This window comes from Bufo gargarizans, chromosome 11 (assembly GCF_014858855.1).
Source record: "Bufo gargarizans isolate SCDJY-AF-19 chromosome 11, ASM1485885v1, whole genome shotgun sequence".
NCBI lineage: Eukaryota > Metazoa > Chordata > Amphibia > Anura > Bufonidae > Bufo > Bufo gargarizans.
In genome coordinates, this window is record NC_058090.1 from 25,154,916 (window position 1) to 25,299,094 (window position 144,179).

A 144,179-nucleotide genomic window follows, 5' to 3' on the forward strand; every position below is an offset into this window, starting at 1 on the left:
TGAGGCTTTAGTCGCGAGCTGCTGGGAGTTGTTCCTGCGGTGTTTACTCAATGGGAGTGTCATACTGAGGTGATATAAAGATGGCTGAACTTTTCACCCTGAGAGGTGACATTTCACATAAACTGGATAGGGCTACATGGCGAGATTGGACACGATGCATTGCACGACCATAGATCACAGTCTTAGGGTACTTTCACACTAGCGTTATTCTTTTCCAGTATTTAGTTCCGTCCTAGGGGCTCAATACCGGAAAAAATGCTTCAGTTTTATCCCCATGCATTCTGAATGGAAAGCATTTCGTTCAGGATGCATCAGGTTGTCTTCAGTTCGGTTCCTCTTACGGTATTTGGCCAGAGAAAATACTGCAGCATGCTGCAGTATTTTCTCCGGTCAAAATTCCTGAACACTTGCCTGAACGCCGGATCCACCAATTTCCATTGAACTGTATTACCTAGTGTTCCAGCAAAACGGATCCGGTTTCCTGGTCTGCTCATGCGTAGACCTTTAAAAATGCGAAAAAAAATATACCGGATCCATTTTTCCGGATGACACCGGAGAGACTGAACTGGAATTTCAATGCGTTTGCCAGACGGATCTGCATCCGGATCCGTCGACAAATGACATCCGTTTGCATACGGATTTCCGGATCCGGCAGGCAGTCTCGGTAACGGAACTGCCTGACGGATCTTCACAACGCAAGTGTGAAAATACCCTAAGGCTACATGCACACGACCGTATGTGTTTTGCGGTCTGCAAATTGCGGATCCATTGTAATAATGCCTATCCTTGTCCGCAAACTAGAAAAAAATAGGACATGCACTATTTTTTTTGCGGGGCAACAGAACGGACATACTGATGCGGACAGCACACACGTTATTTGCGGACCGATTGAAATCAATGGGTCCGCATCCTAGCCGCAAAAAGAAAAACGGAACGGACACGGAAACAAAATACGTTTGTGTGCATGAGGCCTAAGTCTACTGCTGCTGCTGGTCACTGATTGAGTCATTGAGGTGGAGCATGTACACTTGTTAAAGGGGTATTCCTGCAACTTCAAGCTATCCCCTATCCACTGGGTAGTGGATAACTAACTGATGAGCGAGGGTCTGACTGCCGGTAAGCATGCGCCCTGCTCCTCTATTAATTCTCTATGATACCGAGGACTGTGTTGCGGGACCCCGGTTCTCAGGATTCTTTGGGGGATCCCAGCAGTCAGATCCCCAGCAATCAGTCAGTTATCCCCTATCAACTGGATAGGGGGATACCTTGAAGTTAGTGGAATGCCCCTTTAGCAAGTTTACAAGTTCTATCCCAAATACTAATTCAAGGCCGAGCAACTCCTTAGGACCCGTTCATACAACTTTTTTGGTGCAGTTTTTCACGCCAAAAAATGCCTTTAAAAAGACTCCCATTCATTTGAATGAGAGGCAGAAGTTTCTTTTCTTTGCATGCCGATTCTCCCATTGCATCCCTTCCCTCCCAGAATTCCAGAGGAGCATGTAAGACCTATAAGTCTCCTCACACTGATTAAGGTGCTCTCTCCCTAAGGAGAGTTAGTTCCCCCCTTACGATTCTCCAATTGAAATGAATGGAAAGTTGAGAAAATAGGAAGCCAAAACAAAACAAAAAAAAAACACGACAAAAACCATGCAGAAAATCTGCAGGGGTTCTGGTCTGATTCTCTTCAGTGCATTTTCAAAATCCATCGTGTGAACAACCCCTAAGGCCCCCTGCACACGATCAGGATTGCGTGCGGATTTTCCGCGCGGATTTGCGTGCGGAAAATCCGCACCGTAGGTCATGTACATTGTATTCTATGAGAATTTGAAATTCTCAATGCACACGATGCGGATTTTTTCCGTGCGGATTTTGACCTGCGGTGCGGATTTTAAAATCCGCGACATGTCAATTAATCTTTTTTTTCCTGACCGGATTTTCTTAAGTCACTTAGTGAAATCCGCATGCAGAAAATCCGCACCAAATCCGCACGCAAATCCGCATGCAAATCCGCACCAATTAATGCGGATTGACCGCACGGATTTACCTGTGAACACCTGCGGATTTCAGTGCGGATTCTCCGCACATGAATCCTGAACGTGTGCATGTAGCCTTAGGGTATGTTCAGACTGAGTGTCTCCTACAGCAGGGACTGCAGCACAGCTGAGGGTTTTTATGCGGACCCCCTCTAAGTTTGGAGCTAAACCGCAAGCTGGCTCAGTGAGGGGTCCGCCCTGTAACCGCGCCAAGAATGGACCTGTATATTCTTGGTGCAATCTTGAAAACCACGCAGCAAAAGTCCTCAGCCCCAATGGTTCCGGAGAAACAGGGCTACAAAGAGTGTCACTCCCCCGAAATCAGTGCACCTTGCCCAGGGAGGCCCTCTTCTGATCCTCGATCCTCTAGAACCAGGGGGGGCTAGAGACACCAAACCAGTGCCCAAAATTAGAGAAGGGCGAGTTCTACATGCACCGTGCGTTTCTGGGTGCCACTATCATTTTGGACTTTAAAATGAATAGGTGGTTCTAGGTGGTACCTAGAAACATGAAACTCGCGGTACTTTTAGCCCAAACCCACATCATGGCCCAGTCCCATGTCTCTAGCTCCCCTGTTTCACCAGAACCAGGGCTTGGAAGAGGGATCCCCCAGGACCCCATGAGAAGTGCACCTCTGCTCCGGTTCCATGCGGTGAACCCCTTCTAGGGGTACCCTCTTTCGAGCCCCGGTTTTCCGGAATCAGGGGGGGCTAGAGACAGGGGACCAGTGCCTAAAATTAGAGGAGGGTTGGGGCTGCATGCATCCCGAGTTTCGCGCCCCCACACTTCGGAGCAATCATTTCAGAGCATGTTCAGCCCGGTTTTCGGCACCTTATCCTCACCTAAGACCCTCTGTCCGAACATACCCTCAGACTACACTTATGTCATAGCCAAACTCGCCAGCCGTAAACTGTCCAATTTAGGAACTGGATGTGGAAAACCGAATGTATCGCCCGCAGTCCCTAATGTGTCCTGACTCCACAGGGATCAGTTAGGATGTAATCTCCAGGGATTAGTGCAGATGGCCGCATCCGATGTTTACTTTCCGATGTACCGCCATGTAAACAGTACGCGGCCCTGACACGAAGACCGGGACACACAGAGGACATCGAGGAATCTGCCTAAAAGAAGAACTGGCCTTGCTGTCGATAGCAACCAATCACAGCGCAGCTTTCATTTCATATTCTCCTCTAGGAAAATGAACGCTGCACCGTGATTGGTTGCTATAGGCAACAGCTAAATCGGCTATGTTATATGGTCAGTGGGAATCTGCGACATATTATAGTGTTGCTATGTCCATATTAGACCCATAAAGCCACATACAGATCCAGCCGGATTTTTCAGACATGTATATTCTCAGTGTGAACGTTCCCTTACAGCGAATGATATGGCTCTGCAATATGGACCCATAGGAGCTCAGTGCAGGGACAGGTGTGTCATAAAAATCTATGGGAGGAGGAACCCTTTATATAACTTCCTCACAAACTTTAATAGCATGTCCATAAAAATGGCTCCTCATCAGGGGCGGACATGCCACTGGGGCAGCTGCATAGGGGCCTGAAGGGAGGGGGTCCCTCTGCAACACAATACAGCAGCAGGGGCCGGCCGTTACTGGGGGAGTTTATAGTGTTGATGGGAGGGGGCGTGGCTTATTGGTATCAGGGAGTGGCTTACAAGTATTGGGCATATGGAGTGAGTGTTTCCTTCCACCTTGCGGGGGTCAGCACTGGGCGAAAGATCTGGTAATGCACTACCTGCGGCTCTCCAGCTGTTGTAAAACTACAACCCATGCCCTGCTGTAGACTGTCCGGGCATGATGGGAGTTGTAGTTTTGCAACATCTGGAGAGCCTCAGGTAGGCCATCCGTGGCGTGTGTCCAGTGTATGTGGCATGAGTGCGGCATGTATCCTATGAGTGAGTGGCGCTTGTGCCATGTGTCCAGTGTGCAAGTGGTGGAGAAGGGTACACACGTTCACGTGGACCCCCAGAAGTTAGCGCCCCTGCTCCTCATTAATATACTTATTATTATACTATTTATATAGTGGATGAGATTTTTATCAATCTCCCTGCCATACGAGTAACGTCGGAGCCGTGAAGCTACTCATTTACCCCTCCCCAGACCTCACGCTATAACTATACATAGCATAGGCGCTTGTAACCAGGCCAAAAACTGACAGCGGCCACGTCCAGCAGGATCTTATTGGAGAGCATTCACCCCCGTGGTCCAGAGGTTCCAGCTGGGGAGCTCAACCCCAAGGGCTTAGGGTCTATCGAAACCTATGTGACTCAGCGGGTCATGCAAGAGCCACCCTCTACCCTACAAAAAAAATAATGGCAGATAAAATTCCAGTTCAAGTCTCTTTAGGGACCTGCAGTCAGAATTGAACAGCAACGCCACAAAAAACAAACTTGCAGAAGGGGAATAGAATATAAAGTGCAGATCTTTACACTGAGGAGGAATGCTACCGAAGGAAAGGGTGAAACCCAGGAAGAAGCCACAACAAAATGGGATCCATCCCAGAAATGCTGCAAAACCCACATAAAATACATTCCCGTGAGTATGTGGCAATTGGTTTGTCCACCAGCTTGTAACATGGCGGCTGCACAGGCTTGCCGCTATGACTCATGCGCAGCAGCAGGCTTCTGTGACTCTACCTAAACTCCCACTCCTGATCAGAAGGGTGGATGAATTATACGCCAAAGAAAACGGTAAAATATTCCGCAAATGCAGATTGAGTTCTTAACGAAAATTCAACCGCTGGGTCTTTCATGCCCAAAAATTCCAGCTAAGCGCTTAAAGGGGGTTTTCTCATATCGCTAGGGTATGCTCCCATTGTCTTATAGGTGCGGGTCCCACCGCTGGGACCCGCACCTATATCGAGAACGGAACCCTGAAAGTGAAGGAGAGTGCACTGCGCAGCCGCCCTCCATTCATTTCTGTGGGGCCGCCGAAAATAGCCGAGTGCTGGCTCGGCTATTGCCGTCTGCCCCATAGAAATGAATGGGCGCATGGACCGCGCATGCGCGGCACGCTCCTATTCACTTCTATGGGAGAGGCGGGGATTAGTGCTTGGTGGTGGACGGACCCGGGAAATCTGGGGTCCTCCAGCCACAGCGCTCCGTTCTCGATATAGGTGCGGGTCCCAGCACCTATCAGACAATGGGGGCATATCCTAGCGATATGCCCCCATTGTCTGTGATGGGAATACCCCTTTAATGCCGCATCTACATGGGTACTACAAAGGAGCAAAGCTAGTTAGAGGGGAAAGGAGATTAAGGAGTGAGGGAGGATGCGATCTAGCTCCTGCTCCTCCAGGCCATGAGGACCACAGAGTCTGCTCATCTGGGAGGACAACTACTCCTGAGATCCTGCAGAGTCCCAGGCTACAGAAATCTTGGAGATCACAGCATATTATTATCAGCAAAGTGATCAAGCTACACAGACTCTGCTGCAAGGTGGGGGGAAACATGTCAAGACACCACCACCACAGTTCAGGACAGGCATAGCTGACACCTGCAGCCACAGATGCCAGTGTAAATCCATAGGAAAGGGAATCAGGAGAGAAATTTTGTCAGCTACCAAAACTTCTGAATGTCATCTTCTGACAGACTGCCAGGCACCATACCCCAAACTGCTGCTGGAGTGAGGAAAAGTATTCTCTCTTCTATAATCTCTGCCTTGTTCCTTCACATCACATCATTGCACCGAACCCCAGGGAGCAACGGCCTGAGGCAGGACACCATGACATAACACTTTAATCAGAGGCACTACCACTCCCATCTAATGCTTTGGCTCCTCAGGGGCTCACTGGACACGGTCCTGTGCAGGACTATTTCGCCTGCGAACTAACAGTCAGGAAACTCCATTTCCTGGCAGCGAGTGGCGCTGCCCGTGTTCCGGGCTGCCACCACACACAGCAGCTTGGTAGTCAAGACACACAGGTGGACGACCAGGGAGGGAAAAGGGCACACAGACAACACCCGCTCCTCCTCCGTACAAGCTGTGTGCACAAGATTTTTTAGACCTAGGTGGGCGCAAGGACCCCTGATCCCTCACAGATTGAGCAAAGTTACTTCTTATTTTAGATGCACCATTGGCAATAATAAACTGGTTGCAAAAGTATACACACCCATAAGGAGTTAATATAAGAAAATTGAACTTGCAAGAAAAGCTCAGCCCAAATTCCCTCCGCTTCTGGTAAGCGCCTGACTGTATAGGGAGGGTGCTTAGGGACTGATGGTCCTCCCCCCCCCTTTTCCCCTTAGGGGCATTCAGGAATCTGGCCCCGTCTCAGTAATGGTTAAGTAGGTTGCAGATTAGGGTCATTAAGGGTTAATCCCTGGGGATCCTCCTTAGACAGGATGGGGGCGGTGCAGGAAATCCTGAAGGTCACATATACCTCCTCTCTGTCCTGGTCACTTCCTCTTGCAAGTGGAAGCAGATTGGTATGTACATACCCCTTTGCTCTGTCCACACCAGGAGTCCACAGGTGGTTCTGCCCTTTTGGCTGCTTCCTGGTGAGTTACATGAGGAGGGGAGGGTTAGCTGTGCTCTGTTAGAGCAGCCTGAGCTCTACCCTGCCATCCTCCTCCCCTGTGCCTGCTTCTGGGGCATTGTGGAGCTGCTGCGGTATGCATGCGGCTCCAGCGCTTCAGCGAAGGTCCGGCGGTCTGCTCGCCGTTCCTCCTAATCCCCCTCCCCCCGACTCTTATTATCCCCCAGCTTCCCGCGTGTGTGCGCCGTTTCTTTCGGCCCATCCTGTGATGTCTGGGGCGCTGCGCTGTGTCTCCGCCCCCCCTTCCCAGCTTCTGTTCCATGGCGTTAGGGCTAAGCATGACGGGCGCGATTGTTTGTCTCCCCGGTAATGTAGGGCAGTATGGGGTCCTCACCTCTCCCCCTGCTGCTTTGGACGGCCTTCTTTAGCTCCCATGGCGCAAGCTAGGTTGCTTTGCCTAGCCCCGCCCCCTTCCCCTGCAGCGTTTACCGGGCACCGCTGGGCAGGCGAGTTTTTTATATGTGGTGCTTGTTTTAGCTTCCCCCAGTCTCCTGTCCAGTATTATAGATTAACCCCTCGCGCTTGCCATGTCCGATTGTGGTGCACCTGTGCCTATGGCTTCTCAGGGGTATTCCTACGGTCCCAGCTTTGCGATCAGAGCCCCTTCCGTACTATGAGACTCTCTGGGTCTTATTTGTAGTCCATTATGGCGACCCCCCCTCCTTCCTCCCCTTCACGCAGGCACAGGTGCGTTTTTTTCTTCCCTTAGGTTGCCTGGAGGCATGGCCATAATGGATTCCACATGCGCCAGTCTCGTCGCCGTTCCTGGGTTTCAGGGAGAAGTGGGCGCTCCAGATCCTCAGGTGGCGCTTATCATCGTCTTTAGGACGGATGTCAGGCGCATCGGAGGAGTCTGGTTATACAATCACCGTATCGAGGCTGTTCCCTGACCGTCACTCCAGGGCTCGGCCTGGTCGCTGCAGCCCGTACCCGCTCCTTTGGAGGTTCCGTCCCTCTCCGTGACTGGTGAGTACTGCGGGGAGGATGGTTCTTGTGCAGAGTTAGAATCACTGGTAGAGGCGGTGTCCCTGCCTTAATACAAATAAAAAAAAATATATATATATAAAAAAAAAAAAAATTTAAAATCTCGATGGCCGCTCAATGGCTTCAGGGTGGGTTTACAGAGCCATATTTTCCTGGAGATTGGGCAACTCTGGTGCAGCCCTGAACAACAGGATATCATTAGCATATATGGAGGTTTTCTCTGTTTATACGATAAAATAAAGAATAAAAAAGAAAATTACTAGCCGAATTAATATATTATAGGCATTAAAATATACAGAGGGTATTAAATAAAAAAAATAAAAAAAAAGATAAATAAATGGAACTGAGTGTATATGTATATATCTAGGTATTATAAAAAAAAAAAAAAAAAAGAACATTAAAAAATTTAAATAAAACGGGATTAAAAAGAATGAAATGATACTAATAATAAATGATTTAACAATGTAATTTTATGGATATAAAAAAAAAAATAATGGAATATATATTACGATGTATAACAAAAGAAAAAAATATATATAATGAAAAGAATGAATAAATACATATGTAAATACATAATCAGGTTTGATCAATGTATATATTTATTATGTATGTTTATATTCTCCTGCATGAGAAGCCTTGCTTCTATCTTGTGTCTTGTTTATTGGCTAGCCTTTTTTGCGGATGTTGTTCAGGATAGATCAGTCCTGCCGGGTGTTCTCCCAATTTCCCTTTCAGCATGGAGTGTAGTAGTTTAAAAAAAAAAAAAAAATAATAATAAAGTAGTACTGTCTGTTCTGCTCCTATCTGCGGGCACTAGGCCGTGTGTATATAAAAAATAAAAATAAAATATAAGCGTTTTATTTGGGCTTTCAATTATGACATACAGGGCATGGTTAGTACGTATATACGGAGGCGAGATGCAGTAGTAGTAATTAGTGTTGATCACGAATATTCGAATTGCGAATTTTAATCGCGAATATCGGCACTTCGAGAATTCGCGAATATTTTGAATATCGCAAATTATATTCGTAATTGCGAAGGTTCGATTTTTGCGAAAATGCTAGTTCATGCAAATTTTTATGCGAAAATTTGTATGCGAATTTTATGCAAATTTTCGCAATCAAGGAATAATGCCTGGAGATCATGAATTCGCAAATTCTCGAATACATGGCGAATATTCGTCCAAAATATTCGCGAAATGTCGCGAATTCGAATATTGCCCCTGCCGCTCATCACTAGTAGTAATCCCTCTAGCATTCAGCTCTATTGCCCGTGGCTATGGACCTTCCTTTAATGTTTATGGTTGTGAGTTCATATCATCACAGCCGCAATTACGGTTTTCTCTTTCTGCAGTCTATGGTACTGGTCCGCCGGCCCAAGGTTCCGTTGGTTTGGTTGATACCTAGTCCAGCTGGGTTGGTTGCCAGTAGGGCGGTATTAGTATACTGGTGCCGCATGGTTTGTACGATGCAGGGCTGCCCCTTGTTGAGTGGATATTGTGGGATCAGTAGTCGCAGGTATAACTAAATGGTCAGCCAGGAGCGGATAACCAGGTCCGTTAGTAGACATCGCTCAGGGTGGAGCCTTGATACAACACCATTCATGGAGTTACACAGTTAAACTGCAGCCTTGATCTAAGTTTTGATGCGCGTCAGACCCACTGATGGGTCCTCTTGAGAGGACTTCACAGGTCGGCATGGTGACCCTCCAAGCATTATTTTCATTGTACGGTAGGCGATACGGGTATAGTTAGGGAGTATTTAGTTTGGATAGCCATGTCCCGTCTCATTCAGCCTTCTGTTCTGGCTGAGTGATATTTTCTCCAAGGTGTTTGTCTCTTCATTCAAGGCCGCACTGCGCGGGGGGTTGTTATTCCAGAATTTTTGTATGGGGTAATAGTACTTGGGATTGGGGTCCGTCTATACATGTCGATCCGGTTAATATAAAGGGGTGGGTACCTCCCCTGCGCCTGGTTTCGGTCCAGCTAGTCAGTTCGTTTGGTATTCTGTAATGACTTCACACATGGTGGGGCTCCAATTGTTTTTCCCTTTAGGTTAGGTTTCCCCCAGGCGGTTTGACAATTTGTGGGTGATTCGGGCCGGCGCTCGGGGCGCCGGGGGGGTGTGGTTCCGGACTGGTTTGTTCGGGTACGGTAAAATGAAATAAATCTGGTTGCATTTAACTATGCTAGCCTGAATAGGAAAAACCCTGTTCTCTTTATAGGGCTTTGAGGCTACAATTCTGATTACTCCTACTGGGACACAGCTTTTTTCATCTTCACTGGGACTCACCCATATGATATGGGCTTATTACACTGGGACTTTAATTGTGGACTTTAATTGTGTGAAACATCTAGGTCTCCAGAAAAATCGAGTATTTATCAATTAAGGATATTGTTTTGTTAGTTGCTTTTTAATTTTATGCGTGTATCTTACCTTCTCCAGAGTGAGGGGTGGCTCTCTTCGTCCAGGGCACCTAGCGTGATCACTCACAGTGAGCCATCAGTTTACTCTTTCCAAGTGCACTATGGTTTGACAATTTACCTTGGTCTTTAAAAAAAAAAAAAAAAAAATGAAGGAAATAATAAATGATAACAAAAAAGAAAATACTTTTGGGTGAAATATAACTATTCTGTGTCTAGTTGTGCGATCCTCTTTTGCGTGTTGTTGTGGCTCGGGCTAATTGTTGTTTCTTTCAGATTTGTGGCGTTTGGCGGTTCGATGGCTGGCTTTCGTATACCTTCTGTGCGGTGTGGTGAGAGGATCGGAGGCTGGTGGACGCTCTTTGGTTTTTCGAGAGGTGGAAGTCTTTTGGACAGGGATCCTGGAATTCAGGTGGTCATAACTCTATCTGGAGGTGGTTGGTATACAGTTCCGCCGGAGGCGCGGTGATGCTGGTGACCCGCGCTGTGGTAATGCGCCTTTGTCCATTCCAGAGCTCTGGACCTCATGTGTCCTGACATATGGTTATCCCTTTCTCATCCACCTCCTCAGGCAGAGAGTCCATAGTCTCACTGCTCTTGCTGTAAATAATCCTCTTCTATGTTGTGAAAATACATTCTTACCTCCGGACGCAGAGAATGTTCCCCTTGTCACAGTCACAGTCCTGGGGATGAACGGATGGTGGGAGCAATCTCTCAGGGTCCTGTAGTTTCCCCATTCCAGTCATTACTTTAGTTGCCCTCCTCTGGACCCTCTCTAGTTCTGGACCCTCTCTAGTTCTGCTGGGAAACAGAACTGTACACAGTACTCCATGTGTGGTCTGCCTAGTGATTTGGAAAGGGGCTGGACTATGCTCTCATCACAGGCCTTATTGGCCTTGGTTTTTAATGGGACCTGATGGTGTCTTCCTTTTGGGTGTTAATTTGGACAATTCCTTTTCTGGCCTGTACGTGAGCTAAAACAGACTCGGTTCTGCTGGGTGGTGGTCGGAGCCCCGTTGGGAGAACGGGCCTCCTCCGTGGCGGCATTTGAGTACAGCGGAGATATGGTGGTAGCAGATGGAGTAACTGCCCGCTGGGAGTCCAGCGGTTGGCAGACAGCTCTGATGATTACGGTTTAACTTGCCCGCTGGGAGTCCAGCCTTTGGCATACCGTTCCGATATTATGGTTTATTAAAATTTGCCGCTTTAATAAAGAAGCTGTGGCCGATCACCATCCAGCAATAAAGTGATACAGTTGTCGGTGTCTTTTGTTATGGGTCAAGGGGGTATAGGGGCCAAGGGTGAGTTAAAGGTGGTATCCCCTCCCCCTGTTTCCCTGGATACCAGCAGTCTGGTAAGCGCCTGACTGTATAGGGAGGGTGCTTAGGGACTGATGGTCCTCCCCCCCCCTTTTCCCCTTAGGGGCATTCAGGAATCTGGCCCCGTCTCAGTAATGGTTAAGTAGGTTGCAGATTAGGGTCATTAAGGGTTAATCCCTGGGGATCCTCCTTAGACAGGATGGGGGCGGTGCAGGAAATCCTGAAGGTCACATATACCTCCTCTCTGTCCTGGTCACTTCCTCTTGCAAGTGGAAGCAGATTGGCCCTCCCTCCCTCCCTTTGCGGTTGTTGTTGGGAGGCGGGTCGAAGTGCACGGTTCTGGTCAGTTATGGATACTTGGTTATTCTGTTTTGTTTTTTCTATTCTTAAGAGACCCTGTTGGGAGTCCAGCAGTTTTGGATATTGCTCCGATGATTACGGCTTTGGAGAGCTGCGAATTTTGGTCGAGTTTATGAAGTCACAGCTGGCGGCATTTGAGTACAGCGGAGATATGGTGGTAGCAGATGGAGTAACTGCCCGCTGGGAGTCCAGCGGTTGGCAGACAGCTCTGATGATTACGGTTTAACTTGCCCGCTGGGAGTCCAGCCTTTGGCATACCGTTCCGATATTATGGTTTATTAAAATTTGCCGCTTTAATAAAGAAGCTGTGGCCGATCACCATCCAGCAATAAAGTGATACAGTTGTCGGTGTCTTTTGTTATGGGTCAAGGGGGTATAGGGGCCAAGGGTGAGTTAAAGGTGGTATCCCCTCCCCCTGTTTCCCTGGATACCAGCAGTCATTAGCACAGAGAACAAATGTCTGCTATCATGTCGCTGGGTCTTAATATAGACAGCGCTGAGATGTCCACAGATTCGCAGGAAACCTCGGGTCAGGGGGTCTGTGCGCTTTCCCATTACTTTTAGCTGTATAGAGGTGGCCGATCTTGGCTTCTGCTTTCCAGCTTGTATCGCGCAGCCACAAACTGGCCCCTTATAATAGACATATGCGACAGGCGTGCCTTTATCCGCTTAATGACCCCCCACCCCCCGGTCATTCAGTCCTAAGGGACCTGGGACTTTTTAGTGATTTTGCGCACATGGTGATTTAGGGGCCCTTTTTCATTTTATTTATTTGTGGGGCTATCACTTTTCTGATTATTATTTTTTTTTTTTAGCAACCTCCGGCAGACTCTTAATAGAGACTAGCTGCCGCTGGCTCCAGATTAGTAAGGCTAGATGCACACGACGTATGTGTTTTGCGGTCTGCAAAAAAATAAAACTGTTGACGTCCGCATTGCATCCGAGGATCCATTGTAACAATGCCTATCCTTGTCGGCAAAACAGACAAGAACAGGACATGTTTTATTTTTTTTGCGGGGCTACGGAACGGAGCAACGGATGCGGACAGCACACGGAGCGCTGTCCGCATCTTTTGCGGGCCCATTGAAGTGAATGGGTCCACACCCGAGCCGCAAAAAATGCAGCTCAGATGCGGAACCAAACCACGTTCGTATGCATGTAGCCTAATTTAAATATTGATTCTCACCCCTTTTTCCCGCCAAGCGTCTACAAACCGGCCGTGTAATGCAGAGAGAGGACTTCTGCTGGACTCCTCACCAATAAGTGCACACGCACAGGAGTCCTCTCAGTACATGTCTGCTTTGTGGGTGCACAGCAGGGGGATGGGGGTGTCTATCAACATACAATTTACTGATCCAAAATCAGCTGCAGGGGTTCTATACATGTATTACTGTACTACTTATGACTCGTCAGAGGTGAAACATTCCCTTTAACAACCTTTTCATGAGGAAAGAAAAAAGTATAGTTTAGAGTTCATTATTCTTTAAGCTTAAAAGGGGTGTTCTGGGGAGAACCGCTAGAAAGGGCCCACCCTCTGCCAAACACTGAGGCAGGTCAACGCTAAGATCAGTTGGTCGAGCTGACCTTTTTGTAGCATTTCTGGTGTGTTGAGCCGGGACAGGAAGTGCAGATGAGCAGGGACTGGAGCAGATTCAGAAGGGCAGTGGATTGGTGGAGGCGAGTAAGGCCTTGTTCATGGAAACCGAAAACTGCCTCCTGTTGCTGTGTGTGTGGGGGGGGGTTGTCCTGTACATTGACTGTGCCATCTGTGTAGATCTGCAACTGCCGATCAGCTGTTTGAGAAGGCAGGAGCGCCGCGGCCTTCTCGCTGTTTACTGCAGGCCCAGTGATGTCACGTGGCCTGGGCGGGGCCAAGCTCCATTCAAGTAAACAGAGCTTAGCCCCGCCCAGTCCATTGATTCTAGTCGTGACGTCACTGGGCCTGCGGTAAATAGCAAGGCGGCCGCGGCACTACTGCCAGCGCCACTGCCTACTCAAACAACTGATCGGCGGGGATCCTGGGTGTCGGACCCCCACTAATCAGATGCTGATGATCTATCCAGAGGATAGATCATCAGTTTAAAATAACTGTAGAACCCCTTTAAGCTTGATTTCTCGAAAAAAATAAAAAAATATATTATATGTAGATAAGGCTGCCGTGCAGCCTGTATTTGTGGGAGGGGCATAGGTCCCGCCCCTTGGCTATAAATCCCATGGAGTGCAAGGGACGGGACGTGCAGCCAGTGCCTGTTACTTCCGGTCACGTCTGGTTCCTGCACGTCCCACTCCTTTAAGCCTCGGTCTGGGTAAGTATTAGGTCGGCGTTTTCAGCAACTCGTGCGGCTCAGGTAAGCGGGGAATCCGGTGCCGGGCATCGGCAGCGTTGGCGAGCGCACGGCTGGTCGGGTCCTTACCCCGCTGCGGGGGCGGTGTATGTACGTTGGGGGGAGTGCCGTGGTCCCGGCTCACTTCCATCTTATCATTGCTTGTTTGAGGCATGTGTTGTTCTTATCATACGGTACATGACAGTTACAGTCTTGGGGTCCACCGCACTTCTGCTGTAGACACTAGAACTAGCGCACGCGGGGCAGGCCGGGCGGCGCCGGCCGATCACGTGCGGGCGTGTGTTCCGGGGGCGGCCGCGTGTGCCGGTTGCTAGGCACCCTCGACGGCTCCGCCCCCGGCAGCGCACGCGCCGTACATTAGGACCAGGGGATCTGCGGGCATGCTTGTCGGATAGAGAAGAAAGTGACAAATGTTTGTCGGATGCACGATGTTACCAGCACGTACACATCATCAGGCGCATTACTGGGTTCATTGGTGAGCGTTGAGTCAGTGGTCCTCCATTTTTTCTCTCACTCTGTTCCACACTATATATTAGTACCTCTGTAATACAATGACAGTTTAACTCATGCCGGCATAGTTGTACCTGAGGCCATGTTTATATCTTCTGCACAAACTCCGCTGGCTGTTGGGCAGAGGAGCACACTACCGAAGTTACCATATCAGGCATGTCTAGATACGACCGAGCACCATGTGGTCCCATTGAGTACAGTACAACAGGATCCAACAGGTATCCGGTGGTTTCCCCATATGTTATGTCCGCCGCACCAGTGGCATGTTGTCCCTCTTAGCACGTCCGTGTTGTCATACTCGTCTCTCTCTCGTTGCTCGTCTGCTTGAAACGTTCAGGCGCTATTCTGTCAGCCACCCCGGTGACACATGATTCTGCCTGGAACGTCCAGGTTGTCACTTTGTCTATGGTGGTACGTCTGCTTGAAGCGTTCAGGCAATGTTACGTCCGCCACTCCTGTGGCATTTGGTCCTGCCTGAAACTCCAGGTTGTCGCTTTGTTTATTGTGGTACGTCTGCTTGAAGCGTTCAGGCAATGTTGCGTCCGTCACTCCAGTGGCATGTGGTCCTGCCTGGAACTCCAGGTTGTCGCTTTGTTTATTGTGGTATGTCTGCTTGAAGCGTTCAGGCAATGTTACGTCCGCCACTCCAGTGGCACATTGTCCTGCCTGGATCATCCAGGGTGTCTTTTTCGTTTCATGTGGTACGTCCGCTTGAAGCGTTCAGGCGTTATTATGTTGGTCACTCCGGTGACATGTGGTCCTGCCTGGAACGTCCAGGTTGTCATACTCGTCTCCTGTTACACGTCTGCTTGAAGCGTTCATAGAAAGTATGTCTGCCACGCCGGTGGCACGCGGTCCTGCCTGGAACGTCCAGGTTGTCATACTCGTCTCCTGTTGCACGTCTGCTTGAAGCGTTCAGGCAAAGTATGTCTGCCACGCCGGTGGCATGTGGTCCTGCCTGGAATGTCCAGGTTGTCGTACTCGTCTCCTGTTACACATCTGCTTGAAGCGTTCAGGCAAAGTATGTCTGCCACGCCGGTGGCACGTGGTCCTGCCTGGAACGTCCAGGGTGTCATTTTCATCTCCTGTTGCACGTCTGCTTGAAACGTTCGGGCAAATGTTACGTCCGCCACCTCGGTGGCACGTGGTCCTGTCTGGTACGTCCAGGTTGTCTTACTCGTCTGTTGTTGCACGTCTGTCTGAAGCGTTCAGGCAAAGTCACGTCAGCCGCCCCGTCGGCATGGTGTCCTGTCTAAGTACGTCCAAGGGGTCTTTTTCACCAATCTTGGCACACATCCGCCCATAGCAGCATGCATGACCTAGCAGCACGCCCGGGGGGCATGTCATCCTGGTTTGTTGGCTCATCATTGTTTGCCTGAAGCATTTAGGCCATGTTTTCTTTTACCCTTAGGGGCAGACTGCACGGCCTGACACAACCAGGTTGGTAATATTCCCAGTGCATTTAGATTTTCATACATTGTTCTTTGTTTGTACGGCAGCACGTTGGGGGGGTCTCAGTGCCTTCGGCCTTCCATAAACAAGGCCTCCACCTCGGTCGGTGGTGCCGGCCTCCAGTACGGTATCTATTCAATTTTCATCAAATTCCATAACCAGGTGAGTATCAATTCTGGTCCGTCAGGCCCGGCCATAGTCTAGGGTCGGTCTTACCTGCCCGTCCGTGATGCCACTTCCGGTTTCGCGTCCTCGTGGAATCCAGACCGCGGCGCCTCCGGTAAGTGGTCCCGAGCCCTATTGGCAGTGCTGACGCACCCCCGCTTCTCTCCCTGCAGACTAGAGCAAGTCCGGTCGTGGGACCCGCACGGCGTCTCCTGCGTTCCCCCCCCTCCGTCGGGCTTCACTGGTACGGGGGGGGGGGGGGGCGGTACGGCAGCACGGGGGCACTAGTCGACGCCGCGGTCCTCAGGTGAGGGACAGGTTCTCTGTGGATATGGCCTCCTAACTATCCAGTCAGGCGGCAGCGTCCCGGTCACCCCCTGTCTTCCTGGGGCTTGCGCCGCTCCTGCTGGCCATGCCTGGTCCTCCAACGAGCACCCCAGCTGTCCCTGTCACCAAGGGTCAGCATGGGGGGGGGGCAGGCTGTTCCCGGGGAGCTTGGGGTGGCTAGCAGGCGGCACGGCGAGTCACAGTCCTCTGCCAGCCGGCCCGCTGCGGGCGCCGCTCCTCTGTCCTCCACAGATCAGGGGGTGGGTTCTGCTGGCCAGCTGCGACCTCAAAAAAAAAAAAAAGGAAGTGCCCGGTGTCCCCAAGGCACTGAGGTTGCCAAATTGCGCAAGGGTATGTTTTGTGTTTTATTCCAAGGTTCTTTCAGTATGCGCATTTCTGGAATCAGTCAGGGGCCATACGTCCCCTGAACCGTTCAGGCGCTTGTGTTTTTGTTTTGTGGTATTTCTTGAAGCACGCCGGTGGTCTGGCTTCCCTGAATCACTCAGGTTTTTGTTCCCTGTTTCGCTCAGGTGTCATGTTTCTCCGAATCACAGGTTTCACGTCCCCAAGAATCGCATGTGTCATGTCTTCCCTGAATCGCTCAGGTTATGTTTTCTCCAAATCACAGGTGTCATGTCCCCAAGAATCGCAGATGTCAAGTATTCCCTGAATCGCTCAGGGTTATGTTTCTCCATTCACAGGTGTCATGTTCCCAAAATCGCATGTGTCATGTCTTCCCTGAATCGCTCAGGTTATGTTTTCTCCAAATCGCAGGTGTCATGTCCCCAAGGTCTGGTGTATTCCCTGTTGGAAGGCAGTTGTCCTTGGCTCTGGATGGTGATCTTTTTGGGCCCTTGGTTAGCACCATCATTAAAGCCGCCCTTTACCTAGGGTGTTACGGGTTCCTTCGTCCGGGGGAATTCACCGCCTCCGTCCGGAAAGTCCGTCATCTCCAGAAGCAGCACTTGACCTGGCATCACGACCTGTTTGTACTGAGCATTCCGTCTACCAAGACCGCTCAGACAGGGCCTCCAACCCTGGTTTCTTTCTAGCCCTCGCACCACGACTGGTGCCCGGTCAAGGTGCTGCGACAGTTGTCTGTGACCCTGCAGGCGGCGGCAGCGGATAGTCCCCTACTCCCCTTCAAAGGAGGGCCGTTGTCCACGCCTCACTTCATGTCACATGTGCGCTCATTAGTGGCGGGGCTAGGTCAGGACCCGAAGGGCATCTCGGGACACTTCTTTCGTAGTGAGGCGGCATCTAGGCACCAGATACCTCCTCATGTCATCAGGTGCATGGGGCGCTGGAGGTCGTCATGTTTTGCTAGATACGTTCCAAATCCTCAATCAGAGATCCGTAATGCTTTCTGTTCTCTTGTCCTGTAACGGTACCATAAGTATCTGTCCGTATGATTGTCTCCTTTTTGGCCCCTTTTAGGCCTATCCTCGTTACAGGCTTCCGGCATTAACCAGCCAGAGGTCGGCGCTAGCTCCTTCGTCCAGGGACCGTCGCCCTGACCACAAGTAGATAAGGCTGCCGTGCAGCCTGTATTTGTGGGAGGGGCATAGGTCCCGCCCCTTGGCTATAAATCCCATGGAGTGCAAGGGACGGGACGTGCAGCCAGTGCCCCTCCCTCCCTCCCCTTTTCTTAGCTCTTCCTTAAGATAGGCCCCCTTTTAGGCCTATCCTCGTTACAGGCTTCCGGCATTAACCAGCCAGAGGTCGGCGCTAGCTCCTTCGTCCAGGGACCGTCGCCCTGACCACAAATATATATATATATTAAAAAAAAAAAAAAAAAAAAAAAAAAACATACTTAGGGTACTTTCACACTAGCGTTTTTCTTTTTCGGTGTCGAGTTCCGTCACAGGGGCTCAATACTGGAAAAAAACTGATCAGTTTTATCCTAATGCATTCTGGATGAAGAGCAATCCGTTCAGGATGCATCAGTTCAGTCCCTCTTACGTTTTTTGGCCGGAGAAAATACCGCAGCATGCTGCAGTTTTCTCTCCGGCCGAAAATCCTGAACACTTGCCGGAATGTCGGATCCGGCATTAATTTCCAATGAAATGTTTTAGTGCCGGATCCAGTGCAGGCCTTTAAAAATGCAAAAAATAAATAAATACTGGATCCGTTTTTCCGGATGACACCGGAGAGATGGATCCGGTATTTCAATGCATTTGTCAGACGGATCCAAATGCCATCCCTTTGCGCCACGATTCGGCAGACAGTTCCGGCGACGGAACTGCCTGCTGGAATCCTCTGCCGCAAGTGTGAAAGTAGCCTTACACCTTTGCATGGTTCTGTTATTCATGCTTTGGTTACATGCTGCAGCAAAACTGTGGGGGCGTGTGACAACAAAGACTATGCTCTCCCTCATAAATATTTGTGGGCGTGAATAATCTGCCCCTCCCCTGCCGGTGTAACGTTATATTTCCCTACCCTCGTCACTTCTGGTTGCATCGGACATGATGTGAGTAGGTGTGCTGCGCCGCGAAGGCGCACAACCACGGGGTAGGGAAATTTCACAGCAGAGTGCGCATGCGCCGGGAGCCTCGCCAGCGGTTAGGGTAGGGAAAAATTATGGGCCAATGCGCAGTGATCGGATGGATGTTCTCAGCTGGACACCGGCCGACACTGCGCATGTCCCGGGAGCCTCACCAGCGGTTAGGGAAGGGAAAAATACGTAATTTTTCCCTTCCCTAACCGCTGGCGAGGCTCCCAGCTAATGCGCACTCTGCTGTGAAATTTCCCTACCCTGTCGTTGTGCTCCTGCGCGGCGCGGCACACCTCCTCACGTCGAGTCCGGTGCGACTGGAAGTGACGAGGGTAGGGAAATACCTGTTTTCCCAGACAAAACCTCTCACTGTGTCACACCATCCACTAGTAAGGGTTTAGACGTGGCAGATTATTTCCACTGTACATCCATGGCCATTCCACACCAAAATCCACGTGGGTGACGACCTCTCCTTGGCTTACTAAGCCCAGCGCCATCCATTGTACAGTGACCGTGCTTGTAATGCAGCTCAGCCCCTTTCACATGAACAGCACCTGGGCCATGTGACCGATGAACGCGACGTCACACGCGGCCTCTTCGCACAGCCAACTGCGTCAGACCCCAGCCGATCTCATGTTGTTGACTTAGCCGGATAATAGGTCATCGATATGTACATTCCGGAGAACCCCTTTAAATTACTTTGTGCACAATGAGGTACCGTCACTTTAAATGACGTTCCCCAGCGACTCCGGGCCCTGCCAGCAAAAATATTAAACCCCTTCACTTTTGTACATGGCTTTTTATAACAAAACTTTCCAGTTTCTGATAACTTTATTCTAATTTAAGTCTAAATCCGGGGACCACATCCTCCCTGCGCTGGGCACATTGCAGCAGAAGATAGCTTATCAGCCCAAGGCGGAAGGGAAGCCGCCATTGTCATCCACAGCGCCCACATCCCCCACTGCCGACCATCAGGATTTGTATGTAGCTGGACAACGACCGGTTTAGAAATAAAATGATAAAAATAAAAATAATAATAATGAGTTTCCTATAATTCAAGGGCACAGATAGCAAAAAAAACATAAATGGGACAATAGTCAGCGGAGTATCACTGGGAAAAAAGTCAGCGGCGGATTCAAGGGAAAAATACATTATTCACAAGCTGCTTTTGTTTATTGGGACCCCCTCCCATCAGAGCCAAGGGCTGCACAACCTCCATCTGCTGCCATGATACGTGCCGAGAAAAGCAATGCTTCCTGGGGCTATGTTCACACGGCAAAAAGACGTGGGATGAAAAAGCAGCGGCGGATAGGAAAGGATGATCAGCCTATGAGAACAGAGGGGGTCATTTACAAAGTTCGGCCTTTTAGGCTGGTCCTCGTCTCCCCTTTGCACTGGCGGAGGAAGCACATTATTCAAGATGAAGTGTGCACCAGGTGTAATAAAAAAATACCCCAGCCCTTCACTGTTTGTAAATGACCCCCTCACGTGTTTGCTGACCAAAAGCCGCCCAATTCCGTGTCCTTTTTTAGCGCTTCCCCACTGACTTCAACAGGGAACGCAGCTAAAATGCGCTTCAAAGAAGTAACGTCAGAAAAAAAAAAAAAAAAAAAGGAAAAAAAAGCGACCATGTTAAATATTTGCATTTGTCCTATTCAAATCCATGGAAAGCTTATGGTCGTGTTTTTTGCCGTGTAAAATGGCACTGAGCTCCGCACGTTTGCTGCATGTTCTAAATCCGCGGCATTTGGGATGTGGGTTTCCGTACCGGACGTCACAACCTCTGCAGCAGCAGCAAAACAGGGGAGATTTTTTTTTTTAAATCTCATCCACGCGCTGCAGAAAAACTGTGCATGGAGCGGGGGCGGACATATCCCTGTTTTCACCCAGGCAGCCCCTCTGACATGAGCATCGGAGCATTTCTTGCTCAATCGCACAGGGCAAGGGCTTTTTCTGGAGATCCTGTGACGTCACCAGCACTACTAGGCGGGCTTTAGCTCTAAAGTCCGCCCATCAGTGCCGGTGACGTCACTGGCAACACTGCTAGGCAGAAGCCTCCGCCTAGCAGTGTAATAATATAAACAAAAAAGCCCTTGCCCTGCGCAATATTTTGTTGCTGGAACATTGGCACCGGCAAATTTATTAACATTTATGTCTGGAAACAGGGGTTAATGTTGGCGAAAAACTACTCCACTCAAGGGGGTCAATTATTAAGACTGTCATTTTGTGACTGTCTATTTAGGGCACTTTCACACTAGCGTTTTTCTTTTCCGGCGTTAAGTTCCGTCACAGGAGCTCAATACCGGGAAAAAACGGATCAGTTTTATCCTAATGCATTCTGAATGGAGAGCGATCTGTTCAGGATGCATCAGTTCAATCCCTCTTACGTTTTTTTTTTGGCCGGAGAAAATACCGCACAACATGCTGCAGTTTTCTCTCCGGCCAAAAATACAGAAAATTTGCCTGATCCGGTTTTCCGGTCTGCGCAGACCTTTAAAAATGCAAAAAAATAAATATACTGGATCCATTTTTCTGGATGACACCGGATAGACGGATCCGGTATTTCAATGCATGTCAGACGGATCCGCATAACAAATGCCATCCGTTTGCGTCCAAACTGCCTGCCGGAATCCTCTGCCGCAGGTGTGAAAGTAGCCTTACTTCTGCCGGAAGATGCGGTTAATTTATGTTGGAACGTGCACCTCATCATAAACTAGACACATCTTTGGTAGTTCGTGCAGCCCTACCACTTGCAGGAGCGCAGGGCGTCATCAGGATTTATAATGCTGTGAGCCTCTGCATGACCTTCCTTCTACGGAATCACAGTGACATAAAGCGGTCAGTACGATTCTGTAGAAATAAGGTCATGCAGAGACACACAGCATTATAATCCTGATAACGCCCTGCGCTCATGCAAGAACAGAACGGAGGACCACGCTCACACACGGCGCATGATTGCCGCAATGGACTCGCTCGTGTGAAACGTGCAAGACAAAAACCTAAACCCCGTACAAACTGCTGCACAGTATCACTCTTCGGAAAAGGGGAGGACGCTTGTAGGTGTGCGGCTACGGTAAAGTCTGAACTTGGTCCTATAGCCATACAGTAGGTAGGACACTTACCTCTCTGTTTCCTGAGTTCTGACCTGCAGGCTGCACATAACGCAGGCAGGAATCGCCTCGTTATGAGCTAATTAGCAGCAGCCTCCACAGCACAGCACAGCACGGTCTGCACCTCCCCCTGCTGCAAGACTTCTACTTCCAGCGCCAGGCCCTGTGCTTGCCTCTTGCATGTGAATGTTGTTCTCCCCCCCAAAAAGCAGGAATCTGTCCTAGAGCCGCAGCATCTTCATAGCAGCCCCAATTCATATATATATATAAAAAGCGACTTTGCAGATAGTCTTCATTATAAATCTCTTACCGTTTTGTGTATACAGCTGCTATGCGGACCTATGTGTCGTCATAGTTACTTTGAAGCCCTGCGTGGTGCGGCACTGTTTCAGATCCTTAGGCTAGGGCTCTGATGGCTAACCTCCGGCACTATAGCTGTTGTAAAACTACAACTCCCAACATGCCCTGCTGTAAGCAGTCTGGGCATGCTGGGAGTTGTAGTTTTGCAACAGCTGGAGAGCCTGAGGTTGGCCATCCCTGGGCTAGGGCTACACGGCAACATGTCTCACAGAAAATCACGCAACGTATTTTTATAATGATAGTCAAAGGTGCGGCACGACAGTCGCAAAAAATCCATCCAAGTTGGATCCATCCAAGTTGTCGATCACGCAGCCTGTCGCAGGGTCGACACCATTAACTATTATTACAAAAAATGTCACGCGTCGCATTGTAGTTGTACCCCTAAATGTCGCCGACTAACCATACCGCAAAACTGTGGCAATAAAACCGCTTGCGGGTTTTCAAACTCATCCCTGTGTGACTGCACGCTCACGTTGGGGGTAAGCAGGACATGACCAGAGCAGGTTTTCAGTCAAGGAATGCATGCATTCACTGACAGCAAGCAAAGATCTTGACAAAAGTCACGAAGTGAAATGACACGTATGTTAGAAAGTTGCAAAACTTCTCGGTAAACAAAGATTAAGCTTCAGGTACAGAAATCCTCTGTAATAAGAAAGCGACGGCTGCTCGTCAGATGCTGAGGAGCAACTGCCAGGTCCCAATGCAGCAAATATCAACAGAACAGCCGTGTGAGGAAGGAGGCGGGTGCGTGTAACGGTTCCCAGGGGTGCATGTCTGGACCTGGCGCCGTCACACTGGAAAACATGTGGTTCTGAGAAACAACAGAAACCGACATCTGTTATTTCACGACGTAATCCGTGATCCGTCTCGACAGACTTTCTTTATCTGTTTTCTTCTTCCCATGTTCCCAGGATTATGTAGGAGCCGATCCACAATATCCCCAGGACGGAGATTAGTCTGGATGGAGCCGTTCCTCTGTTATTCCTCTTGAAAATGTACTGTGTGGCCTGTACCTACTGAATCGTTAGCACTGACAGTGTCAGACTGTGCAGGGACATGCGCTATTGGCGAGGGTAAGACCACACGGAGCGGACGTGCTGCCCTTGGGATGTGGACACACGGACGTGAGAGCTGCAGCCTATTAACTAATTACCACTGCATTGTTTCTACTGTCTTCGTTGGCAATGGACGCGCAGTAACCCGCAAAGACGCGTGGCCATTACCAATCAAGACGAGAAGGAACAACGCAGTGGTAATTAGTTAATAGGATGCAGCTCCTACTCGTGTCGGCATCCCGAGTGCAGCACGTCCGCGCTGTGCGGTCTTAAGCCTCATTCACACATCAGCGGTTTGGTCAGTTATTTCCATCAGGGATTCTGAGCCAAAACCAGGATTGGAGCCTCCACAGACATCAGGTATAAGGGAAAGACCTGCACCTGGTTTTGGCTCAAAGTCACTGACGTGTGAATGAGCCCAGGTGTCAATTTAGTCATTCACTTCCAGGAGGAGTAACAGAGGAACAGCACAGTGCAGACGCTTCAGAACTGTTATTATAGGGAGAATACAAGTATTCTCACCATAAACTGACTGCGGCTCAGATGGAACTTACAGCATCATTGATCCATGTGGTCAGTTCTGGAAATGCGGCCGTCACATGGACCATATGATGATGTTACTAGTCAGTGGGGCACATTCACTAAAGTGTTTGCGCTTGTTTTTAGTAAAAAAAAAATGCTGTAGACTCTTATTTTTCCATTTCCAAAGTTCCATTTACTGTTTTGGAGGCTTTTGCGCTAATTCGTAAGTTTTCAAACTTTTGCAACTTTTTTCCAACCAATTTATGTAGGGTACGCCTTTTTAGTGCCTGCATTTGTCGCAAAAAAACAGTCTAATTTCTACTCCACCCCAGGGCTGGTGGACTTTTTTTAAATTTGTTTTCAGTGGTGAAGTGTGATGTTTATTTTTATTTTTCTGCGGGCCGCAATTTCCGGGAGACGTGCAACTTTTCTCCACAAAGATGCAACTTTTTTCATGCACAAGTACATTAGACCAGTCTAAGTGAATATAAACCTGCCGTACTGAAAAATGACCACCAGAGGTCAGGCTAATAGCATTACGACTGGTCCAATTCATCAACGCCTGCGAGGCTTTTAATAAATAGTCTGCAAGCGAAAAACGGACGAATGAAATACGCAGGGCTAATTTTAGGCTAGGTCTACACGACGACATTTGCCGCGCGACAGATAGGGCAGAACTACACTGCAACCTTTGTTGCACCAATGTCGCGCAAATTTTTATAATGGTAGTCTATGGTGTCGCACTGCAACATACCGCGACAGTCACAGAAAAATCCATCTCGAATGGATTTTTTGCGACTGTCGCGTCGCAGCATGTTGCAGTGTGACACCATAGACTACTATTATAAAAATGGTCGTGCGACAAATGTCGGCGTGTAGACCTAGCCTTATAGCCAAAAACAGACGAGCTTGATAAATGAGGCCCAGTGAGTAATGATAATGGCGGTTACAATCCGCAGGCGGCTGTCACGATCCAGAATGAACCTGCAGTGGATGAGCAGAGCTCCGTCTCTAGAAAAAGGCGATTTAACCCTTAAATCAACAAGTGCGTCAGTCTACCACGTGGTAAAATACATTTATTCAGGATACAAAGACACAGTCCGTGTGGGGGACAGGTTTTCCTGTTGATGCAGTGGCATCACATGGGCCCCAATGACAGTCTGTAATAGGGCCCCTGCCTATCATGCATCATTTATAACACTGGTTTCTTCTTATGTGGGTGCAGGGTGTTTGGCCCCCTCAGGCACCAGCTACCTCTGCACCCCATGGAATATATACATGTACTGCACTTCTCCATGGACATTGCTTACCTGAGGTTTGCTTTCTTCAGCACTGACGGCTGTGTAATTTCACAGCAACGATCAGTGAGATCCTGGTGAGAAAGCACAGCTGCCATGTAAAGCATGGTGGCGAGTAGCAGTACTCCCTGGTAAATGTGGCCAAATTAGACTTTGCTCAAAGCTCCTCGTGATGACCGGATTCTTCTTCACTGTCTATGAATTTTGGTATAGTTCTGCGCAGACTCGTAATTTGTCGCTTCTCCTCTTTGGTGGACAGTTCGGCTTTTTTACTTCTGGCGGATTTCATGCGTATCCGAATTTTCTGCGCAGCCAAGTTGGGGTCGACCTCGTCCATCATGGCAAGGAAATCGTAGTGCGGAAGGGGAGGCCCCCAATCATGTTTAGACAGAAAGTCTGGAAAGGGAGCAATGAAAGTATTGGTCCACAGCAGAGGATACACCAAGGGGTTAACAGGACATATATCCCGGTACCCCACCAACCGGACCAAAGAAGGGGTGCGCAAAACAGACAAAAATACAACATGTTCTCAAATTTGGGGGACGGGCACACGGATGTGGACAGCACATGGATGACATCCGTGTGCTGTCTGCATTTTTTGCGGCCGGTCCCTTAGAAATGAGTGGGTCCATGTGCAAACCGCAACAAATGCAGATCAGATGCAGACCAAAAATATGGTCGTGTGAATGAGGCCTAAAGATAAGTCTGTTTTAGTAACTAACGCCATTTCCCATGTAATAACGATTCCCGAAGCATGTATTATATTGTGCCATTCCTCTAGTATCGCTGCTAGAGGTTAGAAAAAAATTGCCAGCCATCTGCAATAAAGGTCCAGCTGGGTGTTACCAGTTTGGGGGGGGGGGGGGCAGGGGTCCCCTGCACAGTCTGACACTATCCAATTAGAGATGCCAGTGTCAGACTGTGCACGGACACCCCCCAGCTGGTAACACCCATCTGGACCTTAATTGCAGATTGCTGGCAATTCATTAACAGACTACAAGTAGGAATAATAAAGGAGCAGCACAACGTGGAGTCATCAGAACAGATGCTCCAGAATTGTTATTACACGAGGAATGCACGTAGTTACTAAACCAGACGTGTCAGGAGAAGTGAGAAGTCCCCTTTAAGAACACTGTCCTATCTCTCTGTGGATGATTATCCGGCTTTACTTCCCCTCCTCCCTCTTGATGTTGGGTTCCTCAGGGTTCAGTCACAGCTCCTATCGGACAGACTATCAGCAGGTTTGGTTTTCAGTACCATCTCTATGCTGAAGACCCCAATTATGCACCTCACCCCTTCACCAGTGACTGTCTGTCCGCTGTCTCTAACATCATGTCCTCTCTCTATCTAGAAAGAAGGGATGTACTGGAGCTCTTTACAAGCTCTGCTCTGGCCCTACTGCCACCAGCGGTAAGGCAGCTATCCCATAAATCAATGTTCGACCCTTTAAATAAGCCTTGAGATATGACTTGGATAATAAATAAACCAGCATCTCATCTGCAGACAGCTGTTTCGGGGTGATTGCCTCTCATCAGTACAGAGCAGAGAGAACTGGCTTAACTGGGTGAGAGTCCTAGGTCAGGATTGGGGAAGGGGGGACGGACAGACGACTTCTAGGCTATACATGCTCCTCTGGAATTCTGGGAAGAAAGGGATGCAAATGAGTTTGAAACAGCTGTCTGCAGATGAGCTGCTGGCTTATTTACCGTATTTTTCACCCTATAAGAAGCACTTTCACCCCAAAATGTGGTGGAAATGCCAGTGCGTCTTATGAGGTGAATACTAATGGAAGCACTCATTAGTAATGGAGGACCGGGAAGCGGTGAATGCCGCTCTCCCCGGGCTCTGTACTCACAGCTTCCTGGGCCTCTGCCGTCAGCTGTGCCGTGACTGCGCACAACGTGAGGACGCTCTGTGACCTCATGCTGTGCGTGTCCGGTCACAGCAAAAAAATTGATGAATCTGGATCCTAGGAGTGGAGGTGGCGGCGTCCGAAGCAGGAGAGGTAAGTGGATTTTTTTATTTAAATTACCCTGAGCAAAGGCTTTTGTACTAAGGCCTGGGGGTCATTTACATTGGGTGGTCTGATTTGAGGTCTGAATGGGGCTGTTATCTATGGTCTGGGGGAATTCACATTGGGTGGTCTGATCTGAGGTCTGAATAGGGGGGGTTCTTCATATTGGGGCTCTGATCTGAGGTCTAAATGGGGGTCATTCACATTGTTGTCTGAGCTGAGGTCTGATTGAGGGTCTTATTAACATTGGGGGTCTGATCTGAGGTCTAATGAAAAATATTTATTTTTCTTATTCTCCACCTCTAAAACCTACGGTAGGTGCGTCTCATAGGGAGAAAAATACAGTAATATCCGATCCATATATCAGGGCCTATTTAAAGGGTCGAACATTGACCTATAGGATAGCTGCCTTACGTCTGGTGGCAGTAGAGGCGGAGCTTGTTGAGCTCATTTGCAACCCTTTCTTCCCAGAATTCCAGAGGAAGTCTCCGCACCCCCCTACATCCCATCTACCGTTCTACCTGTGCTCTATACACCGCCAACAATCTTAGGGTTACATCCTCCACAATCCGAACCTCTCCCGCCCGTCTCTAAGACTTCCCTTGTGCTGCCCCAGTTCTCTGGAATGTTCTACCCCAACAATCAGGTGAATTCGCAACCTCCAGTTTTAGGTTTGCCCTAAAACACATCTTTGTTAGTGTGGCCTATCACATTCCCCTATTTTCTCATAGATTGTAAGCTCTTGTGAGCAGGACCCTCAGTCCTACTGTCTGAATAGTTGTAGTCCGTTACCCTGTAACGTTTCATTTTGTCTGGACACATTGTAAAGCGCAGCGAACTATGTCGATGGTACATAAAGATTATTATTACTCCACCGGAGAGGCGCTGCAGTACCAGACACAGCCACGCAGACATAGATGGCGCTGTGTTGGGTGGTTGCGGGGGTCCACATGTTATGTGTCTACTTTTGTGATAGGCCACGATATATACCCTAGAAACCCCCTTTAGTTCTCGAAAGGCTGCACAGATAAAGCCTCCCATACTTATCCCTGCACGTGGCACAGACAGACACGAGGCTCCGTGGATGAATTATTTAGAATAAAGCTTCAGTAATATCTCTGCCGCTTGTGCACTCCCTTCCTCTGTATTAACAAATCCGGAGCAAACAGATGTAATAGCTCGATGGTAATTAGATGTAATTAGGTTTGAGGGAAGGAAACCAAAGTGCTCAGAGGGAAGCGCAGCTGGGCCATAAACCCGCCATACACACAGCTACTGTTATCCTCTGTTTATTCAAGGGACATTCTGGGAAAACGCATATTGGGGGCACGTTTATCAAGAGGTTTTGCGCCTGTTTCAGTCGTGTTTTATGTGTGTTGGGCGGACGTTTCAATTTAATCGCATTTAGGGCTCATGCACACGACCGTATGCCCTCCAAGACATACGGTCGGTGAGCGTGCCATATGTCCAGCAGCGGCATACATTGTGCGCATGGGAGTACACAGTATCATAGATTACAATGATGCTGTGCACGGATCTCATGAATGCGGGACAATAGTCCCGCGGGCGGCCCGACGTGCACAGCATCATTGTAATCTATAATGCTGTCTACTCCCGTGCGCACGATGTATGCCGCTGCTAGACATAAGGGACGCTCACCGACCGTATGTCTCGGAGGGCATACGGTCGCGTGCATGAGCCCTTATTGTTAGGTTTGCGCCTTGTCTTAGGGCTCTTTTCGTGTATGTTCCGTAAATTTTTTTGCAGCCCATATGCAGAACCATTCACTTCAATGGGCCTGCAAAAAAAACGGAAATGACTCCGTGTGCATTCCATTTCCGTATGTCTGCATGGCCGTCCCGCAAAAAAGATAGAACATGTCCTATTCTTGTCCCTTTAGCGAACTAGGATAGGCATTGTTACAATTAGGGATGAGCGAATCTACTTCGGATGAGCCAATACATTCTAATGCTGTACGGAGCGCCCGCTCCGTACAGTATTCAAACTAAGTTTTATGCAAATTGACTTCGGGTTTCATATGAAGTCGATTTGCTCATCGCTAGTTACAAGGAATCCACAAAAAAACTGATGCAATAGGGATGTCATCCGTATTTTTTGTAAATCCTTGTTTTGCGGTTGTGTGCATGAGCCCTTAGACTTTACATCATATTGGCGCATGTTTTGCTTTTCTATCTGTTTCGGAGATGGAGCGAACTGTTTAGTCAGTGGACTAATGCGATTTGTGTATGTGCGCCTTTTTAACTTCTAAATTTGATTAGTTTACATGTGCAAAACTCAGCCAGCGCCTGCCAGGCGTATGTAGCTGCGATTGGTCGGATCTCTTTTGAAGTTAAAAAGTCGAAAAATTTATGGATGCGGCTTTCAGTTTGATTTGCGACTTTTTAAAACATACTTGCGACTTTTCTGGGGAGAATGAGACTTTTTAAAGCATTAGATCAGCGACTTTCAAAAGGCAGACCAGACATAAATAACGCCTAGAAAATACAACACACCTTAAAAACAATCTAAAAAGAATGGCAAAAAACGGATTTATTAACTCAAATAGAAACGCCTGATAAATAGAAGAAACTGAAACTTTCAACCCACAGAAAAACAGGTGCAAAAATAGGTGTAAACTGTACTAGCATGCCCCATTTACTACAGTGTTTGCACCTGTTTTTAGTCTTTTATGACTCATTCACACGTCAGTGATTTCCATCAATGATTTTGAACCAAAACCAGGTGCGGCTCTAAACACAGAGCAGGAGCAGATCTTTCCCTTAGGCCCCTTTCACACGATCGAGGTTTCCGCGTGGGTGCAATGCATGAATCCGGATCCATTCATTTCCATGGATCTGTGTACATCAATTCTGCGTTGTGTGAAAAACGCAGCATGTTCTATGTTCTGCGTTTTTTTTTTCACGCAGCCCTGGCCCCATAGAAGTGAATGGGGCTTCAGTGAAAAACACATTACATCCGGATGAGATGCGTTTTTCACTGATGGTTGCTAGGAGATGTTGTTAGTAAACCTTCAGTTTTTTATCACACGCGTGAAAAACGCATTGAACTAGCGCGGAAAAAACTGAACAACTGAACGCAATCGCAGACAAAACTGACTGAACTTGCTTGGAAAGTGGTGCGAGTTTCACTGAACGCATCCGGACCTAATCCGTATTGTTCGTGTGAAAGAGGCCTTATGTCTGTAAAGGCTCACAATTAGTGATGAGCGAAACGAGCTCTGGATCCTAGATCCGAAATTGCTTCCTCGAAACTTCGGTTTAATGCTGTACAGGGATCCTTCTCCGCACAGCATTAAAATGTACAGCCTTTGACGAGGCGAAGTGAGTTATTCCCGAAGTTTTATGAGACTTCGGTGAATAACTTCGGTATTTGATTTTTAAACTGGAAAAAACATTGGATCCGAACTCGGCTTTGGTTGTGACTGGTACCTCGGAACCGAACCAAGTTCCAAAATGGTTTTTCAATTTAAAAATCAAATACCTAAGTTATTCACTGTTATTCACTGAATTCTTGCAGAACGTCGGGAATAACGGACTTTACCTCGTCAGAGGCCATACATTTTAATGCTGCACAGAGACGGCTCTCGGAACAGCATTAGGCCTCTTGCACACAAACGTATTCTTTTCCGCTTACGTTCCGTTTTTTTGCGTTCTGTATATAGAACCATTCATTCAAATGGGTCCGCAAAAAAAACAGAAGGTATGCATTCCGTTTCCGTATTTCCGTTCTGTTCAAAGATAGAACATGTCCAATTATTGTCCGCGCAACGGACAAGGATAGTACTGTTCTATTAGGGGCCAGATGTTCTGTTCCGCAAAAAACGGAATGCACACGGATTTCATCCGTATTTTTTTGCGGACCGAACTTTTGAGTGAAGCGACTTCGGATCTAGGATCCAAGGCTCACTTCGCTCATCCCTAATCACAATCACTGCCTTATTTTTTTTGTCGCATTTACTACTGAAATTACACCTGTTTTGAAAGCTTTTGTGCCTTGTTCAACTATTTAGATTTTTTTTAGACTAATTTAGTAGTTTTCTAACTTTTGCAACTTCTTTCTGACCTATTTATGTAGGCGCGTGTTTTTTTGCGCCTGAATTTGTCACAAAAACAGTCTAATTTTAACTCCACCCCAGGGCTGGCGGGCTTTTCTGTGTTTCCAGTGGTTTCCGGGAGACATGCAACTTTTCTCCGCAAAGAAGCATCTTTTTTTCATGTGCAAATAAATTAGAACAGTCTAAGTGACTATGAATCTGTCGTTCTGAAAAACAACCACCAGACGTCAGACTAATAAAAATACGACTAGTCTAATTCATGAAGCGCTGTGCGACTTTCAATAAATACTTGGCAAACGAAAAACAGATAAATGAAATACGCCAGGCTAATTTTATGGCCAAAAACAGACAAGCTTGATAAATGTGCCCCATTGTGTTCTGCCTTGTGCCTGAGGAGGTGGAACATATAAGGCCTCTTTCACATGGGCGTCATGGATTTGGGCCGGATAAGATGCGGGTGTTTTGCGGGAAAATGCACAATTTTTCTGCACATTTTAATGCGCTTTGCACGCGCGTGAGAAAAGTCTGCATGTTTGGTACCCAAACCCATTTGGGTTAGGTGTTGTGTACATTTTTTATTATTTTACCTTATAACATGGTTATAAGGGAAAATAATAGCATTCTTAATACAGAATGCATAGTACAATAGCGCTGGAGGGGTTAAAAAATAAAAATTTAACTCACCTTAATCCACTTGTTCGCGCAGCCCGGCTTCTCTTCTTTCTTCTTCTTTGAGGACCTGGGAGGAAAAGGACCTTTGGTGATGTCACTGCGCTCATCACATGGTCCATCACCATGGTGATGATGTGATGAGCGCAGTGATGTCACCACAGGTCCTTTTCCTCCTGCACAGCAAAGAAGAAGACAGAAGAGAAGCCGGGCTGCGCGAACAAGTGGATTAACGTGAGTTAAATTTCTTATTTTTTTTTAACCCCTCCATCCCTATTTTACTAAGCATTCTGTAGTAAGAATGCTATTATCTTCCCTTATAACCATGTTATAAGAGAAAATAATAATGATCAGGTCCCTAGCCCGATCATCTCCTAGCAACCATGCGTGAAAATGGCACCGCATCCACACTTGCTTGCGGATACTTGTGATTTTGACACAGTCCCATTCACTTCTATGGGGCCTGCGTTGCGTGAAAAACGCACAATATTGAGTATGCTGCAATTTTCACACAACGTACAAGTAATGAGTAAAAAAATCACCGCTCATGTACACAGCCCCATAGAAATGAATGGGTCCGGATTCAGTGCGAGTGCAATGCGTTCACCTCACACATTGCACCCGCGCGGAAAACTCGCCCGTGTGAAAGAGGTCTATCTCTACTTTTGGGCCCTGCACCAGGTAGAACAGTGTATCAGTTTTACATAAATTGGGGGTCATTTCTGAACAGTTTGACGCCTCGTTTTGGCGTAAAATTGGCACCTGTCCCCCCTTGCGACAATATTTGTCACAGTGGTGTTTATATGCTACGTTTGGCACAAAGGAGTGACCAGAGAATGGCAAGTCCGGGACTCCGACCTCAGCATACTTACTAATCTTACACCAGAAAAGCGGCGTGAAACTTGTCGAAAAACGACGCCAGCCAGGGGCAAGGACTACAAAAGATTACCTAATTTTTGACTAGGCGCACACCCCGTCATAAATGAGGCACATCTTCCGGCAGCATCGCTGATGTAAAATGAACAAAAAAGACCATCAAAAAATGACTTATGTCATGGGGTACGACTACATTAGGACGTTTGTCGCGCAACAATAAGTTTTGCGACAAAAGGGCACAACTACACTGCGACGTGTCGCGTGGCAATTTTTATAATGACAGTCTATGCTGCTGCACTGCGACACAACAGTCGTGCAAAAATCGATCCAAGTTAGATTTTTGCGCCACTGTCAAGTCGCAGTGCGACACCATAGACTTTAGTCGTTATAAAAATTGTTACACGATATTACTGTGACAAATGTCATCTTGTAGCCCTCACCTTAATAAATGAGCCCCCAGCGTTTAACCCCTTAGCACCATCCATTTACAGAGCTGTACCTGCAGCACGCACAGTTGCATATTACAGCGGATACTCTCCTGATCAAAGCATCTAAGCGGTTGGGGACTACATTGTCACCCCATGCCCATAGGCAATCCTGTGACGCAACCATGGGATACAAGGGAGTTTCCATTGCAGATGGAGGCCTAAAGACGACATCTGGTCTGTCATTTCTGCGTGCCTGACAGAAAATTCCAACGTGTATTTTTGCCGTGAAATCCAGGGAACATTTCTGCTGCATTTTGCACTGCCCCAGAATCCCCCGCTACCCATCATGGTTTCCATGTTGTGTCCATTCTTTGCTGTCATGATGAGAAATTGGATTCTGTGTGTGGAAAGAAAATGTGCCGTATGCATTAAGCACTTTAAGGCCTCATGCACACGACCGTGCCGTTTTTTGCGGTCCGCAAATCGCGGATCCGCAAAAAACGGAAGGCGCCCGTGTTGCCTACCGCAATTTGCGGAACGGAACAGGCGCCGGCAATATAAATGCCTATTCTTGTCCACAAAGCGCGGACAAGAATAGGACATGTTATATATTTTTAGCGGGGTCGCGGAACGGAGCCACGGATGCGGACAGCATGGGTCCGGATCCGAGCCAATGAATGGGTCCGCATCCGAGCCAAACAACGGTCGTATGCATGAGGCCTTAAATGGATTTCCCTGGAAAAAAAACTAGGGGTCACTTACTAAGCTTTTTACGCAGTCTAAGGCTACTTTCACACCTGCGTTTAGGTGCGGATCCATCTGTGCAGATACCAGACTATAATGCAAACGCTTTTTTTTTTTTTTCATGATAATGCAAAACGGATCCGTTTTGACTTACATTGAAAGTCAATGGGAGGCGGATCCCTTTTCAATTGCACCATATTGTGTCAGTAAAAACGGATCCGTCCCCATTGACTTATCCGTTTGGCTCAGTTTCGTCAGACGGACATCAAAACGCTGCAAGCAGCCTTTTGGTGTCTGCCTCCAGAGCGGAATAGCCAAACTGATCCTTATCCATTCAGAATGCATTGGGGCTGAACTGATCCGTTTTGGGCCGCTTGTGAGAGCCTTGAAGCGGATCTCACAGGCGGACCCAGAAACGGCAGTGTGAAAGTAGCCTAAGATTCCCCCCTGCGCTGCCGTAAGAAACAGCTAATTAAAGACAAGACTCAGGCCTCACGTTAATTAGGCGCACCTCCGGCTGTCCGTGCGCCTGCAAAAACTACTGCAGCCCCTGACGGAGTAGTTTTACGCTGCTTTTACACCTGTAAAAGTGTTGGGCCAGGGCCCCCGACACGACCCAACCTTAGGGTCCATTCACAAGTCTGCAACTGTTCTGCGGTCCGCAAATTGCGGATCCGCAAAACACAGACACCGGCCATGTGCGTTCCGCATTTTGCGGACCGCACATCGCTGGCACTATAATAGAAATGCCTTTTCTTGTCCGTGGATGCAGACAAGAATCGGACATGTTCTATTTTTTAGCGGGGCCGCGGAACGGAAGTGCGGATGCGGACAGCACACGGTGTGCTGTCCGCATCTTTTGCAGCCCCATTGAAAATGAATGGGTCCGCACCTGTTCCGCAGGATTGCGGAACGGATGCGGACCCATTTTGCGGACGTGGACCCTAAAGGCGGGTTTACACTGGCAGATAATCTGTCTGTGATGGGCACCATTTACGTGGATTGATGATCGTCAGTACGTCCAGGCCTACGATCGCTCATCCTCATACCGTTTGCTTTATTATTGGCAGCGCATCCCCTGCTCACACAGACAGATGTCCTGCCAAAAAACGATGTTAATGTCTGCAACAACAAAAAACGCAATCACTGATAAGGGGGCTCGCTTGTACGTTTCATGCCCCCCGAAGAAAAGCATGACGTGATCGGTACTCACAGACGGGAACTTCCTCTCCGGCTTTTACCATTTCCAGCCAATATAATATACTGACTTCACTGATCTGCTGATCGATGGGAAGAGCGAAGACTTGTCCCTGTGAATCAAACGAGATCAGGACGAGCTGAGGCAAAGGTGGGATTACACTGAAATACGTCTTCAGTACAGGGAGACCCGCCGGGGTGTTCTTCCTGTGAGAAAGAAAGACAAATGGACCGATCATGTGTCAGTCATGGCGTCCTCCAGAGTGGCAGGATTGCAGCAGCTCTCAGTTCGGACTGACAGAGATGGGTCTGAGCGAAGACCCTCGGCTTATGCCCCAACAGCCCTTTAAAACCTCACAGGGGTATTCCAGTAAAAACAAGTTATCCCCAATCGAATGGATAGGAGATCACTTTTAGCTCAGTGGGGTCTGACCACCAGGACCTGCACCATTAAAGGGGTTGTCTGCTTTTTACGTTGATGACCTATCCTGCAGCCCTGACTGTGGTCAAAAGAAGGGGGTCAATAGTACAGGACCCTCATGTACAAGACTGTCTTGCACTCTGGAGGACCCAGCACGTCCATGCATCCTCTGGATAGGTCATCAATATCAGACCGACTCATGGCACTCCTGGCGATCAGCTGCTTGAGGAGAAAGCACCACTCGTACGAGCGCTGCCTTCTCATCACCGTTTACCTCCTCGCCATCGCAACTGCAGCGGTGAGCAGTGTAATTTCAAGTATGGCGTTCCTATTCACTTCTATCTATGGGGCGGCTCCGTCAGTTCAAGAGCATAGGAAGGAGCCGTCCCATAGAAGTGAATGGGGACGCCATAGTTGTAGTTACACCTGCTCACCGTGAAGAGGATCCCTTTAAGGTCCACAGAAATCATCTTGTAGCGGCCGTTGCAGCACGTTACAGCTGTCACCCGCTGCTGATGGTGCGCCATCCACAGGATGATGATGCATGTCCACTTGCAGGAACAAGATCTGCAACTTTCTAATACGCTTTGTGTTTAAACTCCTCTCTAGTTTCAAGATGTCTGCTTGCTGTCAGTGAATGAGAAGCCTGACAGACTTTACTGGAAGTCGATGGGACATGATTCCCCCATTGCCGCAGATCCTGTTCCCATGAACGTACCCTAAATACACTACAAAGCGAGGGACGTTTCCCCCGTTACTTACACGTTTAACCAGCAGGTCACATACTGCTCCAGGTATTTCCCTCTCACCAAACTCAAGATGTGTTTTTCGGTGCGTGGGTTGGGGACGCCATCGGAGAAGAGGATGAGCAGGGGCTTCTGGCGTTTCATGAGGGCGGGCAGTGACTCCACGGTGACCTCCGGCTGCAGAAACACAAGAGAAGCCATGCTGGACTCTGGAGGAGACTGGACACAAAGCACCGATTATCTCTAGTCTAAATAAAATGAGACGACCGTTATAAACCAAAAGATAAACGGCCAGGCCGAGCCGACTGGTGTTCCGAAGCAGGTTGTTAAAGGGACGTGCACTGAAAGATACCTGCAAGGAACTGCAGCCCTGACTGGGGGGTCAATAGTGCAGGACCCTCATGTACAAGACTGTCTTGCGCTCTGGAGGACCCAGCACGTCCATGCATCACACAGACAGTCCTTTGATTCCAATGGGAACTGTGTAATGCTTAATTTGCCCTGTGGTGGCGCTGTAGGGAAACGAAACACTTGCTGTTGGGTTCAGACACAGATTATGTCACCGGGGGTCCCAGCGGCAGAGCACCCTGTGTCATTAGGGGATCTTAGGGTCCATTCACACGTCCGTTTTTTCTTTCCTGATCTGTTCCGTTTTTTGCGGAACAGATCAGGACCAGATCTGGACCCATTCATTTTCAATGGGTCCTGGAAAAAATCGGACAGCACAATGTGTGCTGTCCGTTTCCGTTGTTCCGTTCCGCATGTCCGTTTAAATATAAAACATGTCCTATTCTTTTCCGCAAAATTCGGATCCTGGTACAATACAAAGTCAATGGATCCGCAAAAAACGGAAGACATTCGGATGTCATTCCGTTTTTGGCGGAATCCGTTCCTGGAAACACATAGCAAATTTTTATATTTTTTTCAATTTTTTTTCAAAGAAATCCAAACAACTTTATTTGATTATTGAATGTATACATGTTTCTGTTTTTTGCGGATCCGCAAAAAACGGATGACATACGGAAACATTTTCAGGAACAACGGATCCGCAAAAAACGGACTGAAATTCGGATTATAGAAAAATACTGACGTGTGAATGTAGCCTTAGTGGATTGTTGAAAGAGGACATCCCCTTTAAGTATCAGGTGACTAGAGTGGGTGGGGCTGGGAGACACAAGCCCTCTGGTGTTTTGACGAGATGACATATCCTCTATAATGATGTCATGTCACATGACGGCAACAGCCAATCACGGTGTGACATTAGGTCACTGGCAGGTGCACTATGACGTCAGAATGCACCTGTTATATTTGTGAAGTTTCCATCATTATAAGGCCTCATGCACACGACCGTTGTGTGTTTTGCGGTCCACAAATCACGGATCCGCAAAACAATATGCGGGACGGCATGGACAGCCTTTAATATAACTGCCTATTCTTGTCTGCAAAGCGCGGACAAGAATAGGACCTGTTATATACCACGGAAGGAGCAACGGATGCGGACAGCACACAGAGTGCTGTCCGCATCTTTTGCGGCCCCATTGAAGTGAATGGGTCCGCATCCGAGCCGCCAAAACTGCGGCTCGGATGCGGACCAAAACAACGGCCGTGTGCATGAGGCCTAATACAATATTAGCTCAATGGGATCTTATAACGACGGAAACTTGACAGGAAATTTGAAAAAATTAAATATATCATGACTGCGCGTCTCGTGGCGGCTGGGATGATTGTTATAGATGTCCCTGTGAGAATCAGAGCGCTAAAAATCACCTCCCCTAATGAAGCCCTTGGCTAGGCGGTGAATATGAGATCACTGTAATGACAGGATCCATTACTGGAAGGCGGGGGTGATGGGAAGCGGGATGGATATTATAAGGGCAGTCTTACCGCCACGATATTTTAATGTCTTATTATCCAAGACTAATGTACAGAGAGATGGATTTAATCTCGCAGCCGGAACGTAATATTATTCCGGCTAGAGGCAAAAATGATCATCAATTATCATCACCAGCATCGGATTAGATACTTATTAGTTTGTATGGAGTAGTAGAAAGCAGCACAGAGTATTTTAGGAGAGCGGCCTGTGATTATTTTAGGGCTGCAGGTGATGATTCGGTATCATGATGTGTGAGGAGAGACGAGTGTCACAGACTGAGAGTTACCCAGTGAAAGAAACAGGGTCCCCCCCACAGCACAGAGTGTTTCAGGACTAGAGTAGAAGGGAGTGACCTGTCCGATCAGGTCTAGAACAAGCTGTACCTGTTAGATGAATGGGGGTCTGACTGGGGGTCCCGCGTCCTCCATATGCATGGAGTGATGGTCAAGCATGTGCCTTGCAGCTCCACTGAAAGTCCACTGGACTGCCGGAGGTAGCGGAGCGCTGGACTCCCTGGACTCACAACCTGCCACTCCATTTATATCGGGGGCACGGAACCCCCATTGTTGCGATCGGTGGACCCCCATAGGCTAACAGTTATCCCCTATCCCGTGGATAAGGTATAACTTGTTCTAGGCGGAATGTGGAGGACGGAAATGTAAGGAGGGGAAGCGGGAGGTGACTGTGAAACAGCACAGAACAGCAGAACAGAGTATTTCAGAAGAGGAGTTTGCATGACCTTGTAGGAGTCAGTGGCCTCCTACAGAACGGCATCCTAGAAGCAAAAAGCACTTCAAGACAGGAAGGTGCCATTTTATGTTGGGAGCACAAGGGTTCAGCAGCACAGAGTATTTTAGCATATAAGTTCGGAGATGTTGTAAAGGTCACCTAACCTTTTGTGTGATTATGTTACAGAGGACAGGTCATGCCACAACGGGAGTAGTGACCAAAGACAACTGAGAGGTCACAGATTGGAAGTGAAAAATGCTTTGTCTCCCAGCAGCACAGAGGATTTCAGAAGGGAATCGTGCTGACCCCACATAATACAATGTCCCACAGCTTCCAGCAATTACTGAACAGCAGCACGTGCCTCCTGTCCTGTACATATATTCTCAGAGGTGCCCCCCCCCCCGCTGTATACTGTGCGGGGGAGGGGGCTGTCATTTTCTTTCTGTTCCTTTTAATCACTGGAAACATATTTCACAAAATGCCAAAAACTCACAAACTCTCCAAGAAGCTCCCATTTTAGAAGTGGAAGGATTTCATCTGCGGGAGCGTTGTGGATGGAGACGGCGTGGACTTTCTGCCCGGAGCTCCTGGAAAACAAGATGGCGGGGGGAGGCGCGCCATACTGCTGTGCCCTGCCGGAAGAGACGAGGTGATGTCAGCCGCAGAGAAGACAAACGAGATTATGATAGAAGAGGCTGTCATAAGATATAAAGGAGAATTCTGCTTACAGCAACTGTTAGATCGGCGGGGGTCCAACTGCTGGGACCCCCACTTGATCACGAGAAAAGGGGCCCTCTGTGTAAATGGAGCGGTGGTCGCGCATGTGCACCGCTGCTCCATTCAGACTCTATGGCAGGGATGGCCAACCTGAGGCTCTCCAGCTGTTGCAAAACTACAACTCCCAGCATGCCTGGACAGTCTACAGCTATCAGCCTACAGCAGGGCATGGTGGGAGTTGTAGTTTTACAACAGCTGGAGAGCCCCAGGTTGGCCATGCCTGCTCTATGGGACTGCCAGGGATAGCCAGCAGATCTCCGATAGTCCCATAGAGATAAATGGGGCAGTAGTGGTGCACATGCTCGACCACCACTCCATTTATATGGAGGAGAGGGGACCCCTGTTCTCGTGATTAGTAGGGGTCCCAGCGGTTGACCCACCCACAATCTAACCAAAATCCCTTATCCAGTGCTTGATAGTGCTGTGAAAGGTAATAAAATGTCAAAAATTCTTCAACTTGGGCTTCCGTTTCTTACCATTTTCAAGGTCTCTGTTTGCTGTCAGTGAATGAGATTTTCACTTCCATTCTAAGGCTGAAACCTTGTACAGACCTAATGCTTCTCACAGCTGAGGCTGGGTTCACACCTGAGCGTTTTACAGCGCGTTCCTACGCGCTGTAAAACGCACAACAGGCAAGAACCAATGCTTCCCTATGGGAATGGTTCTCACCTGGGCGTTTTACAGCGCGTACGATCGCGCTGTAAAACGCCCGACGCTCAAACAAGTGCTTGAGCTTTTTTTGGGGCGTTTGTCGCGCGTTCCCGCACATAGATATTCGGGAACGCGCGACAATGTGTGCACGCCTGTCTCTGTATGCGCGATTGTAAACGCCCGTACAATCGCGCATACAGAGCGCTCGTTTCAGAACGCTCAGGTCTGAACCCAGCCTGATGGTTTGCTACAATTGTATTCAGTCAAGACAATACTCTGTGTGAGCGCGACAGTCTGGTACAATGTACCTGTACTGATACATTGTAGCAAATCATCAGTGTTGTGTCTGCCGGCGGCCGACGAATTCTTCCGGATGCTTTGTTTCCTCCCACAACCATAATGGATCCTTATTTGTGATGACTTGAAACTTAACCCGGCACGCAGCTGTGGAAATGAAACAGTCAGGGTCTATTGGGGCAGGGTTGCTGTGGCTGTACGCATCCTCAGCCAAGTATGCATGTGTCGTGAATGGGGAGAGGAGAAGTGACAGGACACCTGCTATGACTTGAGGGGTTATCTGCTGAGAGTACTGGAAGATTGGAGGCGGATACACTAAAGTCACACATACATATGAGATAAAAACTACCGAACCCCGATCCCCCCATGCACATGCATGCTCAGCCAAGTATGCATGTGTTGTGAATAGGGAGAGGAGAAGCGAGGGGGCGCCTGCTCTGACTTCAGGGGATGTTTTGGGGGTTATCTGCTGTGACTACGAGGAAATTTGAGGCGACTACACTAAAGCCACCCATACATATCAGATCATTTCCTCTCCTGATCCCCCGTGCACATGCATGCTCAGCCAAGACTGCATGTGTTGTGAATAAGTGAGGGGGCGCCTGCTATGACTTCAGAGGAATGTTTTGGGGAGTTGTCTGCTGTGACTACTGGTGAATATGTCAAGACATGAATCAGATGAAAGCGATGCCACATGTACTACTCCAAATTACATTCATGGAGGCAGCAGCTCCCACATCTGACGTCCTCGCCTCCATCCGTATTTCCCAGATCTTCCGATGTCTGTATGTTCTATTGTATTTGTGTAGTCCTGGGAATTCTTCAGACTTAGAAACGGTGTCATTTAGAGGAACCAGACTCCTAAATTACACTGCGTTCTGGGGTCAGGAGGATGCAGGAAAGCCATATGGCTGAGCAGCGTGTCACGCTACGAACGTTTACTCAAACCTCTTACCAGCATTAATCTTATCCAACTTTTCGCCGAGGGGGGGAATTCCATGAAATGAGGAAACGTAAAAAAAAATTTTGGGAAACCAAATCATATCCGAATCTTCAGACCACAGGCGGCGTAAAGCTTCCACTGCGATCATACTTCAAAAGGCGTCCCATAATGGGGCTCCATCTATAATGGATGCTCTGATATGACTGGTCATGCGCCATTACCATGGGGCTCATAACATCCGCCCTTGTAACCAGAGGCTACCGGGCCTCCTGGAGGTGCGAGGTTTGCAGCAAAACCACAAGGGCGCCACTTCTGATGGAAAATTAATGAAAGGCTTTGTGCACCGTGATGCGGTAAGTATCTCTCGTCATCCTCCCCTTCATCATGCGGGATTCCTCCGGATGCTCCGCTTTCCTCCCACAACCATAATGGATCCTTAATTATGATGACTTGAAACTCAACCCGACACGCGTGTGTGAAAATTAAAGCGTCATATGTATGGGGTAACAAACAGAATACAGCTCGGGGATGGGGGGGGGGGGGGGGGGGGGGCCAAGGCAGATACCTATAGTATTATTTAGGCACTGTATTTTAACCCATTAAAGACCAGGCCTATTTTAATTTTTGATTTTTCCTCCCCATGTTCCAATAGCCATAACTTTTTTTTTTTTTTTTCTGTATATATATATCTATAGTGAAGCTTATTTCTTGCGGGACAAAATGCATTTTTTAATGCCAACATTTAATTGACCATGTCTTGTATTGGAAAATGGGGGAAAAAAAATCTTTGCGGGGGTAAAATTGAAATAAAAACACAATTCCACCAAGGTTTTTGGGGTTTTGACATGACGGCGTTCACTGTGCGTGAAAAATAACCTGACGTTCTTATTCTGCAGCTCGATACGACTATTGCAATACCAAATTTGTATAGTTTTTATTTTGTTTTATTACTGTTAAAAAAATTAAAAATCAAAATTTTCTTTACATCGTCATATTCTGACAGCCATCATTTTCCTTACGTTTCAGTCTACAGAGCTGTAGGAGGGCTTGTTTTTTGCGGAATGAACTGTAGTTTTAATTGGTACCATTTTTGTGATATGTATGACTTTTTGATCACCGTTATTCCATTTTTGGGGGGGGGGGGGGCAAGGCGACAAAAAATGAATGGTGTGTTTTTCATTTTCTTCCCTTTTTAAGGCATTCACCACATAGGAATTTAAAAAATATATATTTTAATAGTTAAGATATTTTTGGATACAGCGATACCGTTAATGATGTTTATTTTTTTTATTTTTTATTAATGTTAATTTTTATATTGTTTATAACTTTTGTATATGTAAAATTAGGAGAGGAAGATCACTGATTTTGAAAAAAAAAGCTACCGAGAATCCGCATAGAGACACTCCAAAAATGTAAGGAAGAAGGTGGTTTGTCCCTCCCAAACCCGTGGTCCTACTTTATGGCAACATGTTAGGGGTTGGATTAGAACACGTGAACTAGACTCCTCGGCTGAGATAAATGCTCATAGTATGAAGCAGAAAGCACCTATTGCTTCGATTAAAGTGAGCGGGCAGCACCCCCCGAGCAGGAAACTTCCCACAATTTCCCTTATAACCAAAGTTTGGTCAAAATTCAAGGAACTGGCAAACTTAACAAGTCTTAGCGAGAATACGCCATTATGGCGGAATCCCCAATTGCCAGAGATATTTAGACTAGAAGGCTTTTCCCCATGGGAGGAGAGGGGCATATTATTTTTGGGCTAAATTCAATCTCAAGGACTGTTCAAATCTTTTACTCAGCTTCAAGAAGAATTTGGCCTACCCAAGACGGCATTTTTTCAATTTCTACAATTGAGACATGCTTGTCATACACAGTTTCCGAAGGGTATGGTGGTTGTCACTTCCCCTCCTGTGGTGAAACAGCTACAGGAGGGGAAGTGATATATCACGACTATATACATTTATACTTGACGCCAATGCCTCCTCAACTCCCTTGGTGGTAAAAGGAAAATGGGAAGAGGATGTAGGAACAATATCTCAAGAACAATGGACTGACGGTCTGGCTTTAACAACTAGTCTTACATTGAATGAATCTCAGAGGCTGTCCCAGCTATACCTAATACACAGAGTGTATAGAACCCCCAAATTTCTATTCAAAATAGGCGCTCGACCGGACTCCTCATGTCCCCGCTGTGGAGTACTAGAAGCAACATTGCTTCATATGGTTTGGAACTGCCAAAAATTGGGGAAATTTTGGGAAGATATACGTGAAATCATAACCGTTACGACCCAGATACGATTGCCTAATGATCCAAGGGTCTGTGTATTGGGTATTCTAGAATCTTCAGAAATAGACGATAAACTGTCACTGTGCGTTTATAGAATGCTGTTCCAGGCGAGGGTTTTACTTGCTAAACACTGGATAAGAAGTAATCCGCCCAACAAACAGGAATATACAGGGAGTGCAGAATTATTAGGCAGATGAGTATTTTGACCACATCATCCTCTTTATGCATGTTGTCTTACTCCAAGCTGTATAGGCTCGAAAGCCTACTACCAATTAAGCATATTAGGTGATGTGCATCTCTGTAATGAGAAGGGGTGTGGTCTAATGACATCAACACCCTATATCAGGTGTGCATAATTATTAGGCAACTTCCTTTCCTTTGGCAAAATGGGTCAAAAGAAGGACTTGACAGGCTCAGAAAAGTCAAAAATAGTGAGATATCTTGCAGAGGGATGCAGCACTCTTAAAATTGCAAAGCTTCTGAAGCGTGATCATCGAACAATCAAGCGGTTCATTCAAAATAGTCAACAGGGTCGCAAGAAGCGCGTGGAAAAACCAAGGCGCAAAATAACTGCCCATGAACTGAGAAAAGTCAAGCGTGCAGCTGCCAAGATGCCACTTGCCACCAGTTTGGCCATATTTCAGAGCTGCAACATCACTGGAGTGCCCAAAAGCACAAGGTGTGCAATACTCAGAGACATGGCCAAGGTAAGAAAGGCTGAAAGACGACCACCACTGAACAAGACACACGAGCTGAAACGTCAAGACTGGGCCAAGAAATATCTCAAGACTGATTTTTCTAAGGTTTTATGGACTGATGAAATGAGAGTGAGTCTTGATGGGCCAGATGGATGGGCCCGTGGCTGGATTGGTAAAGGGCAGAGAGCTCCAGTCCGACTCAGACGCTAGCAAGGTGGAGGTGGAGTACTGGTTTGGGCTGGTATCATCAAAGATGAGCTTGTGGGGCCTTTTCGGGTTGAGGATGGAGTCAAGCTCAACTCCCAGTCCTACTGCCAGTTTCTGGAAGACACCTTCTTCAAGCAGTGGTACAGGAAGAAGTCTGCATCCTTCAAGAAAAACATGATTTTCATGCAGGACAATGCTCCATCACACGCGTCCAAGTACTCCACAACGTGGCTGGCAAGAAAGGGTATAAAAGAAGAAAATCTAATGACATGGCCTCCTTGTTCACCTGATCTGAACCCCATTGAGAACCTGTGGTCCATCATCAAATGTGAGATTTACAAGACCTCTCTGAACAGTGTCTGGGAGGCTGTGGTTGCTGCTGCACGCAATGTTGATGGTGAACAGATCAAAACACTGACAGAATCCATGGATGGCAGGCTTTTGAGTGTCCTTGCAAAGAAAGGTGGCTATATTGGTCACTGATTTGTTTTTGAATGTCAGAAATGTATATTTGTGAATGTTGAGATGTTATATTGGTTTCACTGGTAAAAATAAATAATTGAAATGGGTATATATTTGTTCTTTGTTAAGTTGCCTAATAATTATGCACAGTAATAGTCACCTGCACACACAGATATCCCCCTAACATAGCTAAAACTAAAAACAAACTAAAAACTACTTCCAAAAATATTCAGCTTTGATATTAATGAGTTTTTTGGGTTCATTGAGAACATGGTTGTTGTTCAATAATAAAATTAATCCTCAAAAATACAACTTGCCTAATAATTCTGCACTCCCTGTATGAATAGGCTGAATACAGTCTTACGCCTTGAAAGGGGAGTCTATGTCAAGAGAAAATGTCCCAACAAATTCCTGTCGATGTGGAGGCGCTGGGTGGAGAATGGGAGTTTGGTTTCTGCGGCTCTATCGAGAGATTGCATACGAGGGCAGTTTTCCCTATTGGGTCAGTTATCATAGCATATGCTGTTTAATGGGGGACGTCGCTAGATCACTTTAATCTCAGCTCTCATTGAAATGGCCTTCCTGATACGTATCTAATAGAGAAATAAAGGTACTGCAACTGTCTCTCTGTTGGATCAAGTAAAGGGGGTTGGTTAAATGTTATACAATAATCTAACATTAAATATGCAATGTCCTGTATCCTTATAACAACATGTATCTGTGCTTCTATTCTGTACTACGATGCTTTCATGTTATTATGGCGACAGCCTCATTATCCTGGAAAGACTCTGACGAGATATTTGTTGATGTATACAAAGAATTTATTTTGTTAATACCTTTATTGAAAATCAATAAAAATTGGGAGAGGATTTAAACTTTTTATATTTTGGTGATTTTTTTAGGAATTATATGGTAGTATTTAGTAGGCAGTATATAGCAGTATTATGTATGGCAGTACTATGTAGGCTGTATATGGTAGTATTATTTTGCTACTGACAGTATTTAGCAGGTTGTGTATAGCCATATTATGTACGGCAGTGCTATGTAGGTTCTATATGGTAGTATTATTTAGGTACACATTATGACAGTACTTAGTAAGTAGTGTATGGCAGTGCTATGTAGGTTCTATATGGTAGTATTATTTAGGTACACATTATGACAGTATTTAGTAAGTAGTGTATGGCAGTGCTATGTAGGCATCTGCATTCCTTATTCGTATGTCTGTTCTACAAAAAGGTGAAACACATGTCCTATTCTTGGCCACCAAATGTGGTTCACAGACTAATTTAAGGCCACTTTCACACTAGCATTTTCAATTTCCGCTATTGAGATCAGGCACAGGATCTCAATAGCGGAGGAAAACGCATCAGTTTTGTCCCCATTCATTGTCAATAGGGACAAAACTCAACGAAATGGAATGCAGCAGAATGCATTCTGTTCCATTTGGTTGCGTTCCCATAACGCACACGAAAGCACAGCAAGCAGCACAATGTAAGTCAATAGGAACGGATCCGTTTTCTCAGACACAATAGAAAACGGATCCGTCCCCCACTGACTTTCAATGGTGTTCATGACGGATCCGTCTTGGCTATTTTAAAGATAATACAACCGGATCCATTCATAACGGATGCAGACGGTTGTATTATCAGAACAGAAATGTTTTTGCTGATCCATGACGAATCCAGCAAAAACGCTAGTGTGAAAGTAGCCTGAGTCAATTGGTCTGCAAAAAAACAAACAATGCAACATGAACATCATCCGTATTTTGGGGGTCTGTAAATCTACCCTTATAGTGTTGTGAGGTTATCTTATAGGGGTTGTACAAGATTAGAAAAACATGGCTGCTATCTTTCTTTTATTTTTTTAAATACTTTATTGTTGTAATGCAAAACTTTATATCCATATTACTTTGCAATATTATAAAATTCATAAGCCCGTCAGTTCTATTGAGTGACATTGATTTCACTTCACCAACCCCCCACCCAACCCCACCTTGCAGGAAGGAAAACAAAAAAACCAAAAAAAAATAAAATAAATTTTTTTTTTAAAAAAAATAAAACAAAAGGGAAGACCCTTCATAAAGCCTAGGGGGGAAAAAGGTTCTGATTAATTAACCCTATTCCAATCTTTCCAGAGTTTTTCCCACTTCAAGTAAGATCCTCTTTGTTTGTACAGAATCTTTTCATAGGTTTTCACTTTCTCGACCAGGCCCAGCCAATTGTTACACTCTGGAGCGGAAGGGGAAAACCATAATCTAGTGATCAGGAGCCTAGCCAAGAACATAACCTTGATCAGCAATTGGCGTTTTATAGGCTGACAGTTGAGCTCCGATAAGTCCCCCAGGACCCATATCCTGGGGGACAAAGGGACAAAGATGTTAAGTTTATGAGCCAGATTATTTTGGACCAGGCTCCAGTATCTGCTCACGATTGGGCAGTCCCAGAACAGGTGTAAATGATCTGCCCCGGGATCGCCACAGCGTGGGCAATCGGAAGAGGCCCTAAGGCCTCTTTTGTATAACCATGTGGGTGTCACATAAATTTTGTGCAAAATATTAAATTGTACAACAATGTGATTAAAATTGTGTGAAACCAACTTTAAACTATCCCCCATGTTCTCCCAGTTTGGAGAACCCACCTCTGAAAGTAGAGAAGACCAGGCTCCCTGTCCTGGAGAGAGAACATCCGAAAAAAAGTTATTCATTAAGTGCTTATAGCAATGTGATATTTTAATTCTCGTGACAGTTTTCTTACAAATTAAATTGTGTAGAAATAAAGGGGTATCAATAAAAAATTGGCCGTCCGAAGTGCAAGATAGTGCTGACCTCAGTTGGAAATATGGAAACCAAACCACCTCACCTAAATTTGCCCTTTGCTTTAGTTCCATGAGGGGCAATATTTGTCCCTCACTGACCACTTGGTGTAGATACTGAACATTTTTGTTCCTCCAATACTGGCAGCAGTTTAAGTCATTTAAATTAAGGAGCTTTGAGTTGTGCCACAATGGGGTACAAATAAGTGACGCCTTAACTCCACACCATCTCCTTATGGCCAACCAAGTCCTCATAGCCATTTTGCAGAAAAGTGTGTACCCGCTCAGTGCGTTTACTAGATAATCAGACTCCAATACAGTAAAGAAATCCGAGAATCCTGAGTCTTTCACCACTCTACTGCAGAGAGGGCTATTTTCCCAGTCATTAAAAAGACATAATTGGGAGGCCATAAAGTAACCCCTAAAATAGGGGAGGTTGAGACCTCCCCGCTCATAGGGCATAGAAAAATAGAGTGCCTTTAGTCTCACGCGCTTCCTCCCCCATATTAAATCATTGAGCATCCGGTCTATCAATCTAAAGTACTTATCTGCGATCCATACAGGCGAGTTGCGCAAAATATAAAGAACCTGGGCAGTACTACCATTTTTATTAATGAGATTCTGTCCGCTCTAGAAAGCAGGATTTTTTGCCATACCTTAATTTTAGCCCTCACCTTCATCAACAGCGGAATCAGATTTAATTGTAGATATTCATGCGGTTTGGCAGAAACTGTTATCCCCAGGTATTTTATTGACTCGGAGATCGTCAACTGATTATCCCATTCGCCACGCAACTCGTCTATAGGAAGGAGGACGGTCTTATCCCAGTTAATCTCCAAACCGGATGGATCAGAGAAGAGACCAACCAGCTCCATTATACGAGGGAGAGTAGTGTCTGTTTGATGCATAAAAACCAGGATGTCATCTGCATAGAGTGAAACACGATCATACTCCCCATTTATGCCGAAGCCGGCCACCTTTGAGTCCTGCCTTATACTAGTTGCTAAAGGTTCGATGTAAATATTGAATAGCAGGGGGGAGAGGGGACAGCACCACATCTGTCCATGGGTTGAGTTAGGTATTGTCACTGAGCTCCTCTGAAATGAATGGGTCTGAGCTGCAATACCACATGCAGCCTGTGGACAGGTGTGGCACTGTTTTTGGAAGGACACGTTTTTCTAGTCCTGGACAACCCTAGTCATGGGTCCTGGTATACCGGCTTCACCAGGGGACAAAGATTTACAACATGTACAGAATCACTCACAGGACTGAGGCGGATTCTCCGATGTAAATTCCTACTACTGCAGAACCTCTTAGGTGTCTTGCGGCCCTGATGAAATCTTCAGCCACTCCAGAAAAAAAAAAGAGCAAAATTTGATTTATACATCTTTGTGGGGGAAAAAAAATACAGATTTTTTATAAGCGCTGCACCATTAGACAGGAGGAGATTAGTAAAAAGTTCTGATATTTTCTAATATACTTTGTGTTTGCTTGTTGTCAGTGAATGGCAACAGTTTTGAGGGGAAGGGGTTTGTTAAAGTTGCATCTAGTGCAGACAATCCTCTGTGAACTAAATGGATCAGAAGCAAAAATATCTCTCCTTTCAAATAGTTTGCTACAATGTATCAGTGCAGGTAAAATGTATCAGCCTAGCCCTAGAGTCAAAGCTGTTTAGTTCACAAAAGACTGTCCAGACTGGATATGATTGTAACAAACCCTCAGCTGTGAGACCATAGCTAGCTCAGCGTGAGTTTTCTGCCTTCGGATGCAAACAAGAATGTTGCTGTTCACTGAAAGCAAGCAGAGATCTTGAAAAAGGTAGGACATTGAAGCACAAAGTATATTAGAAAGTTCCTATTAGGGGATATCCAATGCCCTTCTATGTACCTTCTTTCATATCAAGGGTAAATAATCCCAGTATTGACGTGTTGTGATAGGGCAGTAGTGACGTATGCATCGCCCCACTTATAAAGCCTTCCGCTTCTTCCATGGTATGTATCTGCCGGGGACATTCCAGATGAAACCTAATAAAAACATGAAGGCATTAATAATGGTCCAGCAGCTGCAACAGGACAGTAATGAAAGCGTGTAACACTGGGCCGACAACCCCGGAGCTGCACTCACTATTCTGCTGGTGCAGTCACTGTGTACATACATTACTAATCCTGAGTTACATCCTGTATTATACTCCAGAGCTGCACTCACTATTCTGCTGGTGCAGTCACTGTGTACATACATTACTAATCCTGAGTTACATCCTGTATTATACTCCAGAGCTGCACTCACTATTCTGCTGGTGCAGTCACTGTGTACATACATTACTTATCCTGTACTGATCCTGAGTTATATTCTGTGTTATAATCCAGAGCTGCACTCACTATTCTGCTGGTGGAGTCACTGTGTACATACATTACTTATCCTGTACTGATCCTGAGTTACATCCGGTATTATACTCCAGAGCTGCACTCACTATTCTGCTGGTGGAGTCACTGTGTACATACATTACATTACTTACCGTGTACTGATCCTGAGATACATCCTGTATTATACTCCAGAGCTGCACTCACTATTCTGATGGTGCAGTCACTGTGTACATACATTACTTATCCTATACTGATCCTGAGTTAGATTCTGTATTATACTCCAGAGCTGCACTCACTATTCTGCTGGTGGAATCACTGTGTACATACATTACTTATCCTGTACTGATCCTGAGTTACATCCTGTATTATACTCCAGAGCTGCACTTACTATTCTGCTGGTGCAGTCACTGTGTACATACATTACTTATCCTGTACTGATCCTGAGTTACATCCTGTATTATTCTCCAGAGCTGCACTCACTATTCTGCTGGTGCAGTCACTGTGTACATACATTACTTAGGCTACTTTCACACTAGCGTTCGATCGGATCCGCTCTGAACGGATCCGATCATAATAATGCAGACGGAGGCTCCATTCAGAACGGATCCGTCTGCATTATATTTGCAAAAAAAAGCTAAGTGTGAAATTAGCCTGAGCGGATCCGTCCAGACTTTTACATTGAAAGTCAATGGGGGACGGATCCGCTTGAAGATTGAGCCATATTGTGGCATCTTCAAACGGATCCGTCCCCATTGACTTACATTGTAAGTCTGGACGGATCCGCACGCCTCCGCACGGCCAGGCGGACACCCGAACGCTGCAAGCAGCGTTCAAGTGTCCGCCTGCTGAGCGGAGCGGAGGCTGAACGCCGCCAGACTGATGCAGTCTGAGCGGATCCGCATCCATTCAGACTGCATCAGGGCTGGACGGAAGCGTTCGGGTCCGCTCGTGAGCCCCTTCAAACGGAGCTCACGAGCGGACAGCCGAACGCTAGTGTGAAACTAGCCTTATCCTGTACTGATCCTGAGTTACATCCTGTATTATACTCCAGAGCTGCACTCGCTATTCTGCTGGTGCAGTCACTGTGTACATACATTACTTATCCTGTACTGATCCTGAGTTACATCCTGTATTATACTCCAGAGCTGCACTCACTATTCTGCTGGTGGAGTCACTGTGTACATACATTACTTATCCTGTACTAATCCTGAGTTACATCCTGTATTATACTCCAGAGCTGCACTCATTGTTCTACTGGTGCAGTCACTGTGTACATACATTACATTACTTGTCCTGTACTGATCCTGAGTTACATCCTGTATTATACTCCAGAGATGCACTCACTATTCTGCTGGTGCAGTCACTGTGTACATACATTACTTATCCTGTACTGATCCTGAGTTACATCCTGTATTATACTCCAGAGCTGCACTCACTATTCTGCTGGTGGAGTCACTGTGTACACACATTACTTATCCTGTACTGATCCTGAGTTACATCCTGTATTATACTCCAGAGCTGCACTCACTATTCTGCTGGTGGAGTCACTGTGTACACACATTACATTACTTATCCTGTACTGATCCTGAGTTACATCCTGTATTATACTCCAGAGCTGCACTCACTATTCTGCTGGTGGAGTCACTGTGGAAAAGGGGTAGTCACCCAGGAAAAGCTGGGTGACTACCCCTTCAGAGTTGTAACGTCAGATATATTGGTTGTCACCGCTCTCAGAGTTGTAACGTCAGATATATTGGTTGTCACCGTTCTCAGAGTTGTTCTGGTCACTGGGTAACGTCAGGACGTCAGAGAACATTGAGGGAGAATAATCAGAACTAGGCCACAGCATACCTGGAGCTGTTGCTCATAGCAACCAATCAGATTTCAGTTCTCATTCTCCAGTAGCTCTTTTGAAAATGAAAGCTGCAATCTTATTGGTTCCTATGGGCAATGGCTCCATGAGTCCTTAGGCCTAGTTCTGATGAATCTCCTTCACGGCACTGTGTTATTTCAGGACACGCATGAAACATTTCAGCAGTGACCCGGGGCATCACATGTATAATTACACGTAAACTTGTATTCCTGTAACTGATGTTTCCCTTTAATCGACGTCTGCCACTGAATCACCGGCCATAATAAAATCAGGATGAGAGGAGCCGGCTCTGGGACAATGCATCGGATACAATTACGGATCATTGGATTAAGACTGGAACGTAAGCGGACGTGTCCCTAACGTGACCTGCTCCAAGTACTGTGGGGCGTGAGCAGACGCCCAATTCCCTTTGAAAATCGGAAAAATTGTATCTGTTCCTGGGAAAGCTGGGTGGAAACCAAGATAGCTGCCATGACAGCTCTCAAAGGGATTGTTACCCAGTTTTTCTAGGGCTTCTGTGCCTAGCCACAGTGGTAATCGGACACCCAGGCAGAATTCACGTTCAGGTGTCTGGAAAGCTGGGTCACGCCCCCGATGCCTGCTGCGATGGACTTACAGTATGAGAAACCTTGCCAGTTCGTCGGTGCCCATCATGCCCTGGTACAGGACCGGCTCCTGCCCTGCCTGGTAAATCCGTACTGAGGGAAACTGCCTGATCTTCTCCTCGGTGCAGACAACCGTCCAGTCAGCGCAATTCACTGCGGCCAAAGACACCTCCAGGATCCCTATGGGAAGATACGAGAAAAATTCCAATAATCCGGCATCACTCACCGCACCTTCTTGTCCATATAGGTCCTTCGTCATGTTAAAATAACAAGAGCCCTGGTGTCTGAGATGCCCCCATGTGCCGAGGACGTGGAGTGCCGGACTATATGGCGAGTCTCTGCTAACCCAGCATGGGACAATTTCTCCATAAATCGCAGCAAAAAAGGGACAAAAACGGAACATGTGAACACAGGCTGACACAACCGCACCAGGCCTGGGGTGTGAAGCCCAATTTTTATAAACGTGACCGGCAGGGTCCTGATCCGGTGACAGGTGACCGCCGAGCGCCTCATCCTGCTCCCGCTCATGCTGTATATACAGATGGGTAATGTCAGTCATATAAACACAGCGCCGGCAATGTATACAGCAAGAGTGGAAATTCTGCAGATGTAGAGCCGTCACTTCTCAACACCGCCACGCGTCATATACCTCACACTGACACCAGGGAGCCAATAAAAACTCCCCCAAATAAAGTCGGTGCATCTAGCGTGGTCCCTGAAGCAGAAATTAAAATCTATGACCCCCTAAGAGCAAGCGTAGATCGGCGCCATAATTTGCAAGTTATAATAACTCTATTTGTCTCTGGGAGGCCACGCCCCCTCCTGCTAAATCTCCCCCAACTTTCCACAAAAGACGGAAAAATGGCAGTTTTATTAACTGTGCCTCATGACGTCTCTCATTAAAGGGGTTTTCTGAGATATCGATATTGGTCACTAGTATCAGATTGGCGGGAGTCCGACTCGCAGCACTAACGCCGATCACCTGTTTGACGGGGTCGGTGAGTGACACGCCCATTTACTAGGCCAGCGACACATTTAAGTGAATGGGGCTAAGCTTCAATACCAAGCACAGCCACTATACAATGGACTGGAAGCGAGTAATCCTGAATTTGGCGCAAAAAACACCGGTGCAGATGGATTATACATCCAAGGTTTCTTCTTTATTGTAGAATATTTGACATGTCCAGAATAAGGCTACATTCTCATGACCGTGTATGTTTTACGGTTCAGAAAATTGCGGATCCGTAAAACACGGATACCGGCCGCGTGAATGTAGCCAGCCCTATGACAGAAATGCCTTCTTTTTTGCGGGGCCGCGGATAAGAACTACGTATGTGGACAGCACACAGTGTGCTGTCCGCATCTTTTGCAGCCCCTTATTGAAATGAATGGGTCCGCACCCGTTCTGCAAAATTGCGGAACGGATGTGGACCCAAAAATACGGTCGTGTGAATGCACCCTAAAACAACGTGTTTCGGGGAAACTCAAGTCCCCTTCACTTATGTTTAGAAGATATACCATACTGTGTGTTGATTGGTTTAAAATATATTTACATTCTTTTGTATGTTTCAAAGAATGCTGAACAGTTGCGGTCACTTGATTGCGGCTCCCGCGACCACGTGACCTGTCCTTTATGGTGAGGGGACGCTAGTGTACAGGGCCATGTGGGGTCACGTGATCGCAAGGCCCGTGACCACGTGACCCGCAGCCTGGACACCAGCGCTGGTAGGAGTGAAGTAGTTCGCATTGTGCCTCGGTCATGTGATCGCCATGCGTGCGGTCACGTGCTCACTGCTCCTCCATACTCCCGCCCTCCGTTGCTTGAGTGCATCTATACAATGTACGCGCTGTGCTTGGTAAGCTGTGAGGCCACGGCGCTCACTTGAGAAACACGGCCTCCTCAAACAGCTGATCAGTGGTCCTGGGTGTCAGACTCCCATGATCAGATACTGAGGGTAGGTCATCAGTACGGCTGCATCTGCCGCTCCAGCGTGCTGCTCGAGCATAGAACAGCCTGCCGAAGTTCTGCCAGACCCCACTGACTATAATCGGGTCCGGCAGAGATCCGGCAAATAGGTAGGAAATTGGCCAGACAAAAACCGCAGCAGGCGGTATTCTCTGCTGGAACTGCCAGACGCGGGTGTGACACTAGCCTAAAAAAATCTCGAAAAACTCATTTATAGAGCTGCAGACTTCACACAGTTGCACTACTGACCTTCTTTCGTCTCCACTAAGGGGAACTCACTGCATCAGGATTTATACAGCTCCTGTTGAGCTCTGTAAGCTCCCCCTAGTGGTGGCTGCAGGTGGCCAAAATTAGATCTCTGCAAGAAAAGAAGCAGGAAAAACATTAAAGGGGTATACCGGTTAAAGAAAGTTATTCCCCATCCACAGGATAGGGGATAACTGTTAGATCGGTGGGGGTCCTTCAGCTGGGACCCACACCGATCACGAGAACGGGAGCCCTCTACCACGTAGAGCCCCCTGAAACGGACAGATCGGCATTTCTATGGGAGTGCTGGAGATATAAGAGCGCTGTACTCGGCTCTCGCTGGGACTCCCATAGAAATGAATGGATCCGTGGTGTAGATTTCCGATCAGCCGCTCCGCCCATTTCCATAAGGTACAGGGCTCACGTTCTCGTGATCGGCAGAGGTCCCAGCGGTAGGACCCCCACTGATCTAATAGTAATCCCCCTATCCTTATTTCAGAATAAAAATCTGTAAAGTGCACAGCTCTCTGGCCTTAGAGGAATGCACCGCTATTCAGTCACCCCCGCGTCCAGTCCTGGCCGGTATTATTTCAGATGTGAAGCGTCTATCACTAAACCCTATAGAGATCAGGTTTCCCTCACGTCTCTATATGAGCTAAATATTTACTTCGCACCGAAAAAGCCCCTTGTAAGGTGAGAGGATGGAGAGACAGGGCGACCTCTGAGGTTTAATCCCTGCCCTCACCCTCCGTTACTTCTACCAAGAAAGAAAATCCACATTGGAGCAATTTCTCCGTAAAAATCCACTTCTAAGCGGCAATAATATACAGATGCAGCAGAGCCGAGTTGGTCACCGGACATATGTAACGATGTGTGGTTTAGGACCTGCCTGAGAAGGAGATTTATCATCAGAACTTAAAGGGGTCACCACTTGAAAAGCACAGTATTTCTCAGCTATCTACACAACAGGTGATAAATGTATGATCGCTGGGGGTCCGACCGCTGATCACAAGAACAGGGGTCCCCGAGTCCCCCCTGATGGAACAGTAGTGCACATTTGCTTTTATGGGGCTGATGGAGACCCTCTTGTCTTGAGATTGCAGAGCGTCCCAGCATCGGACTCCGCACAATCTGATATTTATCACCTATCCTGTGGATCAGGGATAAATACTTTTCGCAGAATAATTAAAGGGTACCCCCATAACTGATGTGAAAAATTTAAATCAGACATCATATAAACCTCTTTCTAACAAAGCTAGAACCAGCCCTGGACCTCACATGGAACTAGAGATCTCATTCATTGCTCCAATTAGTCTGCTAGATTTATTCCAGGCTGGCAGCTCAAGGGGTGTGTCCTTTCAGGCGCAGCTCTCTCCCTATGACAGCTCAGAGGGCATGTCCTTTCTGCCATGACTCTCTCACTGTCACAGCTAAGGGAATGCGTTCTCTCTGCAGCAGCTCTCTTCCTATCACAGCTTAAAGGGTGTGTCCTTTCTGCTGCAGCACTCTAATAGCTCATGGGGACATGTCCTTTCTGCTGTAGCTCTTTCCCTGTAACTGCCACAGCTTCTAACAGTAATTATGGCTGATGGCAGTAGAAAATTTAAACTGAGCACGTTCAACCACCTCTGAGGTGGACAGAGAAATAAGGAAAAGAACAAACAGTAGGTGGCGCTATACAGATTCCTGTTTACATCCAGATACATCCGAAGGTGAGTGCCTCAATTTCCTTTCTCTTGTGCACTGGATACAGTGACATTTTATTGAATAACTCAGTGGCTATACTAAATGTTTAATTACATGCAATTACAAAAGTATTCCGACCCAGGTGCTGGTTTCAAAAATGTAGAATATTTTTCCTGGCACAACCCCTTTAAAAGGGGGGATAGAAACATTTTCAACAAAAAAAAACTATCAAGGTACCAAATGAGAATGGAGGAACTTTGCTATGGAAACCTTATTTTTTCACGGTTCTGCAGTTGCAGTTCTCAGAATGTAACCTGCAGTGTAAAGAATGGAGGTTTATACTCTGGTTGTTATGGTCACATCCAGGGACATATAGAGACAACTTCTCTCTAGTCTATATTATATGAGATGTGTGAACCAAAATGTAAACCTCCTAACCCGACAATATCCTAAAATAAGGCTACTTTCACACTGGCGTTTTGGCTTTCCGTTTGTGAGATCCGTTCAGGGCTCAGCGGTCCAAAACGGATCAGTTTGCATTCTAATGCATTCTGAATGGATAAGGATCCGCTCAGAATGCATCAGTTTGCCTCCATTCCGTCTCCATTCCGCTCTGGAAGCTGTTTGCAGCGTTTTGCTGTCCGTCTGATGAAACTGAGCCAAACGGATCCGTCCTCGCACACAATGTAAGTCAATGGGGACGGATCCGTTTTCTCTGAGACGATCTGGCACAACAGAAAACGGATCCGTCCTCCATTGACGTTCAATTGTGTTCAAGACGGATCCGTCTTGGCTATGTTAAAGATAATACAAACGGATCTGTTCTGAACGGATGCAGACGGCTTTAGTATCTGAATGGATCCGTCCATGACGGATCCGCACAAAACACGAGTGTGAAAGTAGCCTAATTACGGAGCGTAATAACATGGCCCATAAGCCCCTTCAAAGTGCAAAAAAAAGGGGTGGGGGTTAAAGGGCACTCACTTGGGGGGAGTTAAAGGGCACTCGCTTGGGGGGAGTTAAAGGGCACTCACTTGGGGGGAGTTAAAGGGCACTCACTTGGGGGGAGTTAAAAGGCACTCACTTGGGGGGAGTTAAAGGGCACTCACTTGGGGGGAGTTAAAGGGCACTCACTTGGGGGGAGTTAAAGGGCACTCACTTGGGGGGAGTTAAAGTGTACTCACTTGGGAGTTAAAGGGCACTCACTTGGGGGGAGTTAAAGGGCACTCACTTGGGAGAGAAAGGAGCTGCGTACCTTTATACTTCTCGGCCACCTCTTGAAAGAACTGAAGAAGAGTTATGGAAATGTGTTCCCCTGTAGGAGAAAAAGATGATGTATCAAGAACAGAAAATTCCTTCTCCCCCACACCTCGCCAGAACAGGGGTCCGTCTCATCCAAATACAGTGGCAGGCCGAGCATTACCGCTAGCGCCCCCTTCATTCTCAGCGCAGTACTCGGGTCTCTCAGAGATGACGGTCAAGCGTGGCCTGCTGCTCCATTCATTCTGTGGCCCCCCACCTATCAGATGAGTTACCCTTGAGAATAATCTTAGAATTTGCCACGACCCCTTTAACTAGAAGACGACTCATGCACAATACTGCTGGGTGTCAGACGGCTGCCTCGAATTGGCTGGAGAGTACACGTGGGCAACCCCTTTAAATGGTTTAGGTGCCCACCCCTGCTGATTTCAGCATGGCCAGCTAACTATCTAATGTATATGGTGTCCTCCCAACTGTCCCTTGACAGCAAATGTTGTGGGGGGAAAAAGGATCAGACATGCTGGATCTTAACACGCCCGATCCTGGATCCGACAGGAGAGAAGAAGTCGCTGGAGATAAATGCGGCGTCTCTCCATTGAAAGCACATGCAGGCTCTGCTGGGCCCAGCATGCACGTGTATGAGGTGGGGGGGGGGGGGGGGGGGGGGGGGAGATGCATTGACAGCTTTTGTCCCATCAGGACTGGGACTATCCATATGCCCTTTTAGGACATCATTAGAGGGGATATCCCCCACCACAAAGCGGAGGTACAGTGAGGCACATGGTGGCACCATGCACCTCTCTGAGAGCCATATAATAGCTCTGTACAAAATGGAGCCACAAAAAACCCAGACGTGTCCTCGCGTTTCTACAAGGCAAATTATCTGCATACGTTTAGTCTCCCTCGTGAAGGACCCCTGGGTGGACGTGACTTATTAGCTCCGATGAAGCAGGATTACAGGAAAGCTAAACACGGAGACATGATGTAGATCGTCACATCGAGCGCTACCTCCAGGCGTCTGGGAACTCACAGATCATGTAGAAGAGGACGGCGGTGGGGCGCGCGCTGGAGAAGACCGTCTTGAACGTGTCATCTGTCAGGGAGGGCACCAGCCTCAGCGGGAGGACGGGCCTTCTGTTCCTGTATACGTCCCTCGCTACCTCATCATCCTGGACCCCTACAGTAAGGAAAGTATGCGCAGCTTAAATATTTACATGGGACTGACAGCTGTTTAAATACTAAGAATGATACTGTAATCGCTGAGTCAGGAGCACATGACAGGAGCCATTCAAGGCATGGGCTGGAAAGATATGTGTGGGGCACGGCGAATATTGTGTGTGTGGGGGGGGGGGGGGGGGGGTTGGAGGTAAAAGGAAAATACTCAGCTCTTTAACCCCCCCCGCCTAATGTTAGGAAGGATCCTTATGCTGACCGGTCAAGGCCTGGACTCCACAAGACTCGGAGGTGTCCTCTGGTATCAGATCCTGTGAGGTCCTCGGTGCGGCCTCCATGATGTAAATGTGATTCAGACCAGGCCGCCTCCCTCCCATGGTGCACTTAATGCCATCTTTTTTCCAGGTAAGTGATGCACACACCTGTCCGTCCACATGATGTAAAGTGATTCATCAGGCCAGGCCGCCTTCTTCCCATAGTGCAACCTGGTGCTATCTCCTCTCCAGGTAAGTGATGCCCTCGCTCCCAGCCATCCACATGATGTAATGTGATTCATCAGACCAGGCTGCCTTTTTACCATAGTGCACCTGGTGCCATCTCTTCCCCAGGTAAGTGACACACAAGCACCCAACCGTCCACATTATGTACATGTAATTCCACAGACCAGGCCGCCTCCCATAGTGGACCTGCTGCCATCTCTTCCTCAGGTAAGTGATGCACTTGCTCCCAGCTGTCCACCAGATGTAACATGATTCATCAGACCAGGCTGCCTTCTTCCCATAGTGCACCTGGTGCCATCTCTTCCCCAGGTAAGTGACAAAGAAGCACCCAGCCATCTACATTATGTACATGTAATGCCACAGACCAGGCCACCTCCCATAGTGCACTTGATGCCTTTTTTTTCAGCAGGTAAATGATGCACACACCTGTCCATCAGACCAGGCCGCCATCTTCTTCCCATAGTGCACCTGGTGCCATCTCTTTCCCAGGTAAGTGATACACTTGCACCTGGCTATCCACATGATTCATACAGGCTACCTGTCCAGTCCAGTTGGGCCCATTGTAGGCACTTTCTATGATGGACAGGGGTCAGCATGGACGCTCTGACCAGCCGGTGGGTACAAAGCCCTCATACATAGCGAGCTGGGACGCCCTGTGTGTTCCAACAACTTTCTATCATCAAAAGTAAAACGGTGAAAGCAGCACTCCATATGGATGGAAAAAAGTGATTTTACTCCAGATGCAACGTTTCTAATTGACTGTGGATATACTCTGTCGGGGTGAGTTGGACCAAACCTCATGGCAGGAGCACCCAGTACTACCACAGTGACCGCCGGGGTGCTGTTCCCCTTCTTTTCAGAGCAGTTTGGTGCAGATAAAGGAATAATGAGGAAGGTTTCTGCCAAATCAGAGAAAAATATCTTTTGCATAATAATTTGCGCGGTGTATGTACATAACCTAATACAGGATAGGTGCCGTCACAGTGTCTCAGTCCATACATAAAGGGAACAGGGAAGCCGTTGCAGTGAGGTCAAACACTGTGTGTCCACCAAACATGAATGCGGGCTAGAACGTGGCAGAACCAATCAGCAGGGACTGTAGGGGACGGTCACATGGTCAGAGGATGAATGCCGCCAGCTGCCCATATAAGGAATGTTGCACTTTACAGCTGAAATGAATGCACTGGGGCCTCAAAAACTACAGGATCGGAAGATTACCTGGATCACCATGACTTTCTTCGGGCTTCTCAGGCTGCTCTTCCTTAGACACATGTATGAGGTCTAAGATCTGCTGAGTCTCTTTCAACTTCAGGTACTTTACCGGTGAGTTCTGTAAAGAGGGAGATAGTTAAAGTGATGACCGCTGGGATAAGCAGTACATTTTTGGATTGGTGGGGTTCCGACATCTGGAACCTACACTGATCCTGCGGGGCTGATGTAGTGCCTACCCTCTTAAAGGAACTGTCCCATTAAAACGACTTATACCCTATCCATAGCATAGGGCATAAGTGTCTGATCACCGCTGGAGCCCCTGCCGAGCACCAGGACAGGGGCCCGTGTCCTCCCAACTGAATGGCAGAGTGGACATGCGTGTACGGTGCCGCTCCATTCAACTCTATGGGTCTGCCGGAAATACCTGAGCGCTTGTACTTGCCTACCTGCAGCCAACCAGGTAGGGGAGAAAAAAGTAAACGGGCGCAATGCTACAACAGTGCTGCAGCCCCTTCATTCTCAGGATGGGTGGAGGTCCCATAACTCCGATCAAAAAAATGCTGATGTATGCCAGCGATATGCCATCATTTTATATGATGGGAATGCCCCTTATCGTATACTGATGAACTATCCTCAGGATAGGTCATCAATATCAGATTGGCGGGGGCCCGACTGCCATCACCCCTGCCGATCAGCTATATGAAGAGAACGCAGTGCTTATATGAGCACTACATTCTCTTCTCTGTTTACAGCTCCGCCTTCCCATTCACTTCAATAGGATAGCTCTGTCCTGTTCAAGTGAATTGGAGGAAGTCATCCCATTAAAGGGGTTCTCTAGGCCGTTAATATTGATGACCTATCGGATCGGTGGGGGTCCGACACCCGGCAGCCCCGCCGATCAGCTCTATGAAGGGAAGGTGCGCGCAGTTAGCGCGTGCCATCTCCCTTCTATCTTCCTGCTTGCTGCTGCTATGTCTATGGTGAGCAGGTAGCCTTTCCTTTTTATACAGCTGATCGGCAGGGGTCCTGGGTGTCGGAGCCCCCGCCGATCTGATATTGATGACCTATCCTAGGAATAGGTCATCAATATTAAAAGCCTGGATTACCCCTTTAAAGTAAATGGGACGGCGGAGCTGTAATTACACCTGGTCAGCGCTGTAATGTCGATGGCGAGCAGGTAAACAGAGAAGAGAATGCAGAGCTCATATGAGCGCAGCGTTCTCTTCATACAGTTGATCGGCAGGGGTCCTGGGTGTCGGAGCCCCCGCCGATCTGATATTGATGACCTATCCTGAGAACAGGTCATCAATATAAGATAAGCAGACAACCCCTTTAAACACAGGGGTCGCCAATACAGCCAGCAGTAATGGTGGACTTTTGTGGAGGTCGGGTACTCGGCCTACACTTACTTCATCTGGTCTCTTCACAGCCACGTTGTAGGCGACAGGAATGTTTATCCCGGACTTCTCCCTGGAAATAACAGCAACAATTTAACTCTGGAACTAAAAAAGTACAGAAGACTTATCACATAAACTAACATGAAAAGCTGGACTTACTCCGAAGATCTCCCCTACTCATAAATATGCAGGCTCAGATCAGCCATGCGTGCATACAGAGATAAGCGGCCAAGAGACTATCTGGTGCCGCTTATTCACAAGGGAATGAAATCCTTCTTATAATACGAATAAAAACACTATAGTTAATAGGGTTTAAGCTGAACCTAGAGAAGCCACAGAATCTCACCTCTGTACTACGCCCACGCCGGCTTTCCCCAGTAGCTGCCAGGCCACGTCCTTCGCCGTCTCCATGTCAACTTCATAGGTCTCTTGCTGACTCAGAATAAAGATCACAGGTAATCCCAGCTGGAGGTGAACGCTGCTAAATTTATCAGGATCGTCGGAAACCTCAACCTAAAAAACACAGACACCAATGGCATCAGTCTGCAATGTCACATCCTATCATTTCCATTAAACTGACTAATCCCTCCACACAAGGCACAGCCAGGACAAGATGTGATCAATTCATGGGAGGGCCAGAGGGATGAGGTATTTTCTGGGGGAAAAATTATCAAAATCTACACTGAGTAAAAATATAAACGCAACACTTTCGGTTTTGCTCCCATTTTGCATGAACTCAAAATCTGCAACATTTTCTACAGACACAGAAGACCCATTACTCTCACATATTGTTCACATCTGTCTAAATCTGTGACAGTGAGCGCTTCTCCTTTGCCGAGATAATCCATCCCACCTCACAGGTGTGGCAGATCAAGGTGCTGATTAGACAGCATGAATATTGCACAGGTGTGCCTTAGACTGCCCACAATAAAAGGCCACTCTGAAATGTGCAGTTTGATCACACAGTACAATGCCACAGATGTCGCAACGTTTAAAGGTAGCGTGCAATTGGCATGCTGACTGCAGGACTGTCTACCAGAGCTGTTGCTCTCATTTCTCTACCAAAAGCCGTCTCCAAAGGCGTTTCAGAGAATTTGGCAGTACATCCAACCGGCCTCACAACCGCAGACCACGTGTAACGACACCAGCCCAGGACCTCCACATCCAGCATGTTCACCTCCATGATCGTCTGAGACCAGCCACCCGGACAGCTGCAGCAACAATCAGTTTGCATAACCAAAGAACTTCTGCACAAACTGTCAGAAACCGTCTCGGGGAAGCTCATCTCATGCTCGTCGTCCTCATCGGGGTCTGGACCTGAATGCAGTTCTTCGTTGTAACCGACTTGAGTGGGCAAATGCTCACATTCGATGGCGTCTGGCACATTGGAGAGGCGTTCTGTTCACGGATGATTCATCCATGACCATCACCTCAAGTTGCAGCATGTTAATGCACGGCCCCATATTGCAAGGATCTGTACACAAATCCTGGAAGCTGAAAACATCCCAGTTCCTGCATGGCCAGCATACTCACCGGACATGTCACCCATTGAGCATGTTTGGGACGCTCTGGATCCGCATATACGACAGCGTGTTCCAGTTCCTGCCAATATTCTGCAACTTTGCACAGAAGAGGAGCGGACCAACATCCCACAGGCCACAATCAACAACCTGATCAACTCTATGTGACGGAGATGTGTTGCACTGAGTGAGGCAAACGGTGGCCACACCAGATACTGACTGGTTTTCTGACCCCTCCCCCAGTAAGGCAAAACGGTGCACATTTCAGAGTGGCCTTTCATTGTGGGCAGTCTAAGGCACACCTGTGCAATATTCATGCTGTCTAATCAGCACCTTGATCTGCCACACCTGTGAGGTGGGATGGATTATCTCGGCAAAGGAGAAGCGCTCACTGACACAGATCTAGACAGATTTGTGAACAATATTTGAGAGTAATGGGTCTTTTGTGTCTGTAGAAAATGTTTCAGATCTTTGAGTTCAGCTCATGCTAAATTACTGTTGGATTACTAATGCTTGTAGTGCAGGCACCTACCACTAGAGGGAGCCCCATGAGTTTCAGAAAGCGATGGATATGGATAGTGGTCAGGGGCTGGTCTGACAACGTTCGCTGACATTTCTGATCGGCCCTCGTCACTGATTTACAATGGATGAACACAAGTCTTGCCGCTATGAGGCTGGGGTCTTCAGGGCTAGAAAAAAAAAACAATAGGTGATTTTTTAAATAAAATAAATACATGTAGAGGTATTAATATGTATTGTATTTTCATCCTATGTCAGCCACGTCTCGGGATGGGAAGCGGTTATAAGGGGTGACCCACGAACAGCAGGATAAGTGCTAAATGAATGTTTGCTGGGGGGGAGGGGGAAGCCCACTGCTGGGACCCCCACTGATCACAACCCCTGCATAAATGGAAAAGTAGTGTGCGTGCATGACCCCAGCTCCATCCCCATCTATGGGACTGCCAGAAGTAGCCAAGCACTGTACTTGGCAATCTCATAGACAGTGAAGGAAGCATTGGTCACACATGCGCCCTGCCGCCCCATTCAAAGTCTATGGGGTCTATGGAGACAGCTATGTACAGCACTCTGCGGTTTCCATTGATTCCCTTCCTCCCAGATTTGGAATGGAGCAGCAAGGCACATGCATGACCACTACTCCATTCATACGCCTCCCCCCTGCATTCTAGTCATTGGTGGTAGTCCCAGTCATCATCACCTTTTCTGTGGAGGGGTAGGTGACCAATGTAATTTGCTGAAATACTAATTTAGAAGTGCTGTGAGTTTTTTTTCCAAAAAACTGCAGGCTTACTTGATGCTATAAATCAATCATTTGCAACGTGGGGCTCTCCAGCTGTAGGGTACTACAACCCCCAGCATGCATAGGGTTGTAGTTCCTCAGCAGCTGGAGAGCTACAGTCTGCAAACACTGCTATAGTGCATCTATAGCAGTGATCAGCGATCTGATGAGTAAATGATACAAGCATGCCCTCTGCTGGCAGATATTAGGAAGTGCAACAAAAAGAGCAACGGAAAATCTCATCTTTTTGCAAAGAAAGACTTAACGACTGAGAAAAAAAAAGACTAAGTCATGACAACATCTCTACCTCATGCTCTTCAGCACATTGCTCTCTGTGGTTACCACAAACTGGTGCGTCGATCCATGTGCAAAAGCGGCTTCCATGACATAACGGTGCTCTGAGGACAGGAGGAGGGAAAGAAGTGACTGAACAGCAGTATAAAACTAAACACCGGGATGCCACACATATAAAATGCATTACTGAGATTTATGTCGCTAGGAAATGGCTGATAACAGGGAGCAATAGCTTCTACCCAACAGCTCAGACAGTGGAGACAAGACAGAGAATAGGGGTTGTGGTCTTCTTAATGTTTCTCAGCTCCTTTAATGTTATGTGTGCCGTACCTGGCGTTCCGATCGCCCGGACGTAAGTGAAAACAATGTTCTTCTTCCCTTTCGTGGCGTCTTCTAATTTCTGGAGTTCCAAGGTGGAGGTGATGTACTTGACTTTGTTATATAGGAGAACGCTGAAATATACGGATAGGTGTGTGACGATGCCTTCAAGATCAGTGGGCGCCCAACCTGTGGGACCGCCGCTGATCCTGAGAACACCGGGGCACGAGCTCTCTGATGATTTTCCTGGACAGCGGCGCCCATATCCACCATTACGGGAAACAAATTGCAATGACCCCTTCCATTGTGAGGATCAGCCAGGATCCTGGCAGACACATCCGGCAGTGACACCTCTTATGCCTCCTCACCTCTGAATTACCAGGCAAATTTGCCTGTGACACCCTGTGATAGCTAATTCAAGAGCATTCGCTGCGTCATATTGGTTGTCACCTAGCTTTCCAGGAAGACTATGGCTGGAAAGAATCATTTGCAACTAGACAGAAGAGACGCTGCTTCGTATTGTCAGGTGCGAACAGGCGCTACTCACAATAAAACATTGGCGACAATGGCGTTGACATCAAACAGCGTATCCACGGGGAATTCCCGCAATAATTTGGATCCCCTGAAGAAGAAACGATGACAGATTAATCACGATAATTGGCTGGATACAGTAAACTGAATCATGGAAAACAGCACAGAATCTATAGGTCACATCACTGACATATATAGAAGGAAGGAAGGAAGAAAGAAGGGAGAAAGAAAGATATGGAGGGAAGGAAAAGGAGGCAGAAGCAAGAAAGAAAGGAAGGGAGGGAAGGGGGAAGAAAGGAGGAAAGAAGAATGAAATAAGCTAAAATAAGGAACGGTCAGTCTAAAAAAAAAAAAGAAGAAAGAAATAAGGAGAGGAAAGGAGAATGCCAAGAATAAAAGAAGGGAGGAAATAAGGAAGTTAGAAAGGAAAGAAGGGGGAAACTAGAAAGAAAGGAAGGGAGCAAAGAAGGAAGTGAGAAAGAGAAAGGGGGAAGGAGGAAGCATGAAAGAAAGGAAGGAAAGATCTAAAAAAGCTTAAAGGGAACCTGTCATCAACATTATGCTGCCCATATTAACAGCAGCATAAAGTAGAGAAGGTGAGTTGATTTCAGCGGTCTGTCATTTATAAGTTAAAAGTAAGGCTACTTTCACACTTGCGTTTGGTGCGGATCCGTCATGGATCTGCACAAACGCATCCGTTCAGATAATACAACCGTCTGCATCCGTTCAGATAATACAACCGTCTGCATCCGTTCAGAACAAATCCGTTTGTATTATCTTTAACACAGCCAAGACGGATCCGTCTTGAACACCATTGAAAGTCAATGGAGGACGGATCCGTTTTCTATTGTGTCAGATTGTGTCATAGAAAACGGATCCATCCCCATTGACTTACATTGTGCGCCAGGACGGATCTGTTTGGCTCAGTTTCGTCAAACGGAGACCAAAACGGTGCAAGCAGCATTTTGGTGTCGGCCTCCAGAGCGGAATGGAGACTGAACGGAGGCAAACTGATGCATTCTGAGCGGATCCTTTTCCATTCAGAAAGCATTAGGGCAAAACTGATCCGCTTTGGACCGCTCGTGGGAGCCCTGAACGGATCTCACAAACAGAAAGCCAAAACGCCAGTGTGGAAGTAGCCTAAGTGGTTGCTGAGAACCAACATCACAATCATTGCAGACTGGGCCTGGAGAAGAGTCCTGGTAATTCATGAAGTCCTGCTCTCCCGCCCACCTGCTGATGACTGAACGCCCCCCGTGCAGTACAACCTCATTGGCTGCGACACTTCAAACGACAAGGGAACTACCCGCAGGTGCAGAATAAGAGCCGCCACGCACTGTCCTACCGCACACTTGCTTCACTTGGCAGCTGAGCACATAGGACGGGACACCGGAGGCAGAGACTTGTTTCTGCTGCACAGACGCCCAATGCTTGTTCTGGAGTCTGCACAGATGAGAACACGCAATGCCAGGCAATGCCGCCTTATTGAGTGATGTCATATGTAGGGTCCGCAGCTGCCAAAACACACCACAGACCCCAGTTATAGGAGCAGCAGCCAGGACCAAAAGTGCAGAAGAAACAGAATATGGGTGGAAGTCACTGAAGACAACAGGAGCAGTGACTGCAATCCGATGAGTAACCTAAAGACATTGCAAAGTGGACAAATTTTCACCTTTTTAAAGTCTCTGCTTGCTGTCGGTGAATGAATGAGTGAATAAAAACCTATAATTTCTCCCAGCTGAAGGTTTTCCACAATATACCCAATGTATCTGACACCTGTGAGATAAACAGTCTGGAGTCCAGGAAGTAAACTTACTCTAACTGAACCCTCACTTATGTCCTTTACCCTGAGGGGGCGCTATAGAGAACTCCAGACCCTTTGTTCTAAAAATGAGTAATGATCCAATTTTGGCTGACTTATTCATTTGAAGGGCATCCGTCAGCAGATTTGTACCCATGACACTGGCTTATCTGTTACATGTGCGCTTGGCAGCGGAAGGCATCTGTGTTGGTCCCATGTTCTATGTGCCGCATTGCTGAGAAAAATGATGTTTTAATATATGCAAATGAGCCTCTAGGAGCAACGGGGGTGTTACCATTACACCTAGAGGCTCTGCTCTCTCTGCAACTGCAGGGTCAGACAGTGAAAACATCTTCACACCTAGATCTGTCAATCACAGTGCAGAGGACGCGGCAGTTGCAGAGAGAGCTGAGCCTCTAGGTGTAATGACAACCACCCCGTTGCTCCTAGAGGCTCATTTGCATATAATAAAAAATAAAAAAAAATTCTCAGCAATGTGGACACATATGAACATGGGAAAAACACAGATCCCTTCAGCTGCTAAGCGCACATGTAACAGGTCAGCCATTGTCATAGGGACAAATCTGCGGACATATGCCCTTTAACCACCTAACTGTTTTGCCCGAGTCCAGCTCGGGCAGTGGGAAAAGTAGCTAACTGGAGGGGGGAGGGCTGCTTTAGATCATGCTATCTTCTAGACACATGCAACTGGTCTTGTTTGAAATCTGACATTCCAGGCTTTCATACAAAACCAAAATGACAGCTAAAGTCCAAGCAACTAAGGAGAAATCACTGTTAGAAATCAAGTTGGGAATGCATTCACAGCATCCCGATTTCTATCAGTGATATCTTCCCCTGTACTGAACATAGTGATGTAATTCTGGTATTGTCTGAAAGCCATGGAATGTCAGCTTTCAAACAAGACCAGATGCATGTTTCTAGTTTCTACCATTCAGGAGACAGCAGCATCTAAAGCAGCCCTCCCCCTCCAGTAAGCTACTTTTTCCACTGCCCGAAAGGGACTGGTTAGGTGGTTAAAGAGTAAAAATCAGAAAGCATTCCTGGCTAACAGAGGGGGGGTCCCGAGTGCCGAGCCCCTTTGCTGGTGTCCAGGTGCTCTATGAACGGGCATTGGCCATAGTTTTTCCCACACATCTCAATAGACTTAAACCCACTTGTCTCGATGCCATGAGATATGACCTGATACAATTACATGACCCGTCCCCCATGCTTTTCATACCTGAATAAATAGGCCTTGTCCTCTGCACAAAATCGTAGCGCCGCCTCCTCGACACAGCGAACCTAAGGAGAAACGACAAAGCGTATGACTATAGGACTCCCTCTGTAGTATGACCCCTAATCTCCCCATTCCAGTCTTTAGAGGGACAATAACCCTGAAGTCTGTCTTCTCTCCCTGTTATCAGCCATTTCCAGCAGAGGAAATGTAACGGACTACTTACCCCTGTGATTACTACTCTATCTCTTAAAGGGGTATTCCCATCACAGACAATGGGGGCATATCCCTAGGATATGCCCCCATTGTCTGATAGGTGTGGATCCCACCTCTGGGACCTGCACCTACGCCGACAATGGAGACCAGCGCTTGCGCGGCCGTCGCTCCCATTCATTTCTATGGGGCCAACAGAAATTAATGGAGGGCGGCTGCGCAAGCGCTGTGTGCTCCCATTCACTTGTATGTGGAGAGTGTTTGGCGGTGGCCGGACCCTGGGAAATCCGGGGTCCTCCAGCCACCACTCTCCCCGCTCCGTTCTCGGCGTAGGTGCAGGTCTCGGACCTAGCGATATGCCCCCATTGTCTGTGATGGGAATATTCCTTTAACTGACCGATGCTAAGAAGCTCCTGCAAGGTTAGAGCATGCTAGGAGTTGTAGTTGTGCACTGGAAAGAGTCTAATTTACCTCATTATATATTTCTTTACCTTAGCTACGGAAATCCCGTAGTCCTGCAGAACGCTGGATGACTTCTGTAATTCTTCCAGGAATATGACATTACCGGGACGATCTGCAATAAAAGAAATACACGGTTTCTGGAAAAGCTGAGTGACAACCAACATGGCCGCCATTACAGCTCTTAAAGAGTTTGCAACTCTGCTTTTCTATAGCACTCCAGCTGCTGTGAAACTACAATTCCCAGCATGCACACTTGCTCAGCTGTTCTCTGAACCCCCTTACAAAGGAATGAGGCATACTGGGAGTTGTAGTTTCACAGCAGTGGCAGTGCCATTGTATAGTATTACAGTCATACCTCCTGTATTGCTGCCTAAATAGGTAAAATACACCATTCAGAAGTCTGGGAAAGCTGGGGATAATATTGTGTGTAACCCAACTTTCCCAGAAACAGATGTATGTAGAAAATGGCTGCACAGATATTTTACAAGTGAAAAAAAATAAGACGCTTGCGTCCGAGAGGTTTTTCATCTGCCATAATCTGTGCAGGCCAAGAAAAACAACTTCTGCTGCACATTTCTGGGGCCGTCAAGAAGTCAGCAAGTGCTGTAACTTTATAAAGAGAAAGCGGGCGCCAGAGCAGGCGGGCAGCAGAGAACCGAGTGCTATGCAGATGAAGCCCAAAGCAGCAGAGCACAGACAGGAGGGGTCGGGGCAGTTGTTGTTCCTGGCAGCTCAAGGCCATCATCGATACAAAAGCAATATCTGCTTTAGGCCTCATGCGCACGACCGTCTGTATTCTGCGGATCCATTGACTTAAAGGCTATTTACATCTTTGGGGGCATTTTTTTTAATTTATTACTACATTGTACTTATTTAGAGCTAGAAATAATTTTTTCAATTGGTGTTTATTAAAAATATGGAGCCCTTTATTCTGTACAGAGCTGAGATGCAGTAGTAGCAGCCTGTGGATGTTCTGTCTTTTCCGTCATCTGAGGAGCTGATGGGCTCCTTCTCTCTGCTCTCTGACCTTATCAACACTCATTAGAGCTCAGTTCCGATCTTACTGATAATAATGTAGCTTAAATAAGTGTGGATGACCTCTCAGTAGTTTAGAGCAGTGTTTCCCAACCAGTGCGCCTCCAGCTGTTGCAAAACTACAACTCCCAGCATGCCTTGATAGCCTTTGGCTGTGCGGGCATGCTGGGAGTTGTAGTTTTGCCACCGCTGGAGGCACACTGTTTGGGAAACACTGGTTTAGAGATAAGGTTTATTAGATGACAGGCACAAAGTGAAAGTACCAGTCACACAGCTCAGTTTATTTTAATAAAGACCAATTGAAAATATGATTTTTAACCAAAAAAGGGTAAAATGCAATCATAAACAAAAGTTGCCTCCGAAGGTGCACATATCTTTTAGGTTAAGTATAGGACATGTTCTATCCTTAGTAGAATGGACATAAGGATCCGGAAAGCACATGGATCATCCGTATGTCTTTTCCGCAAAAAGATAGAACATGTCTGCAAAATGCGGACCACGGACCCATTGAAGTCAATGGGTCCGGAAGGAAATAAAGAGGCGGCCGGCACACAGGTCAGCGGTTTGTAGACGGTCGTGTGAATTAGGCTGTAGGCAAACGTCTGCCCTGGATATTAACTAAGCTGAATTGCATGGCTTTATGTAAAAATAAAACTAATTATTGTAAAATGAAAAGTTCTGCAAACGTGCTTGCTGTCAGTGAATAGAGATTTTTTTTTTATTACATCGAAAGGCTGATAAACCCCTGTACAAACCTAATACTTTTCACAGCTGAGGGTTTGCTACAGTTGTATTTAGTCTAGGTAATCCTCTGTGAGCTCAATAATCTAAGCTCCAGGCTGACACGTTACCTATGCTAATCCACTGTAGCAAATCATCAGCACAGCAGAGGTTTGTGCTTAGCTGATAAAGAATTACTACACAGCAATCACTTACCTGAGCCGCTAAAATACAGCAGTGAACTCTTCCCGGGCGCCAGGCTGTCGGAATAGTCATCAGTGGTAAGTTCAGGCAGCACATGTTCAGCGCTGATCATAAAAAAGCTATTTACATAGAGAAGCAGCAGGAAAAAGCGGGAGAACGCCGTCATCTTCTGATCTGTGCGGGGTTCAGTAACACGAAAGACAGCTGAAACCGAGAGACACAGGATGAAATGTCAGAAGACAGCGGTAACGGAGCAGTATGGCACTAACATATAGCATGGCGCTTATCAAAGGAAAATTACTGACACTAGTGAGCTGTGAGTACTGATCCTGAGTTACATCCTGTATTATACTCCAGAGCTGCACTCACTATTCTGCTGGTGGAGTCACTGTGTACATACATTACTTATCCTGTACTGATCCTGAATTACACCCTGTATTATACTCCAGAGCTGCACTCACTATTCTGCTGGTGCAGTCACTGTGTACATACATTACTTATCCTGTACTGATCCTGAGTTACATCCTGTATTATACTCCAGAGCTGCACTCACGATTCTGCTGGTGCAGTCACTGTGTACTGATCCTGCCATACTATATGCTTATATTGAGGGGATAATCCCTTTAAGTAGACAGTCATCACCGGTTATATAAGACATGACTGCACAGAATTATAGAAATCCACTCATACTATCATGTAGAATCGCCTGCTGCAGACCCGGTGCTTGCGCCTCACGTGCAGGAGCGGCGTTGTGCGACGTGAATTTCTCAGTAATACATTTCTGTGTTATGATCTATGACAAAGATAAGATATGTGCCGCTCGGAGCCTCACTGTGCAAGAGAACCCGCAGTGCCCTGCACTACCACTAGGTGGAGGAGAGAGCAACTTTTATTACAGCTTGCCAGCAAGCTGTGGCTTTCTGTCTGATATGAAACTACTACTCCCAGCATGGGAGGCTGTGGCATGGGAGGAGTGATTTCACAAAAACTGGACATTGATATGTTGGAGACCCCCGACTGACAATATAAAAACCATAACATGATCCTGAGGGGCTTACAGTCACCCTCTATTGATATGACTGGCCGCACTATACTGAGAGCACCCGGCCCCCTCCCCCTTAGGGCCCATTGAGACGGCCGTAGTGCTTTGCGGATCCGCCAAACACGGATACCGGCCATATGCGTTCCAAAATTTGCGGACCGCACATGGCCGCAACCATAATAGAAAATGCCTATTCTTGTCCGGAATATCTAAGAATAGGACATGTTCTATCTTTTCTGCGGAGCCGCGGTACGGAATAACGGATGCGGACAGCACGCGGTGAGCTGTCCGCATCTTTTTAGGGCCCATAGAAATGAATGGATCCACAGACCTTCCGCAAAATTGCGGAACGGGTGCGGATCTGTTCATACGGATGAGTACCGGACCCTCCCATGTATGATTGGCCCCTTCCCCCTATAATGAGTACCGGACCCTCCACGCTCCCGGGACCCTCCCATGTATGATTGGCCCCTTCCCCCTATAATGAGTACCGGACCCTCCTCGCTCCCGGGACCCTCCCATGTATGATTGGCCCCTTTCCTCTATGAGTACCGGACCCTCCTCGCTCGCAGCATCCTCCGGTGTATGTGTGCCCCCCCCCCCCCCTATAATTAGTACTGGACCCTACTCGCTCGCAGCATCCTCCTGTATATGTGTGCCCCCCTATAATTAGTACCGGACCCTCCTCGCTCGCAGCATCCTCCGGTGAATTAACACATGTGGAAATATATACATAACAAAAAAGTGTGAAACAACTGAAAATATGTCATATTCTAGGTTCTTCAAAGTAGCCACCATTTGCTTTGATTACTGCTTTGCACACTCTTGGCATTCTCTTGATGAGCTTCAAGAGGTAGTCACCTGAAATGGTCTTCACTTCACAGGTGTGCCCTGTCAGGTTTAATAAGTGGGATTTCTTGCCTTATAAATGGGGTTGGGACCATCAGTTGCGTTGTGGAGAAGTCAGGTGGATACACAGCTGATAGTCCTACTGAATAGACTGTTAGAATTTGTATTATGGCAAGAAAAAAGCAGCTAAATAAAGAAAAACGAGTGGCCATCATTACTTTAAGAAATTGAGGTCAGTCAGTCCGAAAAATTGGGAAAACTTTGAAAGTGTCCCCAAGTGCAGTCACAAAAACCATCAACCGCTACAAAGAAACTGGCTCACATGCGGACCGCCCCAGGAAAGGAAGACCAAGAGTCACCTCTGCTGCGGAGGAGAAGTTCATCCGAGTCACCAGCCTCAGAAATCGCAGGTTAACAGCAGCTGAGATTAGAGACCAGGTCAATGCCACCCAGAGTTCTAGCAGCAGACACATCTCTAGAACAACTGTTAAGAGGAGACTGTGTGAATCAGGTCTTCATGGTAGAATATCTGCTAGGAAACCACTGCTAAGGACAGGCAACAAGCAGAAGAGACTTGTTTGGGCTAAAGAACACAAGGAATGGACATTAGACCAGTGGAGATCTGTGCTTTGGTCTGATGAGTCCAAATTTGAGATCTTTGGTTCCAACCACCGTGTCTTTGTGCGACGCAGAAAAGGTGAACGGATGGACTCTACATGCCTGGTTCCCACCGTGAAGCATGGAGGAGGAGGTGTGATGGTGTGGGGGGGCTTTGCTGGTGACACTGTTGGGGATTTATTCAAAATTGAAGGCATACTGAACCAGCATGGCTACCACAGCATCTTGCAGCGGCATGCTATTCCATCCAGTTTGCGTTTAGTTGGACCATCATTTATTTTTCAACAGGACAATGACCCCAAACACACCTCCAGGCTGTGTAAGGGCTATTTGACCATGAAGGAGAGTGATGGGGTGCTGCTGCGCCAGATGACCTGGCCTCCACAGTCACCGGACCTGAACCCAATCGGGATGGTTTGGGGTGAGCTGGACCGCAGAGTGAAGGCAAAAGGGCCAACAAGTGCTAAGCATCTCTGGGAACTCCTTCAAGACTGTTGGAAGACCATTTCAGGTGACTACCTCTTAAAGCTCATCAAGAGAATGCCAAGAGTGTGCAAAGCAGTAATCAAAGCAAAAGGTGGCTACTTTGGAGAACCTAGAATATGACATATTTTCAGTTGTTTCACACTTTTTGTTATGTATATAATTCCACATGTGATAATTCATAGTTTTGATGCCTTCAGTGTGAATCAACAATTTTCATAGTCATGAAAATAAAGAAAACTCTTTGAATGAGAAGGTGTGTCCAAACTTTTGGTCTGTACTGTATGTGTGCCCCCCCCCCCCCCCCCCCCACAATTAGTACCGGACCCTCCTCACTCCCAGCATCCTACTGTATATGTGTGGCCCCCCCTATAATTAGTACCGGACCCTCCTCACTCCCAGCATCCTCCGGTATATGTGTGCCCCCCCCCCACAATTAGTACCGGACCCTCCTCACTCCCAGCATCCTACTGTATATGTGTGGCCCCCCCTATAATTAGTACCGGACCCTCCTCACTTCCAGCATCCTCCGGTGTATGTGTGCCCCCCCTATAATTAGTACCAGACCCTCCTCACTCCCAGCATTCTCCTGTGTATGTGTGCCCCCCCCCTTATAATTAGTACCAGACCCTCCTCACTCCCAGCATCCTCCTGTATATGTGTGGCCCCCCCTATAATTAGTACCGGACCCTCCTCACTCCCAGCATCCTCCGGTGTATGTGTGCCCCCCCTATAATTAGTACCAGACCCTCCTCACTCCCAGCATTCTCCTGTGTATGTGTGCCCCCCCCCCCTATAATTAGTACCAGACCCTCCTCACTCCCAGCATCCTCCTGTATATGTGTGGCCCCCCCCTATAATTAGTACCGGACCCTCCTCACTCCCAGCATCCTCCTGTATATGTGTGCCCCCCCTTATAATTAGTACCGGACCCTCCTCACTCCCAGCATCCTCCTGTATATGTGTGCCCCCCCTTATAATTAGTACCGGACCCTCCTCACTCCCAGCATCCTCCTGTATATGTGTGCACCCCCCCCCCCCCCTATAATTAGTACCAGCCCCTCCTCACTCCCAGCATCCTCCTGTATATGTGTGCCCCCCCTTATAATTAGTACCGGACCCTCCTCACTCCCAGCATCCTCCTGTATATGTGTGCCCCCCCTTATAATTAGTACCGGACCCTCCTCACTCCCAGCATCCTCCTGTATATGTGTGCCCCCCCCCCCCCTAAAATTAGTACCAGACCCTCCTCACTCCCAGCATCCTCCTGTATATGTGTGCCCCCCCCCCCTATAATTAGTACCAGACCCTCCTCACTCCCAGCATCCTCCTGTATATGTGTGCCCCCCCCCACCTATAATTAGTACCAGACCCTCCTCGCTCGCAGCATCCTCCTGTGTATGTGTGCCCCCCCTATAATTAGTACCGGACCCTCCTCACTCCCAGCATCCTCCTGTATATGTGTGCCCCCCCTATAATTAGTACCGGACCCTCCTCACTCCCAGCATCCTCCTGTATATGTGTGCCCCCTCCCCACTATAATTAGTAGCGGACCATCCTCACTCCCAGCATCCTCCTGTATATGTGTGCCCCCCCCACTATAATTGGTAGCGGACCCTCCTCACTCCCAGCATCCTCTTGTGTATGTGTGCCCCCCCTTATAATTAGTACTGGACCCTCCTCACTCCCAGCATCCTCCTGTGTATGTGTGCTGCCCCCCCCCCCACTATAATTGGTAGCGGACCCTCCTCACTCCCAGCATCCTCCTGTGTATGTGTGCCCCCCCTATAATTACTACTGGACCCTCCCCCCTCCCAGCATCCTCCTGTGCACGTGTGGCCCTCTCCACCGGACCCTCCTCACTCCCAGCATCCTCCTGTGTATGTGGGGCCCCTCCTCGCTCCCAGCATCCTCCTGCCCCCCCCCCCCCCACCTATAATTAGTACCAGACCCTCCTCGCTCGCAGCATCCTCCTGTGTATGTGTGCCCTCCCCTAAAATTAGTACCGGACCCTCCTCACTCCCAGCATCCTCCTGTATATGTGTGCCCCCCCCCCCCCCTTATAATTAGTACTGGACCCTCCTCACTCCCAGCATCCTCCTGTGTATGTGTGCCCCCCCCCCCCCCACTATAATTGGTAGCGGACCCTCCTCACTCCCAGCATCCTCCTGTGTATGTGTGCCCCCCCTATAATTACTACTGGACCCTCCCCCCTCCCAGCATCCTCCTGTGCACGTGTGGCCCTCTCCACCGGACCCTCCTCACTCCCAGCATCCTCCTGTGTATGTGGGGCCCCTCCTCGCTCCCAGCATCCTCCTGCCCCCCCCCCCCACCTATAATTAGTACCAGACCCTCCTCGCTCGCAGCATCCTCCTGTGTATGTGTGCCCTCCCCTATAATTAGTACCGGACCCTCCTCACTCCCAGCATCCTCCTGTATATGTGTGCCCCCCCCCCACTATAATTAGTAGCGGACCATCCTCACTCCCAGCATCCTCCTGTATATGTGTGCCCCCCCCCCCCACTATAATTGGTAGCGGACCCTCCTCACTCCCAGCATCCTCTGTGTATGTAGGGCCCCTCCTCGCTCCCAGCCAACTCCTGTGTATGTAGGGCCCCTCCTCGCTCCCAGCCAACTCCTGTATATGTGTGCCCCCCCCCCCACCTATAATTAGTACCAGACCCTCCTCGCTCGCAGCATCCTCCTGTGTATGTGTGCCCTCCCCTATAATTAGTACCGGACCCTCCTCACTCCCAGCATCCTCCTGTATATGTGTGCCCCTCCCCCCCACTATAATTGGTAGCGGACCCTCCTCACTCCCAGCATCCTCTTGTGTATGTGTGCCCCCCCTTATAATTAGTACTGGACCCTCCTCACTCCCAGCATCCTCCTGTGTATGTGTGCCCCCCCTATAATTAGTACTGGACCCTCCTCGCTCCCAGCATCCTCTTGTATATGTGTGCCCCCCCTTATAATTAGTACTGGACCCTCCTCACTCCCAGCATCCTCCTGTGCACGTGTGGCCCTCTCCACCGGACCCTCCTCACTCCCAGCATCCTCCTGTGTATGTGGGGCCCCTCCTCGCTCCCAGCATCCTCCTGTGTATGTAGGGCCCCTCCTCGCTCCCAGCCAACTCCTGTGTATGTGTGGCCCTCTCCACCGGACCCTCCTCACTCCCAGCATCCTCCTGTGTATGTGGGGCCCCTCCTTGCTCCCAGTATCCTCCTGTGTATGTGTGGCCCTCTCCACCGGACCCTCCTCACTCCCAGCATCCTCCTGTGTATGTGGGGCCCCTCCTTGCTCCCAGTATCCTCCTGTGTATGTGTGGCCCTCTCCACCGGACCCTCCTCACTCCCAGCATCCTCCTGTGTATGTGGGGCCCCTCCTAGCTCCCAGCATCCTCCTGTGTATGTGTGCCCCCCCCCCCCTATAATTAGTACCGGACCCTCCTCACTCCCATCATCCTCCTGTGCACGTGTGGCCCTCTCCACCGGACCCTCCTCACTCCCAGCATCCTCCTGTGTATGTGGGGCCCCTCCTCGCTCCCAGCATCCTCCTGTGTATGTGGGGCCCCTCCTCGCTCCCAGCCAACTCCTGTGTATGTGTGGCCCTCTCCACCGGACCCTCCTCACTCCCAGCATCCTCCTGTGTATGTGGGGCCCCTCCTTGCTCCCAGTATCCTCCTGTGTATGTGTGGCCCTCTCCACCGGACCCTCCTCACTCCCAGCATCCTCCTGTGTATGTGGGGCCCCTCCTCGCTCCCAGCATCCTCCTGTGTATGTGTGGCCCTCTCCACCGGACTCTCCTCACTCCCAGCATCCTCCTGTGTATGTGGGGCCCCTCCTCGCTCCCAGCATCCTCCTGTGTGTGTGTGGCCCCTTCCCCCTATACTGAGTGCCGGACCCTCCTCACTCCCGGGATCTTTACGGTCCCAGCAGTAGGACTCCAGCCAATCCCAGTTTTATGGTGATCCATACCAATCTATGAGCGGTAACCCCCTTTAAACATTAAACGCAGACACTTCCTTCTATAAGTCGGAGCAAGTGTTATCTGTGGTACTTTAACCTTCGTCACCGTCTCTAAAGTAAACACCTTCATCCACCTGCGTCGTCACCCGTCATCACGGATCAGCCTGGAACGAGGCAAGACACAAAATGTCAACATGTCATACATATAAACGATCAGAGCCGCTTAAAGGGGGACTCCGGAATTGCAGTTTATCATGGGGAAGCCTGCCAGACTCCGGTGAATGGTTTAATGGGCTCGGCCGATAACAGCAGGGTGGGAGACAACCTAGGATCACCCACTCTATAGTGCTTTCAAGATCACTGCATGCTGTCAGTGAATGAAATTACCCAGAGGCTGAAAATGTGTCCTGATCCTGCACGGCTTGTAAAAGCACAGATCTCTGTAAGGGCGTGTTCACATTGTGCGGATACACTGCAGATAGCCTGTCCGGATTTTGCAGGTAGAAATCCACAAGCAGAGGGAAAAAAATCTGTGTGTTTGTGCAGTGAGGAGGAGACTAAGTGGAGCAGCAGTCCCAAACCCCTCCCATATGCGCTTGTGCAGTGAAGAGGAGTCTGAGTGAAGCAGCAGTCCCAAACCCCTCCCACATGTGCTTGTGCAGTGAGGAGGAGTCTGAGTGGAGCTGCAGTCCCAGGCCCCTCCCACCATGCGCTTGTGCAGTGAGGAGGAGTCTCCGTACACCAGCAGTCCCAAACCCCTCCCACCATGCGCTTGTGCAGTGAGGAGGAGTCTGAGTGGAGCAGCAGTCCCAAACCCCTCCCACCATGCGCTTGTGCAGTGAGGAGGAGTCTAATTGGAGCAGCAGTCCCAAACCCCTCCCACCATGCGCTTGTGCAGTGAGGAGGAGTCTAAGTTGAGCAGCAGTCCCAAACCCCTCCCACCATGCGCTTGTGCAGTGAGGAGGAGTCTGAGTGGAGCAGCAGTCTCAAGCCCCTCCCACCATGCACTTGTGCAGTCAGGAGGAGTCTAAGTGGAGCAGCAGTCTCAAGACCCTCCCACCATGCGCTTGTGCAGTCAGGAGGAGTCTAAGTGGAGCAGCAGTCTCAAGACCCTCCCACCATGCGCTTGTGCAGTGAAGAGGAGTCTGAGTGGAGCAGCAGTCTCAAGACCCTCCCACCATGCGCTTGTGCAGTAAGGAGGAGTCTAAGTGGAGCAGCAGTCCCAAACCCCTTCCACGATGCGCTTGTGCAGTGAGGAGGAGTCTGAGTGGAGCAGCAGTCCCAAACCCCTCCCACCATGCGCTTGTGCAGTGAGGAGGAGTCTGAGTGGAGCAGCAGTCCCAAGCCACTCCCATCATACGCTTGTGCAGTGAGGAGTCTAAGTGGAGCAGCAGTCTCAAGCCCCTCCCACCATGCGCTTGTGCAGTCAGGAGGAGTCTAAGTGGAGCAACAGATCCCAAACCCCTCCCACCATGCGCTTGTGCAGTGAGGAGGAGTCTGAGTGGAGCAGCAGTCTCAAGCCCCTCCCACCATGCGCTTGAGCAGTGAGGAGGGGTCTGTGGAGCGGTGGTCCACAGAGACAGCCCCTTAGACACTGAATGGCGCCAACCACACAAGCTCGACCACCGCTCCATTCAAACACCCCAAGACCCCCGTCCTGGTGAGCGGTGGGGGCCCCAGGGATCAGACACTTGTCACCTCTGTGGTTTTATGGGGGAACCTCTGTAATGGGAACAGAAATGTTTCCATTCACTGACAGAAAACAGATATGTGGAAAGCAGTAAAGAATTTAAAGGCGTTTTCGGCCCACTTGTCCTATTCGGGGGTCTGTCTGCTGGGATCTCAAAAACAGGGGTGGTCCTGGTCCTACCCCAATTTTCTGCCCTGTATTCCCTCTCCAGTACAATGAATGGGAGATCTATAAGCCTGATGGGAGTTGTAGTTCCTCTCCGTCCCTGGCACTCACCCTCACGGACAGCCACTTCCCTTTCCTCCATCAGTCCCGTTCCCGCCTCTTCACCCCCCAGCAGCCAGGGTACCACTAACCACCAGACTGACAGCCCCTACAAGTCCCGCCCACCTGTCGCCATAGCGATCTCCCCCAGACCAACCACCATCCGGCTGTGGGCGTATTCTAACCCGCAGACAAAGGAGTGACAGACGTTCCAATCAACCAATCGCCTCCTTCTCTTCTCTTGGGCGGGGACACCACGGTCCAATCCGTCGCCAGAGCCGTTCACGCTCGGGGGAGGCCGGTCCGCGCTAAGATGATTGACAGACATCGCTTCCTATAAGAGAGCAGAAACGCTAGGGGGCGTGTCTACGAGTCGCCAATCGGCTGGCCGCAGAGTACCTCAAATGGTCGGGCTCAGCTGATGTCTTCCAGCGGAGTTGTTTTGAAGAGAGGGAGAACTGCAGAGGAGAGCGGTGACATGCCCCGTCCTGCCTGACTCACCATGACCGCTGCCATCCCCTGGGCAGTGGAGCTGGGGCTGACGGTGCTGTGCACGGTGCTGTGCTCCCTGCTCTTCCTGGCGGTCTACGTGCAGCTCTGGCTGCTGCTCCGCTACAAGCAGAAGCGGCTGAGTTACCAGAGCTTGCTCCTGTTCCTGTGCCTGCTCTGGGCCGGCTGCAGGACCGTCCTCTTCTCCTTCTACCTTACGAACTGTGCCCAGGCCAATGCTCTGCAGCCTTTCCCGCACTGGCTGCTCTATTGCGCCCCCATCTGCCTGCAGTTCTTCACCCTGTGTCTCCTCAACCTCTATTTCACACAGGTGAGTCGTCCTGGGGGGGCGTCTCTGCTGACTTTTATCATGGGGGGGTGCTGTTCCGCCTGTGGCCGGCAGGGGGCGCGCTGTCGTCGCCTTCCCCCGTCCTGTGATTCGAGTCTTCAGATAAGTTCTTGTTTTGCAGAAGGTGACGTCACAGCTTTTTTTTTTTTTTAACTCTTTATTCTCTGGGGCTGTGTGTAAGCTTGTGCCCCCTGTGGCCTGCGGGGGGGGGGGGGGGGGGCTACTAACTGGTAAATCTGTGCAGGAGGGGTTGTTTGTGCCCCCTGTGGCCTGTTGGGGGCGTGCTAACATGTAAATAGGTGCAGGAATGAGTCTCTGCTTATTTTGGGGTGCATGCTAACCCTGTGTGCTAACAGGCCTATCGGTGCAGAAGTGGGTGTCTATTTTGGGGGGGGGGGGCCCTTTGGACTGTTGGGGGGGTGCTGCTCCCCTATAGTATATGAGGTAAAGCTGAATGTTTCCTGTACTGTGCAGCTCAGGATGACATCACTGGTTATTCCCCATGTGGCCTCCGGGGGGCGCGTTGCTCTCCTCCAGGATGCATTGTCTTCCTTGCATGCCTTCCAAAGCTTTAATGCAATTCCCTATCTGTCCTGTGGGGGTCGTACTAATTTATTATAATTATGTTTTTTCCTTCGGTGACATCACTGTTAAACTCTTTGCACCCTGGTGCTTTGCAGGGTGTTTGCTCTTCCTTCTGCAGGAGGCGTGCGTGCGGCTTGTCAGGGATCAGCTGTTACATGTGCAGTAATGGGTGACCTCATTGGTTAACCCCCTCCTCACCGTGGAGCTGCTTACTCATGCTTTGTCGGGGGGGGGGGGGGCTTCCTGCAGAGATGCTGAGTTACGGTTGATGGAGGAAACCTCATCGACCAATGGGTTTATAATCTTGCAGGGTAATTTCTTTGTGATAATGTATAGCAGAGCTGAGTTTGTCGATTTGGCATTACTCATGATACTGGTGGTGCGCAGAGATCAGCCACTGACGGGTGAAGGGAATGACCTGAATATCTGCTGACGATGGCGCCTGTGGGGGGTGGATTGGGCCACAAGTGACCAGTCCGCACTTGAAGCTGATGTGTAGGTGGTAGGAAAATGTGGAAGCGTAAGGATCTAATTGTGGCTAGACAACTGGGTCAGGACACTTCCAGCATGGCCGGACTTGTGGGGTGTTCCCGAAATGTAGTGGCTTGTACCTACCAACCAGACGTGGTGACCGGGTAACGGACGGTCAAGACAGATTGCTGACAACATTACTGGTAGGGATGATAGAGGGGTGTCAGGACGTCACAGCTGGCTTTGTACCTCCAGACTGATCGGGGCACCCGTGCTGACGCCTGACAACTTGTGAAAATGCCGGCAGTGCACATGTGGGTGTCAGAATTGGAGCAATGGAAGAAGATTGTGGTCTGAGGTATCGCATTATATTGTGCGGACAAGCAGGTCAATATGCAGCACTTACCTGGAGAAGAGATGGCACCAGGGTAAGGACTGGTCTGAGGAATTGGGTTGCATCATGTGGATGGCCGGGTACGTGTGTGCCGCTTACCATGTGATGAGATGGCACCAGGGTTAGAAGGACTGGTCTGAGAAATCGGGTTACATCATGTGGATGGCCGGGTATGTGTGTGCCGCTTACCTGGGGAAGAGATGGCACCAGGGTAAGGACTGGTCTGAGGAATCGGATTAAATCATGTGGATGGCCAGGTACGTGTGCCGCTTACCTGGAGAAGAGATGGCACCAGGGTTAGGACTAGTCGGAGGCATCAATGTTCTGCTGGAAACCTTAGGTCCTGGCATCACATGGACGTGACACCTACCTAACCATTGTAGAGTATAGAAGCAAACTCTTCTGCTGCTCAGTCTCCTACTTTTTGGCACCCAGTAGGCACCAGGTTCAGTAAATTACTGTATTTCATCTATAGCAGTGGTGGCTCAGCCCCAGACTCCATCGGCGGGTCCATACTGTACACTTGTCTCCTCCACAACAGTTATGGTGGACAGATGACCTCCCGTGCACCGCGAACCTCCATCATAGCAGAATAAGGCAGGGCACGTGCGGAGTCGTCTCTGTATCTCTAGCTCATCATGTATGGCCACCTACCTGCTACGAATGAGGGGAGTGGAGGGAGACTTGAGGCCTCCTCCATTCTCTATATATCAGAAAAATGCTGGCACACATGGGGCATCCAAATATTTTTAAAGGGTTTTGTGGGCTGAGAATAGACCATCGAAGTCGGGGTGTCGAGAGCCGGACCCGACAACCAGCTGTTTGGGGGGGTCATCAGGACTAGGCTGAGGGACCCTGCACCATTGCTACGAAGACACTGCTCCAGTAAACACCGGAGAGGCTGCTGCTCTCTCGTGAGCCCCCCCATCTGATGGCAGGGGGGTGTCCAAGGTCACCCGTCACCCCACCACCACCAATCTGGCATTCGTGATCCTGAGGAAAAGCCATCAATATCTAAACTCGTTTAAAAAAAAAAAAAAAAAAAAAAAAAAACTTTTGAGGTTGTCTTCTTAGGAACAAAATAAGGGTGGAACTACCAGGATAGCGGGCTATAGGGCCTGACGTTCAAGGGGCCCGTCTCCATTCAGGTATAAAGTGCAGTTAGCTATGGCCAATGGAAGAGGGTGGGATATTGAATTCTGCCCCACTGGGTTTTACTTTAGGGACCATCCTGCTGTGTGCGTTCTCCACGGCCTGCGATGTCACTGTGGGCATTACTGAGGGGTTAGTACAAGGACACTTGAGGAGCTATGCAATTATTGGGCAGCCGTCTTTAGTACTCTGCCCCCAGCAATGTCTTGTAGTCACCCGCAAAGGTTTGCCCCAAATTATTACACACTGTTCGTGTTATAAAGAAGCGGACAAGGGGGAGAGGGGAGTTTGCTGGAATTAATTATTTTTTATTTTTCTGGGGGTGCATGTGTATCTTTGTCAATAGCTCCTCGCCCCCGTGCGGTTGCAGATGGCTCCCTGCCAGCCATTACGTCACCATCCGCCTGGGTTCTGCTTTCAGCTGCAGCGTAATCTCCTTTCCTCCTCTTTCATCGCGCTGAACCATTGGGGGGGCGTTAATGTTGCTCACCGTGCACTGCCTTACTCTAGGCTGATGCGTTTCTGGCTATCAAATGGTTAACTTGCATTGGATGTAAGCGTTAATGGTACAGTAATGGCTTGGTGAGAAATATATATATAATGCTGGGAGGACATGTGTTTAGGGGGCGTCACTGGGATGAATGGTAGGATTTGGCAGACTGTATATCCCATTCAACCCCCCCCCCCATAAATCTGCACTGGCCAAGTATGACTTTGGGGTTAAGGGGAAAAGTTGGCGCTGGCTTACCTCCTGGGGGCTCTTTCCGCTGTCGGTAGGGGGGCAGTAACGTCAGGGATCGGCCACCATAATTGACATTTCACGATCCATAGGACGAGTTGTCATTCTGTTATCAGAGACCCCCCCCCCCCCCACAATCATCCTAAAGGGGGTCCCCTGTGTAAGTGTAGGGGTAGCGTGCTTGTGGGACCACTGCCCCATTTACTATCTGTGGGACTGACTATGGTGGACAGGTGATAAATGTTTATGGGACTTCTTCCTTTTTTTTTTTTTTTTTTTTTTTTTTTTTTTTTTTACCCATATCCTCCACCGAGGACCAGATAATATGACTGTTTAAAACCAGTGGTCACCATTAATGGGGCTTCTTCAGTTGGCTGCATCAGGGTCATCTGGTCGGTCCCGAAGCCGTGGTCCTCTGCTGTGCAACTAGTGGGTGCATGTAATCCACGTACCTACAGTCTGTAAAGGCTCTCTGACTCTTCTCATCTGTGGCCGTGAGCTCCGGAGACGAGGTCGTCTATTAACCTTGTTGTCTGTCTTTTGTTTTCCAGGTCATTTTCAAAGCCCGCTGCTCCCCAGAGTTCAATAGATACAAGTAAGTATGAAGGTCTGACTCTTGGGGCCCTTCTACATGTGTAGAGCAATGGACTAGGATCGAACCGTTAGTTCCCGATCATTGGCTGCTTGATGTCTGTCTTAAAGGGATTGTCCTAGAATTAGAAAAACAAGGCTGCTTTCATCCAGAAAAACAGAGCCACAGGTGGTGTGGGGTATTACAGATCAGCCCCGATAGAATGGAGCTGTAATACTAGACACAACCCATGGTGCTGTTTTGGCAATAAAGCGGCCATGTTTTTCTGATGCTGGAGAACCCGCACCTATAAGTCAATGGGGGCATATCCTAGCAATATGCCCCTATTGTCTGTCATGAGACAACCCCTTTAAAGGAGCATTCTTGTTGTTGTAGATTATCCCCTTAGCCACAGGATGGGGTGTGACTATTATATCAGTGGGGGTCCTACCACTGGAACCTTCATCAATCACAAGAACAGGGGCCCCTCAGAGCGCCCCGAAGTGAACGGCACAGGAGGTCGAGCATGCACTCTATGGAGGAGCGCTGTGCTCTGCAATCCCCAGACTTCCTGGAGAGTGGAGCGGCAGTGCGTGTGCTCAACCCGCTGCTCCGAGAAGTATGGTGCACCCGTTCTTGTGATTGGTGGGGGCCCCAGCAGTGCGACCCAGAGTGGTTGATTGGATACCCCCTATTCTGAGGATAAGGGATAACTTTTACCAATCCCCTTAAAGCTGAGGGAATATCTGTGGCTAAAGGGGAATCTGAATGAATAGAATCTTTAAAATTTTCCCTTAAAGGGATATTCCAGTTTATTTATTTGTTTATAGAATAGTAATCTTACAATTTTCTTATCTACATTTTTAAAGTTCTACATGCATACCTGTCTTATGTCAGGTGGTTGACCGCTATATGCAGTAGAATTGTATAGCCCATGTAGGAGTCCTGTGTAATGTATCCATGGCTTAACTGAAACATGGCATCGGTCATGTGACTCTTCCCATCCTATAATCCCTGACCTCCAGTAAGCTGTAGTGTTACATGGGCTGGGTCAGCACACGGGACACATCCATGTGATAAGTAAATGGGACTAGTCGTGGAATCATAACTTTTGTGATTATTACAGTAACTACATTCCTGTGTATTTACATGGCCACTTGTCTCTAGGTGATTTGGAAAATGTCCACCTGTCTCTTGGTGATGTAATTTTACTAGTTTAGTGTAAGGAAAAATAGATCTGCTTCCAGCTCTCCTATAGATGCATTTTACAGGACTAAACTGGGCCATACCATTAATTATTTTTTTTATTTTTATTTTCTCCTCCTCCTTAGGGAGAGGCTACTGTATGGATATAATAATGCCCCCCTGCCTCTTTTACAGGATCCCGCTACACTTCGGGTTTCTTATCACTAGTCTCGCCTTCCTGGTAGTGAACGTATCTTGCATATTGATTGGTAACGGGGAGGACGACCAGCACGGATGGATCACCATGGTCAGGATGATCTTCAGCGACTGTCTCTTTGCTGCCTGCTCCATCTCCCTGGCCAATAACACCTATAGGATCGCCAACATGTCTCCGGCCTACGTTTACCTAGAATCTAAGGTACGTCTATAGACCGTCAGTGTTGTCGTGGGGAGGCCGGGCCTCTCATTGCAGCTGAACCGATCAATTTGGTTCTGCCTGTACTAGAAAACCGCTGCAGTCTGATGGCAGAATCCTTCGTCCCCAGATCTGATACAAGGAGCCCATTGTCCACGTGTCGGCAATATCCACGCTGGCCGTCCCACTGCACCTTTATGGCAATACTAGGAAAATCCAAAGTTAGTTAGATGTATATAAAACTTTTAATTATATCATCTTTTAAAATGGCCCTCAAGATAGCTCATAATAGTACAAAAAAGCCTTTTGTGTAGTAGGAGAGGTAGTGCACGGCGGCACGTTTCAAATGGAAACCGTTTGTCCTACCGGTGGGTTCCAGGATGAGGATATCCCATGGAGGAGTAGAGTTGCTGCAAATAAATTGGGAGTTGGGACTGCCTATCCCTGGTATTGCCCACAGGTGTGGGTGCTAAACTGGCCCTGATAGCCTAACCACAGGGCACCCGCGACACTGTCTGGAACCTTTCCCTAAATAGACTGGTCCCGATTCGCCCTATCCTAGTTAATCCCTACATGCATGTTTCTCTTTCAGATGAGGTGAAAAGCTCATCAGGGGAAACACGGATTTGCTAGGCATATGTTGAGCAAATACAAAAATAAATACTAATGAGTAATAGTGCAAGCAATGGGTTTCTGTCAAAGCACCTTAATGCTCAAAGGATCCAAGAACTAAACCCATAGTATGGCTCAAGTTCAGAGAAAATACAGGGGGTGGGAGATGAACGCCCCACTCCTCCAGAAACTGGGGCCCGATGCTACCCCCAGGCTAGGTATTTCCTAAATAAAGCGCCCAGCCCGCCGGTATTTGAACATGAGGCCTGGCTCCCTGAGTGGAGCCGCACTGGTGCATGCGCGGTCTTAGGATCGCAAGTTGCCGGGTAGCAACGTCTCTTCCGGCGGGGTGACGTATGATGACGTCACTGTTTCGGATCACGCTGGGACATGCGCGGTCCTTTCCGATAGGGTTGCCGGGCAACTGGGACGCGTTCCCGGGGTCCTGTCAGTGATGCGGCCCTAGATATAGGGCCGTGTAGGGAATTTTGGCATTTGACACGCGTAACTATTCATAAGGTGACCTAGACATCATGGCACAAACATACTGGACATGGAATATTGAGGAGATAAAGCCATGGAAGTAAAAATAAAAAGACGGGGGGAATATAAAGAGAAGGAAGAGGGGTATTTTGAGGGACATTAAAGGCCCTAAATATAAAGAGGCTGTTTACAAAATAAACATTGTGTATAGATTTAAATGAAGCGGCTAGGGTACTTTCACACTAGCGTTTTTCTTTTCCGGCGCTGGGTTCTGTCCTAGGGGCTCAAATCCGAAAAAACTGATCAGTTTTATCCTAATGCATTCTGAATGGAGAGTAAGGCTACTTTCACACTTGCAGCAGGACGGATCCGACAGGCTGTTCACCATGTCGGATCCGGCCTGCGGCTATTTCGCCGGACCGCCGCTCCGTCCCCATTGACTATAATGGGGGCGGGGCGGAGCTCCGGCGCAGCACGGCGGTGCACAGAGAAAGCCGCCGGACTAAAAAGCCTGCAGTACTTTTAGTCCGGCGCCCTTTCTCCGTGCACCGCCGTGCTGCGCCGGAGCTCCGCCCCCCGTCCCCATTATAGTCAATGGGGACGGAGCGGCGGCACGGCAAAATAGCCGCAGGACGGATACGACATGGTGAACAGCCTGTCGGATCCGTCCTGCCGCTAGTGTGAAAGTAGCCTAATCCGTTCAGGATGTCTTCAGTTCAGTCTTTTTGACTGATCAGGCTTTTCAGAAAACCGTAGCATGTTATATTTTTACCTCCGGCCAAAAATCCTGAAAACTTTGACTGAACGCCGGATCAGGCCTTTTTCCCATTGACTTGCATTAACGCCGGATCCGGCACCGTGTGTTCAGTCAAACCGGATCCGGCTTTTGCATGTTAAACCCGAAAAAATTTGAAAAAAAAAAAAGTTAAAGTCCATAAATGGCGGATCCGTTTTCCAATGCATTTTTTCATTGTGGTAAAAATCCTGATCAGGATTCAAATGTGATCCGTTTTCACATGTTTTTCCGGATCCAGCGGGCAGTTCCGGTGTCGGAATTGAACGACTGATTTAAACAACGCTAGTGTGAAAGTAGCCTTAAGTTGAGCTGTTCGTTCAAACCGAGGGGAGAGACTGTACGCAGAGTGGAAGTCCAACGGGCTTAATGTTGTAAAAGAATGCGGTCCCAATCGCCTCCACGAATTGGGGGTCGGACTGCTTCTATGTCCGTGACTTTAATGCACCTGGGGCTACCATGATGGCATCCATGGATATGTCTGTACACAGCCGAGTCCCTCATATTTTTAATATCCCCACGGTGTTGTCTGCGTAATTCACGTCTGGTCTTGCCTATGTATTCTTTTGGTAATCACAGGTAACTTTATAAATTACTCCCCGGGTGCGACAAGTGATGAAGTCCCTGATGGGACATGCACGTTGTAAATTGGTTCTGTAAAACGACTTGCCAGTTTGTATTGTGCTGCAGGCCACGCAGCCACTGCATCTGAGCGGCCTTCGGGTTTGCGGTTCAACCAAGTCCCACTATGGGCTGTAGTGACTGAACAAGGAGGTCCTTTAGACTACTGCCCTTTCTGAATGTAATCCGTGGATGTTCATGAATGATGTCCCTAATATCGGGATCCATAAGAAGAATGGGACAGTATTTAAGACCCCCCCCCCCTCTGGCTTGGTCTGCAGCCCCATCAAATGTGGCGAGAAGACGAATATTTTGGTCACCCTCAGTTTTTCTTTTGGGTGCCAGCAATTCAGCATGGTCTGTGGAGATGGCCGCCTGGTATGCCGTTCTAAGTACATTGTCGGGGTACCCTAGATAAAAATCTGGCCCTCAGATCATCTGCTTGCTGAACAAATTCTGTCTTTTCAGAGCAGTTTCGGCGGAGGCGCAGATATTGTCCACATGGAAGGCCTCTCTTGAGGTGTAGGATGACTACTACATTTTGCGGCCCGCACGTCGTCTGCACTATAATAGAATATGCCTAATCTTGTCCAATTAGGACATGTTCAGTTTTTTTCGGGAACGAAAATGCGGCCCCGGAAGTGCGGGTCTGCATTTCCAGATCCAGGCCGCACAATGTGCGGCCCCATAGAAATGAATGGGTCCGCAATTCCAGTCTGCAAAATGCGGAACAGAATTGCGGACGTGTGAATCTGGAGCCTCATCAGAGGGTTTAATAGCAATTAAGGGGTCATTTCTCAAGGAGTTGATTGTACACGGGAGGAATGGGAAGCAATTTCGTGGTGGGGTAGTGAAGGTAGTTTAGATAAATCTGCCGATACAACTTGATAGAAAACATCAAGACATGATACCCCTCTCCAGTGACATATATATCTTACTTTTATTTATTTTTAGTGAGGTAAATGGACCCTCTCCCTCAGGATGGCGACTTCCTTCCGCCAAACTGTATTAAATTATCAGAGTAAATCCAAAGGGATCCCCAGGTCCTGACTCTGCCGATTATCCTTATTCTTAAAGAATTTGTGCAATCTTAACTTATGGGCAAAAAGTTGTAAGTCCTTAATCCAAGTAAAGACATCAAAGCGACGTGTCGGGATGAAGGCGAGACCTTTACTTAAAACGTTTTAACAGGATGTAACAGTCTTTTATAAGTTACCGTATTTTTCGCCCGTAAGACGCACCCCATAAGACGCACTAGGTTTTTGAGGAGGAGAATAAGAAAAAAAAATATTTTGAACCAAAAGGTTTGCTTTTGGTGGGTTTTGAACTTATGGGGGGGCATCTGTGGATGACGCGCTGTTATGGGGGGGCATCTGTGGATGACGCGCTGTTATGGGGGGGCATCTGTGGATGACGCGCTGTTATGGGGGGGCATCTGTGGATGACGCGCTGTTATGGGGGGGCATCTGTGGATGACGCGCTGTTATGGGGGGGCATCTGTGGATGACGCGCTGTTATGGGGGGGGCATCTGTGGATGACGCGCTGTTATGGGGGGGGCATCTGTGGATGACGCGCTGTTATGGGGGGGGCATCTGTGGATGACGCGCTGTTATGGGGGGGGCATCTGTGGATGACGCGCTGTTATGGGGGGGCATCTGTGGATGACGCGCTGTTATGGGGGGGCATCTGTGCTATCCACAGATCCCTGCCCCTCCTCACAGCAGTATTCATATGTAAACTGTAATCCTTAACTTTAAAGTAGCGCTATCCTGTGTACTACTACTATCAAGCTCCCGTAGCAGGCAGAGCGGCCGGCAGCGTAACGTCACGTGCCTGCTTTATTCATAGTGGGAGGAGCATGCACGGGATGTGAGTGACGTTACAGCTGCCGGCCGCTCTGCCTGCTACGGGAGCTTGATAGTAAGTGGTAGTACACTGGATAGCGCTACTTTAAAGTTTAAGAGGTTAATGATTACAGTTTACATATGGATACTGCGGTGTGTGTGGCGGGGCCTGGTGTAAGAGTACAGTGTTGCCGGCCTCCAGCCCCTTATTCTCTAAACTCGGCAAGATCTCTGTACGGTCTGTGCTTGCGTTCTCTTAAATAGTATTGACGTTTTCAACAGCGGTCGGTCTGCAATTGCTTTTCTTTTACTGGTGAAATCTGGGTCCTGAGAGAATGATTTTGGGACCTCAATTTGGGCTTTTAATTTGCCACTGAGTTTTTCCAAAGTAATTTTCTCCCCTTCTAGTAACAATGTCATGAAATGCAGGGAACTAGTGGTAGCTAATTGTTCCCAGCGACTATTAAACCCGGGACTTCTGTGTTTTTATTCACAGCGATTAGTAAGATTCTTAGGCCTCTAGGGACCATCCTGTGTTTAATGTAGTTGTTGAGACTCTGGGTTTCCCACCAACGAGATGCTGTATTTTTCGCCCCATAAGACGCACTCCCGCCCCTGCGTCTTATGGGCAAATACTAATGAAGCGCTTCATTAGTACCAGAGGACCTGGAAGCGGTGAAGGCTCTGTACTCACTGCTTCCTGGTCATCGGCTCGGCTTAAATGGGGCTGTAAGCTGAGGTCTGACCTGAGGTGTAATGGAAATTACCTAGGTGCGTCTTATAGGGTGACAATTACGAATGTTCCTTGTATAGTTTGTTCAATTCTTTGAATGCGGTTTTGAAAGGTGAAGTGAACTTCTTTTGGACATAAATGATTTCAGAGAACACTTCCTTGGCTTCATTAAGCCATGAATCCGTATTAAGGCCACCAGCCAGGAAACCTGCCATGCCAGGAGTTATCCAATACAAAATGAGGATGAGAGATACTGAAGTACATATACTACAGATCACCAATATTGCAAAAGGTGTACTAGGAAAGTGATCTAAAATTAGTTAGATGTATATAAAGGCTGCCCCCCCAATTTAAAGGGCTTATATTTAAAAGGAGAAGTCCTATATAAATCACTGTGGCTAATGCATTGGTAGACATGGAAATTAAAACTTCAGGATTTCTCAGAATCGGTCAGACTGTGGCGCGTAGAGTCCACGGCAGCTGAAAATAGTGTGTGAAACTGAAAAAAATTTCCAGTATCGGCTTATTAGTGACTTCTGTGCGTTTTATAGCTTTACTGATGGCAAAGTCCTAGCAGATGACCCTAAAACCATATCTAGGCCCCTCTCCTTTATTGAGGCCACGGGGGGGGGGGGGGGGGGGGGGGTTCTCTCTTGCATGCTGCCTTACTGCTGAGCGTTTGCATGTACACAGCAGCCTGTATGCAATGAGAACAGCTGCAGTGTAAAGCATGAGGGATGTACAGAGCAAAAGCCTATGCTTCTAATAGGAAAGTGCACAATTTATAGCCATGTCCTCATGTAGCGGAGAAGAGTTTTTTTGCCTAAGAGCGCATTCACACGACTGACGGCCATGTCTGTTTTGTGGACAGCAGACGCCGGCTGTGTGTACCCGGCACTGTGGTGCAGACCCATTGATTTCAATGGATACGCAAGATGCGGCCAAAGATGGGACATGTCCTATCTTTTGCAGACTCGAAAGGCATCACACAATACCCAATACTGTGCCTATAAATAGGGGTTTACCAGGAACTCAATATTGATAGTCCTTCCTTTAGGGTAGGTCTTCAATATCAGATGGGTGGGGGTCCGACTCTAGTAATGCCTGTGCAGCTCGGCCCTATCCAAGGTATAGAAATGCAGTACCGGGTACAGCCACTACAGATGTGTGGCGCTGTGCTTGGTAAACAATGAAGGGGAGCGTTTTTGTTTTGTGTTTTTAGGCCTAATCTGTTTTTTGTCTAGGGCACCTCTGGAAGCCAAGCCGTTATAACCGGCTCCATAATCAGCGTACTGTATATTCTGAGAGCTTTGTACAACTTGGTCGTGGTCTCCATCCAGCCAGAAGACGAGCCAAGCCCCTTCAGTTATGGCTGGAGCGGGATCTTCGCTGATCATGTGAGTAATCGCCAATGTTGGATTATGATACCCCGAGGGCCCTCTGGAGTATATCACATGGGATTTGTGTAATGGATAAGCTTATTTTGGGGTGCGTGGCGGTAACTGTTGTGGCCACCCTATTAGCCAGACTATAGAGCGGCCACCTCCCAGCATTGCTCTTTGGAGATGGTGGGTCCAGCCAGCAAGATGCCTTCAGCCTGAAGGATCTGCTCTATAAACAATCTGTATACAATGAGCGCCCCCTAGTGATGGCATCAGGCTGCCAGAATTTTATTATTTAATGCTGTGATCCTGTATAGCTAATGTTTGCATTTGTTACATCTGTTGGGAGGGGGTTCTGCATGTAGGGGTAGAAAGGGTTAATATAAGGACTCCCCCCTAATGTCTTCTCCAGGCTGTTACAGAAGAGACTAATAGTCTGGAATATCTGATTTTTGAGATTGTTCTCCTGGTCTGCGAGTTCCTGCCAATGAGCCTGATGGCATACTTCTTCCAGGCCAAGAAGCTGAGCCAAAACTTGGTGAGTTCATTTTCCGTGGCCAGTCAGTCTTTTCCTTTAAAGGCTATGGATGGATATTTTATTTATCAACTTTTTTTTCTAATGGTTTAAATTTTAAAAACTTCCTACCGTTTTGCTTTGCGGAGTGTAAATCCTTCACTTAGCCGCTGAGTTTGTTGACTCTGACATAAATCTGTCACCTCACTGCTTCGGTATTTGACAGCTTTCTCTGTTGTCCCCGTCCCTTCTGTGTCTTAGAGAAAGCAGCAGGGAGGGGGAGGAGGTTGTACACAGCAGATCAGTGTGTGGGGAGGGGTGAATTCATCCAAGGAGGGCAGCTCATGCAGCTTGTAGATGGGAAGGAAAGCGCACAAGGCTTTTTTTAGTGGAATAATCGTATCCTGTAGAGAACACAGGGAACAATGGCAGACTCTGCGGAGGGAGGGAGGATCGCATTTCTTGGTATCGGTGTCTCAGTACAAGTGAGAGGTGATTATGTGCTGTAAAAAGATAACAGTTCAGAAATGAAGCTATGCTAATAAATGAGAGCTGGTGAAGACTGCAGCATCCTGGAGTCACAGATCCAACATTAGTGGTGGACATGTCTACACAAGAACAGTCTGAAACAAGGAGTTGTATAAAGATAAATTAGCTCAGAAATTAAACTCTGCCGATAAATGAGAACTGGTGAAGACAGCAGCATTCTGGAGTCACAGATCCAACATTACTGGAGGGACATATCCACACGAGAACAGTCTAAAACGGAATATTTGGGTACGGGGAGTGAAGATTACAACCTGAAACATAGGGCAACCTTTTCCATGTCAAAGGTGTCCGTAGCCTTTAAGACAATTTCTGTGGGCCCCGCTCGTCTATGTACCCTACTAATCCAGATTTTTATCTGTTCCTATAGGAACCAGCTGGTATGGTAAATAGTCACAGCTTCGGGTCAAGAGCGTACTTTTTTGACAATCCTAGAAGATACGACAGCGATGATGATTTGCCCAGACTGGCGGGTGCCAGGACGGAGAGGGGAAGGTAAGACCCAAAGTACCATTCGGACTGAAAATTTGTGTAGAACTTTGTGCTCAAAACAAGAACTTCACGGGGGACTACTGCAGTTAAAGGGGTTTGCTGGGACTTGGAACTTGGATATTGATGGCTTATCCTCAGGATAGGTAATCAGTATCAGATCAGTGGTGATAAGGGGGGGGAACGACTCCTGGCACCCCCACTGGTGGTTGAAGGATGGCCATACTGGGGTACTGTAGCTCAGCTGCCATTCAAGCAAATGGGAGCTGAGCTGTAGTAATGCCTGCTTCGGAAACTACAGTGGATGTAGACTTCTGTTGTATAGTTTTTGTGCTGGCGGCTGCCTAAAACGCCTTTATTGGAGGGTGTGCGGGGAGTCTGAGCCCCACCAGTTTGATATTAATGACCTGAGTCCCAGAAATCCCCTTTAAACCCTTAGTGACCACCCATACGCCTTTTTACAGCGGTCACTAAGGGGCCTTAGGCTGGGCTGCCGCTTTTTTACGGCGGCCCAGTCTAAACGCTGCACGGGTCCCCCTCACATGAGAGCCGTAGCCCTGCTATAATAGCCCGGACCAGCAGGAGTGGCGATCTGGGCTGTTTAACACTTTACATGCTGCAGGCAATGGTGCAAATGTGATCGTGGAGTTCCAATATGTGTGAAGGCTGGCTGTGGTCTCGTGTAGGCCCCAGACCAGCCTTGAGTAATTTCCAGCAGGCTGCGCCTCTGTGGCGCATCCTGCTGGTCAATGTCAGAATAGCATTGCCATTAAAATGCATTGCAATCAAAATACTGTCTGTTATTCTATTAAAGGGATTGTCCGAGTTATATTTATTGATGACCCTATCCTCAGAATAGATCATCAATATCAGATCAGCTGGGGTCCGACACCCGGCACCCCTGCCGATCAGCTGTTTGAAGAGGAGGCGCGCGCCGTGCCAGCACTGCCGTCGCCTCTGCAGCGGTGAGCAGGTGTAATTACACCTAAACATCCCATTCATTTCTATGGGACGGATCGTTCCCATACACTTGTATAGGAGCGATCCGTCCCATTGAAATGAATGGGACAGTTGGCAGGTAATTACACCTGCTCACCGCTGCAGAGGCGACGGCGAGAAGGTAAACAGTGAAGAGGAGGCAGCGCTGCCACGGCGCGCGGCTCTTCAAACTGCTGATCGGCAGGCGCCGGGTGTCGGACCCCAGCCGATCTGATATTGAAGACCTATCCTGAGGATATGTAATCAATAAAAAAAACTCGGACAACCCCTTATGTGGTAAAAAAAAAAAACTTTTTTTAAATAAAAAAAAATCCATAAACGCTTTATTTAAATTTTTTTTTTCTCCATTGAAAATACGCTTTTCAACAAAAAAAATCTTCCCCATATGTTTGGTATTGTCGCGTCTAACGACCCAAACTACATAAATATTACGTAAACTATACCCTACGGTGAATGCCGTAGAAAAAGCTTTATTTACTTTAAAATGATACCAATGAAAAATACAAGTCGTTCTGCAAAAATCAAGCCCTCACACACCTCTATAGAAAGAAAAATAAAAGTTATGGGTCTTGGGAAGCAGCAATGCAAAAAAAATATGTTTTTAAAAAGGGGTTTTATTGCAAAAAAAAATATTATAACGTAAAAATGCAGTGGCAGAACTGTGTACCCCAAAATGGCGCCATTAGCAACTACAACTTTTCCCGCAGCACAGGACAGACTCTGCAAAATCGTGGCCAGGATATCCACAGCAAAGTGGATGAGACCCTACAAGCCTCATTGACTCAGACTTTTAAATCTAAGCATTACCCTTTAGAGGACCCCTTGATGAATTTTCTGGAATGACACACTGTATTTTGGCTTGATTTATGATTTATATATATATATTTTTTTTCAGTCTGTCATCCACCCCGAAATCCTCCGGATGGTATGGAGCAATATGTCCGACCAGCAGCTGTGCACTGGCCCCACCTCTACTGAGCGAGCCGGCGTCAGGGACTCCTATCCTGTTCACATGTGGAGCGAATACGCTGGCGTGACCCTACTGACAGGACAATGACATGTGCACCTTCTGCAGCCGCCTGCTGCTGTGACACAGTAAGGCGCGTCCGATAACTTATGTTTACGTTAACGCCGCGTTTGTGAATTCCACATTCCGTTTTTTTGTTTTTTTTTCCCCAAGACTGACACCCGGTCTTGGTTGCAAACGTCCTTGAGACTTGCTGAGGTATTGGAGAGGTCTTCAGGAGCGGAATGGCAGCCGGCAGCTCTCGCTTAAGGAATTCTGTAACCGTGCGTTTGTTTTTTTTTGTTTTTTTTGCACATTAGTGTTTCATGTGGAAAGACTGACTCCTGCCATCTCCAGACACGGGAAACCGAAAGGATTGAAATGCCTTCAATCATCATTGCAGGCAAATTCTCCAGAAGGCTTGATGGTGTCTCTTCTAGGTTCTGCACTAGTAAGTTGCCGCCCTTCAGTTTAAACCAAAATAAAATGGAGGAGCAACTAGCCTAACGTCATGACGCATCAACGTGGATGTAATGCTCCCCCCCCCCCCCCATCCTCAAATCTCTGGCATACTGAGGGAGGTACATGGTAAAATTCTTGCTTCCTGCAGCCACCACTAGGGGGAGCTTACTGCATAAATCCACTGAGCTTCATAATAGATGCAGTGAGCTCCCTCTAGTGGGCGTTGTGTGCAGCATGTGTTATATTTTACATCCAGATCCATGCAGGAGATTTGGAGCCCTATAACGATACATTCAGAGGTTATTGGGCACAACATGAGGCGTCTGCTGCAAATCCATATGTGTTAAAGTCCATCTGTCAGCAGATTTGTACCTATGACACCGGCTGACCTGTTACATGTGCACTTGGCAGCTGAAGGCGTCTGTTTGTCCCATGTTCATATGTGTCCGCATTGCTGAGAATAATTATGTTTTGCTATATGCAAATGAGCCTCTAGGAGCAACGGGGGCGTTACCATTACACCTAGAGGCTCTGCTCTCTGCAACTGCCACACCCTCTGCACTTTGATAGGACCAGGCAGTGTAAACATAGTCACTCCTAGTCCTGTCAAAGTGCAGAGAGCTAAGCCTCTAGGTGTAATGGTAACGCCCCCGTTGCTCCTGGAGGCTCATTTGCATGTATTAAAACATAATTTTTCTCAGCCATGCAGACACATATGCACATGGAACCGACACAGATGCTTTCAGCTGCCAAGAGCACATGTAACAGGTCATTGTAATGTGACTAACAAAAGAATGGAAAATAACCCCAATATTGGCGCCAATCCTATGATTATTGCTGTGAATACTACAATAAACGGAGAATGATAAAATGCATAATAAATTAACTTTTTTTTCCACACCCACCTAAATATCCATAGATGCCATAGTTAAAATGGTGTCATAGACTATAGGCATAAAATCATAGTAAAAGGGAAAAAAAATCGTAACCAAAGACTCTCTTCACCAGGGAGGTGTTTTGTGGGATAAAGCTCAAGACGCCTACAAAACTAACCTCTCGCCTGGATCGCTCGTAGAATCTTAGGAAGAACGGCGGCAATCCACAGTGGGGACTACTTGTAAATTCCTTTAATAGTAGCACAGGTATGGCTCAACGCGTTTCGGGGTTACATTAATCCCCCTTCATCAGGAGCAGTCACAAAGCGTGGGCCGTTGTTCCGAAGATTCTACGAGCGATCCAGGCGAGGCAGGTTAGTTTTGTAGGAGTCTTGAGCTTTATCCCACAAAACACCTCCCTGGTGAAGCGAGTCTTTGGTCGCACCATTTTATTTTTTTTTTATTTTACTATGATTTTATGCCTATAGTCTACTACACTATTTTAACTAAGGTGTATATATGGATTTTTAGGTGGGTGTGAAAAAGTTATTACGCATTTTATCATTCTTTATTGTAGTATTCATCATGGGATTGGTGCCAATATTGGGGTTATTTTCCATTCTTTTGTTTGTCACATTACAATTGCCCATGTAGTGGCACACCCTACATATACAACCACCTTTACGCTCGCATCCATATTCGTCCGTCCTTTGGTGCCCTGCAGTTATTCCCGGACCCCTTTGGAGATATTTCCCAGGATTTTTCATACCCCTGCCTCGTGTAACAGGTCAGCCAGTGTCATAGGTACAAATCTGCTGACAGATGCCCTTTTAAATGCATTTGTGACTTTGGTAACCTCTCATCTATGGCATTTACTGCAGCAGTGATTTCCGTGCACTTGCCTGCGGCATCTGGCTGTCACTTAAAACGTGCCATTGTTTCGCTTTCAGAAACAATTTACTGGGGTAATAGATTTGTCTCTGACAACCGGTCTTGCCCCATGGGTCAGGGAATCTGAGTGGTGGCATCCTAACGTCTGGTTACTGCAGGTGACGGCCACAGTCGTGCTCTCAGAACCTAATTTATTTGTGTATTTTTTTTCTGTACTAAAAGTAAAGTCCTTTTTACTACTTTGACTACTTCAGTATTAAGTTCTTTTTGTACTGAATCTGTGGCAGATGTGATGGAACAAACCACGGCAGCAGGTGAAATGTTAGCCCGGTGCAAATGAAAGCCATTAGGTGCAATATGTGACCCCCCCCCCCCCCCCCCCCCTTGCTGTGCATCGGGGACAGACTGCGCTAAAGAAGCCCATGCTCCTCATCGGTGGTGCAGGCACTGAACGGTGTTAAAGGGGTTGTCCAGGATTAGAAAAATGTTGCTGCTTTCTTCCAGCATCTGCCCTGTCCACAGAAGTGAACAGAGCCGAGTAGTAATACCACGCACAACCTATGGACAGGTGTGGCGCTTTTTTTTTTTTTTTTTTTAACAAAGCAGCCATGTTTTTCTTGTCCTGTACAGCCTGGAGGTCCTTACTAAATGGTGACAATTTAATATTTGCACTCGGGTGAGCTGGATGTCTCCAGGGCCATGCACTAGGGCGGCAGTACCGATAATGGATGGTGGAGCATTAGCTGTTTAGAGAGTACCTCTACCTGCCCCATCCAGGGTGAGACAGACTGGTTGCTATGGATGTTGTTAGACAATGAATCCCTAGCAACCAGACTGTCAATCCTGTGCTGACATTGGAGAGGGGGTAAAGCCGCCTGGCAGCAGTCATATCATTTAACTTTCTGTAAATATTCGGGAGGACCTTTCAGAATACCGGGGTCTCCATTGTACTCGCTGACCCGGTCTTAACCTTGCAGAATTACTTGCACTGATTTTTTTTTTATCTCAATTTCTTATCCATTCTCACGGGAACATCCGCCATCTAAAAATGGCTTTTATCCGTGTGTTTAAAATTCTGCGTATTTGCAATATCTTCACCTTTTCTGTGAGTTTTATGTCCCTTTTTACTCTTCAGTGTCTGACTCTATTGCTACATGGAAACAGTCAACAAGCTGCTTTTAACGGATCTTAATGTGGCAAAACTGTGCTAGGAGAGTCATACAGCATGCGGCCCTGTTTTACCCATGACTGAAACCTGACAGATCCCATTATAGTCAATAGGGGGTCAACGGATTCCATGACTGTGCTGCTGGTTTTGGTTTTCCTATAACAGAAATATGTAAAAGGTGTTGGGGGGAAAAAATTAATTTGCGTTAAAAATAAATAAATTTTCATGCTCTTCCAAGGTGGAGCGTCACATTAGTTGTAACTGTTGGTTAGTTTATATTGTCATTGATGTGCACTAATAATACACTTCTAATTAAAGGCCCCCCCCCCCCTTCTTGCAGGCTTTTGATTAGTTGCACTAGGTCATGTCGCAGTGTGAATGGAGTTATAACCAGGGCTGTGGAGCCAAAGTTCAGACTCAAACTCTTTTATAAATGGCCAGTAATTTAGTAATAATTTCCCTGTAGTAAAATGGTGACATTGGGCTTTTTCTTACTATTGTGTAAGTAATCGGTGCGTCAGAACTAGAGGAGCGAATGTCATGTTCTGAAATTCGTTCACGGTTTTTGGGGTGGTAAAAGCAGAATTGCGTTATGGGTTCTGTTACTATGGACCAAAACGCAATTCTATAACAGAATTCCTTTAGAAGTATTCCATCATAGTAGAAGTCTATGGGCTGCATAATGGGACGGATCTGTTTCGCAGCCCATGGACTTCTATTATGATGGAATGCCTCTAAAGGAATTCTGTTATAGAATTGCGTTATGGTCCGTGGTAACGGAATCCATAACGCAATTCACTTTTTTTTTTTTTTAACCACCAAACGAAGTGTGAATGGATTTCAAAATACGACACTTGCTCATTTCTACTTTGAACCTAAACCATACTTATTGGAACACAATTTCTGGAATTCCTGACATTATCTAAATTCCTGTAAGTAAATACACAATGCTCTATACACTTAATAACTGGAAAACTGTTGTACGCTTCATATTGTAAGAAATTTATGGATTTGTCCTCAGCGAAGCTCTATATGTATGTGCTGGAGACGCAGAGAATTCTGTGCAAGTCTAAATGGGAATAAAAAAAACGCTATATTAAGTTCTCCTCTTAAAGGGGTTGTCTGGGAATTAGTAACTTTTTTTTTTCACAGGAGTCCACAGCCTCTGCTATGGAAAGAGTCACTTACCTGCAGCTCTGCTCCTGCGCACTCGCCTCTCCCCCCTCTCTTTTGGCACGGACATGATCATCTGCTCCACTGCAGACAATGATTGGTGTCCACAAGAGACACATCACCAGTGAAGTTCAGTTACTGGCTGCAGCGAGGCAGATGATCATTACTGTATCGGGGACAAATAAAACAAGCTGCGGACTGGATGATGGACGCACCTATGCTGGTCCTGCATACTTGTGTAAGTATGGCTCTTGCCATAGCAGAGGCTGCAGTTACTTATTCATAGACAACGCAGTTTAATTCTGTCTTCACGACTAGTCATGCCTGCAGTCACCGAACTTCCTCTTCTGGTCTTCATGCCTGCGCAGCAGTGTCGGGCATTGTAACTAAGGAGCAACATAAAGGTATAGAGTGGGGATCAGCAACCTCCGACACTCCAGCTGTTCTGAAACTACAATTCCCAGAATGCTCCATTCACTTTTATAGGGCTTGTAAGAACAGCTGAGCATGTTTGCATGCTGGGAGTTGTAGTTTCACAGCAGCTGATCCCTGGTATAGATTTTATGGGACAGGAGTGAACACAGGAAAGGTGAGAACTGATTATCTATCACCTCCAGAACAGCCTGGTTATCATTGCTTATAGTATAAGGGACAGGAGAGGCAAGAACTGATTATCGAATAAGGACAGGTGAGAACTGATTGTCTATCACCACTAGAATACCCTGTTTATAGTATAAGGGACAGGAGAGGCAAGAACTGATTATAATCACGAACACCCTACATATCAGTGATTGTAGTATAAGGACAGGAGAGAACTGATTGTCTATCATCACTGTGATGGATAAATAAGGGTCTTTATTTATATATACACAATTGTAAACTAGTTTAAATGTTAATCAACTGCACATTAACAATTTTTTAAAGCTGTGGTTAGTACATTTCTAACGACTGACTCCACAGCCCTGATTATAACGCAGCATAAACCGGAGCTTATTATGGACACGGTTGCATTCCGCTCAGACTGGAAAACGCTCTCATTATTGCCAAAGACTTTGGATTGGCTTCTTCCCCCGGTGCGTTCTAAGGCACTTTAAGAGCAGAGTTATTTCAGGGAGGTGTATATTTTGGATCTGTCTTTCTCTTCCTCGACCATTGTTTAGAGATTTGTCCTATTATGAATGCTAGACTTTAATGTTTTAGCCTGAAGGCAGTTTTCTAGGACCGCTCTCCCTAGGGGGGGGCGGAAGCAGTTTTGCTATATGAAAACTGGGTCTTGTTTTCCAATTGGCACAGGAGCAGGGAGGAGTCTAATGGCAGCCAATCAGATCAGCTTTGTGTGTGATAAAATAAAAGCTGTGATCTGATTGGCTGCTGTGGTGACTGCTTTTTAATTATTATTTTTTTTTGGGGTATGAGCCCGAGTGCTCTCCTAGCATTTAACCCTTTGAGTGCCAGCAACAAACGGTGATCGGTCGAGACCTATGGAAACAGATTTTTACCAGTGTTTGACTTGTTGTTTTAACTTTCAGCAGCCAATGAATGTCCAGTTATTTTACTAAACCTGTAATGAAGCACTACCATCCTGAAATAAACTGATCTGCACTATAATCACCCCCGTGTGTATATTTTGAGTGACATTACCCTGCTCAGATACTGCCCATTGAGGATCTGCCTTCTGGACTGGAGGAGGATGGACGCATCATGCTGCACCAGTCACAGGACAAAGTTCTACCTGCACTTTGATTTGTGCTTTTAAAAATTCTGCTGGTTGCCCTTGACAACAGCTCAGGTGCACCCTGCTGTCAGACATGTGACCCAACAGCTCAGTTCTGCACCTCTCACGAGCTCCTACAATGCACTGCTCTCCAATAACAGAAAACGAGTCTGCTTTACATGTGATTGGAGAAGAAATAAGCCAAATTGCTGATTTATATAGATTTTTTTAATGGGCTTGAGTAAAGAAAAACAAAAACACCCCTCCGTTCAAGCACCACTGCTGCCGTCCTATATATGATGTGCCCCCTGTCACTGCTACTGCCTTTTGGGCTTGGCTTATACTGCTGAGGCCAGTGATTGGTTCCAGTGGTCAGAAGTAGCGTTGAGCGAACTTGTGGTTTAAGTTCAGAGTCCAAAGTTCGGGTTATCGAGTTATGGATTCAGCTACCCCAGATCATAACGGAATTTGGAATCCATAACAGGATTCTTTGATAACCCGAACTTTGGACAAGTTCGCTCAACACTAGTCAGAAGCAATATCCGGCCCGTCACTGCTGCAGCTAAGAACATGGCCTTATGCCTGGAGCAATGAGTGTTTGAACAGGTAAGCATAACTTAATATTGTAACAAGATGGTCAAATCCTCCCAAAAAAGTGAGCAGAGGGAAACCACAAAAAAGCTGCTCTGTACATATTAAGGCCTCATGCACACAGCCATGCCCATAGTGTAGCTTTGAAATATACAGGCGACGCCATTTGTGCACCTCATCACGGATGCAGGCCCGCAATCTGGAAGGTGCGGGACAGAGGGATTACAGATTCTGGGGGGTTTCGGCCTGTTCCTTTGCACCACAAAAAAATAAAAATAAAATTTTTTTGCTGTGCGGATGGATCACAGACCCATTCAAGTTGAATGAGTCGATCTGTTTGCAGCGGCCACACATGCCTTGGGGGCTGCAAATTGTGATCCCCAATTCACGGAATGAATGTGTGCATGAGGCCCAATGCTGAGGTCAGTGGCCCGCTGGGGACAGGAGCAGCCATGATGGGAGGTGAGCGTGCAAAGTTATTTAAAGTAGATCACAATGTTGCTTCATTGGTTATGAAAATGGACATAGCCTTTAAGAAATGTTTGTAGAAGACTAACCTAAGTATTCAGACTGGTTGCTAAGGCTTTTCTACCCAACAACCACATTGAAAAGACTGGTTGTTATACGATGTATCCCTAGTAACCCAAATCTGGATTCAGAGCGCTGGCTCATTCCCCCTCCACCCGGTGGGGAAGCAGATGAGGGGAGAGTCCCTCTTTAACAGCAGGACACCAAAACCCTAGGCCTCCCAGTCCTCCTTGCAGCCATAGAGGGAAATAGAAGGTGACAACTCATCTTGGAGCTGTGGTTGTCAGCACGTGACTGAGAGTCATACACCGTGCAATGGAAGACGACAAGACTTAATGTTACAGACATAAAATTTATTACAATGTGCCAACATCGCAAAAAGTTCTGTACAGCTGGAGAGGAAGGGGTTAATAAATACACAAACATAACATACAAGTACAAAATGGTGCCGACTGTTCTGATTACAGGAGCTTGCAATCTAGAGACAGAACGCGGTGACATGAGGTGGTTGCGGTACCTGGGATAGCAGATGCTCTGCGCCACGCTGAGGCATCATGGAGCCTGGACTGTCGTATATGGCTGTATAATTAGAATAGACAGTCCTTCGGCCGTGGGTTCTTATAATATTCTGAGGGCATGAGACCGCGTTCAAGAAGGGAACTGTTCCGGTATGAGGGTCTAAAACGGGCATCCTCAAACTGCGGCCCTCCAGCTGTTGTAAAACTACAACTCCCACAATGCCCTGCTGTAGGCTGTTCGGGCATGCTGGGAGTTTTAGTTTTGCAACAGCTGGAGGGCCGCAGTTTGAGGATGCCTAGTCTAAAATCCATGTTTTTAGGAAGCCATGCAATGTGTCAAGGTAAGGACCCTTTAAGGAAACTGCTCATTAATGCTCTACTCCACTCAGATCTAAATCAATAGTTAACTGCTGGGAGTTGTAGTTTTAAAACAGCTGGAGACCACTAGTATAGGGAAAAAGGCTGGTTTGGGATCATACAGTTATGAATTACAAAGGAGGAATTTATCAAAAGATGCACGCCGCTAAATCATTTTGGTGCACCTCAGCAGGCCCATGCACCAGAATCTGAAATCTACGCAGGATAGAAAGCAGCTTGCATCATAAAACTAGCAAATGTCAATCTGGTGGCCCAGGTAAAGTAGTAAGCATTGCACAAAATGGGAGAAGTCACACATTTTTGGAATTTTTCTGTGGCAGAAAACTGACGTGGATCCTTTAATAAATTCCACCCGCAGTATAAAGCATGGTGGTCAAATATGATGATCTCAGCCTGAAGCTAAGGGAATGACAGCTGCTTGAAAGTGGGACATAAGCTTCCTATATAGAATCAGCTCTGAAATCTACAAATGTAGCAGGGTTGAAAAGGTCTCTGGGGGCTGCTTTTTAGGTTCACGGCCCTGAAGGTCTCTAGAGAATGTAACAGTTTAGCTGCAGCCCTATGCAAATCAGGGCAAACTCTGCTCTGCTACATCTATAGTGAAAAGAGTACAAAATGACTGCATGTGATCTGCTTTGTATGTTAGACAAAGCTTCCCTGTTCTCATTCTTAAGAGGCATTCTGTATTAGCTGCAAAAAATTCAAGTCCGACAGCAATCAAATGGCACGTACTACAAATACTACGTTCAGAGATCTTAAGACACAGCTCTGAAGGAGGACATTGGAATGGACAAGAAAAAAAAATAAATGTTAAAAAAAAAAAAAAAAAAAAAAAAAGAAAATAAAGTTACATGCAGACACTAATAGGTAATTAAGCATTTGTGAACTTTGTTCTGAAGTGCCCCTGCCATCTGGTGGTGAATCCATGGCACTGCACGCGAGAGCAGCAGGAATGCAGTATCACAGGTTTACCACTAGATGGAGGCATTAGCACACACCGATCTAATTCCAAGTAAAACATTGCAAAAATCATGCAATTTTTTTTTTTGTTTTAACTGCACAGAAACTGAGTACAATAAGAATGTGAACGGTTAGTGGTCCCTGAGTACCAGTAGTATGTACAACACCTTCAATCTCTCCCCAAAACCTCCACAGGGAGAACAAATGTACAGAAAATAAAAAGTCAAGTTATGTCTTTGTAACAAAGCAAAAAACCAAACATTCAATAGGGCTGCTCTGCGTCATACCAGTAGGCTGCACGAACCATGTCGTTTGCTATAGGCCAGCGCTCTGGGGTTAATTTTATACCTAAGCAGTAGCATTTGTAACCAATGTTGGTTAATGTACGATCAATAATATCAGGGTTGGAAACTACAGGATATATAGGGTGCAGACAAGACAAAGGATTAGTCCGGATTATATAAAGACTAAGGTAACCCAAACTGCCTAAAATAAAAGAATGGATACTCGTCTGTTTCCTCCTCTGCATCTCTTTGTGCTGTGGTCCTCACCACTGCGAATGTCATCCTCTTGGCTGCAGCAGCGACATTCAGTGCACAAGTCACTGCTGCAGCCAATCACTGGCATCAGCCCATGCACGGCTGGATCCAGCAATTGTCTGCAGTGGTGACTTGTGCACGGAACGTCACTGCTGCAGCCAAGGGGATGACATCAGCAGCGGGAGGACCGGAGCACAGCGCTGGAAGAAACAGGCGAGTATCCGATCATTTGTCATTTTAGGCCATTTACAGGGGTTGCCCTAGTTTTTACTTAACTCCGACAACTCCTTTAAAGACTGGATAGTGGACAGAAAGGGATGAGGTATATTGGGCGCAACTTTTTAGGATAGAAAAACCTATCCTAACGTGAAAAAGGCAATCAGCGCTTTATCAGGAGATTCAGTGGAAGTGCAGCTAAAAGTCACACTAAATAGAAAATCGGAAGCGTTTTTTTTTTTTTTTTTTTTTTTTTTTTACAATATACACAGGAAGGTCCTTCAAGGACCAGTTTTCACAGTGAGAATGTAAGATTCTCAGACTTTGACCAAGAGTTATTGTCAAACATGTCGGGGCCTCGATAGTGCAAACGTCTGTCCTGCCAGATCCTCTTCCCTTCTCGTCACACGTTCTGCAGAAGTCTTTTGAAGTTTTCCAATTCTTTTATACTTGTAGAAATTCTGCAAAAGGAGACAAAAAAAATAATTAATTATGTACATTAGAACACAGATGTAGCAGAGACAAGTTTGTCATTTGGCACAGTATCTGGAAGCATCACAATGGCTCCTTTGCATAGGACTAGGGCTGGGTGATTAATTGAATGAATTTGATTAATTCACCAGTTTGGATTCTGGCGACTGATTTTTTTTTTTTTGCACAATCGCCATATACATTTTTTTTATTTATTTTTTTGGCACGAAGAAGCAGGGGGGGGGGGCAGGGAGGGGTAGCAGGAGGACAACTTTATTATAATACAGGAGGCACTCTGCCTCAATGACGGGGGAACTGCAATCGTGGCGAACCCTGCCATTTAACCCCCCAGAAGTTGCCTTCAACACAGATCATGGCATCTGTGGAGTTAAGCAGAAGGATGCGGCTCCCTCTGCCTTCTAATCTGAGCCCCCGCAGTAAAATCTCATGGCTCCGATCGGTTACCATGGCAGCCTGAATGCTTCTGAAGCTTCCCAGACTGTCATGATAAGCTCCCTGTTAAGATGTGCATGAGGCAAAGCTCAGCAGGGAGAGTGTCAAAATCCCATTCAACCCAATAGCATCTCAATTAGGGTGAATGGGACAAGGGGATCAAAAGAGCCCAGGGTTAAAAGTTAGTCAAGAGAAACTCAGTAGGAAGAAGCACAAGATGCAGTGGTGTGCCTAAGGTGTTTGGGGGAAGGGGGCAGAGAGAGAACCCAAATACTTAAAAATAAAAAATTTATTGTGCCCCCTCACAGTAGTATTGCCCTCATTGTACAACCTTCACAGTAGTTATATGCAGATATGTGCCCCCTAATAATATCCACATTGTGCCCCCTCACAATAGTAGTGCCCCATCTGTGTCAGAAGAACTTCAACGCGAATATTTCCCCTCACTGACGGCAAGCGGAGATCCTGAAAATTGTTGCACATTCATAGCAAGTATATTGAAAAGTTGACATTCATAAATATATAAATAAACCCCTCCCCCATAAGAAAAGAGCACACGACCTTCCGAAAGCATTGAGAAGAGCCACAATTTCCTGACGCTTTAAGTGGAATCCGTACGAAGGGCCGATCTCCGGCATTCTCTGGATTTGTTTTTCTGAGAAAAGGATTTTCAGCGCTGTGCCCAACCCCTCAGTCTGTAGGGTGGAGAATTAAAATCATAAAAAAAATAAATACATACAATACAAATATATACAGTACAGACCAAAAGTTTGGACCCACCTTCTCATTCAAAGCGTTTTCTTTATTTTCACGACTATGACAACTGTAGATTCACACTGAAGGCATCAAAACTATGAATTAACACATGTGGAATTATATACATAAAAAAGTGTGAAACAACTGAAAATATGTCATATTCTAGGTTCTTCAAAGTAGCCACCTTTTGCTTTGATTACTGCTTTGCACACTCTTGGCATTCTCTTGATGAGCTTCAAGAGGTAGTCACCTCAAATGGTCTTCCAACAGTCTTGAAGGAGTTCCCAGAGATGCTTAGCACTTGTTGGCCCTTTTGCCTTCACTCTGCGGTCCAGCTCACCCCAAACCATCTCGATTGGGTTCAGGTCCGGTGACTGTGGAGGCCAGGTCATCTGGCGCAGCACCCCATCACTCTCCTTCATGGTCAAAAAGCCCTTACTTTCAAAGTTTTCCCAATTTTTCGGCTGACTGACTGACATTCATTTCTTAAAGTAATGATGGCCACTCGTTTTTCTTTACTTAGAATTTGTATTATGGCAAGAAAAACGCAGCTAAGTAAAGAAAAACGAGTGGCCATCATTACTTTAAGAAATGAAGGTCAGACAGCCGAAAAATTGGGAAAACTTTGAAAGTAAGGGCTATTTGACCATGAAGGAGAGTGATGGGGTGCTGCGCCAGATGACCTGGCCTCCACAGTCACCGGACCTGAACCCAATCGAGATGGTTTGGGGTGAGCTGGACCGCAGAGTGAAGGCAAAAAGGCCAACAAGTGCTAAGCATCTCTGGGAACTCCTTCAAGACTGTTGGAAGACCATTTCAGGTGACTACCTCTTGAAGCTCATCAAGAGAATGCCAAGAGTGTGCAAAGCAGTAATCAAAGCAAAAGGTGGCTACTTTGAAGAACCTAGAATATGACATATTTTCAGTTGTTTCACACTTGTTTGTTATGTATATAATTCCACATGTGTTAATTCATAGTTTTGATGCCTTCATAGTCATGAAAATAAAGAAAACTCTTTGAATGAGAAGGTGTGTCCAAACTTTTGAGATATATATATATATATATATTCATTCCACCCCCTTTACCGCCAAAAGATAAATCTGATTGGTTTATTTAAATATGGTAACCACTTCCTGCTGACATACAGAACGCTGCTTTCCTAAGGAAGAAAGCACTGGACGCTGCGGGTGGAGGAGACCGTATGGTCGCCCATCTATAGGACAGGAGATATCTGCAGGATCTCCGGGATGGAGAGCTGCAGTAGTCACCTGATCCCGCCAGGTAACATCCTAGCAGATATTTTAAGATCCAGATAACCAACGGCTTCAGACATCATGAATCCTCTCCGGAGGAGGAAGCTCTAATTTTCCCTTCACCTCCCCAATCATAGTCGCATCACCCACCTGCAGCTTCCCCCAAAGCCGACACTTAAAGCAGCCGACGCAGTCCATTATCCTAGAGATGTTACGGAAGTGCTGCCGGAATTCCTCCTGTAAGAAGGGAGAAGACAGCATTACATGCAGGCAACAAGTACAAAGCAAGGCGCTGGTCTCCCCACGTTTTGGAGCCATAGGCCCCTCACACGGCTTGTGGCGGGATTGGGCAGAGTTAGTTTTGTTTTGTGTGATCGCCAATGGATGATAAAACTTCCATCAGCACTCACTGCCCTGATTACACAGGCTCCCGAATGCGGGAGGACAGATTGCGGCTCCTTCATTCTCTTCTGTATATAATCTGCAGCACATCCCCATTACACAGGGAGAGGCGATGCTGACAATCGGGCATCTTACAGCCATGCCCATCAGTGGATAAGCGAGCGATCGCTTGTTCATCAGCTGATTGCCTCGCAGTCGATTATCTGGAACAAGTGTTCCTATGAAAGCTCGCCCTTGATAATTGGCTTAATAGGGGCGTTACTCTGCTGTCACACGTAAACAGACCAGTCTGGGGTGTAGTCCATCATCCACCGATCACCGACTACTGAACTAATAGTCTCATGTCATCCAGATGAGACACCAGGGTCATGAATAGAACGCAAGGACTACAGTAAAGACTGAAACCCAGTGAAGACAGAGACAAAGGAGTAGGAGAGAGGGAGGGGGTTAGTGGCTGTGAATAACAGGCCAGATTAAAAGGGTTCTCTCATCTGAGACAATGGGGGAATATCGCTAGGATATGCCCTTATTGTCTGATAGGTGTGGGTCCCAGCGGACCTGCACCTATCTCCTAAACAGAGCCCCGAAAGTGACCTCCATTCATTTTTATGGGGCTTCTGAAATGGGAGCGGTGGCCGGTCATGCGCGGTGGACTCCTATTCACTTCTATAAGGGGGGGAGCGCTTGGTGGTGGCCGGACCGGAGTCCTCCACTACTTTGGCCCGCTCCGTTTTTGAGATAGGTGGGACCAGACCCATCAGACAAATCGATATGCCCCCATTGTCTCAGAGGAGATAACCCCTTTAATACATTAGTTCTGTATTTGTAGAATGTCATAAGAAAAGACACAGGAGCACAACTTGAATTTCCACCCATTTCCTAGATTGTGGAGGAAAAGCTTTTCCATTTGGTTTACCTTCAATCTGTCGGCTTGTTTTTTATCCCCAGCAAAAAGGGAGTTTTCATCGAAGTGCAGAGGAAAATCCCTACAATAAATGAATAAGCAGCATTAACATATACATCGCTATGGAATAGGTTGGAGCTTTAAAAAATAAATTAAAAAACAAAATAAAAAAAAATCAATCCAATAAGGCTACTTTTACACTTGCGGCAGGACGGATCCGACAGGCTGTTCACCCTGTCAGATCAGTCATTCCGCTATTTCGTCGTGCCGCCGCTCCGTCCCCATTGATTATAATGGGAGGGGGGGGCGGAGCTCTGGCGCAGTACGGCGAGAGGCCGCCGGACTAAAAGTCCAGCATATCCGACTTTAGTCCGGCGGCCTCTCACCGCGAAAGGACAGATCCAACAGGGTGAACAGCCTGTCGGATTCCGTCCTGCCGCAAGTGTGAAAGTAGCCTAACCTGTCATCTAAGGCTCTGTTCACCCTTTTTTGTACCAATGTATTTTAAAGAAAGTGAGAAAAACGAATAAAGTGGTGAAAAGGTAAACATCCATGCAATTCGTAAGTACGGCAAATTTAGGACGCTAAAACTCAAAAAATTAAAAATAAAAGATTAATAATGATCTATATTAAGAACCTAAAACCATAGAAAATGATGGGCCGACTTTGGGTCAGATAACCAGTTCATATGGTTCACTATGACTGCGTAGGTGTGGCACTGGTTAGGTGCTCAAAACCAATTGAACGCATGTCGTTCAGATGAACCCGGTGATGTATTAATTCCAGAGGTACACCACCAGGCGTTATGTGAATCACATTGAGCAATTTGTGGTATATTGAGCGTATTATGCCCCAGTATCGTAAATGCCCAATGGGTGAGCAGAGTTATGTGGTTGGACCTCAATACCAGGAGGTTAGGACCCAGATAATATATAAATCACATTGGGCAACACGTGGTATTTAAAGTATGCTATACCACTATGTCCCACATGTTCAATAGGGTCGAACCTCTGGACAGAGGCAGAGTACCCAGCGCAGTGCTCAATGAGCGCAACAGTGTAGCCACTGGATGTACACCCGTCACCCAGAAGATGGCCGTGCACCCACTGAGGATAATTGCAATGGTGCCTCACTCAGATGGACAGCTGATATGGCTCATATACAGCCAAACATCAGCACAGACTGGCCAGAGTGTCATAGGGGCTCGACGCGTTTCTGTGCACTTCCTCAGGAGCCAATAATGCATATAGCACCAAAAACTAAAGTCTGCCTAAGCCGCACTTCTCTAGTTTGAGAGTCGGCGTGCTGGTGTGGCTCTGATGTAAGCCACAGCACTGTGATAGCCCCGAATGTGCCGCGATTTAAAGGGCAAACACCCCGCCCTGCAGGCGCGCCTCCGCTCATCCAGCCAGAGGCACAGCTCTATCGTCGCTGGTCAGCTGATGAGCGAGGTGCCCCCCGGGAAAAATGCAACTGCGCTAAAAAGGTACATGGGGGAATAAATACAGCGGAAATGTAATAAAGAAAGCAGGGGTGGCCCCAGATGAAGCCAGGAAGTAAAAACAGAACAAAATACCTCATCTATACTAAGAGGTAGTATGCGAGGACACCGACACGATGGCACATAATCGTCAGCATACAAAATGGAGCTAATCAGTGACTCTCCAATAACGGACAACCTGTAGATCTATACAGAATAGGGGCAGGCACGCTCCCCCATCAGTTAACCACTTAATGGCACAGAAAAGTGCCCCACAGTGGAATAAATGATTATATACATGTGGGCATATACAGATGCTGCAAATACATGTCCGTAGGTAGATCACCCCGGCTGATTTACAGTTGAAGGATTTGGTGTAGTAAGTTTTGTTAGGCATACTGCCAGTGAAGGACTTGGGTTTTGTTGATACATTTACAGAACTTGCATGTCCCACACGGAAAGGTGCCAGTCAGGGTGTTCCGTAGCCAGGATTGAGGTTTGGGACTCCGATTAAAAACTATGGACCAGGAGATTCCGTATATTTTGGCTACGGCGATATGAAATTCCCGGTTCCGAAGTAATACGGCTGCCAATGTCGGTCTGATCTCAAGATGTCCCAGTTGTCAGCCAGGACCTGACGTACTTCCTTATGAGCCCAGTCATAGGTCCCATTGATTCTTGCAACCTCGTCCACGTTCTCCATTTTTAGGAGAGAGTAACTGGCCCCTGTTGGTGCTCAGGGAAGGTTGATACGCCTGCTTAAGCACCTTGTGTGGGCAACCACCATGCACAAGTCTCTGTTGTAGTTCTTTTGCAGCAGATCTGAAAATCAGCTAATTGGGAGCAGTTTCTTCTGACCCTCAAGTACGGTCCTTTTGGGATTCCCCTTTTGAGGGCCGCTGGGTGTCCACTCTCCCATTTCAGGAGGTTATTGGTGGCGGTGGGCTTCCTAAATAGGTTCCTAATAATCTGTCCAGAAGTGCTCAAGGAAGGAGATTTGATTCTCACCGAATTCAGACGTGAAACAGCCCTAAACAGTTGTTGTTCGAACTCCTGGAACTGTATCTTACTTCCCATCCACAGAACCAGCACATCGCTGTAATCCATAGAGGGATAGATTGTGTAAATAGTTCCAGGTCATTGCAGAACACAATCTCTATCTCGCACCAGCCTAGGTAAAGATTTGCAAAGGTTGGGGCACAGGGTCTGCCCATCGAGACTCCCCTGAGCTGGTGGAAGATCTGGCCGTCAAATAGAAACATGGAGTTACTGGATTTTATTTTGACGCACAACATCACAAATGGGTTACGTCGTCCACAATGCTCCCCCCTCTGTTGCAGGAAAGGGAGCACCGCTCTACAGCCAAGAGAATGAGGAATAGCACTGTAAAGGGCCTCCACATCCAGGCTAGCCAACTGTGTGCCTTTTTCAGTGGATATAGTTATGGCGGCCCAACACATCCATAGTGTCCCTCACAAACGGCCTAGGAATAATGTCCATATACATGCTGATGTTGGCAGTAAGACTGCCCATACCGGACACAATTGGCCTGCCTTTTAAAGGGTCACAACCTTTGTGGACTTTGGGTAGGCCATAAAAAACAGCCATGACAGGATGCCCTGGGAGGAGAGATGCATATTCTGTTTTATTAATAAGTTTGGTCTCCAGGGCTCTTAGTAGGATGGATGACAGTTCCTTCCTAAAACTTGGTGTGGGGTCAGACGTTAGTTGTCTGTAGGTCCGTTTGTCACTTGGAATTTTCTGGCACACATTTTGATATTGACCGTGCCCTAAAATGACAATGTTCCCATTGGGTTTGACGATAACCTCACTATCCAGCTGGAGCCCTCCGAGAGCCTCCCTAAGGTTGTCCAACACACACGCCTGTGTCTCCAAGAAGTGGAGTTTGTTGGCGACTATCAACACAAAGGTATCGGTTGGGGGTACTGTCACTAAGGGGGGGGGGGGTAAATGTTAATTTTTTTTAGACTGGAGACGTCAATTTGTGAAAGGACCCTCATCTGGTTCTTATTGTCCTCCGTATTGAGGTCCGCCAGGAGCTGCACATCAGGGAGATAGTTTTCATCGATCCCCAGTTCTTCGCATTTACGGCGATCACGGGTAAAGAATTTTCGCCATTTGGGTTTACGTGCGAAAAGGTGCAGGTCTTTCACCCACCCGAAAACATGAAATCTCCGGATGGGGACGAATGAGAGACCCTTAAATAAAACCTGCATCTCGATATCCGTCAGGCTACGGGGGTGACAGATTTATTATTTGAAGGTAGGACAACGGGGTGACAATGCTTGTTTATTAACAGAACTTAGTTCTTGTTCCTGAGCATGTATTGGGTTACTGGGGGGTTACTGTCTAAAACCCCCCCTTCCACTTCTACCCCCACGTCCTCTCCTACCCCCACCACCGTATGGTCTCCTGTATGCCTGGGAACTCGGTCCTTTCCTTGATGATTCAGGCTCAGTCTCACTCTGACGGAGATGCTCCAGTGTCTAGTGCGAGTGCGTCAGAGTGTTTTACACTATAGTAAAAAATCCTGCAGTCTTTAAAGTCCTTACTATCCCTACTGAACCGTGCTTCTTTTCTTTCAATTGTGCGATGCACGTCTCTATTGATGCCTGAAGGAGAGATTCCTTTTTGCTGAAATCTGAATGGGTACTGAACTTTTTTGTTAGTTCAACAGCCTCATTCAGGTCACTTTCAACAGCCGACATGTTTTTTTTCCTCCTTTTAAAAAGGAGTTTCATTAACCTTTTGTGGACCCGAGACGAGCCGCTGGCATAATAGGATTACGCAGACCCGTGGGACGATCTTATTCTTGATGCATGTATCTAGTGACTGAAACTCCCACCAGGACCTAATGACATTTTTGTACACACATGTAACTTGTTTAAAAGCCAAAGAAATACTTAAAGTTTGTAAGGAAAAGGACCTCAATACCAGGAGGTTAGGACTCAGATAATATATAAATCACATTGGGCAACGCGTGGTATTTAAAGTATGCTATACCACTATGTCCCAAATGTTCAATAGGGTTGAACCTCTGGACAGAGACAGAGTACCCAGCGCAGTGCTCAATGAGCGCAACAGTGTAGCTGCTGGATATACACCCATCACCCAGAAGATGGCCGTGCACTCTGCCACCCACTGAGGGCAATTGCAATGGTGCCTCACTCAGATGGACAGCTGATATGGCTCATATACAGCCAAACATCAGCACAGACTGGCCAGAGTGTGCATCATAGGGGCTCGACGCGTTTCTGTGCACTTCCTCAGGAGCCAATAATGCATATAGCACCAAAAACTAAAGCCTGCCTAAGCCGCACTTCTCTAGTTTGAGAGTCGGCGTGCTGGTGTGGCTCTGATGTAAGCCACGGCACTGTGATAGCCGGGAAGCGGCCGCCAATGTGCTGAGATTTAAAGGGCAAACGCCCCGCAGGTGTGCCTCCGCTCGTCCAGCCAATCCGGTGAGAGGCACAGCTCCATCGTTGGTCAGCTGATGCGCAGGAGGAGCGAGGTGCCCCCTGGGGAAAGTGCAACTGCGTAAAAGGGGGGAATTAATAGGGCGGCCCATAGAAGTGGAGATGTAATAATAAAGAAAGCAGGGGTGGGGTCCCAGATGAATTTTTCCTAAACTGCTCTATAGAGCAACTAACATTACACACTGGCACACGTTTTCCTATTACAAAACAAATAAATACAAAAACGCCATAAAAAAACCAAAACACACTTTGTAGGTGGTAAAATGTGCAAAAAAAACTCAAATAGCCACCCCCCCCCCCAAAAAATAATAAATAAAAAAAATCTGACCAAGTCAGGCAATTTTTGAAGCTGTGTGTGTGGTAGCGGCTTACAGGTATTTTGTGAGGTTCTAAGGACAGAGGAATGTAAAATGCACCCGCAGGGCACACAGATCTCTGCAGCAGAAAACTTAGAGCAAGTTCATGGGCCTTACTTGGCTTCGCGGAGAATGTCGAGCAGGAGTTCCTTGGTTTGCAGGTCTAGCGTTTTGTTTCCTGTGTACAGCAGATAAGACTGGCGCTCGAAGAAGGGCAGCACCTTGGAAATGGCTCGAAGCTCAATGAGATAAATAAAGTACAAGTTCTTCAGTCGCCTCGGGCCTTCGTTCTGGGTGTGAACGGCATCAAAGCGGGTCTGGAATTCTGTGATATTGTGGCCCCAGATTTTATTCATCCACGTGTCTATGGAAAAAGAACATATTAGATGCAGAGTGGTTACTGCTGCGCTAACGTCATCCGTGACACTGAGCTCTGCTCCATCAGTATACCGCTATGATCAGCGACTCCAGCCGAGCAGCACTGTTTAATGGAGTCTACGGTAGTCTGTAATCCACCACCTGCCTCATGGAGCTGCTCTTCCCATCACATGGCTGGCCCGTCTCATTTATCGTTTTCTATGCCGTTTTTTGGCGTAGAAAATGACAAATCTACACCAGCAAGGGAGCGGACTTAAATTTAAGCAAGTCGCACGGCCAGCGACTAAGTGATGTAGGGGCCGGTGCCTCTACATAACTTAGGCACATCAATCGACAGTGGACATAGACCAAGACCGGCGTCTAAAACTCAATCACTGAACGCAATTGCAGACAAAACTGAATTAACTTGCTTGCGAAATGGTACAAGTTTCACTGAACTACTGACACAATCCGTATAGTTCGTGGCCTAAAGCTTCCTCGTCTTTACCTTGCAGCAGATATCTTGCACTGAGATGAATATTGATGCTGGCATGAAGTCCTGAGATGAGTCTGTAGAAAGCCCTCTTCTCCACACACAGGCCTGAAAAGGAGACCAAAGTAATAATAATGTATGAAAAAAGAAATATAATTAAGACGTAATAAAACCTACACCAAAAAGACAAAAACAAGTCAACTCCTCCTTGAATCCATATTATAAAATTAAATGGAATTTATGTTCTGGAAAGACACTTGCATGTATGATTCAGGGGCAGACATTTCTTTGGTGAATGTGCACGGGGGCCCTTTAGGCAAGGAGAGCCCACACCCCAATAAAAATGTCACCAAGGTTCCCCAAGCTCAAAATCGGATGGATGGATCGAGCGTCACAGTAAGGAGCCCCTCACTTGATAAGTTAGCTGTTACACAATAAGGAGCCCTCTATGGTCTATGTCCGCCCCTGGTTTGATTAGTGGGGGAACATTCCTCAGTAGCCCCGCTAGTCAGCACGTCCATGTCTGCGCACTTGTGTCCTCTACTGATTCCCAGCACAAACCAGCGGCGTTCCCAGCACAAACCAGACGCTCCAGCCATCTGGCCTGTCTCTCTGCTGACGACGCCCGATTAAGACTTGATAAAGGAGTTATAAACTCCGAAACGCGTTGTCTACTGAACAATAAAAACAGCTATTTCACCAAAGTCCACTGTCTGAGGTCGTCCTTTTGTGCGCCAAACAAATACCCTACTGTGTGCAATCGCACACAAACCAGCAACTTCTTCCTTCAGTCCCTAGGAGTCCCTGGCAACTCCACCTAAGGGACCGAACGGGTATTGGCAGCACCGACCTTTCCAAAATAACCAACGCCCCCCTATTTCTCCACGTGTACCTACCTTCACGGACGTTGAGCTCCAACCAGCACAACACCAAAAGGTGAGCACACTTCGACCATTACGCAGAACACCACAACCGCTACCCACCACCCTATGAGCGCCTCTCCCCTCTCTTTTCTCTCTCGCCAAACTGCTCTACTGATTCAAGTGAAGGAAACAGAACTGTCAGTACCAGATATGGCCGCTGCTATATACATAGGTCTTTTACCCAATGACTGTGTAACCAATTATTAAAGTAAATCTCTTGCTAGGTCTGTTTTAATAATACTTACAACCCCCATGTTGTAACGATTCTGGAGCATCTATTCTTAAGCTGACTATATTGTGCCACTCCTCTATTATTCACACTAGAATTTTATGAATGACTTTCCACTGGCAGCACTGATTAAATAATATAATATCAGATTGTGCAGGGACACCCCTCCCACGGGTAACACCCATCTGGAACTTTATGGCAGACTGCTGGCAATTCATTCATAACCTTCTAGTATGAATAATAGATGAACGGCACAGAGTCATAAGGATTAGATGCGCCAGAGTTGTTATTACATGAGGAATTCAAGTAAGTACAATACCGGCATGTCAGGAGAGAGGACAGCTAGTCCACAAATTGGTGGCATGTTGCTAGGATATGCCACCAGTGTCAGATATATGCAGGTTCCACACCTCCAAAGTGAAGGAAAGTGCACAGCGCATGCGTAGCTGCCTCTCCATTCACCTCTATGGGAGTTCCGGAAAGCGACTATTTTCACCGCTCCCATAGAAGTGAATGGAGGGTCGCCACGCTTGCGCCCATTCTAGAGATAGGTGCGGGTCCCACACTTATCAGACATTGGTGGCATATCCTAACGATATTCCATCAACGTCTGAGATGGGAACAACCCTTTAAAGGGACTCTGTCACCAGTTTCTAACCCCCCCTTTTAAAACTATTGTTCTCTCCATGGTGCCCTTGTCATTACAAAGCTGTTAAGATAAATCCGCCGTCTAGTTTTGATAAAAATCGCTTTTATCTAACCTGTCAATCTTCTGGATAAGGTGCCCAGGGCGTTCGCGCGCATGCGCACTTCGCTCAACGAGGCAGAATCTAAAAGTCCGCACGGGCGCATCAGGCACAGGCCTGTGCGCACGCGCGGGATCTTTGAAAAGGAGGAGGGGGCACTGAGGAGAGCCGGAGGCGGATTTCATTACATCCAGGTGGCGCTGAAAGGATCATGGGAGGAGCTGGGCACCAACGGCGGCGGCGGAAAGCAGCAGATTCAGACCTTCAGAAACGCCCTGGGCACCTTATCCAGAAGATTGACAGGTTAGATAAAAGCGATTTTTATCAAAACTAGACGGCGGATTTATCTTAACAGCTTTGTAATGACAAGGGCACCATGGAGAGAACAATAGTTTTAAAAGGGGGGGTTAGAAACTGGTGACAGAGTCCCTTTAAGGTCAACTTTTTAGAATTACAAGTGTTAAATTGTGAGACCCCCCCCCCCCCCCCCCCCCCCCCCCATTTAAATCAATCAGCTTAATAAACTGCTGCAAAAATGCCGAGGACTTACCTTCCAACCAGCTGTAGAACAGGACCTCTGCAAAATACCAGAAGAAATGGTTATATGGACGTGTAGCGGGTTATACTCGTTATAAAAGACGCTTATTCTGAAGCTTCATACCACAGCAGTACATTACGCTGGTGCTACAGAGCCCCAACATGGCAAAGTGATATAAAAAAAGTTGTCCCTGGTCACAGGATGCAATCTGCCGCTTCTGGCACGTTGTGCTAACACTCTGCACTCAGAAAGCGGTGGTTGGTGCCTACATTAAACGGACCCGTTATATCGACATTTACCAGAAGAGTTATCTTTCAACCGCCATTGGCAGGTTTCAGTTTATGTTTTTCCCCCCCACTGTATGGAATAGGGGAATAGACTGCGCTATTCCATACAGGGCTATCTAGTTAACATATATTAAAAATAAATAAAAATAGTAAAAATGATATATTAAAAATAAAAAGATATTGCAGCATATATTTTTTAACATGGTTGACTATGTATAATGGATGCCACTCAGTAGCATCTACTGTGACCAAGGTTTCCAGCGGTAAACCCTTCTGATGGACGCTCCAGGCGCAGGGGGAACAGACTCTTACCTATACGTGATCATCAACATGTATCAGCTACTGTTAAGTCCCTTACCCACGAGTTTTCCCCACGGGTGTGATGCATGACGTGAACGCACAGCACCCGCACTGAATCCTGACCTAGTCGTTTCAATGGGTCTGTGCACATGAGCGTCCGCCCCCCCCACACCTCATTTCTGCATTGTGCGAGAATCGTAGCATGTTCTATATTCTGCGTTTTTCACGCAGCCCTGGCCCCATAGAAGTGAATGGGGCTTCAGTAAAAAAAGCATTGCATCGGGAAGCAGTCCAGATGCAATGCGTTTTTTTCACTGATGGTTGCCAAGTATTTTTTCACGCATGTGAAAAAAACGCATCAAAACACATTGCACCCGGACAGAAAAAGCAAAAAATAAAATAAAAAATAAAACACCTGAACGCAATCGCAGACAAAACTGACTGAACTTGCTTGCAAAACGGTGCGAGTTTCACTGAATGCATCCCTGAACACATCTGGAGTCAATCCGTATCGTTTGTGTGAAAGAGGCCTTATAAAAGGAGCGCAATACCACATCTGGCCAGCAGGGGGCGATATGTGACAATACTTCCAAGGTAGCCTACAGGAAGAAAGCCCAGCATGACTACTACTCCCACTATCCCTTGGAGTTTCATTGGAGGGGACTCAATTATTTTGACACTTTTTTTTGCTCCTCGTCAAGCAGGAAACACACGCTGGTCTAGGAGAGTTTCCGCAGTATTAGAAGTCACGTGGACATGGGCCGGTTCAAACAGGACCCGTCTGGTGGCACATAGCATGAGGACTGACATTATATCCTCCTTACCGTCATTTTCACCTAAAAGCAAGAGATAAAAGTAAATCAAACGAGGACCGTATAATAGTAGTTATCACCTAAGAGGCCTCAGGCCTACACACTGCTCTGAGAAGCCGCGTTGCCCATGGCGACCAATCAGATCCCTGCTTGTATTTCCAAAGCTGCTGTGGAAAAATAAAAGCTTGAATGTGATTGGTTGCTATGGGTAACTGTGACATGGATTCTCAGAGCAGTGTTTAGACCTGAGGCCTAGTGAGGCTGGTTCCATATTTACCTCGTCCAGACGCCAGAGGATTCAAGGGCCGTTTCACTGCTTTGGGCCTAAAAAAGAAATAAAAAAAAATATCAAACCTGCTGAATAATCTAGTATTTGGCGACAACTCATTGTTTTGAAACATCCCATAACCCCCTAGACATATGTGCCATCCGCAGCAGAGATCAGTGGCCGACCCTCAGATTTCTGACACGGGCTTATAGGTTGAATGGTGCAGATCCGACTGCATGATGAGTCCCAGTCTATGTCGGACTCCTGCCACGGTTTCCAAACACATGTCCCTTCTTGGATTCCCATTAGAAACAATGAAAGCAGATTCTGTGAGAAAACCTGCCATGTGAACATGCCCTTAAAGGGGCTGTCCATTATTTTTTTTGTTTTTGGACCAGCTCCTGGGCCGTCTTCACTTGACTTCTGGTCCCAGTCTGGTAGGATGGGTTCACATTTGCTGCTGTAGCCAATGCCTGGCCTCAGCGGTAACCGGTCTCCAAGCAACAAGCGACCCAACAGAGGCTTTCTGCTTGGAGACCTGTCGCTGCTGAGACCAGGCATTGGCTGCGGTGGTGGACATGAACCAGTCTATGCAGAAGTTGACAGACAGGGATTGAAGTCCAGTGAAGACAGGCCGGGAGCCAGAATGGAGCAGGTAGTTTTAGCCTTCTTCACAGGGAGCGCTGGGGGGGGGGGGGGGGGGGATCCTGTAGAGCAGGCATCCTCAAACTGCAGCCCTCCAGCTGTTGCAAAACTACAACTCCCAGCATGCCCGAACAGCCTACAGGTATCAGCCTATAGCAGGGGATTGTGAGAGTTGTAGTTTTACAACAGCTGGAGGGCTGCAGTTTGAGGATGCCTGCTGTAGAGCCTGTTTAAAGGTGGAAATTTGCAAAATGACAGAATTCTGTCTCAAATTGCATAGTATACATGCTGTGTACCAAAATGATGCATTTTAGACATTTGTCTCATCTAGGACAGCGTTTATAGATATGCCCCATGTGGCGGCACTATCCGTGCATGGTCTCAGTACTTTGTATGCAGATGGGTATGCCTCAAAGTCATGATTCCATCTCATGACCCCCAATATATGGGCAAGCTCCCCCCCCCCCACAGCAGTCTCGCTGAATGTAGGGGGCGAGACCAACATGGCTATAGATTACCTGTTGTGTATTAATCAGTTTTACCACGGTAAAGCGGGGAGAAATTAATATCTGACCGTTAACTAATCACGGATCGCCAATACAGCATTTCTGTCTTGTTAACTGCCGTATACATGCTGCAATTCTCTTTAGTACAGAGGATGAATGATGGGTAATATGATCGTTCATCCCCGGACAGCTTTCATCTGTCAGCAGCACGTCCTATGTTTACAAGGAGCAATGTGCAAGCGGTAAAGGAGGAGTTTTGGTGCCTCCTAAAGTGCGTTTGCTCGTTTATTGTGTGAACGGCAGCATGTTTAGACAGGGTGATGATTCGGACAAATGTTTATGCCGGATCAGCGCCCTGTGCAAAACGCCACTTACCCCGGCTGTAAATATGGGCAGGAGTCACTCTGCATCAATACAGAGACATGGCTGGGGGGCTGGGGAAGATGACTGTAATAAGGCGAGCGTCCTTCCTCCACCTTCCACAATCCGGCAGATGGTAAAGTGACGCAACCTAACAGCAATCTACGTGGAGAGTCGCAACATTGAGAAATCCACCACAAAAGCCGGAGCGGCCGTTATCTGCAGAATTACCTTTATCAGATCACATAAGCCACAGGATTACCGTCTACCTCAGAGGCAAATGCAGCAATATATTCAGCATACTGCATTTTTTGTTTCAGTTGTGGTTTTAGTTGGTTTGGTCATTTTCAGCCTAGGACTCAGGATTTTTTTTTTTCTTTTTCTTTTAATGATGTCACAAGGCGACTTGCCGTTTTGCCCCCATAGGCAAACACTAATGCTGCAATTTTACAGCTGCTTGCTGGTGTCCGGTGTCACCCCATGGTAAAACCCCTTGTACAGATTTCATGGCTTTATATTATGCTAGATTGCAAACAGCCATTGAAAACAAACAAAAAAAATAAATAAAACTGAATTACTGCAACCACCCTGCAAATGGTATGCTTTCCTATGATGCTCTGCATGCAACCTTGTGACCTGACGGGTAACTGGTTTTCTAAAAAAGCTAGTCGCGGTATTCTTTGGGACGTATATATTCTAAGTGCACCTCTGGGTAAAGTAACATTTTAGTTATCCAGCACGTGGCAGCCTAGAAATTCTGAATGCAACAAATACTGAGACAACTATTAATCCAGAGCAAGCGCCCGCCCCCCCCGCTGTCCCGAGTGCTTTCTATGCCCTTGTGTCTCTGCTGCTGTTTTTACCATCTACTGGGAGCAGAGTTTCTGCCAGATGCTGCAGAACTCGACCTTCCAGGGTCAGACGTCCCGTGACGGCGCGCACACAACTAACAGCTGCCACATGGTCAAGTCCTATTGGCTAAAATAAGAAAGTCAGTTCCGAATAGTCAATCCTACTTTGAGCGCCGCAGGTTTCAGGCGTGGTGGGGGGTCTATTCACACAGAATTTCAATCTTCATAATAAAAATATTATGAAAGTCCTATTGGCTGCTGGAGCCTTCTCCAAGCTGATGGGTTGGCAGCAATCAGTCGACATTATGTAACAGTGCCCCGACCGTCTCAGGAAGCCGCCCAGAAGAGGATAAAGTTCTGCAGTTTAAAAGTTTTTGCTTTAGTTTTATTATAACCCAGTAATCTACTGCATCCATCAACCAGACCAGAGGCTCCTTTACACTTGACACGTGTTGCAGTTTTTTTTGCACATTCATTTTTTTTTCTTTGAAATTTTAAGTCCTACCACAAGAGGCCCATGAAAACGCACAATAGGTTTTCTTTTGCGGTTTTGTTATTTTTATTTGCAACCTTATGAATAAACCTGGCTACAAGTCAGCTTAAGGCATCTTTCACACTACCGTTTTTTGCATTCCGTATACGCAACCATTCATTTCAATAGGTCCGCAAAAAAAAAAAAAAAAAAAAAAAAAAAAAAAAAAAAAAAAAAAAAAACACTGAATGTACTCCGTATGCATTCAGTTTCTCCGTTCCGTGCAAAGATAGAACATGTCCTATATTTGGCTGCAAATCATGTTCCGTGGCTCCATTAAAGTCAATGGGTCCGCAAATAAAAAAAAAATAAAAAAAAGGAATGCATCCGTATGTCTTCCGTATCCGTTCAGCTTTTGATCTGAATCGGAGGGAACAGACAAGTGTCATTTGACCCCAGCAAAGGTGATCCCAAGTGCAACGCGAGATAGAGATCTAGATATTGGTGGCATATCACTAGAATATGGATTATAATGGGTCAACCACGAGGCGCTGCACTTTCCTAGCGCCGCTGCTACTGTATTATATTAGACATCAGTGATGTGTCTTACCGATAAACAGTGGTACCTCAAGATACAATATTATTTGGTTTGAGGACGACCATTGTAAGTTGAGTAAGGCTACTTTCACACTCGCGTTTGGTGCGGATCAGTCATGGATCTGCACCGATAATACAACCGCATGCATCCGTTTGTATTATCTCTAACATTGCCAAAACGGATCAGTCTTGAAAACCATTGAAAGTCAATGGGGACGGATCCATATTCTATTGTGCCAGTGAAAACGGATCCGTCCCCATTGACTTACACTGTGTGTCAGGACGGATCCGGAGCCTAATCTGTTCCAAAAAGGTCATCCAAGATAAGGGAAATTTTAAGAAAAATATTTAGATAAAACAAGTCCTTACATATAACAGTCAGGGACAAATGCTAACTAGCATCTAATACAGCTATTTTACCAGAAGCGGCTTTGATTGATTGGATCTGGGTCTGAGACATTGTATGTTAAGTCTAGTTTCAACTTACGGTGGGTCATAAAAGACCATTGTATGTTGAAAATATTGAATCCTGAGGCCATTGTATCTTGAGGGATCACGGTATACCACCAGTGTTTATGAGACAATATCAACATTTAAGATACAAGCTTATTGCCTCCTAACCCAGGTCATGCACGTCCTAGAAGAGAAAATAAATAAAAAAAACTGGTAGATAAGTGTTTTCTGAGTGCTATATACTGAGGACCTATATGATAGATCGGCAGGGTCCTGGGAGTCAGACCCCAACCAACCACCTGTTTGATGAGGCAGCGGTGCACGGTGCAGTTTACCAGACAGCAGTTGTGCCAAGTATAGCAGCTCAGCCCCATTCACTTGGCTGGGAATGAGCTGCACCTCGGCTTAATGTCTGATGTACGGCGACGTCGCTAGCCTAGGGTAAGCTGCAAGAAGGCTGCTGTGCTAACCGGACAGCACCGAACAGCTGACGAGGGTGCTGGATCCCCGCTGGCGAGCTTATGACCCATCAGATACTCATGACCCATCTTGATCTACTTTCACGCTGACGTTTTAGCTTTCCCTTTGCGAGATCCGTTTAGGGCTCTCACAAGCGGTCCAAAACGGATCAGTTTTGTCCTAATGCATTCTGAATGGAAAAGGATCCGCTCAGAATGAATCAGTCTCCATTCCGCTCTGGAGGCTGCCTACAGCATTTTACTGTCCTCTTGACAAAACTGAGCCAAACGGACCCGTCCTGGAACACAATGTAAGTCAATGGGGACGGATCCGTTTTCTGTGACACAATAGAAAACGGATCCGTATCCCATTTACTTTCAATGGAGTTCATGATGGATCCATCTTTGCTATGTTACAGATAATACAAACGGATCCGTTCATGATGGATGCATGTGGTTGTATTATTGTAACAAATCCGTTTTTTTTGCAAATCCATGACGGATCCGCCCAAAACGAGAGTGTGAAAGTAGCCTTAAAGGTCATATATCAGTATAACGCACTGGGACAACCCCTTTAATGGAGTAAGTGACAAAATGTATGGAGTGTTGGCCCAGTCGCCACTTTTTCCCTGCCAAAATAAAAAGCCCCACTGTTCTCAACTGCTGAAGGTCTTGCTGTCGTGACCATCACCAGGATGGATCTCTATGACAAGCAGAGAAAAGTTTGCTGCTGTGGGGGGGGGGGGGGGGTGTCTTTCAGCATCCCTCTTCCTGTTTAGGGTACATGCATGCTCGGATGAACTTGTATGTGCACAGGGGAAGATGGCCGAACAAGCATTCGGCTAACAGCCATCTAATGTGTACGGCCGGCTTTACTCCCCTCTGAGAACACATGCATGCTCAGCTGGGCAATGTGTGCATGTGTATGGAGGGGCAGAAGGAATAGCCGACAGCCAGAAGAATTTCTACATTTGCTGGGGAAGGAAAGAGGGGAAGGAAAAAAGTCACAGGTCAAACATCTGTGCAAGATAAGTAAAGAATTTACAAAAATGACTCAACTTTTCCTGTAGAGTAACGAAAATGTTTAAATGTGAAATTTGCTGCTCTGCATTGTGCAAGTAAGAGGGTGACAAAATGTGGCTGCAGCGCTTCATGCTGAAATAATCTACGCTCATTCAAAAAGATTTTTCGGGGGACTTTAGACTTTGTGCTTTTTCTGCAGCCCACAGAATGAATCGCCGGAACATTTCCAAGTCTATGAATAGGAAAGACCTGGAGTTACGGTGCCAACTGCGGCTGTTCATTACCCGCCATCTCTGATCTGGACGGATGGTGTCCTGAGCAACACGTGCAGTTTTATGTTTATCTACAGAGGCAAATAAGAGACTTGCCAACAAAAAAAGCAAATAAAAGAGCAAAGCACACACACTAAACAGACCCAGATCTAGAACTGCTCGGCATACTCGCGTGGACTGTACTGTAATACATACTTGTGTACGAGGACAAAGGGGAAGACAGATTGTGACAGCACCAACATGAAATAAGCTCAGACTGCATAATGTACAGAACATATAATGTATAAGAAGAGCCCAATGAGGAGCTCTCCAAATTAAATATCGATAGACATAAGAAAACAAATAGTGGTCATACACAATAGACTTGGGTCGGCCGACCCAGACGACCAACTTATGTGTAAGAAATTATGAAATAAAACACCAGATGGGTGTTAACAGTTGGGAATATGTCTTTGCACAGTCTGACGAACGCAGACCTGATCAGATACTGTCGGAAAACGCAGGGGGGGCCCCCCCCCCCCCCCAAACTGGTAACAGTCACATGGACCTTCATTGCAAACGGCTAGTAATTGATTTCTAACTTCTAGTAGTAATAATGGAGGAATGGCATATGAATGGATACGACAAAATTGTTATTGCATGGAAAATGCAAGCAAAACAGACATGCCAGGTTCCAGATCCTCTTTAAACACCTACAGTATGGCCCCAAAAACGCCCGAATGAAGTGGGGAATAAGTGTGACTGTTGAGACCCCTAGAAATCACAAGTGAAGTCCCTAGGTCTCGTGTGGATGGAGTGGTAATGAGCATCCATGGCCACTGCTCCGTGCACTTCTGAGTCTGACGGAGACAGCGCTCCATTTCCTCAAGTTACATAGACCTGAATTGAGCTGTGCAGAGTTATATGGGGCAATTCTGTCTGCAAGAAAACAGAGCATCGAGAGGCATCACCGACCAACCCCTCAACAAGAAAGATGCTGCGGAGTACGTCCGGTTTACTTATTGTTTTTCTTAATTACATACTTGAAACAGTTTTCCTCGTAGATACTGTTCCAGATCTTCCAGGCGTCGGCTCCCTTGTAACCGGTGTAACGTTCAGGATTAATCAGCAAGTCGACATATTCCGCATCAGGCGACTCCTCATCTGAAAATAGACGGAAGACGTGGACAGTCATTTCCAGAAACAGAGTTTGCAATTATTTTTTTTTTAAGAGCAAATACTTTAAAGGGAAACAGAACTACATGAATCTGCTTCCTCGTAATGCTTTACCGTCTGACATGAAATAACACACCGTACATACCATCGTGCTCACAGAAGTTATCATCTGCGGAGTCGTCGTGTTGATTCCACTGAAAGAACGCCTCCTGGGCCGCTTCACTGCAAGAGCAAAACAGAAGCGATCACTTCATGCTTCGTACTAGGGACACGCAGATGACATGAACATCAGCCACTGTGAAGATGGGACTTGGGGGTTTTCTAGTATAGAAGATTGGGTCACCAGAATGTTTTTAAAAAGGGAGTGTGTCACCAGGAAATTCACGGTTAAAACCCGGAACCATGCCTCTATTGCATCATTCTGGAAAAAAATGACTTTTAATCCATATACAAATGAGCAGTTAAGTGCACAGCCCAAGCCACTTAGTGCAACCTTGCTCACCCTGCCAGCTCCTTCAAGATCGAAAGGACAAGGTTTCTGTAGAATTATCGCACCTGGCCCCACAAGCTATATATATTTTTTTTTTTCTATTATGCAAGACACATCTTGGACAAAAAAAAATGGCAGGGGCCGGAGGAGGAGAAATTATATATTTTTTATTTTCCCCACTGTTTATTGGGCAAAAATGTGTATCGTATAATAGAGTGAGGAAAGAAAAAAAAAAAAAAAGAAAATATATAATTTGTATTTTAACATAAATTTTAGACTTCACGTTTGAGGTGGCTTTGTTCTTGAGAAAGGAATTGCTTCATAGAAGACATTACAAAATGGGAACAGGGGTGTAGCTGTGGGTGCGGAGGTCTCCAAATGCCCCTCTGCCATATTAGACGGTAATATCAATAGCATATGAGTGCAAAGAGGGGGGGGGGAATCCTGATACACATGTTATCCTGGGTGCCCCAAGCTTCACCTCTCTGGCCCATACCCCTCCACATAGGCCCTCAGTGTGACCCTCACCTCAAGGATTCATCCACGGCCCCCAGTCTCTTCTCCTTCTCACACTCCAGTTCACCATTGCCCATGTTAGCAGTTTCTGTATACTGTAAAATATGTCATCACAAGACGGGTCAGAATATTATACATTATTGCATATATTGAATCATACTGCAAATTTCAACACTGCATGTCCACATCCTGCTGAAGGTTAGCTACAATGCATCTGGTCTAGACAATCCTCTGAGCCGCATAAATCTGCAGCACAAGGCCTCCTGCACACGACCGTAGGTGTCCGGTTGCCGTATTGCGGACCGCATTTGCGGATCTGCAATACACGGGAATCGTTCCGTGTCCATTCCGCATCACAGATGCGGACCCATTCACTTCAACGGGTCCGCAAATCCGGAATGTCGCGGAACTGAACCCTACGGAAGCACTACGGAGTGCTTCGTGGGGTTACGTCCCGAACTTCCTTTCCGCAAAAAGATAGAACATGTCCTATTCTTTTTGCAGAACAGGCAGATCGTGGACCCATTAAAGTGAATGGGTCCGCGATCCGCTGCCCCGCGGTCGGTGTTTGTGCATTGCAGCCTGCAGCACGGCCACGGGGCGCACACGTTCGTCTGCAGGAGTCCTAAATGTTAAAGTAGTTAGTTTAAATACTGCCATAATATGTCTAGACAATCCTCAGCAGCATAAACCTCCCCTGTTCTGTTAGTTTGTTACAATGTATCATAGAGGTGAACAACGTATAATTAGCACCAGGGATGACTGCAACGGTTCACATTCAGCCGGCCTTTAACCTTCAAACAAGGATTAAACTTCCCTTTATGATGTTTCAAAATACCCATTATATCTCTTAGGCACCTGCTCCATAATCTTTCCAGAACACCTGAAACACGAGGCAGCCTTCACTTTCCATGACCTTCAAACGTGATAAACCCTCTCCAAATATACAACCGTACCCTCGGCACAGATGCATAAACCATATGTCTATGGCACAGAGGCCGGAGTTTGATCCTAGGTGCATCAGATTGTATTCACATTATGCATGCAAAGAAAAAAAATGTGGGGGGGGGGGGTTAAGTCAGCACAACCCTGTATGCAGGTGCACATTGCTATGGCGAAATACACATACAAATGCAAAAACACAAATGCAATGGCACTCTGCCCTGCCTCTATGCTGGATGTTGAATGAGGCATTGGTGTACATTTTGGCCAAAGCGTAATAAGCCACTCACCACGTCAAGGTTGCCTCCATGAGTGGTCCCTAACACTAGTTCCTACCTGTTATGGGCCATGACAGCCACACAAAGTCCAGGGAGCGCAGGTACAGCATGCACGCCAAGCACACTCTGCTTTTAACCCCGTCCCATTACAGCTTTCATCGGATCCAGGGATGCAAGTACCAACATGCATGCTGAGCCCACTATATACCTCTCCTGGAGCCAAATGGCCACTGGTAGGCGCTATAAAAGCAGACTCAGTTTTAGGCCTAGTTCACACGAACGTGTGTGATCTGTGGCCGTATTGCGGCCCGCAAATCGCGGGTCGCAATACACGGCCACAGTTCCGTGTGCATTCCGATTCACGGATGCGGACCCATTCACTTCAATGGGTCCGCAAATCCGGAATAGCGGAACGGCCGCACGGGACGGGACCCCTCGGAAGCACTACGGAGTGCTTCCGTGGGGTTACGTCCCGTACCTCCGTTCCGCAAAAAGATAGAACATGTCCTATCTTAGCGGAACGGGCGGATCGCGGACCCATTAAAGTGAATGGGTCCGCGATCCGATGCGGCTGACCTACGGCCGGCGATCGTGCATTGCGGCCCGCTGTTTGCGGGCCGCAGCACGAGCACGGGTCACACACGTTCGTGTGAACTCGGCCTTATACTGACTTTAAAACCAGCCTCCAGGGCAGACTAACTGGTCAGGTGTGCATGACTGCATGGAGATCGCCACGCCTCCAATATATACTACAAAGAAAACAAATGTGGGGGGGGGGGGAAATCAGTCAGCACAACCCTGTATGCAGGTGCACATTGCTATGGCGAAATACACACCTGCGCTCCCTGGACTTTGTGTGGCTGTCATGGCCCATAACAGGTAGGAACTAGTGTTAGGGACCACTCATGGAGGCGACCTTGACGTGGCGAGTGGCTCATTACGCTTTGGCCAAAATGTACACCAATGCCTTATTCAACATTCAGCATAGAGGCAGTGTAGAGTGCTGGTTGCAGAGTGCCATTGCATTTGTGTTTTTTGCGTTTATAATGTGAATACACCCAAGCGCTGCTGCACCGAGTCTCATGTTTTTTTTCCTGGAGACTGATCCCATTGTGGGACCCCACTGTATCAACCAGATCAAACGTGTTAATGGGGGGGAAACTGGTCACTTACCCAGCAGCCAAAAGTTCCTGTGACTGATAATAGTCACTGGTGATATAAGGGAAGGCCTGTCTTTTTTAAAAAGCACCGTTCAGCAGCATCAACTCTATTACACCAGGCATACGGTCTGGTAATATAGATCCTGCTGATTAAAAGGATACCCATCTTGTGAAAAATCTGTTGCAGAGTTCTTGAGAAAATGGCCCTGATGCCATCATTTGCATATATATCTTTGTCAGGAAAGCCACAACTGATTTTCACAAGACAGATATTTTAAAATCAGCAGGCTCAACCAAGTGTAGTAGGGAGGATCTTGCTGTAAGAAGAAAATAAAAAATAAAAATTTAAGTGGGTGCAGCGATAACACCACAAACCTGATCAAAAAGCATGACACTAACACCATGATTAAATGTCAATAATGTCAATTAAATAGTCATTATGAAAGCACAGAGAAACACGTGACAAACCGCCTGGCCTACATATGCATCAGTATCAAGGAAGCATCACAGATGACAGAGATAAGAGATAGAAACTATAATTATATTCTGCTGATGGAGTCACTACACACATCCTGTATTATACTCCAGAGCTGCACTCACTATTCTGCTGGAGCAGTCACTGTGTACATACATTACTTATCCTGTACTGATCCTGAGTTGCATCCTGTATTATACTCCAGAGCTGCACTCACTATTCTGCTGGTGCAGTCACTGTGTACATACATTACTTATCCTGTACTGATCCTGAGTTATATCCTGTATTATACTCCAGAGCTGCACTCACTATTCTGCTGGTGCAGACACTGTGTACATATTTTACTTATTCTGTACTGATCCTGAGTTACATCCTGTATTATACTCCAGAGCTGCACTCACTATTCTGCTGGTTGACATGAAACAATCATTGAGCTTGCGGTGGAGTGACCCTCATGCATCAATGTACCGCACAGGGAAAGAGAAGTACGCGCTTCTACCACTCACCGCCGTTGCTGTGTAATAGATTTAGCGATATCGCCATGGCAACTAATCAGTGTAAATATTAACGGAGGCAGCCAGCCAGCCATAAACAGCAATTACCGCATTTTCATTTCCCCTTTGTGGTTCAGCTGTTATTATTAGTAATGTAAACTGCTAATTAAACCTGTGACTATACAGAGCCCGGGGCAATCGTTTTTTGTTGTTGTGGAGGGTACCCCCCCCCCCCCCCCATATTTATTGGAGAGCTCCGAAAGGGCTGTCACTCAACTTTCCCAGATTCCCGAACATCTAAAATGCCTTAAAGGTGCAGTCACCCAGCTTTCACAGTGTCCTGAACATCTAACATGCTTTAAAGGGGCGGTCAGTCATTTTTCCCCAAAAGCCTAAATGTCTAATATGCCTTAGGGTACATTCACACGTCCGTATAATTTTTTCCGCCTCCGATCCGCATTTTGCGGAATAGAAGAGGACCTATTCATTCCTATGGGTGAATAAAATGTGCGGACAACATTCAGTATGTTGTCCGCATTTCTATTCCGCAAAAATATGAAGCATGTCCTACTATTGTCCATACAGATCGGTCCGCAGCACCATTCAAGTCAATGGATCCGCAAATTGCGGATGACATACGGAATAGTTTCCGTATGTCATCCATTTTTTGTGGATCCATTTCCGTATTTTTGAAGGCCCTCTTTTTTTTCCCCCCTTTCGTTTTTTGGACCGTAAAAAACCGAAGACATACGGAAGTCATTTGTCCGCAAAATGCGGGGACGCGGTTTAGTTATTCGCGGAACGCAAATCGAAAAGCATTACACACGGACTTAAAGGAGTTTTCCAGGAGGGGGGGGGGGGGGTTAGAAAGGGCTCAGTCCAGGTCTCAGAGGAAACGCCTGCGGGTCACAGCTGGGGCCAGCGATAGGCTGGGCAGACAATTCCTGTGTGTCGATATGGGACCTGGAGACCAGCGAGGAAGAGTATCCCTGCTTTATAGCGGCAGCCATGTTGACTTTCACCAAGCTTTTCCAGCAAATAAAATAAAAAAATTGTAATAACTCGACAGTAATGAAGACTTCTCTTTTCTGGTTTATAAGGGATGGCCCTTTAACCCCTGGCGGGTACATACATACACGTGTACCGTCACCAAGCAGGCTCTGCGGTGTGCACTGCCAGCTGCCATCAGCCGCACAAAGCTTGCTTCATTCATACCTGATCGCCTCGATCAGATCAGGTTACCGAGCACTTCCCTGATGACCCTGCAGCTTCTTCCTCTTTATATGAATAGGACGGTGTTGCAATTCCCCGCACAGCGATTGTCCGCGCCAGGCAGGGAATCACCAGAAGGGATCTCGCTCCTTTTGCTCCCATGATCGGACACGATCCCAGGAGTAAATATAAGGAAATTCCGAGTCCCCCTTTCCATTTTTCAGTTTGTGGTCTCTGCTAAAACTGTGCGACAACCCACAGGGCCGTCATTACAGCTCCCAGAGGGGTTGTCAGCAGAGTTCTGCTGCTTAGTAAAATTATCTTTTTCCTACTCTCATTCACATGGTGCGGTCAAAGCGTGGTTAACTGCAGCAATCAGACACGACTGTGGCGGTTTTTGGTAAAGCGGGGCAAAGCTGCAGCAGTCGGAACCTCAGTCACCTGGTTTTACTAGACGCATACTGCCTACAATTCTTCATGGGGCGTACCTCAAAAAAGGGCTGTAACTTAGGCCTAGTTCACACGAACGTTTTTTTTGTGGGTGTACGGGCCGTTTTTTTGTGTTCCGTATACGGTCCGTATACGGAACCATTCATTTCAATGGTTCCGCAAAAAAAACGGAATGTGTTCCGTATGCCTTCCGTTTCCGTTTTTCCGTTCCGTTGAAAGATAGAGCTTGTCCTATATTTGGCCGTAAATCACGGGTCGTGGCTCCATTCAAGTCAATGGATCCGCAAAAAAAACGGAACACATACGGAAATGCATCCGTATGTCTTCCGTTTCCGTTCCGTTTTTTCTGAACCATCTATTGAAAATGTTATGGCCAGCCCAATTTTTCCTATGTAATTACTGTAAACTGTACATGGCATACGGAAAAACGGAACGGAACAACGGAACGGAAACGGAGACACAACGGAACTCAAAAACGGAACAACGGATCCGTGAAAAACGGACCGCAAAAAACTATAAAAGCCATACGTTCGTGTGAACTAGGCCTTATGCATAGGAGACCCAAAATTAGCATTTCTGGGGGTCAGGGTCCTGCAAAGGGGGGGGGGGGGGGGGGGGAAATAAAGGGAAGGGCTTTAATGAGGCCCAGACCACAACACTACAAGCCTCAGGCTGGAGGTGTGGTCTGCAGCAGCCAATCAGAAGCCAGCTTTCACTCTCGCCAGCGCAGGCTTTATAATAAAAGCAGCATTCTGATTGGCTGCTTTGGGCAACGGCTCCGCTCCCTTCCTTCTTGCAGATTTTCGACATGAGGCCTCCTCTCCTGGGGTACCGTTTTCTAAAGCTCGCTCACTGCCAGACCACAGGATGGGCAGCTACATATAATCAGGAGGAAGGAAGTTTTGCAAAGAGATAACAGTTCTTCTTGGAACCTATGCCCACACGATTATGAAAGACGACATTAGTGGAAGATACGGATCTTCACAAACCACAGCACGCACACGGTGGGCATGTCCCCTGCAAACCTTAAAGGGCATCTGTCAGCAGATTTGTCCCTATGACACTGGCTGACCTGTTACATGTGCGCTTGGCAGCTGAAGGCATCCGTGTTGGTCCCATGTTCATATGTGCCCGCATTACTGAGAAAAATGAGGTTTTAATATTTGCAAATGAGCCTATAGGAGCGCTGCCATTGCAGAGACTAATGGTGGGAATGTAAATGTGTATCACGTGACCCATGGCACGGTGACTGGACCTGTCTGAACACAGGGAACGATCAGCGAGTATACAATGGAATAGGAATGAATGTGTACAAGATACTCCCCGCATGTAAAGGCGTCGTCACCAATCGCCTGAACCATTGTCTGCTCCTCTAAATGAGCCGTTAGTTACAACCACTAATTAGGTGAAACGGTCGGGGAACCTCCTTTAATCCCCTTATCCTGTGGATAAGGGATAACTTGATCGAACCGGAATACCCATTTTATGCTAGTAGTAGCACTAGTTTTTTTTTTTTCTGGATTATCAGATGTCAAATTAAAGGAATGTGATGGCAACGAAAAGAGAAAAACAAAAGGAAATCTAACCTTAAATCCTGGAGATTTTATGCCGGGTGGAACCGCATCCTAGATAGAAAACACAGTAGATTAGTACATGGTCCAGTTACCACTATACACACAGATTATGGTCGGATCTGGTTAGAGGAGTAACTACTCCTCTACTCACCTCCTCAGTATAAAAAAAAACATTTAACCTAAGGGGGAGGTGATGACATGAAGAAAAGCTCCTGTAACGTTCCCCCTTCACGACTGGGGGCTGCACAGGGCAAGAGGGGACAAAGACAAAGAAAAAGCTCCTGTATATCCCCCCCTGGAGTAACTGGAGAAGATATTATTCCTGCTCCCACTGGCAGCTCCCCCCACCCACCCACCTTACACAGAACAAAACTTCTCAACCTGCCCCCCCCCCCCCCCCCCGACTTTAAACAGTGCTGCACCCCCGAATCCTGCACCTACAGTGTATCCAGGTCTCATTTGTAAAACATGATTCTGCGCTTTAAAGCAATATTAATTTCTAGCTCTTGTATTGTACAGGCCCAAAGCCTGAGGCTGCACTACTGAGAAATTCCAAATGACGGCACTTGCAGTTAGGTGCAGTCATGTAGATGGCCAATTTGGATCTCCGCAGGTATATACAGACGTTGCTCATAGACGCCGGCATCCTGTCTCTTGATTGCATAATTCTAAGCGCCCCGTGCACGGTCCCTATCCTCACAGTCACGCTGTGCACACATTAGACGACATGATCACCTGCAGGCCGGCCGCCCCTCTCCAGCTGTTGCTAAACTACAATTCCCCGTGGGAGGATGTCGCTCGGTAGCAGCTGGCAGGCGACAGGTTTCCTACCCAGCAGCGAATCAGGGTATTAAATCAGAAGTAAAACCTGCGGCTTTCCAAGTGTCGAAGGGTTTGGACAGGCTGGGACTGTAGTCCCACGGGCAGATTGCAGGGGGGCGCGCGCTCTTACCGTAGGACAAGGTTGCACCGCGCAGTCTCTGATCCCACAATGGCTGTTATCCTTCCAGAACGGACACGGCTTCTTCAGATTCGCCTACAAAAGACAACATTTGCTATTTAATCACTCGCGGATGGGGTGCCACGTCCCACCCCCCACCCAATGACATCGCGTGCTGCCGGAATCACGCGGATTTACCTTGTAGTATCGGAAATAGTCGGTTTCCAGTAGTTTTTGCAATTTGGGAAACAGCTTCTGGTTATTGAACTGGTCTATGGTCTCCACATCGCACGTGCAATCGTCCAGGTAGCCGGCAACCTAGAAAGAAAAAAATAAATAAAAAAAGTTGTAACCAGGTGTAACCCCATTTTTAGGACTTCACCTCATAGGAAGCGCTTAAATAGCAAATCCCTAAAATACTGGGATTAGCAGACTTCACTGCCTGGGATGTTGCCCATATATGCAGATCACTCCTCCGGGAATGGCTATTTAAGCCTCTGTATAGGCCTCGGGGCCCTCATTCTAAACACAAAGGGGGTCCCGCAGTCTGATCTCCTCTGATCAAATATTCAGAATGTAAACAAAAAATAAAATTCTGCTTTCTCTGAGAAACAGCGCCACCCCTGTTCCTAGGTCGTGTTTTGGTATCACAGCTCGGCTCTATTGAAGTAAATGGGACTGTGTTGCAATACCGCACACAACCTGTGCACAGGGTGGCGCTGTTTTTTTTAAAGAATCTTCCAAATACAGTACTTCTGCTGGGCAACCCATGTGGAGGCAATGCATTGTGTGAGGGCCCCATGTAATCCCGCTATACTAATATAATACCGCCCTCTACAGGATCCAATGCTCCCGATTCTAGCTGCGTGGGCAGTAAGAGGACGTGGGCGCTGCTGTAAACACCCCATTAACACCTCCTGTGATCCGACTTGGTATCCTATGAATATGCCCCATTTCATCAAGTTATTTCCAAATCGACAACTGGACCCCCCAGCTCCAGCTACTAGAGGGGTTGTCACCGGTTTGTCCTAAACTTCTGCCTGGCAATACAGGAGCAACAAAGTATCAATGATGTATCCAATCTACGATGGTGACAACCCCCGCATATACATAATGCTTGCTATTTTGAGTTGTCAAACTCCTAGAGAACAAAGTTATAAAAAATATTTTTTTAATAAAAAATAAAATGGGGGCTAAACAGAATAACCCAGGGCGTGTAGATAATAGTTTTTTGGGGGAGTTGCCCTTTAAGGCTCAGAATTTCACAATTCTACCCGTCGTCACCCAATGGCTGAAAATAATTTGTGGAAACTTGACGTCGGAGAAAAATCCAAAGACATCTAGAATTAGAAATCTACACTGGCTGATTTTTATTTTAGCTGGAGTTGCCCTTTAAGGCTCTGAGTTTATATTATTCTAGCCGTCGTCGCCCAAAGCTTCCCGGGGGTCACCTAGCTATGACGCTGTTCTATTCTCATATGTACAAAGACAAAAATAACGCGTCTTCCTAAAACTTTTGCGCCATTTCACACGACCTAAGCGTCTGGAAAGTTCCATGGAGTTCTAGGGTGGGAGACAGATGAATTAGGGCCAACGTGAAGAGTTCGAAAACCGTGTCACTTGACTCAAGTCGCCGCGCTCGATAGCGAGGAGCCCGCATTGTATTCTGGTGTCGCGTCAGGGCAAATAAGGCAATTAATAAGCAGTTTATAGTGTATGTATAGAAAACATGACAATATAATACATAACATTGTAATACTTTCATACATAATAAAGGAAAAGAGCCCCCCCTCATGGCACCACTCACCTGGCAGAAGCAGCTGTGGGCAGCAGAGCCCGGTCTGTGCGGCTGGGCCTCCCATGGCAGCAGGCAGCCCAGGACGACGAGGAGGATGACGGATCTCATGTCCACCTTGACTCCCTGCAGCAGCATCACTCTGAAGGCTCCACCAGAACCCGGAAGAGGCCCTGGGCAGGGAAGGCCGGCTCTCCGTGACGTCACGCGTGACGTAAACGTGTGCAGCGAGCGGTACGTGTCTATAAACACATGAAGGCCACGCCCACTCCTCGTCTGGGCGGCGGAGGGGCGGGGCATCCTCTCATGACAGGAGACGTGTTGTTGATGTGACAGCATAACAATCGCCTTCGTGATACCTTGGCAGAATGCTATAACCGGAAGTGACGTGACTGACCGCACCGGAAGTGATGAGGGTATAGCATTCTGCCAAGGTATAGCATTCTGCCCGCATTCTGCTAAGGTATAGTATTCTGGCAGGCCATAATTCTGAAGGGGCACATCTGGGCATATTTCTGTGTGGGCACAATACTGGACATAGCTCTGAGGGGGCACAGCTGGGCATATTTCTGTGGGGGCACAATACTGGACATAGTTCTGAGGGGGCACAATACTGGACATAGTTCTGAGGGGGCACAATACTGGACATATCTCTGAGGGGGCACAGCTGGGCATAGTTCTGAGGGGGCACAATACTGGACATATCTCTGAGGGGGCACAGCTATGCATATTTCTGTGTGGGCACAATACTGGACATAGCTCTGAGGGGGCACAGCTATGCATATTTCTGTGTGGGCACAATACTGGACATAGCTCTGAGGGGGCACAGCTAGGCATATTTCTGTGGGGGCACAATACTGGACATAGCTCTGAGGGGGCCCAGCTCGGCATATTTCTGTGGGGGCACAATAGTGGACATAGCTCTGAGGGGGCACAGCTGGGCATATTTCTGTGGGGGCACAATACTGGACATAGCTCTGAGGGGGCACAGCTGGGCATATTTCTGTGGGGGCACAATAGTGGACATAGCTCTGAGGGGGCACAGCTGGGCATATTTCTGTGGGGGCACAATACTGGACATAGCTCTGAGGGGGCACAGCTGGGCATATTTCTGTGGGGGCACAATACTGGACATAGCTCTGAGGGGGCACAGCTATGCATATTTCTGTGGGGGCACAATACTGGACATAGCTCTGAGGGGCACAGCTATGCATATTTCTGTGGGGGCACAATACTGGACATAGCTCTGAGGGGGCACAGCTGGACATAGCTCTGTGGGGGCACAATACTGGACATAGCTCTGAGGGGGCACAGCTATGCATATTTCTGTGGGGGCACAATACTGGACATAGCTCTGAGGGGCACAGCTATGCATATTTCTGTGGGGGCACAATACTGGACATAGCTCTGTGGGGGCACAATACTGGACATAGCTCTGAGGGGGCACAGCTGGGCATATTTCCGCGGCTGTATAGGACTATACTGCGCGTGCGCACTCAGGGGTAGGTAGATTTGTCAGAATCTTATATCCAATTCTGTACGAATCCAAAAAGGGGTTGTTAGCTTCTGAAGGCGCCTGCGGGCGGCATTTATGTGGCCGGTGCCCATGCCCCATGGCGCTGTTCAAATCAAACCCCTCCCCTTTCACCCCTCTGGCCCGCCCTAGGTTCTTCAGATTCCATCCTCCCGTCATTGACAAATCCGGCGCTTGCACCGTTCAACATAGTCCTCGCCCTTGCGCATTCCATTACCCACTATTGGCAGAGCGTTTAATGCGCATGCGCCGGCCCTCACCTCCTGATCTAGCCGGCGGCAGTAAACTGACGCAAGATTGGGGGGTGTGGGCTGGCGCATGCGCATTAAACGCTCTGCTGCCTCCCATAGTGGGTAATGGAGTGCGCAGGCGCGAGGATTATTTTGAACGGCGCAGGCGCCAAATTTGTCAATGACGGGAGGATGGAATCTGAAGAACCTAGGGCGGGCCAGAGGGGTGAGAGGGGAGGAGTTTGATTTGAACAGCGCCGTGGGGCATGGGCACTGGCCGCATAAACGCCGCCCCGGGCACCTTCAGAAGCTAATTAGCATATGGAATAAAAGAGAAAATAGGCGATGGGCAGAAATATGAAAGGTAAGATTATAATATGGGGAATGTAATGGATATCATGATGTTTGTGGTGTATAACGGTCATTTTAGGTGAAAGACTCCCTTTAATCCCTTTCATAGGGTAATTAGGGTAGTTTTTATTGTCTACATTTGTCGATAGTTTATTAATCTGAGCAGCCGGCTGTGAAGGATTGTAATACTTTACCTAAGAATTGCATTCTACATTTCTAGGTATGGAGAAGAAGTATGATGAAATCTTCCAATTCCTATCAGTAGGAGATTACCCGTCCGGGTATAATAAGTCGCAGAGGCAATGCTTTCGAAACTCCACTGCCAAATATACAATAAAGGGTGAGGATCATCTATATGAGCAATGTTAGTTGCTTTAGAAGAACGTTGCTCTTGAATGTTTCCTTTTTATTACAGAAGGAAAGCTCTTTGCCTGCGGAAAAACAGTCTTAAAATGCAAAGAAGAAGCGAGAAGGATATTTGATGAAGTTCATTCTGCACCGATTGGTGGCCATTCAGGAATTAAGAAGACGCGGTTGGCAATCTCCTCCCAATTTTTTTGGCATGGAATGACAAAAGATATTGAGAACTGGGTACACAGTAATTATTTTTTTGGTTTGCAATTTTTAGGAATATCGTACATAGGTTAACAACTGATTTCTTACAGATCCAGGAATGCGCAAAGTGCCAGGTGGTTGGAAAGCGTCCGTTAGCTCCCCAGCCGTTAGAGTGTTTTAAGGTAAATGTCTACTATATAATTACATAACCGTTATTATTACATTGGTCTATTGCAAATAAATATATATCTTTTTTTTCCACCCATTAGGTGTCTGCTGCCTGGGAGCTGGTTGGGATTGACCTGACAGGCCCTATACCAGAGACAGTGGATGGCTTCCAATACATTTTAACGGCCACAGATTACTTCTCCAAGTGGGTAGAGGCTTTTCCTTTGAAGACAAAAACTGCTGCCGAGGTGGGACGTCATCTTTGTTCCTTGATATACCGACATGGTTGCCCAAAAAGGATACTTTCTGACCAGGGCGGAGAATTTGTAAATCAAGTATGTTTACATTCCATCTACCATACATGTACAACTGATTTAGTAACCTTTTTTTTTATTTATTTTTAATTTTTATTTATTTAAATGAGAATTTTATATACCTGTGTTTTTTTTCTTGTTTTTTTTCTTAAAGCTTAATCGCCAGATGTGCAGTGTTCTAGGCAAAGAAAGAAGCGTGACAGCGGCGTATCATCCGCAGACAAACAGTCTGGATGAGAAAACAAATGACAATATTAGGAGGTAAGTTTCATTCAAGTTTTTTTAAAACTTTTCTTCACAGGTAAGGCTCCATTCACACGTCCGCAAAATGGGTCCGCATCCTTTCCGCAATTTTGCGGAAAGGGTGCAGACCCATTCATTCTCTATGGGGATGGAATGTGCTGTCCGCATCCACATTTGCGGATCCGCACTTCCGCATCCGTGCTTCTGTTTCCGCAAAAAAATAGAACATGTCCTATTCTTGTCCGCAATTGCGGACAAGAGCAGGCATATTCTATTATGTCGGCAATGTGCGGTCCGCAAAATGCGGAACGCACATTGCCGCTTTCCGTGTTTTGCGGATCCGTGTATCCGAAAAACACATTGCGGACGTGTGAATGGAGCCTTACAGTTGAACTAATTTTATTCTTACATTCCACATGTTTCTATTAGTGGTTAGAGCTATACATTTACCATTACTTTGTAGAGTTTTGTAAATGTGTTTGTTTCTTTATCCATTCTAGAGCTCTCTCTAAACTGGTCAATGAAAAACAGAACAACTGGGACGTGTATTTGGAAGCTACATTATTTTCCATCAGATCAAAGGTCCAAACCACAACCAAATTTTCTCCGTTTGTTCTCATGTATGGGAGGGAGGCAGTTTTCCCAGCTGAAGTTCCTTTTGATCTGCCGGTGAGTAGCTGTTTTTTTATTTATTTCTGTCTGTCTGTACTTACACCCAGTGGCGGATACAGAGACTGGTCTCGGGAGGGGCACATCCCCGGGAAATAGGAGATTATGGGCCCCTGTGTCCCCGCCCCCACCCTCAAGCCCCACCGATATATCGCGCCCATACCTCTTACACCCAGTGACGTCTCCTTTGATGTAGATGTTCTCTTTCTTCATCTTCTCCATTCAGACCAGACCACCATGATGATTTCTTTCAGCCATCTCTCATCTCTGCAGTTAGACATACAGACAGACATCTTAGTTTCCTACTTTTCCTCCCACCTTCTCAACATCCCATCATGCACCCCCAATACTGAGACGCTGCGCCCCCCAAAACTATACTGTAGAAACAGAAACCCCCTGAAAATACTAGTTGCACACAGATAGCGCCCCCTTTAATAATTATTGAAACACAATGACCCGTACTGTGTGCCACTTCAAAAAACACTTAGTGCCCCCAGTTGAGCTAAGGTGCTCATAGTGCCCCTATAATTTGTGCCAGTATAAAATACTCCTATATAGTGCCCCCAGAAGATGCCCCCATAGTGCCCTTCATAATGTGGCAGTATAAAATGCCCCTATAGACTGCCCCACATAGATGCCCCCATAGTGCCCTTCATAATGTGGCAGTATAAAATGCCCCTATAGACTGCCCCACATAGATGCCCCCACAATGCTTCTCTCCCCTGTTCCCCATAGTGGCACCAAAATGGGTGCCAGTATTAAATGCCCTTATATAATGCCCCCATAGTGTTCTTTCCCCCCTTCTCCATAGTGCTCTCCCCCATAATGTGCCAGTATATAGGGCCCCCATAGTGCTTCCCCCCCCCCACTCTCCATAGAGCTCTCCTCCATAATGTGCCAGTATATAGGGCCCCCATAGTGCTCCCCCCCTCTCCATAGAGCTCCCCTCCATAATGTGCTAGTATATAGTGCCCCCATAGTGCTTCTCCCCCCCCCCCCTCTCCATAGAGCTCCCCTCCATAATGTGCCAGTATATAGTGCCCC

General features: G+C 47.3%; 3 protein-coding genes across 6 annotated transcripts; 1 reads left to right on the top strand and 2 right to left on the bottom strand.

The window, feature by feature from the left end:
- Positions 1–25,075: 25,075 nt before the first annotated feature.
- Positions 25,076–81,098, bottom strand: LOC122921953 (thioredoxin domain-containing protein 16-like). 3 transcript variants are annotated; one of them, XM_044272297.1, is made up of 21 exons: positions 81,054–81,098; positions 79,212–79,251; positions 72,140–72,331; positions 70,198–70,280; positions 69,500–69,561; positions 66,475–66,549; positions 65,940–66,061; positions 65,623–65,713; positions 64,551–64,707; positions 62,845–63,011; positions 62,511–62,571; positions 61,108–61,219; positions 59,247–59,393; positions 58,212–58,271; positions 53,070–53,238; positions 50,105–50,241; positions 49,482–49,566; positions 39,578–39,716; positions 36,499–36,659; positions 35,332–35,522; positions 25,076–25,708 (listed from the first exon to the last, which is right to left on the bottom strand). In XM_044272297.1, the coding sequence occupies exons 3-21, from the start codon at positions 72,291–72,293 to the stop codon at positions 25,470–25,472; spliced, it is 2,412 nt and encodes an 803-aa protein (XP_044128232.1). In that variant the 5' UTR covers positions 72,294–72,331; positions 79,212–79,251; positions 81,054–81,098; the 3' UTR covers positions 25,076–25,469. The 3 variants fall into 3 exon arrangements, with proteins under 3 accessions (XP_044128232.1, XP_044128231.1, XP_044128233.1); XM_044272296.1 differs by having other exon boundaries at positions 49,482–49,569; XM_044272298.1 differs by lacking the exons at positions 58,212–58,271; positions 59,247–59,393 and having other exon boundaries at positions 49,482–49,569.
- Positions 81,099–81,480: 382 nt separating this feature from the next.
- On the top strand, positions 81,481–98,310 carry GPR137C (G protein-coupled receptor 137C). 2 transcript variants are annotated; one of them, XR_006387071.1, is made up of 8 exons: positions 81,481–81,861; positions 85,772–85,815; positions 87,172–87,394; positions 93,723–93,875; positions 94,273–94,398; positions 95,291–95,415; positions 97,304–97,503; positions 97,735–98,310. XR_006387071.1 is itself a non-coding variant. In XM_044272219.1 (7 exons), the coding sequence occupies exons 1-7, from the start codon at positions 81,544–81,546 to the stop codon at positions 97,443–97,445; spliced, it is 1,131 nt and encodes a 376-aa protein (XP_044128154.1). In that variant the 5' UTR covers positions 81,481–81,543; the 3' UTR covers positions 97,446–98,310. The 2 variants fall into 2 exon arrangements, 1 of the variants encoding a protein (XP_044128154.1); XM_044272219.1 differs by having other exon boundaries at positions 97,304–98,310.
- A 6,838-nt stretch (positions 98,311–105,148) lies between these two features.
- Positions 105,149–139,265, bottom strand: LOC122921739 (ERO1-like protein alpha). The gene is made up of 16 exons (XM_044271945.1): positions 139,084–139,265; positions 137,475–137,594; positions 137,289–137,372; positions 136,349–136,387; positions 129,764–129,846; positions 128,891–128,967; positions 128,613–128,733; positions 121,963–122,009; positions 121,698–121,709; positions 120,299–120,325; positions 117,866–117,958; positions 117,118–117,364; positions 111,680–111,749; positions 110,512–110,598; positions 108,913–109,046; positions 105,149–107,888 (listed from the first exon to the last, which is right to left on the bottom strand). Exons 1-16 carry the CDS (start codon positions 139,207–139,209, stop codon positions 107,831–107,833), a joined length of 1,425 nt encoding a protein of 474 aa, XP_044127880.1. The 5' UTR covers positions 139,210–139,265; the 3' UTR covers positions 105,149–107,830.
- Between the last annotated feature and the right edge of the window lie 4,914 nt (positions 139,266–144,179).

Bases quoted from the DNA above. Each gene is read 5' to 3' on its own strand.
- LOC122921953 (XM_044272296.1), bottom strand. From the start codon at position 72,293: ATGACGGCGTTCTCCCGCTTTTTCCTGCTGCTTCTCTATGTAAATAGC. The intron at 59,394-61,107 runs GTAATCTTCCGA...TCCTTACTGTAG, and splicing joins AGAAAGTCATGGTGATCCAG to GGGTCCAGGATGATGAGGTA. The intron at 36,660-39,577 runs GTGAGTTTTTGG...GTGTTTCTGCAG, and splicing joins GGGAGCTTCTTGGAGAGTTT to CCGGAGGTCACCGTGGAGTC.
- LOC122921739 (XM_044271945.1), bottom strand. From the start codon at position 139,209: ATGCTGCTGCAGGGAGTCAAGGTGGACATGAGATCCGTCATCCTCCTC. The intron at 137,373-137,474 runs GTAAATCCGCGT...TGTCTTTTGTAG, and splicing joins ACTATTTCCGATACTACAAG to GCGAATCTGAAGAAGCCGTG. The intron at 129,847-136,348 runs GTTAGATTTCCT...CATATTTTACAG, and splicing joins TAAAATCTCCAGGATTTAAG to TATACAGAAACTGCTAACAT.
- GPR137C (XM_044272219.1), top strand. From the start codon at position 81,544: ATGACCGCTGCCATCCCCTGGGCAGTGGAGCTGGGGCTGACGGTGCTG. The intron at 81,862-85,771 runs GTGAGTCGTCCT...TTTGTTTTCCAG, and splicing joins TCAACCTCTATTTCACACAG to GTCATTTTCAAAGCCCGCTG. The intron at 94,399-95,290 runs GTGAGTTCATTT...CTGTTCCTATAG, and splicing joins AGAAGCTGAGCCAAAACTTG to GAACCAGCTGGTATGGTAAA.